General features: G+C 41.2%; 2 protein-coding genes, 1 long non-coding RNA gene, 4 other non-coding genes and 1 pseudogene across 9 annotated transcripts; all 8 read right to left on the reverse strand.

Annotated features, from left to right (window-relative positions):
- Positions 1–11010: 11010 nt before the first annotated feature.
- On the reverse strand, positions 11011–82052 carry myo1g (myosin IG). Its single transcript, XM_034094545.2, has 22 exons — positions 81827–82052; positions 79003–79211; positions 74684–74777; positions 73971–74136; positions 72024–72077; positions 71810–71905; positions 70723–70839; positions 70322–70528; positions 68618–68763; positions 68192–68306; positions 67893–68063; positions 67294–67364; positions 58248–58322; positions 57969–58101; positions 55455–55621; positions 54838–55045; positions 53558–53781; positions 52270–52414; positions 47811–47915; positions 47053–47166; positions 39074–39231; positions 11011–11584 (listed from the first exon to the last, which is right to left on the reverse strand). Exons 1-22 carry the CDS (start codon positions 81919–81921, stop codon positions 11422–11424), a joined length of 3033 nt encoding a protein of 1010 aa, XP_033950436.1. The 5' UTR covers positions 81922–82052; the 3' UTR covers positions 11011–11421.
- Positions 82053–89827: 7775 nt separating this feature from the next.
- On the reverse strand, positions 89828–93606 carry rbm43 (RNA binding motif protein 43). Its single transcript, XM_034094499.1, has 3 exons — positions 93562–93606; positions 91916–92007; positions 89828–91836 (listed from the first exon to the last, which is right to left on the reverse strand). Exon 3 carries the CDS (start codon positions 91834–91836, stop codon positions 90697–90699), a length of 1140 nt encoding a protein of 379 aa, XP_033950390.1. The 5' UTR covers positions 91916–92007; positions 93562–93606; the 3' UTR covers positions 89828–90696.
- A 545-nt stretch (positions 93607–94151) lies between these two features.
- On the reverse strand, positions 94152–99333 carry LOC117455644 (uncharacterized). Of its 3 annotated transcripts, none has more exons than XR_011644045.1 (6): positions 99266–99333; positions 98994–99033; positions 98088–98167; positions 96104–96183; positions 95278–95357; positions 94152–94285 (listed from the first exon to the last, which is right to left on the reverse strand). It is a non-coding gene; the product is annotated as an uncharacterized lncRNA (long non-coding RNA). The 3 variants fall into 3 exon arrangements; XR_011644044.1 differs by having other exon boundaries at positions 99261–99317; XR_011644046.1 differs by lacking the exon at positions 99266–99333 and adding an exon at positions 99219–99242.
- LOC117455711 (small nucleolar RNA SNORA9) lies at positions 95077–95210 on the reverse strand. The gene has a single exon (XR_004553154.1). It is a non-coding gene; the product is annotated as a small nucleolar RNA SNORA9 (small nucleolar RNA).
- LOC117455712 (small nucleolar RNA SNORA9) lies at positions 95903–96036 on the reverse strand. Its single transcript, XR_004553155.1, has one exon. It is a non-coding gene; the product is annotated as a small nucleolar RNA SNORA9 (small nucleolar RNA).
- Positions 97887–98020, reverse strand: LOC117455713 (small nucleolar RNA SNORA9). The gene has a single exon (XR_004553156.1). It is a non-coding gene; the product is annotated as a small nucleolar RNA SNORA9 (small nucleolar RNA).
- On the reverse strand, positions 98714–98847 carry LOC117455710 (small nucleolar RNA SNORA9). Its single transcript, XR_004553153.1, has one exon. It is a non-coding gene; the product is annotated as a small nucleolar RNA SNORA9 (small nucleolar RNA).
- Positions 99334–121912: 22579 nt separating the features above from the next.
- On the reverse strand, positions 121913–122774 carry LOC139434814 (uncharacterized; annotated as a pseudogene).
- Between the last annotated feature and the right edge of the window lie 17261 nt (positions 122775–140035).

Consider the following 140035-nt stretch of genomic DNA (forward strand, 5'->3'; position numbering starts at 1 on the left):
AAATCTATTTTAGTAGACCTCAACAATGGAATTATAATCAGTAGAAATGGCCATGACATGGGCCCTTTAAACTAAAGTAAAGTGAACCCATCTTACAACACAATTTTAAGTATGGAGCAGTTTACATGCTTAAAAATGGTTTTACATTTCATATCAATAAAAATCTAGGTTTGATCGCTGCGGTTTCTCAAATATGTTGTTATCGGTAAGCGTTCAGGCTGATGGCATGTTGATTCCGAGTGAGCCACAGTAAAAACCAATCTCCCCCCTGATGTAACTGTAATCCCCTGCATGTGACCTCCACTCGCCCCGATGACGTCGGGATGCTGAAAACCTGCAGCGCTCTCCAAACCAGTGCATGCCCTGAGAGGATTTAGAGGGAGAACAACACAGCCGCTCCGGGACACATATTATATTCCCACTGCTAAATCCTCTCCAACTCATTACCAAATCCTCGCTGCAGGCAGCTAATCTCTAAAGAGAGACAGACCAGGTGCCCGTCCTTTTCTAATGGAATTGCACGCCGCTTTAAGTGATTGCATTAACAATTGCCAGTCCCGATAAATTAGATTAGAAGTAACCAAGAAACTTCATCATAATCCAAAACAAACGTTGCGTAAAAAGAAATGATTTGCATACATTGTAGCTACTCGACTAATTGCAATATTTATGTCCGCCAGTCTGTTCACAAGAGCTTTTCACAGCGAGGAAGGCTTGTGATTGGAGCTGTCAGAGAAGAAAATGATTGGGAAAAAATGTGTGGAGGAAAAAGTCTGGCAGCGTGAAGCGGCTGGGGGGGGTGTGACGAGGAAACAATTGGGAGAATAATTGTTGTGCCTGTGAAAATGGAAACGCTGCCATCAAACTAAACCTATCACAGAATATAAAAATACATGGATGGAAATATTCTGCTTTGGTGAATCCAAATGTCCTCGTTTGATCTGATGATAAGGAATGTGTGTGTGAAATATGCACTGATGGAGAGGATAGGCTATGAGCTGCATTGATGTCACAATTAATGTATAAACCATAGCTTTTACATCAATGATTAAAGGATTACATTTAAATAAATACTTCAGCGTATGTGCGTTAATCTGGTGGCGTCCAATCTATCATGGAGCAGTTTATGGTCTCTGCTGAGAGAACAGATAAGAGGAGAGGATAAGATACTTTTTCAGCATTTAAATAAACAAATCTCAGTCATTTGATTGAGCACGAGTTCCCTCTGCAGCTGGTTAGCTTTCAGAGTTCTGACTGCTTTCTGACCCAATCAGAAGCCCTAGATTAGATTCACATTTAACTTTGATTTGCCACCAAACACAATTTGCCATCAACACAGGACACAAGAGCAAAAGGGGCGGAGGACAGTTATTCCTCCAGGAGGTTTACTTTCACTTTACTCGTCTAATGACTCTCAAAATAACTGAGCACAACAAAAGTGCTGGAGAAAAAATGTGCACAGCTGCTGATTTATAGGTCACGTATACCTCATTCACACCAACGGTGTTTCGGGGCCGGTTCGGAGCTGGAGCTTGAAAAGCACCGGGTTTTTCTGTTCACACCGCAGCGGAGCAGCCTCTTAGCTCCGGAATCCGGTTCGTTTCAAGCACCAAAAAATTGTCCGGCCAGAGCAAAAGCACCGCATACGTCACGCTTACGTCGAGGCGGGGGCGGGGGCGGGATCAACTCCTGAACAACAACAAGAAGCCCGCGTTTTATCCAGTTTGTACACAACGATGGAGAAACTTAACAAGCAGCAGTGGTCCACTGAAGAGACCAGCTACCTACTGGGAATCTGGGCTTCCGAAGAGGTACAGAGGAAGCTGGAGCACAATCGGCCATTGTTGTTGTTGTCGGTGTCAGCTGTGAGGGTTTCCGCACGGTTTGGCTTTATGAAGCAGGCACGCAAACTGTTACGTCATGACGCAAATGATGACGCAATGACGCAGCACCAGTCGGACTCTGGGCGGTGTGAAAAGAGCCGGAGCTAAACTGAAGAACCGGTTCTGAACCTGAAAAGCTCTAGCACGGAGCTTGAACCGGAGTTGCGTTGGTGTGAATGAGGTACTAGTTAGGAGAACCTGAAGGCACAAAGCATTGTGAGTAAAGTCTTGAAGTTAAGATCATGTTCTTCGATTTTTCATTTACAGTAAGTATTTGAGTTCCCGATCATTTGTATTGGTATATATTGCATATAGTTTAACAGGCGCTTAGATCTCACTGCACTTCAATGACGGTGCCAGTGACACATCCAAAACAATCCAGGGCTGTGACCAAATGTAGTCTCTCATTAACTTGTTCCTATCAGGGAGTTCTATTTGGACGATATAGAGCGAAGCAGGAAGTAGTCCTGAACCCCTCAAATGACTTTTTTCCCTTTGTGGACATTTGTTTTCTGCTGTGCTGCTTTGCTGAAATGATTTTCCCAACACAACCTGTGGATTTGTCTCCATCCTGCTGCACTCTATTAAAAAAAGAAAATGTAAACTTCTCTAGTCAAACGATACCTGTTTTTAAAACCTTTTGAGGATGTAGCTCAACAAGCTTTGTTTGAATTTGAGCACAGTTTAAATACATATAATAATTATATGAGAATGTGTTTGTGTACAAATAATTTGGATGGGGAGGGGTTTCATCTGACAAAAGTGATTGCTTACAATTACAGGATGGGTATTGAATGACAATAGAAACAATGTGTAGGCCTACTGGTATCATAATTATTTAAATGGTAATTAGCCCTTAACAGAACTACAAAAAGACTAACTCACTATATCGTTTACAAGAGTGAGGGATTTCAGATATAGCCTCGGAACGACAGTTTAAAATGATAGTCAGGCGCCCAAATTATTTTCTATTCAGTTCCACAGTATTGCCATTTCCAATAAATGCGATTGAAGACAACTTTTTGGCAATAACTGCCTCAAAGCATCTAAGGCCACACGGAGACGAAACCGATTTCAAACCGAAGTCGCTGTAGTACATATGCCGGGCCTGTAAGTAGTGCTGTACTTCCGCCACAAAATACACCAAAAGCAGCGAATAACACCATTATTATTATTATTATTATTATTATTATTATTATTATCATTATTATATTATTATTGTTGCTGATGGTTGTGGTAGAGGAGCTGTACATTTTGCACTAAAATCTGTATCATGGTCAGTAGCATCTGGAGCACGAACGCAACCCTGTGATCCGCCATTATTGTTGTTGTTGGCGAAACGCATCAGCAATGACGCGGGGGTGAGCAGGAGAGGTGGGGAGAGGCGATGGCGTCATCGATTCAGGAAATGATCGTATAGGGGCGTACACACGGAGCCGCAAGCGTTTCGTCTCCAGACTTACCCACTTACCCGTTTTCAAAGTGTATCGTTTTCGGGCTCCGAAGCTGCGGCTCAGTTTCGGCTTCATGTGGACGAACCGTCTATACGATAAAGAACGTTAGCGGATACAACTGATATCGTCTCCGTGTTGACGGGGCCTAAAAGTACTCATGTGGAACCTAATTGCTGCAGGTCTCCCTTGAAAAAGAGATCTATGATCTCAATGGGACCAATCTGGATAAATAAAACCGTTTGAAATGAAATGAAATGACTCAGTTAAAAAAAATCCAACAGTTCGGTTTTCTTCTGGGAAACATTTCACCTTTCATACAGGATCCGTCCCCCGGACAGCCGTCATGTTGACTTCCTCCAGACCGTTCACACGTGGATGTCACCTGGGGGGCGATTGCAGCCATGTGAGAATACAAGAGTTAGAGGATGAAATGTGTGAATTGGTGACAAAGCATCGGAGAGGGGAGGTGTGAGGCGGCTTTGGAAGTAGCTGATAAGTGCTGCTCTCTGGCCCCAATCTGGTGACGCTCACACGGAGAAATGGAGTGAATCATTGTGCTTTGAAACATGATTCACACAGACTTGCTATCATCTTAAAAGGCAGTGAGAAAACCAGACCACAGCAAACAATGCCGAGGTGAATTTGCACAGATCACGCTGCAAAACACTGTGCACATTCATTCTTGCAGTTAGTTATCTTCGGCTTCAGAGTGTTGATTGAAGAGGTGCACGGCGGCTCTGAAGTGTTACATTGACACTAAAAGGTGTGAATGTATTTAAACACAGCGCCGTTAAATAAACAACAAGAGGTTTATTGGTGAAATGTATAAAGATACTCGAAGTACATTCTGTGTTCACATTATGCAAATCATACACATTCAAAATAAACACACACAAGTCTCACTAGGCGCTGTGGAAAGAAATGATAACAACAGGCGACATAATTAAGCTCTCAGACTGAATTTTTAAATGACATACAAAGACTTTATATCCAATATGAAATATCCAACATTGGAGAAAAAAACATGTCGCTGGCAGTTAAGTATACTTAAAGCCGCAGTGATAATAGTGGATGTTATCATAGATTCTCTATGAATTTAAACCTCAAGGTGTGTTGACAGGTCTATACTGCATTGCAGAGGAGAACACATTTGTATAAAGCTGTTGTGGCTTCAGAAGTAAAGTGAAATGATAAATTGCCGTGGGTAATGTAGGCGCCAGGAAGAAGACAAGGACAAATAATGTGTGGAAATGCTGCATCAATGTGGTTTCGGGAAAAATTGTTAAAACAAGTTCTCAACTGGGAAATATATTAGCCCTATTCACATTCAATCAGAGCATCAACAAGGAAAGAGAAATGAAACGGCAATTATTCATGTATCGCGCAAAAATATTTCGCTCACATATAATTTGGATTATGGTAGGTTGATGGTTAGTTGCTGTCCATGTAGAATGCCCTGGATTAGTTTATTTAAATGTATTTTTTAACATAAACCCATGTGATAAATCATGTAAAGCAATATTGTTCTAGTTTTAGGGAGTACACTGGTGTAGGAAATACAATGCACCTTCTTTGTAGTGTTCATGTTGTTTCCACATTATAACCAAAGCCTGTGAACATACGTCGGAGAACGACTTCCAAACTGGAGAGTTGAGATTATCTGAGTAGCATGTGAAGAAATTAGCTGACCTGACCTCTGTAGTCCTCTCGTCGTCCTGGCCTTATGCTACATTAGCTGCTACCAGTGGCGCCCCAAGACACTCTGGACATAACATGTTGTCGTTGCTGTGGACCTTTTTAATCGACCTTCTTTTGGGGCCCCCTTCTGGTAAGGGGCCCCAAGCAGTTGCCTGCCTTGCCTGTCGGCAAATGGCGGCTCTGGGTGCTGTTGGGGAATAATTTGCCCTGCATGTCCTCCTCCTTCGCCCTCTGACGCAGCTGACCAACCTTGAGCTGCCGTTATCTCTCTTAAGGAGGGGCTGCCCTAGCATATTGTTGATGTTACCAGTTTGTGAGCGGGCAACTCTCGGTCAGAGATAGTTATTGTTGTGGGACACCTGGAACACGTCTTTCTCGGGGTGTAGATGACCCCGAGCCATAAGCGACAACAAATGTGATTCAGTGTCTTCAGCTGTTTAGTCTATCTATTAAAGAATGTCGATTATTACACTCTGAACTAGTTAAAACCTGGAGCTACCGGGCGACTGTGGCTGTGAGGGAGTGCGGTCGTCTTTCAACCAGAAGGTTGTGGGTTCGATCCCAGCCCGTGCAGCCAACACGTCGATGTATCCTTGGGCAAGATACTTAACCCTGAGTTGCTCCCGATGGCATGGCCAACGGTGTGTGAATGTGTATGAATGTTAGTTCCTAGAGTTAGGTACACTGCTCTGTATGAATGGGTGTGAATGGGTGAACGACATGTAATATGTAAAGCGCTTTGAGGGGTCTTAAAGACTGGATAAAGCGCTATATAAGCACAGTCCATTTACCATTTACCATTTAGCTACAGGAGAGGTCTTCAGAATTGATTGTGGCATCTCAACCGTGTGTTTTAATCGTGGCCCGTGACATGTCTTATGAATTCTCCGGCCGAAGCTCCAAATAAACCGTCAGTGTTTGCCATCAAAGCTCCAGCTCTCCTCGTGTGTCTCTTGCGGCTTTCACACCAGCGCTTTTCCCTTTCTAGCTCTGAGCGGGAGCTTTTCTGGTTCAGCTCCGGTTTCCCTCTTCTGCTCCCGCTCTGTTCACACCGCCCAGAGCTGCCGCTGCTGCGTCATGACGTCACCGTTTACGTGCCTGCTTCATAAAATCCAAACCGCGCGGAAATCCCTCACATCGACAACAACAACAATGGCCGATTGTATTGAAGCGCTGTTCGCTTTGGTTATCCTCTTACGAAACGAAATGGAAGGCATCGGACGACTTTACAAGGGACGACTTTACAAGGGACGACTTTACAAGGGACGACTTTACTTGGAACTTTACAAACATCACATGCGAAATGCAAGACTTCTTTGTGGTCTTCAGCATCTACTTCAACCCGCCTCGACGTAAGAGAGACGTAAGCGACGCCGCCTCTTAGCTCCGAAGCTCTTGCCTCTAGACCAACAATTTTTTGGAGCTGGAAGTGAACCGGATTCCGGAGCTAAGAGGCGGCGCCTTTGCGGTGTGAACAGGAAAAACCGGTACTTTTTAGGCTCCAGCTCCGAGCCGGAGCTGAAAACGCGTTGGTGTGAAAGGGGCATCTGAGTCCTGACGGTACGTCCACACAGCAGCTTTTCAAAAATCTTGAAAATCTTGGAGCTGGGCGTGTCTGACAGCTTGGGGATTTTTTGCGAGCAATACGACCAACAACCAATCACATGAATCTCCCACCCCCGACATACAAAGCAAAAAACCCCGGGGATTTTATGGGAGCAATATATATATATATATAAACTCCCCAAACAGGCGAAAACCTACCAGTTTCCCCCACTGTCTCTGCCACCTCCCTCCATGCCTGGTTCCTCCGGTTTGTATCCCGGTAATAGTTCTAGTCGTAAAGAACCGGGTGATTTGCTACCGTAATTTCTCGTTTGGAATATGAGGAAATGAACTGCGGTCTGGTTCTCCCTGCTTACACGCGGTTTGATTGGCTAGCGCTTCTACTGTCAGATTTGCATAAACGTGTTTGATTGGCTGGCGCTTCCAGCTCAGCTTCAAAAGTTGAACATTGCTCAACTTTTGAATCCTGGAGATCCTGGACATCCTGGAAATCTTCGCTTCGCTCCCCCACAATGCAGTTTGGCGAAAAGCGAGGCAAAGTGACGTCATCCCCATTCAGAGTCAATGGGCAGAGAAGCGTTGGAAGCGGTGGAAGTTTCTTCTGAAGCTGCTGTGTGGACGTACCGTGACTCCAATTGCTTCAGAAGTTTCCCCCACAGGTGCTACTAGCATAGCAAGCCTGAAACCTATTGTTAGCACTCAAATTGTACTGTTGGTTAAAGTAAGTGATGATATAAAAATATGATATATGGTTCTGCTAAGTTAAAAGCTAAGTTGATGGAGTTAAATAAAATAATACAAAAACAGAGAACCCCTGGGATAGACAGGCACATTACAGACAGGACTAAAAGATGGCAGGTGAAGAGCAGCAGGTGATTAGGTTGATTATACACAGGTGGGTCAATCAGAGCGGGGAAAAAGATCACAAAAGGCGGTGGTGGTGCCATAGGGACTTGGCTTGGCCACTGGAAGGTCACCAGTTCAAGTCCCGGAAAGACCAAGTGCTACAGAGGTGTCCCTGAGCAAGGCACCGTTCCCCACACTGCTCCCCGAGCGCCGTTCAAAATGGCAGCACACTGCTCCTAACACTAGGATGGGTCAAATGCAGAGAAACCGTTTTGTTACATAGTACCTGTACTATGTAATGATAATAAGTTTAATCTTCATCTTCTTCTTCAAAACACAAAGACAGGAAGTAAAACCGGACATTAAGACAAGAATCTTACAAAATAAAACGGGAAACACAAAAAACAAGATTATAACAGGAGTACTCCTTTTATTAGCAGAGGTGGGGACTCGAGTCACACTCAAGTCACATATTTCTGGACTTGAGACTTGCTTGACTAACATTGATAAAATCCTTGACTTGACTTTGACTTGGTATTCATGACTTGAGACTTGACTTAAGCTTGAGATAGATGACTTGAAAGGACTTGACTTTTTAAAATTAAATATTTGCGCTTGTTTTTGTATTGAGATATTACGTTTAGTTTTTTTGAAAAACGTGATTGGGTGATTATAGCGACATGCGCGCAAACCTGGCAACCCACTAGCTGGCAGAGGTGTCAGTTAACATGGCAGCGGCTAGCGTAACTCCAAAAATAGTCAAGTTTGGATTCAAGGATTATGTTGTCGATGACGGTAATAAGAAGAGAACAGCGGTATGCAGGGTCTGCAGCATAAAGATCAGTGATAGGACCACCACAACATCCAACTTCATTCGTCACTACAACAAAAAACCACAGAGAAAGGTAGGCTATACGTGCATGTGTTGTGTTAGCTAGAAAGCTAACGTTAAGTTTAAGCTACGTTAGACTTGGTTTCAAATCGATTAATCATTGCAAAGAGAAGACAACGGTAAATGAACACTAGAACCACCAAGGGATTCATTTTGACTAACCCTGATACTGACGGGCTGTCGAGAGAGAGAGAGAGAGAGAGAGAGAGAGAGAGAGAGAGAGAGAGAGAGAGAGAGAGAGAGAGAGAGAGAGAGAGAGTTTAGTTTATTTCCCCTGTGTTATTATCAGAAGTTACAGTAAACTTTTGAATAATGTAGTTCATCTACTTTTAGTAGTTTGTTTAAATGTTTTAATGATGTTGTTTTTGTTTGTAGAAGTGCATCATTCCTTGATTTATTGTAGATGGAATCTGAACTTTTTGATCTGTTATGATGATAAACTGAAGCTACTTTACATTTTTATGCGGATGATACCGTGATGTACTGTGCAGGTCCCTCCATTCAGGAGGCTGGTGTTAAATTACAGGCTGTTTTTAACATTATTCAGACTCAGCTCTCTGAATTAAAGCTTCTTTTAAATGTGGATAAAACCAAGGTAATGCTCTTTTCTAAAGCTAAAAAGACACCAGAGCCTGTTTTAGATATTGTAACTATGCAAGGAATAAAACTTGAAGTGGTTACCTGTTACAATTACCTTGGTATCTGGCTTGATGATTGTCTCACTTTTAAACTTCATGTCAATAACCTGCTTAAAAAGCTGAGGGTTAGGCTAGGTTTCTTCTACAGGAACAAGTCCTGCTTCTCGCTTGAGGCCAGGAAAAGGCTAGTCACTGTGACCTTTGACCTGTGCTGGACTATGGGGATCTGGTCTATATGAATGCACCTGCCAATTGCCTGGTCAAGTTAGATGCTGCGTATCACAGCGCACTGAGATTTGTGACAAACTGTAAAGCATTAACCCATCACTGTACCCTGTATGCAAGGGCTGGTTTGCTTTCACTAACTGTACGGAGGCTCAGTCACTGGTACTTTTTTATATACAAAGCCATGTTAGGGAAATTTCCATCCTACATCTGCTCCCTGATCTCACGGGAAATTGTAAGTGGCTCCTGCCTGAGATAGAATGCTGTGGTTTTATTACATGTGCCAACTGCTAGGACTGTCTTAGGCAAGACAGCTTTTAGATGCGCAGCTCCTCTGTCTTGGAATAGTCTGCAAATTAAATGGAAACTGAACAATCTGGTGCCACTACATGTTTTTAAAGCTCGGTTGGATGCTACTCAATCGGAAGCTATTGGTACCTGCTTATGTGGATCATTATGTAAATGATGCTGGATGATGTCCTTTTGTTGTTCTGTTTATGTTTTTATGTTTCATGTGGAACTACTTGAGCAGGTCTCCCTTGGAAAAGAGATCAATGATCTCAATGGGATTTATCTGTATAAATAAAGGTTTGAAATTAAATGAATTTCAAAATGAACCCAATTAAGTGAGTTTTAAATCGTCCTACTTAGTTTATAAGGAACTTATGAAGAGGAACAAATTAAATGATTTGAAAGTGATATCTATGTAGGTGCTGACGCTGTTGGCGGTTCTAGTGTTAACATAAATGTAAATGAAATATGTGTAATGGTAAATGCCATATATGATTTTCTTACCTGGAATTCTGCCTTTTTGAACAGACTTTTTGAGTCCTCGCTATACTGTCTGCAGTTCTAGGGTTAATATGAATCTAATAGATTGTCATGGGTCTAAATTAGATTTCAAATGATTAACTGTGGATGTAATGAAGATCATAGTGTGGGAATGCGGAAACTGGGCTTATTCATCAGAATTTCGTATGACTTGACTTGCTTGACTTACTTCCGGTTGTACAATTATCCGTTATCCAATGGGAATGGACGCTCGCAATACAATAAAGGGGACATGATCATTATCTTTTAAACAACGTTAACTAAAGGGAACAATCTATTGGACACAGCTGAAGCTCTGGCCTTCCTTAAAAACTAACTAATTTAATAAAAATCACAGTTGTATTACACACAATGCACTGTTTTTTGAGAACAAAAATTCGTAACAAATGTAATTTTTACATTCTGACGAAAAAATAAATAAATAAAATAAAAGAAGCCTCCCGTGAGTTACGACAAGCCATAAAGTAGATTTAAAAAACGTTTTATAGAATAAAAGCTCACTGCGGGACGTTGTAGAAATGCGTGTGTGCACCACGACAGAGGAGCCTCATTCACTTTGCATGGGGTTTTTTGCGTGGTTTACAGTCTATGGTGCCGACACGTAAAAGTAGCAGAATGCGTGACTCCACCACGCAATGCGGTGTTAAGGAGTCGTGGAGGAGTCACGCATTCTGGTGAGATCAGGTTGGTCAGATATCATGCCAGCTAACACTAGCTTAGTTTCTCATAATAATTGTTAGAATATTTTGAATATTGTAAAGGCCTATTTTCTTTGTTGCATGTGCAAAGGTTTGTTATTTTATTTTGATCAAACACATCGCAACATCATCTAAACCATCGGAGGCCAAGCATATAATAGAGTTGTCTAGCCAATCGAGTCCATTTGGAATCATTTATTTTCATTCTCCTTCTCATTACTTCTGACATGGAATAATGGTCTCAGCCTGTCTTTCTTAAGGTAACAGCATGAGACGAGGAACAATAAAGTATTCATTTTATTAAAGTTCCACTCAAATGTACAAAAATATATCTGGAATTCTTCTCTTGGTCGTTTGTATGCATTGTGATGTACAATTTGTCATTCAAAGAGTGCTTTAATGTATGTTTTTGTTTCATCTTCAAATATCTTGTAACATAAAAGCAAACAGTATCATACACGTGTAAGGCAACTTTGCAGTTTTTACAACATAATAATCTCCTAATTTCTCTCTTCAACACTTCTGTTAGTGTCTGCTGAACATTGCCCTGGTGCAGCTTTATAGTTAAGAAAGCAGACTCAGCTGTTTACACTTTGGACAAATACTTAAACAATCTAAAGCGTGAGGGTGGACCAGTTCCTCGAAGGCAGAGCGTCCACTTCCTGGGGTCGGGTTCTTCTGGCAGGATTGTTAGTTATCCGGGACGAGCAGGACGAAACCATCTCGACTCTTCTTGAAATCTGCTTTGTTCTGTCCCGCTTTGCTTTCCACGCTGACGCTCTTCGGTTTCCCCCGCATGAGAAGCTGCACAGCCAAGGGACAAACCTTCACTGGAAATGGGACTTTTCTTAAACTGAAAAGAGAAAAACAAAGACACACATGTATTATAATACTTGATGAGCCTATTTCCTTATCCTCGTCTAAACTGTTTTCTCCAGTAAATGCTTTTAATTCCTCTCACCTTAATCCCATCTAATCCCAAACTGACCACGGGACCCCTCTCATGTGCGTATTTGACATATTGCTCAGAAATCTTATGTATGTCAATGAGCTTAATGCACTGATGGATAATATGGATTGCAGTACTTTAACATACTGACCTGGTTTACACTTTTGCTGTGAAGTTTTTTTGAGATATAAGTACATTTAACATTTAGACCACCTAGAAATAAGGACAGAAAAACGATGTTTCCGACTATTAAATGAAGACATGTTACGGACAAGGACCAAAATCAGTTATTTAAATCATCATTAGGGGCGGTGGTGGCGAAGTCGATAGGGACTTGGCTTGGCAATTGGAAGGTCACCAGTTCAAGTCCCGGCAAGACCAAGTGCTACCGAGGTGTCCCTGAGCAAGGCACCGTTCCCTACACTGCTCCCCGGGCGCTGTTCAAAATGGCTGCCCACTGCTCCTAACACTAGGATGGGTCATTTTTCAAAACATTCCCCATCTTCAAAAATAAACTGATCAAACAGTGTTTTCTACTTTTATATGAAGACATGTTTAGATAGCAGTTCCCCACAAGTCTTTATGAATTCTTATATTTCCTTAACCTAATGACATTTTCCATTGAGGTTAAGGAAAAGTGGTTAGTAAAAGACTTATGACCGGATTTATTTAGCTGATGTTTAAATCTCTACATGCTAAGGAAAGGAGCTTCAATGCTTTCTATCCTATCTCTTTTAGCCTTTTTCAATGCATTTTTTAAAAAGTTTATAAAAAAGAACTAGCAGTGGGATTTCCCCAGTCGTCTTTATAGTCATGAAGTCCGAATGAGTTCTTCTTCTCATTTGCCATTGACCTATTGACTTTTCCCATTGTTGTCGAGTAAAAGTGGTTAGGAAAAGTGGTTAGGAAAAGTCATTATCACGTCCTTTCGAGTCATCTATCATCGTCATATTGAGTATCCGTGGTATCCAGGTTCAAAGGATCTGTTTAACTTGACAGGTGTGTTTGCATGCCTTGAACCATCGTAAACCCTGAAACGGTTGCTCATGGCGACCTGCTGTATTACAATTTGTCAAAATAAAAACATGTGAGGATATGTGTCCATTAAAACATCTCTAAAGCCCATTACATACTCAATAAAGCATTGAGTTGTGTATCCTCTGTGCTTTGGTGTCAACCCCCCCCCTCTGCTGACAGCTGGGATGAGGAAGCGTGACTCTGCTTGCTCGACAGGCCGGGTGCTGCACAGTCAGCTGAAGATGATCCGCTGTGAAGTCGCTGCTTCCTCTGGTCCCTCTGGGATCCTCCACCGCAGCGACCCCTCAAACACAATCTGGACACATGCCCACTCTGCAGTGTGCTTCGAAGAGCCTTACCCCGGATCCACCTACGTCACAGCCGGGGCCCAGGAGACCAAATGGCTGATATAGCCAATTCTCCCGTAAACAAATACCGATTGTTTTTCTGTTGGTGGACGCACTTGGTTTGAACCCACCTTGAGGCCTTTAAAAGCAGATGCAGAACCAAGCAGCTATTATTGGAGACCTTTGAATGTTGCTGAGCAGAGCTGGCTCAAGTATGGAGGCCACCTTGGTAACTGTCCTTTGGCAAGAACGAACTCATAGCGTTTGGAGTGTCCCATTCTCCCCAGACTGACTGCACCTCTTCAAAACACTGGCTGAAAATCAAATGGAGTCCCACTTTTGATAAGTTAATTTATGCAAAGTGCATAATGTATTAGCTGTTATGTAAAAGGATTGGCCATGTGGTTTAATACAGTAGATACAGACCAGGTAAGATCATCAGATTGAAACAAATATGAGAATGGAGAGCTCAACAACACGTATACTGAACACTGCTTGGTAAAAAACTGCATATTAATACTGCTTCAGCTTGTGAAACGCAGGAGTATAAACTGTACTTATTGTATATATCATCTTATGATAAGGTTTATTTTTACATCATTTTTGTATCAATCAATATTAAAGCTAAGTGTCTTGAAGCCTAGTTAATATTGTTAAAAAGAAAAGTACTCACTTGGTGTCAATAAAAGAGCTTATTCGTTGTTGATGGAGATAAACTAACCTTCCCTTTGTGCTAGGCTACTGTCGACTTCACATGGCACGGAGCTGATCCGCTTGATTGCTAGTTAGGTGCTGGCTTTGTTCTGGGTTTCCTTTTCACAAAGCTAGCATCGAACAGGAGATTTCCCAAGCCTTTTCTGGAAATACTCTGTAGGCATTAGGCATGACGCAGATTGCACCGCGGTCACGTAGCTAGGGGGCAACTTGGATGATCCTTGAAGTTGTCTGTTGATTATCGCTGTGTCTGCCCTCAATGACAGAACACCGAACAATGTTGTCTCTTGAGAAGTTCCTTCTTCATCAACCTCCGATGTTTCTTTTCTCCATGTTTCATGGCAGCTGCCAACATCATCAACAGGCCGCTTGCTCGCCAGGGATTCTTCAACAATGAGCGTTTCTCGTCACTCATGGGCTAATAAGGACATGACACAGATCGAGAGCTGGCAGGGTGAATTCCCTTGGATGTCTGGTCAAAAGCATTCAAACATTTGCATTCTTAATAACAGCCTCCGTCACGAGAGGCTCAACAGGGTTGTTATTTGTGAAAACTCCCTTTATGCAATAAGGAGGGAGGCGCACCTTGTAGGCATTTGCGCAAATGAAAGTGACTCAAGCCTGGTGCGTCTGTTTGACAAATGCGGTCAGACATGTGTTTGGGGCAGAATGCATCACGTTTGCTGCTAAAGCATGACTAAATCTGTCTCTACCCACTTCCTACCGTGCATTTTGTATTTGCATACTTAAGACACATGACTAGCATGAAAGCAGATTATTGACATAATCAGAGAGAATTTAGTTCTTAAATAACATTTAAAAACAACTATACATGAATGATTTGTTTTAAAACTGCTTATAAACAACAAGACTCAACTTGCTCTGGTCAAGAGAGATCTAAGAGATAAAAGATTAAAACAGTTTGTGTAAGAAGATGATGCGCTTGAAGCTTCAAATTCTCTTCAAGCTGCCACATTACATGCTTTCTTGGTGCTCGAAGAACGTAAACACCTTTCCAAATGTGTCACTGTCCATCATCAGTCACACCAACAGGTGTGGCTTTGCTCTTTTTTTTCCACTTGGCCCGAGTGGGCCTCAAACGCAGCCTTGCTGAACCCCTAAACCAGCTGTCCTGTCCTGCAGCCGCGACAAGGCCGACTCAGAAACCCACTGACCCCTGCTGGGTTTTGATTATGTGTGTGATACTGATCTCATCATACCAGCGACCACGAGTGGAATCTGACACCAGAAGAGTGTGTGGGAGCCTGAGGACTGTGGGTGAAGACCTGTTGTGCAGGATAGTGCAGCTTTTTGCTGAAGTCTGGAGGCTGAGACTGTCCAGGGCTATGATTAAATACTGCCATTCTTCATGTGACGGCATCGAACACAACTTGGTGTTTACCAAGAGCTCTTACTCTTTACTTAAATGTAATGTAATGTAGACTCATGTGAGCTATGTTACAAATCATTTCTTCCCGCCTTTAACAGGAACATGCCTGCCGACTATTATGTTTTTATTTCTCTAGTCTTATTGTGGTTATTTAACATCTTGCCAAAAGGACAACAGTTGAAAATTAGCCTGCTGACTAATACTGGCACGTTTACAGCAATGTTGATCAATGTGCACTCCTTTAAATAAATAAACAAACAAAACAAACAAACTAGAGAACATCTAATTTACTGTGGTGATCTGCACTTTGCCATATTTGCCGTGTTTCAACATTATCGTAGAAAATGGAAGTTGGGGTTAATCAATGCAGATATTATGCTCAACATACGACAAATGAAATGTTTTAGCTGCAAAGCTTTCAAGAGTGTCTTAATCCAAAACAATAACAGCATCTGTCATTTTTTAAAGTCTTTCTGACTATGTGAACATCTCAGAGATGAAGGTGAAACATTTAGTCTTTAGTTTAAATGCTGCCAGACCTCTCGTGAGGAGTTTGGGATGGATGTCACCGTACACTGTGGTGTGCATCCCGTCTATCACCGACAATCAACATCTTTTAACCATGACAGCAATTGTTGGTGCAAAGCGTTCCTACTGTCAAACTAAGTGTTACATTTGAACACTGGCCTGAAATAATTGGACGCTGCTACCCCCGCTGTCCCTCCTTCCACTGCTTTGACTCGTCTGTGCGATGTCTTTGAATTGTCATGTTGTCTTTTTGTAAATGTTACAGGTGGCAAATTCATAATAGTGCATTATAATGTATTAGTTGATTTATTTTAGCATTGACAATATTAACCTGCAAAAGTAAAAAGTAACTCATCTTGATTTCAGGTATACATTACATGTAGTGCAGCGTAAAGTACAATGTTTGCTTCCAAAATGTAGTGGAGTATAAGTATGAAGTAGCATGAAATGGAAATACTCAAGTAAGTTATGTTAAACTTGTAAAAAAGTGTTATGTTAAAACATCTTGTGGTTTTGAACAGTTGGTTTTGTGCGAGACTATCTCTTGGGTGGTACTTCCTGGAGTACGTTGAACGCAAACGCAATATTGGCAGGTACAAGTATTGGCAGTTTTATATAAAGATTTAATGAAATACAAACCAGACCTTTATATTTCTCTTGCTAAATGTTACATTGATAACTTACAGTAAGATAGGGACAAGTATCTGCTAAATTGTTATTTCATGAAGCTCATTGCACATCAAATCCGCTCGGCTTAACCCGGGTGGAGCAGCAATAACACGACATGACACTGGATGATCCACTGCAACATCTTTCTCTCTCTGTTCAGGTTTCACAACGTGCGCTGAGTGAGTGAGGGGAACTCAGAAACAATAAGCACAGCTCTGAGAAAGCTATAACGATACAAAGATACACTTTGAAGTGCATTTGAAGAACAGTAGGATCAGCAAGTGAGCTGACAAACAGGAGGTAATTATGGCTGTACTATAATGAGGACGGGGGTTGAAAAATATGTGTTTGTGCTCGAGACAATTAAAGCCCCCGTAGAGTGCAGCTTTTAGAAAGAAATATCCCATCCAAATTCAGAATGGCTGAAGAATCCAGTCATTAAATTAACTACAAAGTCTACAGAAGATAAAAAGTAACACGGGTCATAGAAATGTATGTATTTAAAAAAGTAATTCAATACCAGTCAAGTCTCATAAACCTCAATCTGTTGAGATTGATTTGAAGCTTCAAAATGCCGTTCAGTCATTTGAACTCACACTATCTGATTTATACACAAAATGGGTTCATAACAGATTGGATGATGTTTTTCTATTAACAAAAACATTTCATATGCTAATCACCATGACAACCAGCATGTTGTGTTTAACCATGGCTGAGCTAAAACACTCATGTGCATTGATTATTTATGTTGAGGCACATGCAACGGATTTCACAAGAAGGTCCAGGCGGACATGATATGGTACTGTATCGAGGAAGGATTTGACGGTATGACGGGACGAGTGCTGTAACTCAGAGTCAGTGAATACTTGACATCATGTTTTGCCCATGAGCTCATTCCCCGCACATCACAGACTCTGGCGGAGCAGATTTGTGTGAAGACATCCTGACTGGTGCCGCGGTTGTTCAATCTCAGGGACTTTCTGTTCGAGCGTCTCAAAGCCTCCTGGGCGGCCTCTTAGTGGATTCAATCTGCCCACACGTGCTGCCTTCAAATCCAGCGCAACAAGCGGATTCCTCAGAGACATTTTCATTCGTAACAGTTTCAAGCAGACAGCCATTCATCAGTAAATATGATCCCAAAAAGGCACATGTTGCCAGGCTGATGTTTGGACAGATATGGCGAGTTCAGGAACCATGACTAACATGTCCAGATCTCCTGCTGCACAAACTCGTCAGGTAGCAATCACTCGTCTTCCCCTATAATTCATTTGAGGAGAGGAGAGGCTCTCCCCCTGCGAGCTCCCTCACTGTTAAACCGACTTGTTTTTATCTCAGAGATGAATCAATGGTGTTGAGAATGAATCAGAAATGAGTAAAAAGCCAGTGCCAATAAAGAACATGATGCACATTTCTGATTCAATTCATATTTAAGACCCCTGCATTGCTCCCTAAAGCATATCTGCTCGAAATCACCGTGCATGCGTTGGCTCTGCTGTTGTTACAGTATGACTGATTCTTTCCCCCATAATGCCCCCCGAGGAGGCTCAAGACGCAGGGGGCAGCTGGTAGAGATGGGCCCACTGCTTCTGATGACGGTGATGGTCATTTTAATAGATGATGAACACTGTGACCCCGTGATGGTCGGCCCCCCCAAGAAATGGAGTGGCCCCGGCCCACGCTGCCATGGCCGCAGATTCTGCTGTTGCCTCAGAGATGGCTGCGAGGCAGCTAGAGGAAGTGCTAATTAAGATTGCGAGGAGGAAATTGCAGGCTTGTGTTGACAAGTGGGTGAAGAGTCAATGGAGAGGGGCAGTGGGATGAAGGGGGGGGGCACACAGTGGAATCTTCTTGTGGTCTTTATTAAAAGGTCCCATGTCATGGCCATTTCTACTGATCATTGTTGAGCTCTACTAGAATAGATTTATTGTGTGCAATGTTCCAAACTCACATTGGTTTCTCACAGCATCTCTGTAAAGTATGTGTATTCACTCTCTGTCCTAAACGGCTTGTTGGAGCTCCTGTTCCAACTCGCTACAGGGTGTACTTTGAGGGTTTTTGACTCTGCAGACCGTTTACATGCAGAACAAACTTCATAACACACAAGGGGACGGGTAATATCCAGAAAAGCATGACATGGGACCTTTAAGTTCCTTTTTTAAAAATTATTATTTATTTGTTTTATGTGCTCATTAGATGAGAAGATGTATTTTATTCCTGTCCTTTTAATCAGCCTGTCCTCCTACAAAAAACGACCAAATAGGTCGATAGTTTAAAGAGCCTGTGACACGGTTTTCCCCCATCATCCAAACCCATCAATTTGAGTACATATTGTCCCCTTGAAAACCGTTACTGAACTGATTTTGGATATTTGTACTTTGATAACCATTAATCTGCCTTCAATGTTGACAATTTTCTGGATCTTCTCGCGGATTCTTCAAGTCCCGCCAAATGATGGGTGACGTCATTGCGGGCACAGCGCTCCAGCTGCACCGTCCAGGATCCCAGCATCTGCATGTAAACCTTTATATATATACAGTCAGATGTAAACGCACGACGGCGCACACAGCAGCAAGCTCAGACAGCGATGACAGGTTAATGTTGAACGTGTCTGAGAGCTCATATGAGGCTGAAGGATCGGTTTATGTTGTATCTGTTAGAAGTTTAGGAATGAGGTGCGTCAATATGGGCGATCATATGGTCATGTAGCCAGTGGTGGAATGGGACTACAAATCATCCCGGGACTCTCGACCGGCCCACTTCGGTACCGCTAGTAAGCTGTCAACGGGGGGAGTGGGGGATGTAAAATACAAATATAATGTATAATGTCTGTGTCTTTGACATTAGCGCTGCTAGCCACCTGTGCCCTGTACTACGAAGCCAGTTCAACAGACCCTGGATATGTTTGAGTAACAAACAAACTAACAACAACAAACTAACAAACGAGATCTCGCTAAGCGGTCCTACGACGCTGGTTATCAACTCGGTAAATCAAGCCAGGGTTTCTCTCTCCAGCTGAGAGCGCGTTCACGTCTAAGACACGAGTGGATCTGACTTTAATTACATTTGTCTCGAGTGTTTCGTCAACATAATGTGTTAAATAATACTTCTGCATCCAGTCTGTGACACTGTGAGTGTTGCACGGCCAGATGAGGCTGGAGAAGCTGACTCAGATCAGGAAATATATGATATATTATGATATTATATGATCGATGATCTGATTGATGATGTAATATGAATGATAAGTGCGACACGTCGGCGTCTTCTCTGCATACGGCAGTTTAAACTGTATTTCCTTTATCCTGTAATATGACTTGAGAGATTTAAACTCCGTACACTGAGTGGATCTCTTTTCTATAGACGCCGGAGGCGGGCAGCGTCAGGTAAAAGAAGTTATTTAGCCTTCTCAAACCTGAGCCTCACGCGCCGCCTATGGGGGATGTGCCAGTGACTTATCCGACCGGCCCACTTCGGTACCGGCCCATCGGGATTCGTCCCGATGGCCAGTCCGCCACTGCACCCAGCCCACGTAAACTGTCAACGGGGGGAGCCTCGCTGCGGGGAAACGGTGGACCTAGTGTCCCGATCGGAGTGGGAATAATAATAATAATCCGTGCATTTTACATTTTATCCATTAATTTCCCCAACATTGTGGTAAAAAACCACACGTTTAATCCACGTTGTTGGTGTACTACAACTACAAAAAGCATCGGTTTGTTTTCTCATCAGTAAATGCAGACCGGCTCAAACAAACGATTTTTAATCATCATCCTCACTCATCATTTAATGTATCATATGTTCGCCGCATTGACATGAAAGCACTAATAAATGTAGTTTCATCCACTTGAGTTTACAACCACAAAAATAATCGATTTGTTTTTATATCACATCCGACGGGAGGAAATTCAGCAGCTCTCACTCCCGATTTGTAATCCTAATGTAATCATCATCTTCACCACGATCATTTATGTTTATGTCGCCGAATTGACATGAAAGCACTGACAAATATGAATATACTGTAGTCAACTTCATTAAAACGTTCTTAACGTGCCTAAACTCAGTAATTCACCATTTCTACGCATGACAACACACTTTGTCCGTGTTTGGCTCTCGAAGCGTTCCCGCATTGACGTCACTTCCGGCTTCCCCCAAAACTTCAAAATGAGTGAAGGAATTTCCCCGCGATGTTCGAAATTATTGATATTTAACGAAACGGTATCGCTTTTTCTTTTTTAAACTGACGGTTCGAGATTACTAGTAGCCCAATATTTCATTGCACAACAGTTGTTGGGATGGTGTCACAGGCTCTTTAAGCAGCTTAGATTACGACCCATAGCACCTCTAGTGGTCGTGCAAGAAACAACATGCTCCCGTTTATTCGTTTATTCACAAATAACCCTCTTTGGAAAATCCTAAATTGTAGAATAGTTTGGCCATTAAAATGCTTTTTGATTAGATTTCTAGCGAGAAGTGTATATTGTACTCTTAGAGTCCACGTCCAGTGGAAGTGTAGGATCTATAGTTTGATAGATATTACGAAGATGATTTGAGGTCTCGCCAGGAGAACGTGTATGCGGCTTCCATGTAAAGTTAGCGTGGGTGAAAACAGTTTTTCCGGTCTCGAAGTTTTCATAATAAAACCGGAAGTATTCCCCACACTGTCAAATGATTACGCAGTGATATCTGCATTACTCATCCACTAAAAAACATCAGTTTATCTTTGTTAATTACACAATATTGATTGGTTTAAATTGTGCACAATGCTTTTGTGTTTTTAATCTTCGATTCAGAGAAACAAATAGTTTTTTAGGAGTTTATACACTCCAGTTTCCGAAGACACTACACTACCCAGAATCCCCAGCTATCGTTTGGGACTACATCATCCGCCTTACTTTACAAACCCCGTGATTAGTCAACAAGCCCTGTGATTGGATGTTGGAGTGGCAGTGCGACAAGGTTACGCTGAGCGTCAACAGCTCTTTGAAATGGAATGGAACAACGGCAGACTTTCCAAAACTGGAATTGGACGGGTCCAGCCCCCGGGTCCAGCCCATACATCCATGGTCCAGTCCAGTCCCCCCCCCAGAACTACACATGCTGGCTATTGTGTGTTTCGCAACATTATATGCCCCGTCTCTTTATAAGACGTTTTCATATTTCCCACAATTAGAAGTTGCCAGTATTAAACTGTGTACACCCTGGAGGTTTAGGGGATGCGAAACACAGTGGTGTTATCAAATGTAAAACATATAATTAATAAATGGGTGAATTAATATACCCACATGACGCCTAAGGTCAGAAGAGCTTTATTTAACAGCTGGTCTTATGTCTGTGACCCCTCCTGTTGTTCATTTATGAGCCTGAAACATGCACTAGTCAAGGTTCAGAGGCAAATTGTGCAAATATGGCAGTAGCCATCGATCATCTTAAGATAAGATAAGATATACTTTATTGATCCCAAGTTGGGAAATGTTGTTGTTACAGCAGCATACTACTTTGTTCTACTCCACTACAATTCAGAGGTTTACCTGGTATTTTTACTCCACTACATGTATTTTAGTTACTTTGCAGATTCTGATTAATGATGTGAAATATAAACAACCCTTAACTCAGACTTTAGTTACACCTGAGTCAAATTCAGGGAAGGTGATTGTCAAGTGCCAAAATACACTGTGCAATATATTGGATGTTAAGTATTTTGTCAGACTTCATATTTATCTGTGGATAACCCCAACGTTTTTTTCTTATTCAAAAGTAGATCTTAACTTAAAGTAATGTTTAAATAAAGCCTTATTAGTTTGTCTGTTTTGCACATCCTCCTGTTCATATCTTTGGACGTCCTGCATTAAACTGTTTTATTGTAGAGATCACTACAGTATCTTCTTGATATTTTCAATTTTGTATGTAGGCTACTCTTAATATTTAAACGTTTTTATCAAATAAAACGTATTCAACAACAACATTCAATAACGTGCTTTAACCACTAGGCGGCGCGGGTTAAAAAAAACAGTGGTGTAGATAATAAAACATAATAATATCAAACTTTATTGTGAAACTAAAACTGAACGGTAAAGGAAAATACAGTTTCAGTCTCTCGATGTGAAGCTTGACCTGTATAGACCTGTAACAGTCAACTGCATGAGGAGTTGGAAAGGTAGTAAATAATATCTTTAAAAACTACAAAAAAATCCCTTTCTATCAGCTGTGCACCGTTGCACACTGTGGTGTAAATATAATCTACCAATTGGATCAAATATAAAAGTCAGCCGAATTAGTGTTGATTCTGCAAGGAGACTTATTGTGTGAAAAGAAATGGAAGATGTTGTTTAATTGCTAATATATTTATGATCCACGTCACGTATTCAGTTTTGGCGGCATTTCTTACAGTTTGTCAAAAGGTCTTCTGATCAGGGCTCTATAAATAAATATCTACGGCAGATATGTAATATGTAATGCAGCCGAACCGTGTATTACAATACTGTTATGTGATGACTTCCAAAGAGAAAAGCAAGAACACTCGGAATAAAGTATTATTTTGTTTAAAAAAATTTTTTTACGATTTCATATCACATAAACACCATATCCCGACGTGCATTGCGGCTATCAAAACCTTTGAAAAAAAAGAAAGGTGTCTCTCAGAATCGAAAGAGAAAAACCTATGGGAAAAACACAAAAGCATTGTACACAATTTAAACCAATTAATGTCGTATAATTAACAAGGATAAACTGATGTTTTTTAGTGGATGAGTACTGCATATATATCACTGTTAAATCATTTGATCATTGGTTTTATTATGAAAACGTCGAGACCGGAAATACTGTTTTCAACCCGTAACTTTACATGGAGGCTGCCGCATACCTCAAATCATCTTCGTAATATCTATCAAACTATAGATCCTATATATCGACTGGACGTGGATTCTAAAAGTACAATATAGACTTCTCGCTTGAAATCTAATCAAAAAGCGCTTTAATGGCCAAACTATTCTACAATTTAGGGTTATTTGTGAATAAACGACCATCTGTAACGTTTGCATTCAACGGGAGCACTAGAGGGCGAAAACTTTAAAACGTAATTATAGGACGTATTAAGCGCTTGAACAAACGACATATTTGGTCGTAATAATTGGGCCTGAACAATCGGCCTATTTGGTCGTATGAGTTGGAGGACTTGTTGCTTTTAATATAAGGCAGTCAGCAGCGTTTTAGCTTAGCATAAAGCCTGGAAAACAGGGGGAAACTGCTAGCCTTACTTATAAAATATGTTTTATTAAGAATTAGTTAAACTAATTATTGCTCTACCAAACAAATTCCACCTTCCATAAACTCTAAAGCACAATTATATCCCTTAGTTTAGATTTAGCAGCTTTAGCAGTGAAGTAGCAGATTGACTGAACCCCCCTCCCTTAACAAGCCTGTAGAGAACCTAGTCTGGCCTTCAAGTAACGTCAACACATGAAAAGCCCTAGTTAGTTAGACTTTGGTTTAGGAAATATTCGCTACTGTAAATACATGGCAGGCTCATGCTGAGTCAACACAAACAAACAGTCTAAGTTTCAGGTTTGTATACATTAACAAAATACATAGTAATTACTTATATATAACATTTCTTCCAGTAATTACCTCTAAATCCTACAAAATGGCCCTTAAACTAGAATTGAATTGCCTGTGTTGAGTATAAAACTACAGCTTGATAATTACTAGAAGATATTATTAAATACAATACTAAGCATTGTACTGTAATGAAGGGCACATGGTTTCCTGCACAGCTCTTGGTATTTGCCAACGGCCAAAATGCCATCATGAAGGACGACTTTTATTAATTTACTGCCCTCTTCCCTCTATATTATTAATCCTGTTTGAATGGGACTTTTGTACTTCACTTATACTGTTAACAGCACATCCAGAGGGAGCGGTAATGCAGTACTTTGTGTTGGTATATGAAGAAAGAATGGACAAAGTTTATATGGACTGTCTACAGTTAGATACATATGTTGGACATTATACGGGTCATGGGACTATAACACGCTCAACAACTGTAAAAAAAAAAAGGTAGTATTAGCGCTTGTGAGGGCTACAAGCCTCACAAACAAACACACATGCTAAAGGTTATGCTTTTTGTTTTACATCAGACATACACAGACACATTTATTTGAAACACCTTTATTTTTTCTAGATTGAGTGCACACAATCTTGTTTAAAATATCTATTGTTAATTGTGTTGTGTGTAATCCTATTGTCAGTGTCTTGCAGCTCACCTTGCTCCATGGCAAAAGGCTGCGCTGATGAAAACCACCTGCCTTTATAGATGTGTCAGCTAATTGGACTAAGCCATTCCTCTCAAACCCTGAGGGGTGTTTAAAGAGGCCACTCCATTTAAGCCACCCCTTTTTAGAGCCTCTTCCCCCTGCACGCAACAATGGACTTTCACACCAAGTACTTTTACCAGGAATAGTTCCCGGAACTTAGTTGCCCAGAAATCTTTAGTCCCGGACAGAGGTTGCGCTAGACTTTTTCGCTGCCCGTCCTTTTGACGGACAGGATCGTAAAACTTCTGTCAAAATCCAGAATTACCCGTCGGCCTTTACACAACTCTGACGGGGACCGTCAACGGGGGGGTTCACATGCGCCGTGTTATGCATGGCTGTTGCACCTCGCAGGAGCGTGCACAGCGTAAAGAGAAAACTCACAGACATTTCAATGATTTGTACGGCACAGTTAGGTTTGGAAACAGTATCATTTCCTTTTTGGAGGGCATGCATAACACGGCATAACACCGGAGCCTCGCTGCGGGGAAACTTTGGCGCTGTTCCGAGTTTGTTCTAATCTGTCAAAATGACGGACTGCTTTCAGATTTGTCCGTCATTGTTAAAAAAAAATCCGTCATAGATGGAAAATATTCGGTTAACGCGACCTCTGGTCCCGGAACTATCTAGTAGATCGCGTTCACATGTGGAATAAGTCCCTGAGGGAGGATTACGCAAATGAAGCCGCTGACGTAACTTCTTCTTCTGCTTTGGGTTTACTGGCTTCAACTTCAAGGTGTATACTGCCACCTGAAGTCCCCGGCCGGAAGTCCCCGGAGTTGGGGACTAGTAGAAGCTGCTGGGAAGACTCCCAGCAGCTACTGAAGCCTTCTGAGATAATCAACAGAAGTGCCGACACCTCCTCATCTCCACCGCTCCCATGTTTTTTTTTTTGTGTTGCCATAAGTTAGTCTCTCTCCGTTGGTGCGCTGGGCTAATGCTAATGCTAATAATGCTAATCCGAGCAAATAAAATGGCGGCTTCACAAAACTTGTCAGAGTTTTACGGGGCGTGGTTTGCAATTCGCCCAGCCAATTTGAAATTGGAACCTTTTCCTCCCCAGGAAAGTACCACCTCTCTGGAAGGGACTGAAAAGGGGGGAAAAGGTTCCTGGAAAAAAGTTCTAGTTCCAGAACATTTTGGTGTGAACGCAAAATCCCAGGAATTATCGGAACTATTCCTGGGAAAAGTACTCCGGTGTGAAAGCGCCTATAAATTCCTGCAGTGTGGAGATGAAGGGGGGTTATGTGAGTTGCTCTTGAGCAGAAGAGCACCAGTGTTGGGCAAGTTACTTCCAAAATGTAATATATTACATATTACTTATTACTCTCTTTTGAAAGTAATAAGTTACATTACAAAATTACTCTCTCTGAAATGTAATGAGTTACACTACTTTAGTTACTTTTCTAGTTACTTTCACCAAAATAACCGCAAAAGAATGGCTAGGTATTTTAAATGCTAAAATGTAGTTTAGTGCAGCTCATTATACATCCAATGAAGGGCAATGTGGTATAGCATAACAACTGTGTAGGCCCTTAAGGCTACTAACAACTTGTATTACACGGCTTAGTTGAATACTCCATTCTGATTGTAACTTCTTAACATGTGACACGTTGTTAATAGAGTAGTACAGACCACTCTCAAGGACTATAACGAAGGTTGCTAAGGAGGATCAAGAAAGAGAAAGGAAAAGAGGTTAAAAGACGGATCGCTGGACGTCAGATAAATCACCAGAAGAAGGCAGACAGGAAGTAAACACTAACAGGGCACGGAATGGTCTCTGTAGTGTGTTTAGTATCTGGCCGTGTGCAGGCCTGGTTCCAGAACAACATGACTCAGGGTGCCTCTGAGGTTACAGGGGGCGCAGCAGTAGCAGGTTTACATGAGCAATAGTGGCCGGCAACAGCAATGAGAAATAGCATTGATGGTCCCCAATGAACAGATTATAGCATTTGTTATGTTTTGAAACCAAGCAAGTGAGAACATTTCAAGTGAGTTACAAGTGCAATCCTGAAATATTTCATACAGTCCAAAGTGGACTGTGGCAAAGAAAAGCACCAAAGCTTCAAAACTGTGCTGATAAAACAAATGAGAACATATTGTAAATCAAGGCAAATATTATTTGAACCAGCTCATGGTTTGAAATGGCAAACATTGAAAAGCAAAAGTATTATTAAAACCATGTAGCCTACTAAACATCACCTTGGTCCCATCATATACTCTGGGAAGAGAACATTTACTGTGCTTGACAACTGGTATCACATCATCATGTGAGGTTGACTTTGTGACCTGGAGATCATTTCAGCTGCAACATTAGCTCGTTGATAAGCTTGGGATATGAGATCTTTGTGTAGCCATTCGTGGTGAAGGCATCTGTGCTATTGTATGCATTATTTTTGACCCAACATTTCTACAGGCATGGCACTATTTTCACATATTCTAGCCCTTGTCTATTTGTATACCACGAGCTGCAAAATGACCACCTAACCCCACTGTACAGGCGGGTACTTGTTTAGATATACCTGGGCAGGCTCTGTTTCGCCGTGGTATCTTGGCTGGCACCTGCGGGCCGCAGAGGGGCGGCGGTGTTTCGGGCGATGAAGACTGCTGCTCCGGGGTTGAGGGCGGCGAGTCAGGCGGGAGTAAGCTAGTGTCCACAACGGAGGGTAACGTGATGTCCCCATCTGACCTGTTGCTACGGTCTGCAGTAGATGCAGTGTTGCTGGCGTTTAGTGATGGTTGCTTTAACAATTTTCGTATAAATGATTATCCACAGATGTGTGTCACTGCCAGAGATGGGGTCGTTACTAAAAAAAAGTAATATATTACATATTACATATTACTTTAAAAAAAAGTAATATATTACACTACTTCGTTACTATCTACATAAAGTAATTCGTTACTTTACTCGTTACTTTACTCGTTACTTTACTCGCAGGGCCGGCCGCCCCTCCCTACAGGCAGATCACGCAGACTGCTAAAGTTTCAAATGTTCTCTTTAGTTCAGTTTCCATTGTCGCATAAGACTGATCCAGATAGCTCCTGAATGTTTTCCTATCTGACCATGGCTGTCCTCTGTCTCCTGCTATCTGACCGTGGCTGTCCTCTGTCTCCTGCTATCTGACCGTGGCTGTCCTCTGTCTCCTGCTATCTGTATATTTTGCGCAGTCTATCTCTGCTCACGCTGTTGCGTCAGCGTGTTCTCCTGCGTGTTGGCCATGTGTTGGCCATGTGCACTGGAGCCAGACTTTAGCCGAGCACGTACGAACTGCGCGTGAGTGGCAATAACTCTCCTTACCAGCAGGCGGCGGTAGTGTGTATTCGTCATTCAAAACAGGCAACAACCGGAAAACAGAGAAGAAGAACAGACTACGTGTGTGATATAAATAAACAACAGCTATGTGCGTTAGCTTCACCTAGCATGTGTTCTTTGCAGGTGTTTGTTGAGGTTTGATTATGACTGATTTTAGAAAGTAACGAAGTAACGCGTGTCGGGGCAATGTTAGTAACTGTAGTGTGATTACTGGATTATAAAAGTAGCGCGTTACACTACTCCATTACCGACAAAGTAATATTATTACAGTAACGCGTTACAAAGTAACGCGTTACACCCAACTCTGGTCACTGCTGTGTAAGCACTTTGGAAATGATGCACGCGCAGCGGAGCAGGTCACGCGCACCTGACACAATTTGTTGTTAGTATTTTTCGCTCCGTTCTCTTTTTTGAATAGATCCCGGCGCGAGGCCTGAAGGGTAAACACCTGGTTTACTAATCTACTCGCACGTATGTCTGGTGTCGGAATGTCTCGCTATGTTAGTACATTGTTAAAAAACAAAACACCATTTAATTTCGGGTTAAAATGTGTTGTAACTGCGTTACTGAGCATTGTAACGGGTAATATATTACCCACATTTCATTAGTAATGCGTTACATTACTTCGTTACAGCAAAAAGTAATATATTACTGTAACTACGTTACTTTTGTAACGCGTTACACCCAACACTGAAGAGCACACAGAATGTCACCCATTTTTGTGACATTTTGTTAATCCCTTAATGCTAGATTGTGTCTGCTTATATCATTAACAATACTCATTTTTGTTTAATCCTAATTGATTTTGTTATCCATCTTAAACTGTACATATATTGGGTAAATATAAATATATGTACATAACAAATAAAATCCTTTCCACCTCAACCTGCATTCCTGATCAAACATTTGGTACTGTATTGACAAGCACACTGCTACAATGCTTCTTCTACTTCCAAAACCTCCTCATCTACCAGCATTTGGATTTATGTTAAACTATAACAAATTATGCAAATAAGGCTGGGAAGTTCCAAACAAGTGTCACTGAACCACAAATCCAAAATAGTGCTTATTTTTGTTTTGCTGGCCTCTGAGGAGAATCATGTCTACAGAGTTAGACCTTGAGGTAATGTTGTCAAGAATGACCCTGAAAGATTGTGGCTGCATTCAGAGCGAAGGACACTTATCTACAATCTAGAGAAAAAGAGACAGGAAAGTTAACTGGAAAAAACTTAAAGATTACGTCGGCAGAAGGTTGGGATTTCTCATTAAACCAGTATTCTGTAGTTATCACGGCATTATCTTGATCTCTTATGTGCTAATATTAACTTCATTATTCAGAATCCTGTGGTCCAAATGAAACACATTTCCATTACATTGTGATGAATTGTATTTTAGTTGAACTAATTCTTTAAAAGAAAACACATATTCTCAAATATGTCAGACCTGACTATGTAACGTTATAATTGAATCTCATTCATATTTGCATGAAAAATGTAAGTCGTCTCATCTTAAAGCGAGCATTTGGCCACAACATGAAAGACAGACGCGGAATACGCTGGAACTAAATTGTGCCAGCTCTACTTATAGCTGATGAACTTTATTATGCTTATATGGCGCGAGGATAAATCATATCTGAATTATTCACACGTGCATTAATGAACAGTTTGAGGCAGGACTATGAGGCTGAACCACTGAAGCCCATGAGCTGGCAGCTGTATGAGGAGTGAGGAGGAAGTGGGTCAGTGTTAATATCCTCTGTTTACGTGCACCTGGGTTAAAAGCTGTTGCCATAGTTACTCTCAATGGTGGAGGGAGTTCTCAGAGCTATTACTTAAGACAAAGTACTCATACAACACCACACTGTGAAAAAACCCTGTTACAAGTACGAGTCCTGTATTTACATCTCAGCTAAATAATAACATGCAAGTACAATCAGATAATTGTACTTTAAATAAAAATACACAACGCAGCAAAACCTGCTCTATAATATTATATATTATATAAGTAGATCTCTAGAACTGATGATTATTTTCATTATAGATTCATCTGCTGATATATTTAGTTTTGTCCAACCTTTATTACAAACCTAAAATCAACGAAAGTTTTTACATTACACGTGTGAAGATGGAACCATGAAACTGCCAATTCCTTTTCTGTAAATCGATCGATCAATAGTTCTTTTGAGTGTTTCCTATCAACCCCCACAGTTTAATGATGAACATAAAATACTTGTTCACTTCTCATTGGTTGGGGTCCATGCAGTCTAGCCTGGGGGTTCAACTCTCTGTGGGTCAGAGAAAGCCTCTCTTTGTGAGAGTATCCCCTCGCAGGACCCCTTCCCATGTCTTGGTGGGCTTGGAAAGGCCCGGGATGAAGGTCTCGCACTGCCAAAAGACAGCTTCACAGACAGCGTCTCCCAGACCAAACCCCTTCCCGAGGCTGGAGACTCGAGTCAGGGTGGAGCATGACTCATGACATTCCCCTGTGTTTGATTTTATATCTGCTGTTGTAATTTATTGTCTTCTGTTTGCGATTGTAGTAATGTGTTTTTTATTTGCATGTACCGTACAGCACTTTGGCTCGACCAAAAATCATTTTTATAATGTGCTATATAAATAAAACCTGACTTGATTTGATTCTCTATCAAATCAAATCATCTGAGTTGTAAGTCACATGAGAAGTAAAATACATCAAATGTGTACTTTTGAAGTATATAAATGCACTTAAATACCCTGCTCGCCGTGAGCCATGGATGAAAGCACCACTAAGACCAGATCAGAAGCTGGGAGTGGAAGAAAACCTTCAAATGACAGAACGAGGGACAGGAAGTGAGCGAGAGAGGACGAGCTGACCGAGGAGAGCTCAGCCTCTCCTGTTGCTGGATCACATTGAGGACAGCCACTGAGGGAGAGAAGAGGGGAGGCAGTCACAGAGGAGGCTATTTCAGGCTTCGGATGACGCCTTTCACAACCTCAAGAAGTGCACTTAGAAAAGAGATGGCCTTCACTGACCGGCACACTGTGGACGTACAGTGAGACCAGAGAGCCAACAAGTCCCTGGACATCAGTAGCAGCAGGTCACTGTGTGTCAGGAAGTCACACGAGCGCTCACATAAGTATGCTTCTGAGGTTAATGAAATCAGGTTTTTCTTCCCCCTCCTCGTTTTCTTTGCTCTTTCTCAAGAAGGGAGGGGGTGACCCAGAAGATTGCTATTAATGCAACACCGTCCCAGGTCTTTCCATATTCATAACTGAAAGTGCTGATGTATAAAAAGCCGGAGAGGAAGAGAGAACTTTGAAGAGATGAGAGGTAAACAAATTAAAAGCGGGAGAAGCTGTTTTGCTTGAGAGCTAATGAAGAGCAGTTTGAAGTGTGAGCTGGTCATGTGATGTATACACTCTAAAGCAGCATGATCCATTAACACATGTTTTACAGGGACAAGAAAGAGGGTTTTTTAGATATTGGAATTTGTTGAAACTTATAAATAGGATTTTTTTTACTTTTTTACTTAATTTGAGAAGGAATAAGAGATCAAAACTAAATGATGGGTACAACATTTTACATGCGTTTTTTATTTAAGCGTGTCTTTAAAAATGGCAGAAAATAAGTGCTGCAATATTTGTACAAAATCAAAGCTGATCCAAAAACGTCCATTACGTTCCGTCTCTGGTTGGTTTCAATAAGATGATGAAATCCCCAAACTGCCTTTTAAGTAAGAATCCTCCCCAATCTCTTAATGCCAGGACAGATCATACCCTAAATCCTGCTTTCAGCCCTCTCATACTCCCCCAGCTGTCCCAGCAGATGGTCCACGAGCCCACCCCCCTCCAAGCAGACGCACACAGTAAACACACACATACCGACACACGCGCAGCATTCATGCCGACAGCCCCGACCCAGGTGACAGGAAGAGAAGGCAGGGGAGAGAGGGGCTGATGGTACAGGAAGAGAGTGAGGAGGAACAAGCTCCGCCGAGAGAACAGCAGACGGCTGACAGAAAACCAGGCAGCTCATCTTCTCCGACAACTCGGAGGAGCTTTGAAGTCACATTTCACCTAGTGTGCCTCCCTGACCCACTTTTGTACAACTCTGTGTGCCATCAAACACTCTTTGCTCTTGTGTTTTACTTCAAAACACAATGGCTCCATTGACCGTTCCCCCCGATCAATCTCCAGACCTCATAAACTAAAGATGACGTGCGTGTGACTCTCAAAGTCTCATTTCCGGACGGAAGCACAAGGAGTGTGTTGTCATCCTCCTCTCCCCCCCACCCCCGAGCACATGCTCACACACTTCCACAGCTCGCCCCTGACTTTGTCTAGTGAGCAGAGGTCGCGACCCCCACCATTCACCGCAGATGGTGGCACAAAGACAGGCGGGGGGGCTGAAACGGACTCCCGATGGTGGACTTTCCTCTGTGAGGCTGCCGCACCTCGACCAGAGCCGCGCAGCTGCTGCAGGGACCCCGGTGATTCAGATAAACCTCCCCCCCAACAAAACCCAACCAACAGTCTGAGACTCGTAAAAGCCACAAAAGCCTCACCAGGGATCTGGGATCAGCTAGCTAAACATACACAAGGAGAGACTCATAAACCCCGTCTGCCCGGACACAAACTAAACACGTCTCTCTGGTGACGGATCAGTCATGTGTCATCTCTACGTGACCAGCCATCGCTTCAAAAACATCAAACTGGCTCGTGACTGAGAATAAGGCAAAACTTTCTTTTCTTTGTAGAGATTTCCACTGATATACTGTATTACAGGATGTTTTAACCCTTAAATGGTTTCTGTAGCCTGGGGGACGTAACGTGGGTGTAATACATGTTTCATAATATATACAAAAACAGTTTCTCTGCAGATATAGAGTGTTGGTTTTTGAACTAAGGTCATGTATTCAAAGAAAACATGAAGTATGTATTGTCATTTTAGCCTAGATATATTAGAAAATAGCAATTCATTGATTTTACGAAATATTTATATGCCCATTTATACGGCGCATACACGCTACACATTTCCATGAGGAGAAACGCGCTGCACTTTAAAAAACCTTTTCCAACTTGACAAAACATTAGCAGTGTTTACTAAAAGCGCTGCATAATAAAGAAACGCTGCAAATACAAAACAGTGTCAAAACAAACCGGAAACAGGGATACTAGAAAAGTGATGCACACCGCTGGAATCATAGTGCTTGTTGACGTTATGGCAGTGGCGAACCGTGTCTATCACAACTGGACCTTCTGTAGACACACACACCCCGCCACCCCCCCCCCCCCCCTCCGCGGCATTAAAGGGAAATGGAAACACTTTTCAAACTGCTTTCCATGCGACAATATTACCATTAGGAAATGTATTTATCTAGTCTATTTCCAATGTAAACGATCGAGATACGCGAATTTACTTTTTGAAATACGTGCCTAATGACCATGGGCGCTTCCATTGCTCCGGGACTTTTCCAGTGACGTCACTGATTGGGTACGGCTTCCTGGGCCAAAGCTCAATAACAAACAACATGGCGTGCAATACACCAGTAGTTTACATTACAAGAAAACGGTCGTCGTCAGGAGTTTATTGTATTGCCCCAGGCTGCACAAATGGATTTTATACAAAGAAGGAAGAAGTACATTTCCATAGGCTGCCACTAAAGGATGAGAAGCTGCTCAAAGTCCAGTCTGGATGCCTGGTTCAATACAAAACATTGGATTTGAAGCCAGGATCTGTTCCCACAATATTCGATTTCTCAACGTATGCAGTCGGGAACACCGACCGTCCCAGCACGTCGGCCGCGCAAGACAATGACAGTGTCAACAAACGTGAAGTTCGAGCCACCAAACGAGTTGCTTCAGCTGCCGAGAGAGAGGTAAATATTGCAGCACTACCAGATTACTAGCTCACACATGTATTTACTGACACAGTGTGACCTTATTAATTAACGCAATCGCGTCCAAACTAAATGGTAGCTATTATTATAACGCACAATAGAGAATTGGGGGTGTTCTATAGCTCAACTAATTAAACTGGCATACACACGCTCATCTGTCGAAAACAGCCCTAAAAAGGCTAGTATTGCTATTGATGGATGGTATTGCAGGACCCAGAGCGCACGGAGCACAGAGCGGACAGCAGATAACGGAATTGCAGTTGTATTGCTTATAGATTATCAGAACATTTCAAAGGGGACACAGCCCCATTGGATATTAACCTATGGATTAACTACATCATCGTTTTTATCGTTGTAATGCCATTGAAGACCAGTGTAGACCAGACAATGAGGAAGGTAAGCCGTTAGCCTGGCGTATGTTAGTACCTAGCGCCACTTGTTTTGATGTACGTTTTTGTGGATAACCTCGCGAGTTTGTATCTTTCAGTGTTGAGGTGGGCACCGTTAGATTCTGTGTCTCCTTGCGATCATAAACGATGTGTTGGATGTGCGGCTAGGATAAGTAATAAGGGAGCTATCGGTGCAGTAATAGGTTAGCATTTTCGCTCGGGGCTAATTCAGAGGCTCACTGTTAGCATTGTGTTTTTTAAAAAAAATTATTCCGGATCGTATGCCACTCTATTCGACCCAATCGGTTCATAAGCATAGGCCATGGGATGCCTGGTAACTGTAGATGCTTCCACATCAATGTCATCTCCCGACGAATAGTCAAATTCATCGTTCAAAACGTCGATCTCATTGCAAAATTCCTCCATCGCTGCCATATCTGCTACGTTGTGTTGACTTTCGGTGGAGCGAAAACACAGCCAGTGACGTCACCATTTGGGACTCCCCTAATGGCGGCGGCCTGGTCCCGGAATTCCCCACCCGGCCGGCGGATAATTAATTTTCTTTTGGCGAGTAATATCATATACAATAAATATTACGATCAATATCCATTGTAAAATGAATAAACTACCGGAATATTATAACTGTAATTGGTGTTTCCTTTCCCCTTTAAAATGTCCGTCTTTTCACTGAATTGTCGTCTTGAAAAGGGTACTCACAACAATTCCGCAACAACTTCATCTTCACCTGTTGCACTTGTCATTTCAACGTTAAAAACAATAAAACGGCATGAATTGCTTCGTCGCATTCATTGTAGAAGATCCTCTGTCTCGAGCCAGTTAACTAGCGGGCCTTCTAGAGCAGTGGTTCTCAACTGTTGGGTCGCGACCCACTTTTGGGTCGCGGAATTTCTTTTTTTGTGGGGGGGAAAGTCAAACTTTTATTTTGAAGGCCCGATTTTCTAACGCTGTGCAAACAGTCGGCGTTGGACTGGAAGTACCCAAGACCATAAACGGTTTTGAAAACTTCTGTCACGTAGTGATCATCTTCTCAATAAGTATGTTTGCTGATATTTTTTCGAGTCTCAAGATAGTCCCCACGGAGAATAACTCTTCTTTATACATCCATGGGTACAACTTCAGATAGAAATGAACACATAATGAAATATGACTCCCGGTTTGATGATTGACAGGTCACAGAACAATGGGAGCTATCTACCCTTACCCATAATTTAAAGTAAATCTCCTCTTTGCTCTTCTCGCAGCAAGATGTCAGAACAAAGTGAAAAACAAACAATGGCATAAAATATTATTAACATGTCGGGTAGTAATAGATTTACTTATTTTCTTCTCAGAGTGTACCAGAAGGCATAGTTATGTTAGTATTTCTAAAAATCTCCTGGGGGAGAATCCCCCCAGACCCCCTGCTGGAGTTGGGTTTTCAGCATGTGTGCCTTTTTATGTTATACAGTTCAGCTTTGATTCCATCATCTCATTAAACCTTTTTTAAAAGCATACTTTAGTTCTGTGAAGGGATATAAGGGATATATGCACTATACTTCACTTTTATTAATATTGTATGCTGAAAAGCGTATATATATATTACATCACGTTTTTTTGTTGAATAGATTTGAGTGCTTCAAAATGTTGGGTCGCGATGTATTGACCAAGTAAAAAGTGGGTCCCGAGGCCTGACCAGTTGAGAACCATTGTTCTAGAATACCCTGGAACCGAGGAGAACTCTGAAAGAACACGCCCATTGGCTACAAATCAATATATGATTGATTGATCAAACTGTCAGTCCAAACGTACGCTCTCATTCAGTGCAACGGCCAGGGCATTCGATCAAGGATGTAGAATACCTTGGTTGAAGGATGTTCTACCCAGAGACCCAGAACAAGATCTGATTGGTTGCTTTCTTTTCTAACACAAAACCACTGAAATGCGTAGTGCATGGTCCGAGAAGGACAAACAAATCAACGTAACACTGTAATATTACAGATCAACAACACAGATACGATTCTCATGTATTCATTTTATATACATTTTATTTATATAATTAAATCGATTATTTGTTTGTTTTATCTGAGTGTTCCAGGGTATTCTCTGAATACCTTGAAGGCCCTGACGGTTCGCCACTGCGTTCTGGGATTATAAAGTTGGCCAAATGTCAATACAACTCATCAAAAATATACAGTTCTTTGGCTTATTTTTACAATGTGATTGCATGACGACGGTATTCCAGATCTGTTGTAAGCTAGCTAGCTAACGTAGTTATTTCAAATTGACTGACCAAACACTTACAATTATGAAAAGGCAAAAGGTGCCTACAGAGATAGTCCCTGAACCTCAACAAACCCTCAGGCCCCAGCTGTGTGCATTACTTTTTTGTCAGCCAATTAAAAATGAATATGAATGTAGGATAGATGTCAGGACTGTGTACCATGGGTGTATAATAAGAACTGGATACAGCGTGGGAGGCATGAAGACAAAATGGGCCAACTTTTGAGCGAGCGAAACGTCACAGATTACCCGTCATCATGCCAGGCTGTCAGAGCAGAAGTCCCCGCATGTGCGCTCAGAGCATGCGCAGTTGAGTTGCCCCTTAAGCCCCGCCCCCGAGCTCCCACTCTCAGATGCGGGTTCATAATGCTGAGTAAAATAACTCTCAGAATAACATTATTAGCACATTTTACAACTTGAGGACCGAATGTTTTTAATAAGGGCTATACAAATGTTCATACTGGGTAGTTTATTTAGTTTCAAAAAAAATTATCCAACGATTTACAGACCACTCTTTCCCCATGTAAGTCAATGGGAAAAAGTGTTTCCGGGCCCAGCAACCCATACGGAAGTGTAGTACCGCCGTTTGGCCACAACGAATAGTCCAGCGCACTTCCTGGGGGCTTGCTGTGTGCCTAATAAACTGGCAACTGAGTGCTGCTGCTATACCTGCAGTTGTTTATCATCTGTCAATCATTTTCTAAATTGTATTTGACTCTTTTCGGATAGTGTATACACAAAACAATGAATCTAGAAAATAATCTTTGGATCCATCAATAATAAACATGTATATTTAATTCAGTATATTTGTTTTTAAAAAAATACAAATAACTGTAAGCTGCAGACCTTCTATTATCAATTCAACTAGTTTACATTTCAAACAACTTCAAACTTTAAATCACATTTTCATGATTAAATAATACAAATAAACAGTTAAATCTTTGTATATTCTTGCAGTGTGCGTTACAGCAGGTACACATATATGTGTGTAAATATACGAAGTGCAAAACATAGCTGTGAAGGGTTATGTATAATTGAGTGTGTTTAGTATTTATAGCCATGTGTTTGCTTATACATATTGATTTGAATATGGACTCATGGGAGGCAGGCCTCGAGCTGGAAGAGATCCAAATAAACAAATAAACCCAGACGCTTTCATCTGCTGTCATGTGACCAAGGCAATTAGGTATCAAACTTAAGAGGCTTCAGAAGTAAATGGACTTTTTTGTTTTAAATACTAACCTCAAAGTAATGAGTTTAAACATTGAAGATGTATAAAATGTTTTGTGGATTTACGTCATATCAAACATTATTTTCACCAGATGAGCTCGAGCCCCACTTTGTGGTTGTTACAATTTGTTTCATATATTTACGTCACCCGTTGTCCTGGCCAGATTTGGTGGATTGATACGTGACCAATCACTGCAGACTGGCCGCTATCCCACTCACAACAACACACACAAACTAATACACAAAAACACACACACACTACAACCAAAACAGTCTGCTCAGTGTGAAGACGTGTGCCGTTCAGATGGAGTCTGGCAGAGATGGATGTGAGTCAGGTTTATAAACATGATGACAACTCAGGATCTGAGTGGTGAATGTGATAAATGTCAGCGTGACGGATTCATTTCACAGCAGTTATTCAGAGCGGGGCGCGGGCACCGACAACTATGACAGTGATGAATGCCAAGAGTTTGATTTGCGTAATTCTTATTCTGCATTAATGGGCTCGGTTCAACCGGAAAGCGCTGAGTCGGATGCTGTGCTGGTTATTCGTGTGACACTGAGACCCCGACAGGCTGCGTGTCATCTCTCCAACAATCACTTCATGTTTCCACTCTGTTCAAAGATTTGTAATGAGGTGAATCTGCTGCTGTAGTGTTTGATGAAAAGCTGTCCAATATTAGAGAGCAAGTGATCACAAAGAGCAAAAACATATATGTGTGTGTAGTGTTTCCAAAACATGCTGAGTTGGCCCTAATAAGCTATCCAGACAGCCTGGCAACGACTGTAGCATAACCTGTAGACATCGACAGGTTATGAAAAGTGAAAGAAAGTACAATGTTTTCAGAGGAATATTTATGAGTTCTCTATGTCATGTTCTGCCACTAGGGGGCTCTCAACCAGAACCATAAGAAAAGAGGGAATTAGCTAGCACCGTGAAAGAGCGGATCATGGATCAGCTTTTTACAGTCAGAACCATTGTTTCTTTTTTTGAAGATTTTTATGGTGAACCAAATTCTGGCTAGTTACGCTGATGCATATGTGGCTAACGTTTGAAATTGTTTATTAAATGCACAACTGGAGTATAGTAGTGATAGTAGTTTTAAGTTTGATCTAATGTTTCTTTTTGACATCAAAGAGGGTGATTGCAATTTTCTGTTGTTTTTCATTCCAATCAACCCTTACCCGACGAGTGGGTGAAAATCATAACACGTATTTGTCTTAGAGCATGCACACATGTCAATATAACGACTATGACTGTTTTTTTAAGCTTGAATGTGTTACATTTGGGGCAATTTAAATTAATCACTATTATCACGTAAACTATGAACTGACCGTGTGAAATGGTCCACCAGCGCTCCCACCAGCTCCCCCACTCGGTCCTGGTTGGAGCACAGCTCCCCTCGCTGCAGACACAGCAGGACGTCATCCTGAGAGGTCGTGTGCAGCGCCACCATCTGGTCAGCCCCGCTGGTCACACTCAGCCCTGTCAACTGTGGAGAGACACAGAGACAGATGAGGACACAGAGACAGATGAGGACACAGAGACAGATGAGGACACAGAGACAGATGAGGACACAGAGACAGATGAGGACACAGAGACAGATGAGGACACAACACCGACTCTGGAGAGAAGTCGAGGTACAGCTGAAAGGGGATCAATGTTTAACATCCCCCAGTCTTCATGCAGATTATGGTACTGGGGCTTCGATTGTTTTGGTGCTAATGTCTGTGCTGTTTCAGCACTCAGATTCCCGATGTAACAAATAGTGTTATGGCAGTTAAATGTTTTTCTGTTCAAATGTAATGTTTACTTCATCATATGTTTCAATGTGTTACACTACATCAGCAAAATTGCACAAAAATATACAAGAACATAACAATTGTGTTATGTGTAAAGAAATACATGTATTGTTCATAGTTTAAGGACATTGTATACAACCTTAATAAAACACTGTACTTTAACTTTATTCCGAATGGAAGACTTAGGCACTTTTATTTTATGGAAATACCTAAATACTTCTTCTCCTCCTTCTGTGGACAGCACCTGATTGTTCCATCAGTTTGTGACCTGAGGGACATTTCAGCCTTCATGCCGAGGTAACCTTAATGCCTCTGTACAGCGTCTGGTGACACAGTGAGGCAGAGCAGCTTCGTCTCTATCCTCTGCTTCTGACCTGGAAACAGTCGTACGGTTCGCTGTGAGCAGCAGAGCTTAATGGCATCAGCTATCTTTAGCTGCTCGCTGCTGTTGCAGCCTGAGTCTGATGCTTGTTAACCCTCTAGCACGCAGTGAGCTCTCTGAAACCACTGCTGGACGTCCAGCTGTGCTGCTGCCTCAGTGTGTGGTGTGGTTGCTCTTTAGCCTTTACTGAGTGTACATTGTACATACAGGAGAGAACAGATCAGTTCCATCCGACTACCGTTTCATATCAACTGCCAGTCAATGATTGTGACAGCAACATGTTTGAGAAGGGTCAGGCAGTAGCTCAGTCCTTGGGGCGTGGCTTGGGTACTTGATGGTCACTGCTGGATAGTCACCAGTTCAAATGGAAAACATATATAATAATAATAATAATAATAATAATAACTGAGTATAGCTGGAGAGGGCACCCAACCCCCAAATTGCATGATCATTTGTGTACGTGTGTATTTAGGTTGGAGTGTGCACAGGTTTTTATCAACTCTTTACCAACAGAGTGCAAACTGAAATTGTCCTAGGGAATTCATAAAGTGTGTCTTTGATGCGCCACATGGTGCAGTAGTACCAGTGACACATCTATAAAAACAACCCACAATACGAAATGTGTTGAGCATATAACATATGAATTACACTTATAGTAAACGTAACACTGGTTGGCAGCCCTACAATGCAATGCTACAGAACATGCCTTATGATCGGGTGAGGATGCAGACTTTTTGTCAGGGCATGTATCTTAGCCTCAGTGTTTTATCATTATATCATGTATCTAGACTTCCGATTTCATGTTTTGCATCTTATTTTTAGCTGGGGCTCAATTCTATTTCACAAAAAATTCGATGAGGAGGACTCTTTAAAGTAGAGACACTACATACTGATATACACCTGAACATCAGCAGGAGAGGACTCTTTAAAGTAGAGACACTACATACTGATATACACCTGAACATCAGCAGGAGAGGACTCTTTAAAGTAGAGACACTACATACTGATATACACCTGAACACCAGCAGGAGAGGACTCTTTAAAGTAGAGACACTACATACTGATATACACCTGAACACCAGCAGGAGATGACTCTTTAAAGTAGAGACACTACATACTGATGTGAACCTGAACATCAGCAGGAGAGGACTCTTTAAAGTAGAGACACTACATACTGATGTGAACCTGAACATCAGCTGGAGAGGACTCTTTAAAGTAGAGACACTACATACTGATGTGAACCTGAACATCAGCAGGAGAGGACTCTTTAAAGTAGAGACACTACATACTGATATACACCTGAACATCAGCAGGAGAGGACTCTTTAAAGTAGAGACACTACATACTGATATACACCTGAACATCATCAGGAGAGGACTCTTTAAAGTAGAGACACTACATACTGATATACACCTGAACATCAGCAGGAGAGGACTCTTTAAAGTAGAGACACTACACACTGATATACACCTGAACATCAGCAGGAGAGGACTCTTTAAAGTTGAGATACTACATACTGATATACAGCTGAACATCAGCAGGAGAGGACTCTTTAAAGTAGAGACACTACATACTGATATACACCTGAACATCAGCAGAAGAGGACTCTTTAAAGTAGAGACACTACATACTGATATACGCCTGAATATCAGCAGTAGAGGACTCTTTAAAGTAGAGACACTACATACTGATATACACCTGATCATCAGCAGGAGAGGACTCTTTAAAGTAGAGACACTACATACTGATATACACCTGGACATCAGCAGGAGAGGACTCTTTAAAGTAGAGACACTACATACTGATGTGAACCTGAACATCAGCAGGAGAGGACTCTTTAAAGTAGAGACACTACATACTGATATACACCTGAACATCAGTAGGAGAGGACTCTTTAAAGTAGAGACACTACAGACTGATATACACCTGAACATCAGCAGGAGAGGACTCTTTAAAGTAGAGACACTACATACTGATATACACCTGAACATCAGCAGGAGAGGACTCTTTAAAGTAGAGACACTACATACTGATATACACCTGAACATCAGCAGGAGAGGACTCTTTAAAGCAGAGACACTACATACTGATATACACCTGAACATCAGCAGGAGAGGACTCTTTAAAGTAGAGACACTACATACTGATGTGAACCTGAATGTCAGCTGGAGAGGACTCTTTAAAGTAGAGACACTACATACTGATATACACCTGAACATCAGCAGGAGAGGACTCTTTAAAGTAGAGACACTACACACTGATATACACCTGAACATCAGCAGGAGAGGACTCTTTAAAGTTGAGATACTACATACTGATATACAGCTGAACATCAGCAGGAGAGGACTCTTTAAAGTAGAGACACTACATACTGATATACGCCTGAATATCAGCAGTAGAGGACTCTTTAAAGTAGAGACACTACATACTGATATACACCTGATCATCAGCAGGAGAGGACTCTTTAAAGTAGAGACACTACATACTGATATACACCTGGACATCAGCAGGAGAGGACTCTTTAAAGTAGAGACACTACATACTGATGTGAACCTGAACATCAGCAGGAGAGGACTCTTTAAAGTAGAGACACTACATACTGATATACACCTGAACATCAGTAGGAGAGGACTCTTTAAAGTAGAGACACTACAGACTGATATACACCTGAACATCAGCAGGAGAGGACTCTTTAAAGTAGAGACACTACATACTGATATACACCTGAACATCAGCAGGAGAGGACTCTTTAAAGTAGAGACACTACATACTGATATACACCTGAACATCAGCAGGAGAGGACTCTTTAAAGCAGAGACACTACATACTGATATACACCTGAACATCAGCAGGAGAGGACTCTTTAAAGCAGAGACACTACATACTGATATACACCTGAACATCAGCAGGAGAGGACTCTTTAAAGTAGAGACACTACATACTGATGTGAACCTGAATATCAGCTGGAGAGGACTCTTTAAAGTAGAGACACTACATACTGATGTGAACCTGAATGTCAGCTGGAGAGGACTCTTTAAAGTAGAGACACTACATACTGATATACACCTGAACATCAGCAGGAGAGGACTCTTTAAAGTAGAGACACTACACACTGATATACACCTGAACATCAGCAGGAGAGGACTCTTTAAAGTTGAGATACTACATACTGATATACAGCTGAACATCAGCAGGAGAGGACTCTTTAAAGTAGAGACACTACATACTGATATACGCCTGAATATCAGCAGTAGAGGACTCTTTAAAGTAGAGACACTACATACTGATATACACCTGATCATCAGCAGGAGAGGACTCTTTAAAGTAGAGACACTACATACTGATATACACCTGGACATCAGCAGGAGAGGACTCTTTAAAGTAGAGACACTACATACTGATGTGAACCTGAACATCAGCAGGAGAGGACTCTTTAAAGTAGAGACACTACATACTGATATACACCTGAACATCAGTAGGAGAGGACTCTTTAAAGTAGAGACACTACAGACTGATATACACCTGAACATCAGCAGGAGAGGACTCTTTAAAGTAGAGACACTACATACTGATATACACCTGAACATCAGCAGGAGAGGACTCTTTAAAGTAGAGACACTACATACTGATATACACCTGAACATCAGCAGGAGAGGACTCTTTAAAGCAGAGACACTACATACTGATATACACCTGAACATCAGCAGGAGAGGACTCTTTAAAGCAGAGACACTACATACTGATATACACCTGAACATCAGCAGGAGAGGACTCTTTAAAGTAGAGACACTACATACTGATGTGAACCTGAATATCAGCTGGAGAGGACTCTTTAAAGTAGAGACACTACATACTGATGTGAACCTGAAAATGAGCAGGATATGACTCTTTAAAGTAGAGACACTACATACTGATGTGAACCTGAACATCAGCTGGAGAGGACTCTTTAAAGTAGAGACACTACATACTGATATACACCTGAACACCAGCAGGAGAGGACTCTTTAAAGTAGAGACACTACATACTGATATACACCTGATCATCAGCAGGAGAGGACTCTTTAAAGTAGAGACACTACATACTGATATACACCTGGACATCAGCAGGAGAGGACTCTTTAAAGTAGAGACACTACATACTGATGTGAACCTGAACATCAGCAGGAGAGGACTCTTTAAAGTAGAGACACTACATACTGATATACACCTGAACATCAGCAGGAGAGGACTCTTTAAAGTAGAGACACTACACACTGATATACACCTGAACATCAGCAGGAGAGGACTCTTTAAAGTAGAGACACTACACACTGATATACACCTGAACATCAGCAGGAGAGGACTCTTTAAAGTTGAGATACTACATACTGATATACAGCTGAACATCAGCAGGAGAGGACTCTTTAAAGTAGAGACACTACATACTGATATACGCCTGAATATCAGCAGTAGAGGACTCTTTAAAGTAGAGACACTACATACTGATATACACCTGATCATCAGCAGGAGAGGACTCTTTAAAGTAGAGACACTACATACTGATATACACCTGGACATCAGCAGGAGAGGACTCTTTAAAGTAGAGACACTACATACTGATGTGAACCTGAACATCAGCAGGAGAGGACTCTTTAAAGTAGAGACACTACATACTGATATACACCTGAACATCAGTAGGAGAGGACTCTTTAAAGTAGAGACACTACAGACTGATATACACCTGAACATCAGCAGGAGAGGACTCTTTAAAGTAGAGACACTACATACTGATATACACCTGAACATCAGCAGGAGAGGACTCTTTAAAGTAGAGACACTACATACTGATATACACCTGAACATCAGCAGGAGAGGACTCTTTAAAGCAGAGACACTACATACTGATATACACCTGAACATCAGCAGGAGAGGACTCTTTAAAGTAGAGACACTACATACTGATAAACACCTGAACATCAGCAGGAGAGGACTCTTTAAAGCAGAGACACTACATACTGATATACAGCTGAACATCAGCAGGAGAGGACTCTTTAAAGTAGAGACACTACATACTGATGTGAACCTGAAAATGAGCAGGATAGGACTCTTTAAAGTAGAGACACTACATACTGATGTGAACCTGAACATCAGCTGGAGAGGACTCTTTAAAGTAGAGACACTACATACTGATATACACCTGAACACCAGCAGGAGAGGACTCTTTAAAGTAGAGACACTACATACTGATATACACCTGATCATCAGCAGGAGAGGACTCTTTAAAGTAGAGACACTACATACTGATATACACCTGGACATCAGCAGGAGAGGACTCTTTAAAGTAGAGACACTACATACTGATGTGAACCTGAACATCAGCAGGAGAGGACTCTTTAAAGTAGAGACACTACATACTGATATACACCTGAACATCAGCAGGAGAGGACTCTTTAAAGTAGAGACACTACAGACTGATATACACCTGAACATCAGCAGGAGAGGACTCTTTAAAGTAGAGACACTACATACTGATATACACCTGAACATCAGCAGGAGAGGACTCTTTAAAGTAGAGACACTACATACTGATATACACCTGAACATCAGCAGGAGAGGACTCTTTAAAGCAGATACACTACATACTGATATACACCTGAACATCAGCAGGAGAGGACTCTTTAAAGCAGAGACACTACATACTGATATACACCTGAACATCAGCAGGAGAGGACTCTTTAAAGTAGAGACACTACATACTGATGTGAACCTGAATATCAGCTGGAGAGGACTCTTTAAAGTAGATACACTACATACTGATGTGAACCTGAAAATGAGCAGGATAGGACTCTTTAAAGTAGAGACACTACATACTGATGTGAACCTGAACATCAGCTGGAGAGGACTCTTTAAAGTAGAGACACTACATACTGATATACACCTGAACCTCAGCAGGAGAGGACTCTTTAAAGTAGAGACACTACATACTGATGTGAACCTGAACATCAGCAGGAGAGGACTCTTTAAAGTAGAGACACTACATACTGATATACACCTGAACATCAGCAGGAGAGGACTCTTTAAAGTAGAGACACTACATACTGATGTGAACCTGAACATCAGCAGGAGAGGACTCTTTAAAGTAGAGACACTACATACTGATATACACCTGAACATCAGCAGGAGAGGACTCTTTAAAGTAGAGACACTACACACTGATATACACCTGAACATCAGCAGGAGAGGACTCTTTAAAGTTGAGATACTACATACTGATATACAGCTGAACATCAGCAGGAGAGGACTCTTTAAAGTAGAGACACTACATACTGATATACGCCTGAATATCAGCAGTAGAGGACTCTTTAAAGTAGAGACACTACATACTGATATACACCTGATCATCAGCAGGAGAGGACTCTTTAAAGTAGAGACACTACATACTGATATACACCTGGACATCAGCAGGAGAGGACTCTTTAAAGTAGAGACACTACATACTGATGTGAACCTGAACATCAGCAGGAGAGGACTCTTTAAAGTAGAGACACTACATACTGATATACACCTGAACATCAGTAGGAGAGGACTCTTTAAAGTAGAGACACTACAGACTGATATACACCTGAACATCAGCAGGAGAGGACTCTTTAAAGTAGAGACACTACATACTGATATACACCTGAACATCAGCAGGAGAGGACTCTTTAAAGTAGAGACACTACATACTGATATACACCTGAACATCAGCAGGAGAGGACTCTTTAAAGCAGAGACACTACATACTGATATACACCTGAACATCAGCAGGAGAGGACTCTTTAAAGCAGAGACACTACATACTGATATACACCTGAACATCAGCAGGAGAGGACTCTTTAAAGTAGAGACACTACAGACTGATATACACCTGAACATCAGCAGGAGAGGACTCTTTAAAGTAGAGACACTACATACTGATGTGAACCTGAACATCAGCAGGAGAGGACTCTTTAAAGTAGAGACACTACATACTGATGTGAACCTGAACATCAGCAGGAGAGGACTCTTTAAAGTAGAGACACTACATACTGATGTGAACCTGAACATGAGCAGAATACCTTTAAGAATGTTCAGGTGCATGAATGTGGGAGAGCGTGCTTGCGAGTACTCACAATGTCTAAGGGAAGCCTCTTCAGAACCTTGAACTGTTTTTTCGGCTCTAATTTGTACACACACTTGTCTGTGATGAGCAGTCCTCGGTCCGTGCTTTTGTTGAATCTATTCACCTGAGAGACGGAAAATGACAGAAGAGGTTTTTATTTATTTATTAACTTTTGCAACTTGTAGGATCTTTTTACCGTCACTTCAAACACTTGATGGGTTTCCTTGTGGAGCAACACACGAGCGACACACACCAAACAAAGCAATGCAGATAAAAGACAAAGGCTCCTGGGGCTTGTCAGTGTTGGTGGTTGTTTTATTTTCCTCTATCAAAGCCTTCAAACCGTCAAATATACTTTGTCTAAAGCTTTTTAGAGTTTCTCTACCATCCCTGATACGGGACATATGGCCTTCACTATCCACAGAGACTTCATAAGAGTTCATCTTGAGGTGAAATAATAAGCAAGGCCTCACCCGACTCCGTTAAATTGAGTCGAAAAGCTTTTAAAAGAAAATTGTAGGAGTGAATTATAGTTCCTGATCAATCCTCGAATTATGTTTTAAAATGTCATGTCTTTATACTCCTGTCTGAGAGGGTTGCATGCAACGCTAGGACATGAACTCTGGAGCGGCACAAAGGAGAAGAAGGGGAGCGAGTGGGTGGAAGGCGGAGAACATGCAAGCGAGAAGCATCCCAAAGCTAAAAAGAAGCAACAAAAGAAAGAAACACATTTTCATTCCAGCGTTTTCTTTTCCCCGCGTTCCGTACCTTCCGACAGAAGCCAGAGAAGAGGACCTGGTTGTGCTCGTCTCTGTTCCTCAGCTCCTTGGACACTCTGATGAAGGCGGCGCTGGTCTGAGGGCAGTCTCGCACCTGCACGATTCAAAGACCTCGTGTTATTAACAGAAGCCACTAGCTACAGCAGGAATGTGTCTCGTCGTTAAAGCGGCCTGACCCCTCTCAGCCTCTTGCATGGCTTCAATGCGCTAAGCGGCAGATCAAAGCTGGTGGCCTCGGGGGGCTGCTGTGAGCAGACAGCAGGGCAGCTGATGCTGGAGCTCAACTCCATGAGGAGAATTAGAGTCAGGGGCTGCTGGTCTCAAAGCGTGTCATGGTCTCCCTTCGTCACAATAAGGTCTCCACTTCCTGTGATCAAGTATACTAAGGAACTATACTGTTCAGCTAAAGTATTGGAAGTGCTCTGGCCTACGTCCTTTAGTCCCAGTGAAGGGACTCTTGATGCTGCGAATACTGACTACAATGATACTTTGTTGTGCCTCCAGATTTGAGACACAGTTTGGGGAAGATCCTCTCGTGTTTGGCTCTGAATCATCGTTGTGTAGGAGAGTCAGCCTCTTCTCTCAGTTCTCTCTCTCCTGCCTAATTGCCTCAGACAACAGATGATGTGTACCAATGCTATACAAAACAATGGTAAGGGAAGAAGCTGCTTGAACGTCTGTGCTTTGCTGGAACATTAGGTTTTTTAAAGTGACAATAACGGCTCATATAGCCATAATATGTCGAAAAGAACTATGGTGATGTATTTTTCACCCACAACTTCTAAAATGAGCTTGGAATAATGAAACAAACGTGTTGTCTTTTGGTGGAGGGTTTCTGAGAATACATGACCTACCCTAATGTGCCTGACTTCCCCTCCCGTCTGCTCTCAGCATGTAATCTGAAGCAGCCGCACACAGGTCACGATCCAGGCCGACTGCATGCTGGATTACATGCGCTCCTCTCTAGGTCTTTGTGGAACAACAACGTGGTGAAGCTGGAGCCCTGGAGGGGGCTGGGAGTCACGGGCTGTCTGACTCGGGAGTGGCTCCCTGAAGGCGTCTCTCCAGCCTCCGGCCACCTAACTTCTCGGATTAGCCGTTAAATGATCTGACCGTGGGATTGGTTAAAGGAGGGCTGTGTTCACACCCTGCTGCGAGGCTCGTCGTCACATGCACCGCATACATTAACACAGATGCTTTTCTGTGATTCATACACTGCTGCTCATTAAGTCTTAGTTACTGTGATGAACTCAATCCAATGGATTTCCCCAGTTGTCATCATAAAAGAAATGTTGTGTTGTTGTGTTGCTTCATAATAAATGAGGTTAGAAAGCTCTGAGAAAACACACAATCAAACCTCTGTTGAATAGATATTAGAGTACAATCTTTTTAAAAATAGCATATTAAACTAGAACTAACTTTTTGCAGTGTATTTATAATTTTTCTATCTTTTTGTCCGACCAAAGCAAAACAAATTCTCCATTTCAATTAGTAGTTAAACCATGGATTGCAAAGATATTCCACTTAAATTATAACGTTGTGTGCATAGTTAATTTTCAGAAACTATTCTTATTGTACTTTCTTGTATTTTTGTATATTTCTTGTAAATATTTTTTGCAATGTTTTTTTTTTACAGTAGTTCTAGATGTGTTGCTTTGTTACAACTTCATTCCTTTAATTGTGTGTTCATAGTGTGTTTATGTTTGCGGCCACTATGCACTATAACAGACCAAAGCACAATCCTTGTGTCTCAGGGTTTCCCACACAGACTTTACTTGAGCGGGCCGCCCAGGTATATTAACGGCCGGCAAAGTATATTTCGCGACCCATTTAGGTTTTTTTTGTTTCGTTTTTTTGTATCCGTCCACGAGCACGACGCCATCTGCGATCGATTAACTAGTGGACAATGATCCGTCGCTCGACGCCTCCTGTACCTGTTCGCTCTGCTATCGCGTGAACCAACAGAAAAGGAGACCTTACGAGAAACAGAGAAGACAACGTAAACATAGTTTGTTCCAGAGCAGTGTGTGTGCATCAGAGCAGTATGTGTGCATCATGTTGTTGCACGTCACAAAGCCACACACACACACACACACACACACACACACACACACACACACACACACACACACACACACACACACACACACACACACACACACACACACACACACACACACACACACACACACACACACACACACACACACACACACACACACACACACACACACACACACACACACACACACACACACACACACACACACACACACACACACACACACACACACACACACACACACACACACACACACACACACACACACACACACACACACACCACTCTCGGGGCCCCCTGGTAGTCACACGGCTCCATAATATAACTGGCAAAAATGTAATAATGTCATGCATCGGCCTCCAGTGGGAAAATGGTGTAATCTGTTGGAATAGAGTAGAAATATCAAATATCACTACTTTTCTTCTAAATGAAATGCTGACATTACAAAATGCATGGTTTTATACTGCAATGGCAGTGAGATCAACACAATTTGAATGGAAGTCAATGAGGCATTTTTGGCCACGAAGGTGTCCAGAGGTAGTATCTGACACTACATAAAAAATAATTATGCAATCAAATCAAATTTTTTGTTAATCTTTGACATATCCAAGACTCTAAATAACCACCAAAGCCCCATTACATTTTTGTAATAAATAATGCAAATAATTTAACAGGCATTTAAAAGGGATAAAATCCTGAAAATGATTGAATGTTTGGTTGTGAGCACGTGAGAAGTTGTTTAAAGGGGACCTATCATGCAAAATGCACTTTTGTACGTCTTTTACAGTATACATGAACATGTGTCCCCGGTGTGTCAGGGAACTCACCAAGTGTCAGAAAACACAACCCTCTCTCTTTTCCTCCGTACCCAAATCTCTAAAAACGGGGCTGCAACGGATCTGATACAGATTTGAAATTGTTCTGACGTCAGAAACGGGGTGCTCCGCATATATGGGCAACTCTCCACCTATCAGGGGAATGAGAGGTTGCGTGGCATGGTAACAGCATGGTAACAGCATGGTAACAGCATGGTAACAGCATGGTAACATGACACTCGTGCCTCGCCCCCCTCCTTTGCAGGGGGGCGTGGTCAGCTGCAGCTCATTTGCCACAGAATCAGCCCTTGCAAAAACAGGGCTGGAATAGAGCAAATAGAGCGAAATGAGGCTAAAATACATGATCTGTTTGGTATTTTGAAAAAAAGACTTCACAGACATGTTTTATATACGTATGGCCCTACAATATATGTTTCAGATATAGCATGATAGGTCCACTTTAAGTGATTCATGAACAAAAAAACAAATATTGATGTATGTTGATTTAATTGCAGTTTTTTGGAGCGTGTACATTTTTGCCACGATGGTGTCGAAAGGATGAAAATTCGAAGAGGGCACAGGGTATATTTCAGATCTGTGGGAAACACTGCATCTGTATACCTTCTTGGCAATAAACCTGATTCTGACTGCTTTGTGTGATGTAAGCCACTTAAGATTCACTTTTTATATCTATTTCTGAAGATGTAACGATATCCACGGCCTTCTTTATCAATTAGAATTTGCTCACGTGCCATCAAATGACTTCAGTATGACGCTGTGGTCATGTGACAATATGTGGTGATATGATGATGAGATTATAACCCCCGACCCTTTCGTAGCTCACGTGATGACGCCTGGAGAGGCTCCGCTCACTGATCATGGGATTCAATTGAAAGCACCACATCGTTGTACTTAATGTTTCTTAACCTTTGTTTACATTGTTTTAAAGTGGATTTAAGTTATCTACACAGCTGTTGCATTACTTCTTCTTATGTTACACTATCTGTACTATGAGCTGAAACAAAGAGGACAACATTGGAGAACTGTAGTTTAACTGTTAGTTAAATGTAAAAGTAACTGTTGCAGTCTACGACCTCTTATAAATATTTTTGATAGGGCAAAACATAAAATAAAATATGTACTTCTATGAAAATAATGTTTTCTTTTCATTTTTTGCATGTTGTTTTTGTTCCACTGAAGGTGACTTTTCGACTGATTTGATTTCTACCTTCATACGTGAAGTTTAGAGCTTGTTTATCTCCCTGTGATACTTGAGGTCACTCACCGGGGTGATGCGCTGTGATTGGATAACTCACAGGACGGCTATTTCACTTCAATGTACTTTGTTTTTCTTGGACCTTGTGTGTATAAATAGTTTGTTAGTATTGAATTAGTTGATTAAATATAATTATATATCTAAAATAAGAACACATGTCTTTCAGAGGTTGCTTAACTAGAATGATTCCGTATGTAAATAAAGAGTAATCAGGGACCTCATGAGCTATCTTAACATGATGTGTTGCAGACCATTGACCCTAAGAGTACCCCGACTGATCGCGTGTGTTCCTTACGTTGGCCAGGTAGTCCCTCTCCCAGGCTCTGCTGACCCCCCAGTCCTTCCTCTCTCCGCTCAGTGCAGTCAGAGCTGCCACTTTGGCCCGGACCTCCAGCATGTCAGACGGGGGGATGTTCTTCACGATCTGCCTCGCCCACCACCTGACAACATGGGGTGGCAACAACACAGAGGGTCAGCTGGGTGGAATGCACATCAAAGGTGCAACTGAGGACCGTACAGTAGGAGGGAAAGCTTCGAGATTAGACCGTGGGACTCACTCAAGTTATTCTGCAACCATTGGAAGACTAGGCCCATTTCGTTTTGGTTTAAATTAGATTCAACGTTATTGTCATTGCACAGAGTACAAGTACTGAGACAACCAAAGGCAATTAGCATCCAAACAAAATGTGCAAAAGAAACAGTAAACTACAGTGTTAAGTATAGTATAATATAAGTATATAGATATAACAGATACAGTATGAACAGTATTTATGAGTATAAACTGTGTAGATATGAGTAGGCTACAGAAGCTGTTTGGACAGAAAAGAACTAACGTGCGAAATCAGTATAGAAATGATAGCTGAATAGTTATTTCAGTCTTTTTTTTTTTTCTTTTTTTTTGTCGCTGCTTTTAATTGAACTATTCATATCTTAAACTGCACTGTAACTTTTATCCATGTATTTTTCCTTTTAATGTTTATTTTATTAGCTTTTTAATGCTTAATGTCTTTCATTTTTTGTAAAGCACTTTGAATTGCCTTGTGTTGAAAGTGCTATATAAGTCAACTTGCCTTGCCTTACCAAGTATTGAGATGTCCTGTTTTATCATATACAAGTGGAAACATTTAGGTTTTGGCTGAGAAAATAAGAAATGTCAAGACGTTACCTTGGAACTTTCAATTTCATTGACCAAATTATTCATCTTGAAAATAATCAGCAGAAGAATAGGTGAGCAACATAAAGATGGAGTTCAGCCCTGGTTAAATGATTGGTTTACAAGTTTAAAAACCCTGCCTTCCAGCACCTCTTGGGTTTACTAATGAACAAGTTGCATTTTGTATATTTGATCTAGATGATAAAAAGTGTTTTCAGGGTTTGTCTCCACCGGTGTCTCGACTCCATCCTGTCTCTCTCAAGGCATCTCTACCCCGTAATGATTAGTTCATTATCAGCGACGGACTGTAATCTCCAAAGACTCTCACACTTGATTCTAATGTGCAACATGTCTATACACTAATTGTCACTCTTAAAGGAAGTCCCTCCTGATTGCGATGCTGTGTGAGCTGTATCGAGCGTGATCTGACCTGTGGTGCAGCATGACGGTGTTGTTGTGGAACTGGGACAGCGCTGCGGGCGGGGTCGGCCACTCCACGCTCCTCCCGTAGTCGGCCATGGTGCGCACGTTGGTGAACCTCCTCTCCACCTCCCGGAAGTGGGCCTTCACCTTGTAGCGCTTAAAGCAGCCCATGATGGCGTAGATAGCCCTCATTCGCCGGCACCTCCTACGAGCCAGAGCCCCTCGCCACACCTTTTAGAGATTTAGAAACATGTATTCATGACAGAATCAGGAGAGGAGAGGCGAGGGAGTCCCACTGAGCTCTTGCTCCAGTTAGAGCCACACTTCTCTGAAAAGACATCAAAGTAGGTCACATGAAAGAGAAAGGAGAGGGAGTTTCATTGAGCAAGTGAACTAATTGACTATAATGTAACTGGATCTCATTAATTAGCATAATTATTGCTACAGGAAATTTGAATTGGAGCTGGAATTTCAGTCAAGCATAACCAGAAGCCACATATTATGAGGCTTTGAGACACAGTTTGAAAGTAAAGAAGAGAACTCGGTCACATGATGAGCCGCTTGTGGCTTTACAGTGGTGCTCTGTCAGTAATAGGAATGTCAGGTTCGTCCATTCTAATGAATGCATAATGTAGAGGGACGACATCACCATTTGTTTTGAGGCTGAGGAAGAATATACTAAAAGCATCGCTGATGCTAACATACAAAAATAATTGGACTGACCTCATAGCATGTACAGAGAGAAAAAACGATTATTTCTCAAATATCTTATATCAAAGAGATAGTAAGCATCATTTATAATGAATTTGTATTTTCAAGGATGGAAAAAGAGGAGAGCTAATGCATGATATCAGTCTTTTATGGTCAAAGAAGTGCATGTATGGATAAAAGTATAGCGAGGAAATGAAATGTAAGGCATTTAAAGTAGCAGCTTTAAATGACTCATTCAAAATGGAATGGAAGTGCGAAGAAAGGTTCAAATGTATGGTATCATTATAAAAGGAAAATGAAAATAATGAAAAATAATAAATAAAATCTTTTTTTTTATTGTCATTTAGCAAGTGGTGAGCTATCCGTCAACAATAAAGAGTCTAAGTTAGCATGCATAGTAGGTTTGTTTTAGTTTATCAAATACAAGACACATTGATAGAAGTTTTTCCTACTTCTTTTTGGCAAATACACAACTAATATAGAAGTATATTTGCTGTATATATCTTTTTAAATATAAAATGTATGAAATAAAATCTAAATATAATATCAAATGTATACAAAACTAAAATGGCCGACCTTCTGCAGGAAAAGCACCAGGATGGGGATGAGGGCGGCTCTCTCCTGCTCCAGAGTGTAGAGAGAGCGAGGCGAGCGCACAAACAGCTTGGTGTGTCCGTACGCCACGTCGTCCTGGAAACCGTGCTGGGTGACGATGGCCTCCACCGCCTCTCTGTCCGACGCCATCAGGTGGTTCGGCCAGGTGTACTCGCATGTCATTTTATACCTAAAAGAGAAAGAGGAAAATTAGGGCTTACAGTACGATGACCACAGTGTTGATCTGTAAATATGAAAGTAGAACTATTGTTACTGTAACTGAAAGGTTTTTAATGATCTGTAAAAGTCTTAGTTGTTAAAGGCTCACTTGTTAATATACATGTTAACTTCTAAGCTTCTAAGCTGTTAGAAACAGTTTTACAATTTCTGGTATGGAGATTTGCAAAGTTTGATACAATTACTCAAAGACCAAATCGACAATATGCATGTGGTACAAAACACTTTTAAGTCAAATTCCATCATAGTAACAACTAGCAGTGCTGGATAGTTTGTGTACCATCCCTGGGGTTACACTGAGCTGCTGTAGTAACACAGAAAGCACAGGACTGTATCTTTATGGAGGAAAGAGCCTCACTGACCGCTGCAGGACGCGCGCGTAATGCTGCCTGTAGGCGAAGCCCGCTCTGCGCACCATCACATTCTCCATCAGGCCCAGGTAGGCCACCTGGTGCTGGCAGCGAGCGTCGTCAAACAGCACCTGAGACTTCATCTCGTTGGGCTTGATGCACCGCACATAGTAGGGCTCCTGGAGGGCCAGACAGAAGAGATGGAGGTCAGTGCTCAGCTTTGATCCCGTGTTGTGTTGCTGCAGCACTGAGGAGAGCACCATAAACTGCCTGGTATTACTCACTGTAAAACTCACCAGCTTATCACCAAGTCATCACATCATCACATGACAGAAAGATATACTGTAATACTGTCAAACTCCCCTGCATTCTAAAGCAATCCGTTTGGTTGTTATTTTAATTTGTTTGTGTATGTATTTTCCAAAAATATATATTCATATTTTATTAGATTATTTTTCGTTTAATTTGTATTATTATTTTTTAATTCTTGTGTCTTCTACATTACGTCTGTACACATGGAAAATAGATGGCAATGCCAAATGATCTTTTGGGGAAAGGGCCTGTGTGTCAAGGTCGATGAAAGACGTTGGGATAAAGTGACCACTTTCTGCTCCCCTCATGACAAAGATGCATGCGCCTGCTGCCCCCAGTTTCAACTTGAGATTGAGGAGCGGACTCAGTTAATGGGAGCAGATGAGGTGGGCAGAATGGGCACAGGTGCTTCAGTTTGGCAGATGAGGAAAACATCCGCTCTTTCATCATGACCTGAAGGTCGCCAGGGGAGTTTCCTTCTGACCTCTGCCACGCCGAGACGAGACGTCACAGCATCCTGACAGCAGGCCGCCCCAAAATAACAGCAGCAAATGTCAGACTTCAGTCGGGGAGATGAGGCCAGGTGAGGTGAGCAGCACATGTTGTGAAGCAGCACCAGCTCCCCCTCACCAACATGTCAGCTCCACAGGCAGCCTGACAGGATGAGGACAAATGCCCTACAACACTGTTACTCCCTGACACCAAAAACAGCACGCTCTCTGTATACATGTTCCTGCCGGACGGCTGCATACTGCCTCTCGCTTCCTTTTTGTCATTCACAGTGACAGGCCGTCCTCCCAGAAGAGACATCGCACATTGGCAGCCTCAGAATAGCGTATGACTCACACAGGCTTGAGAGAGCAGAACAGGGAGACTGGTGCAGAGCATCTTCCTGAAGATGACAGCAGTGTAAACTAGGGAGGAGATCTCCGCTCAACACTAACAAGTCCACATATCACAACAAGATGTCACAACATCAAACCTACAGAGCCTATCAAGAAGACAATTGTCTGAGATTTGGTTCTGACTTTTGAAGCTCTGTTTCACCCAGAGAATGTATACAATTGGGCAAAGTCTCCGTGAAGTCACCGATTGGTTTCTGAAGAGGCGTGGTGACTCAAGGAGCTCAAAATGCAGCTTCCGGTCATCTCCAGAAAAGTGTCTTTCCGCTGTAAGGGTGGGCCTTTTACCTTGGGCTTTAGAGACATCATCTGCCTTTTGGAGCAAGCCTCAAGTGGCCTATCGAATAACTGCAGTTTTGGGTCTTACACATCTTCTTCACTCCTCAGCCCCAGCAACTACCACATGTTTCCACCAGGTCAAACAACAAAACGTGCAGTTGCTACAAAACAAAGCTGGATATAAGTCAAACCACAGTAACTGGGAGTGTAGCCTAATAAACAACTCAACATGACAACTATATCAAATGTTAGCTAGCTGATGAAATAGCGGTGTTAGCTTAAAGTTAGAAAAGCTCAAATACAACAATGTAAAAAAAATGTTGATTTTATGAATCAACAGAACTTTATGAAGCAGTCATGAAAGAGAAAAAAATAACGAAAACTTCTGCTAAAGTTGAATAACTTCATTAAATGTTAGCTAGCTGGTGAGACAGGCATAGCTAAAGCTACAACTAAATGTACCGTCAGTTGTCTGTATCTTCAAATGATTAATTTGAATCTTGGCAGTTCATTTACATAAATTATTTTGCATTAGTAAATCAGGCATGAGTGGACGGAGAAAAAAATGGTTGCCAAGCTAACTAGCCTAGCAATACTGTCATTTAAATGTATTACAAATGTTTTTGTATTACTTGGATTTCAATAAACATAATCATAAACAGACAAGAGTCACTGATTAAAAGAGATAGACTCTAAATAGTTTAAACAAAGCAGATTTTTTTTTTTTTAAATACATTATGATATCAGATATTTATTATGTCGGCCATGTACAAAATAAACTAGTCTAAAAGGGCACAACATGGTGGCATTACAAACGTTATCTAAAGCAGTTTCTCTGCTAGCCTGAAAACTTTAAAGCTTTTTTCTCAACTTCACAGATTCCATATTTACTGCTGTCTTATAGAGACACTCGGCTCTTCTTGGTCAGAATTAGGTATCTTCAATCAGTCTAAATACGGCAAACCAACCACGGCTTCCCTTGAGGGTGAGACGGAAGGGAACAGAAAGTCAATCTTAAGCTGAAATCACTGACCTTGCAGCCCAGTTTATCCACCAAGGCCACAATGGAGTTCTTGAAGAGTGTGGCTGCGGTCAGAGGTCGCTTTGTGACCTCTGTGATGCTCAGCTGACCATCTGGCCACATCTCCTTCATGACTGGGTTGGCACTACGACAGACAGAGGAAGGGGGGCAAAAACAATGGGGCAAAAAACGAAGATAGGACGTCATTAACTTTGTAGCAGAGTAGTGATGGCAAGAAACTCGTGACACACCAGTTAACTGAACGGTCAAGAGCATCGTGATGGTTGGCACCTGTTGTACATGAGGCGCTTGAAATCCTGGAAAAGCAGGTCCTTGTTTTTGTCCAAAAAGCCCTCGACGGAATATCTAGATATAGGGGGAGAATGTGAGAGTTACAAAAGGAAGAGGGGAGCATCACGGAAAACGCTCTTGAAGTGAAGCGGTCAGAATAAGATGTTACATTTGAAAGCATATCAGACAGAAACCAGCAAAGTGTAAGCAAGGGTCATTTTCAGTACCCGTTAAAAGACTCTCCGCTACAAACGATTCCACGTCCTCAGGCTGGAGGATTATAGCAACACTCGTGCCGCTTAGACGATTTACAAATTAGGAACACGGTCACATTTCCCCCACGGCTCACGTTTTAGAGGAACTAACTACGAACTAATCTGTGTGTCTTTTCTTTTAACTGCTCAGTTGGTTTTAGTGAGGCCTCGGCAGGGGGTCACTGGCGCACTGTAACAGTTATACAAGCCGTTCAGCCTCGGGGTAAAAGGCTGCTGTAGTGTTGCCTCAAATAAACGTGTACCCTCTCATCGGTTGCTCACAATGTAACAACCTACAGTGTGGATGATTTTCTAAAGTTGCATCCTGTATTCAAAATCCTATTTAGTCCTGAAGTTATAGAATCTAATTGTACTTATCCAGGGTTCCCAGGCCTTCTTTATTCTATCGAATGAAAGGTCTTTTGAAGGACTTGGCACCAGAGTGATAACACATCTTCGATGTTAAATCGAGAAGAAAACAAGTTCTGCTACACAAATGTATTTTTTGGGGGGGACTTTTATTTTAAAAAAGGGGCCCTATTTTCTTCATGTTCAGGTGTATATCAGTATGTCGTGTCTCTACTGGGACGTGTCTCCATGCTTTAATGTTCAAAAAGATCTTTATTTTTCTCATACTGCATGTGGTGCAGCTCCTCTTTTCACCCTCTGTCTGAAACCAGAGCCCAGTCTGCTCTGATTGGGTAGATGGCATGCTCTGTTGTGAGTGGTCAACCGCTGAGAGATGTGCCGCCACTTAGCCTATCACATACAATATGTTGGAGCGCTAGCCAATAGAAGCCAGAGTGATACATAGTGATGTCGCTACGTTACCGAAGCGAACTAGGAATCCAATGGTGGCGATTCAGGCAGAGGGGGGGGGGGGAGAGAAACTCCCTCTGGAGGGAACACAGTGATTGTAGCCTTTGCAGACCATTTACATGCACTAAAACCTATATAACACACTACAGGGACGGGACAACCCCTAATAAAGATCTAATAATAAAACTAGCCCATTATTCAGACCATCAGTAAAAACACAAGACATTGATTTCAATATATAGTACTTTAATTAATTCCCAGTGCTTCTCAGAGTATTTGCAGTTATGGCTCTTCTGCACAGGGTCTCTTGCTCTCCTCTTGGCAGTCGCTCCCTCCCTCCCTCGCTGCTGCAACAACACCACCATTAAGCTTTATGCAAATAAACTTGCGATGACGTTGCCAATACGCAGAGTGTGGGAGTGATGATAGAAAAGAGTTGGCAACGCTGCACAGGACACACTGCATTTTGTTGTCCACGGCTTTAAAACAAGTTGTTTTCCCGGAGATACCCCGTGGCGGAAAGAATGGCAAAGTGAAAGCGAGGTGTGTAGGGATCCAATTCAAACCCAGTTGGTGTCATTATTCTATAGCAATGACATGGTGCAATCAACATTTACTTCATAATGATAAGCAAACAAATACCATAACGAATAAAGTTCCTGTTAGAATTAAGAATAAGTACAGGATCGTTCGTAGCCAAATGTAATGCCTTTTGATGAACTGCAATCTGTTGGCTCTTCCACAGTCTCCACTGCTCTGCCCCAGGTCAACTACTTGAGTACTGTACTGACTGCAGTAGTTCACACACTTGTTTGTCTCAGCATCCCTCCCTCTAAACCAGTGGTTCTCAAACTTGTTCATACCAAGGACCACTTAACCAATAAAAAAACACTCGCGGACCACCTAACTCCACAAATATAAAAAAACACATTGTTTTTCGAGAACAGATTACAAATCGCCTGAAGATGGTACAAACAAGTGGCAACATGTGTGATGAAGGTGTTGCGCTGGGCTATTTCATGCAATCGAAAGTGAAACTTAACCTCGCTCCATTGCGGAGATATTCCCGCGAGGGTGCGGAAAACTTAAATATATGTATTTATTTCAAATATGAAATGTTACCAATATACTCACGGACCACTAGGGGGCGCTCACGGACCACCAGTGGTCCGCGGACCACACTTTGAGAAGCACTGCTCTAAACAAACAGACACACAGCATGTCACATGTGTCCTGCATGGCCCTGACAGTGACTGTGTCCTAGACTCTCACATCTGGAGGCAGAGAAGCGAGGTCCTGGCTGTAACAGATGTGTTCCCTGGGTTCACGGGCGGCCACACCACCTGACCAAGTCCCGGGAAGCTCGCCGCAGAGAGACAGAGTGTGAAAGGAGGAGAGAGAGGAGTCAGAACAACAGAAAAACAAGCCACAGCGCACATTTACAAGGACAGGACGGGAGAGGACAGGACGGGAGAGGACAGGACGGGACAGGACAGGACGGGAGAGGACAGGAAAGGAAAGGAGAGGACAGGACGGGAGAGGACAGGAGAGGACAGGACGGGAGAGGACAGGACGGGACAGGACAGGACGGGAGAGGACAGGAAAGGAAAGGAGAGGACAGGACGGGAGAGGACAGGACGGGAGAGGACAGGATAGGACAGGAGAGGACAGGACGGGAGAGGACAGGACGGGACAGGACAGGACGGGAGAGGACAGGAAAGGAAAGGAGAGGACAGGACGGGAGAGGACAGGACGGGAAAGGACAGGACGGGAGAGGACAGGACGGGAGAGGACAGGACAGGAGAGGATAGGACAGGAGAGGACAGGACGGGAGAGGACAGGACGGGACAGGACAGGACGGGAGAGGACAGGAAAGGAAAGGAGAGGACAGGACGGGAGAGGACAGGACGGGAGAGGACAGATGAAGGCAGCTGCTCTCCAGAGACAGGAGCATGATGTAGGAAAGTATATTAATGTATGAAGGTCAAGGGCTGTTGGAAGGAGAGGACTGTGAGGGTGAAGAGAGCTGCACATGCATGCAATATCCCTTTTTCTGGGAATACATTCCTATAAGCTGTGCACACGGTTAATACAAATGAATATTCCTCCAATAGTCCGGCACCCGTGCACCCGTGCGTGCTCGGATTAACGTAAAACACACCCATGACCTGCGGCTACAGACTTTACATAACTGACATTTCCTTCCTTTTCAAATCCATGTTGTCAAACCGTGCTTTGTTTTTAGAAAGCGGGGGTGTTCCCTCCTTTGTTCCATTTCAAACAGTGTGTTGCAGACTGCAGGGGAAACCTCACAAGACATACTGTATACTCTGACTGCGCAGTATCCAAAGAGCGCTCATGAGACCTGTATATTACAGACAGATCCTTCCGTCTTAACTGAACAAGTGATGCTTTCCAAACAGAATACTTAAATGATCCTAATCTAAAATGGAGAGATTAGAACATGATAGTTCACCTCGTAGTCACAGAGAGATCCAGGCAACGGAGATGTGAGGTTGCTCCGAGTCGTGCAGTGAGGGAATGTGGTATATGGTATGGCTGATGAAAGTGCTGCATGTGCAGGCTGGAATACTGCAGGGATTTAAAATGTGGACGACAAAGAGAGTCAGGTGAGGGTTGCAGTACAGAGGCAGGAGGGAACAAAGTGGAGAAGGGAAGGAGGAGGGAGGGAGCGAAGTAGGTCAAAGCTGGGGATAGTGGTGCTGTGAGAGTGGAGGGTGGGGCCTGAAGGACGAGCGTTTATTTAACCAGAGTGGACTCGGATGCGGGGGCATGAGACAGGGGGTGGCGGGGGGCCGGAGCCACCAGGAAGCGACGTACGTGGGGAGACGTGAGGCAGGGGGACGTGAGGCAGGGGGACGTGAGGCAGGGGGACGGGAGGCAGGGGGACGGGAGCCGCCATCTGTCAGCAGGTCTGACACACTCTGACGCAGCGTAACCACTGCTAGTACTGGGCTGTACTTATGTGTTTTCTAAAACATTAAATAAACATCACTGAATCAAGGTTTAAGCATTCTTACGTATATATTTTTAAATAAAAACACATGAGGAGCTTTTAAAATATGATGCATTGTAAGGGGTTAATGACCCAAAACAGTGGTGGAGTATCCAGATGCTTCACTTCAGTAAAAGTACTTATTGAAAACTATGAAAATATGTGGTAATTTATATCGGATATGAAAGTACAATCGAGATTGTTGTCTTAAAAGAAAAAGTACTCAATGAACAAATGACCCCTTTTACTGTTATATTATTACTTTATTAGATGTGTATTATTTGTGCATTAGTGTTAAAATAGGATGGACTGTATCTGGTGAGGTGTTGATCATTATGACCTAATAACTAATCGTGGATTGTTTGGTTTGTAAAAAAAAATGTAAGCTGTGAGATAAATGTACTGAAGCACAATACTTTCCTTTGAGTTGGAGTGAAGTAGAGGTCGAAAGTAGCATGAAAAGACTCAGGTACAAATACAAGTACCTCAATTTGTATTTAATACAGTTCTTGAGTCAAAGTACTTTGCTACATTACACCACTTCCCAACCTAACCCTCATTGTGGTCAGATTCCACTTGTCAGGATGTTTTGTTCCTCATTCGGGGGGTTTTGTACTGGAAGCGTAATTATCTGCAGAGGTCTACTTTCCTTCAAAACAAGGCGATTCACACCTCCACACCAAATATCAAATCACATTTTCTCCCAAGCTGATCAAGTGGCTAATGTCAAGGTAAAAAGGTCTAAAATAGAAAAAAAAGAAGGTGTATTGGGAAAAAAGGGGCTTGAAGCTGGATAAAAAACTAAATGTATGACAAACACATGTTCAAAGGGGAGATAAATTACAAGCTACTAAATAAAACACTTTTTTTTTGGTATAATGTAAGCACTGAATTCATTGTAATGTATAACATAGATCCAGTTGTTTTAATATACATATACCTACATGCAAAGGATCTGAATACTACTGAACTTTGACAAGGCGCAGCTATGGAGGACAGTGCAGTAATTGCCTGTGAAAGTCGTGTTGAGCTTGGATGAAGTCGCTGTGTTTCGTGTGTACGATGTGGTGTTAGCCTGGATTTCCCCGAGTCACAAACCCTACTCCTCGATTACTGCTGCACCTCTCAAAGCCTTTAAATGCATATACTGAATTCATTTCCTTCAAGATATAATCGAGCCCATGAATTCTGTCGAAGTGGCTCTGTCTTTTTTCAAATCCCCTACCAAATCTCACAGAGGCAAAGACATTCACAGAGAGGATCTTTATCAATTCAAATGCTTGAAATTAGAATTTCGCAACCGAGTGTGAAGCGGCTGGGATGAGGATCAGCACCTCCAAATCTGAGGCCATGGTTCTCAGCAGGAAACCGATGGACTGTCCACTCCAAGTAGGGAATGAGTCCTTCCCCCAAGTGAAGGAGTTCAAGTATCTCGGGGCCTTGTTCTCGAGTGAGGGAACAATGGAGCGTGAGATGGGCCGGAGAATCGGAGCAGCGGGAGCGGTACTGCAGTCGCTTTACCGCACCGTTGTGACGAAAAGGGAGCTGAGCCAGAAGGCAAAGCTCTCTGTCTACCGGGCCATTTTCGTTCCTACCCTCACCTATGGTCATGAAGGATGGGTCATGGCCGAAAGAACGAGATTGCGGATACAAGCGGCCGAGATGGGTTTCCTCCGCCGGGTGGCTGGTGTCTCCCTTAGGGATAAGGTGAGAAGTTCGGTCATCAGGGAGGGACTCGGAGTTGAGCCGCTCCTCCTTCGCGTCGAAAGGAGCCAGTTGAGGTGGTTCGGGCACCTAGTTAGGATGCCACCTGGGTGCCTCCCTAGGGAGGTGTTCCAGGCACGTCCAGCTGGGAAGAGACCAAGGGGTAGACCTAGGACCAGGTGGAGGGATTATATCTCTTCGCTGGCCTGGGAGCACCTTGGGATCCCCCAGTCAGAGCTGGTTGATGTCGCCAGGGAAAGGAAAGTTTGGGGCTCTCTGCTGGAACTGCTACCCCCGCGACCCGACCACGGATAAGCGGGAGAAGATGGATGGATGGATGGATGGATGGAATTTGTATGTCTAATCTGACATATACACATGCTTCTGGTGTGGTTGGGAATATCAGCAAATTATCTTTCATTCGATCTGACATTTGCATCATAGCTTGGATCAGACCTTTCTGTTAACAAGAAGATGTGTCAGAAGACGTAGGATATCCGTCAAAGTGTCACCAGCCATAGAATAAAGAGAATAATGAAAACAAAGAATGAGTGGTGCAGTGATAACGTATTATTGTAGCCCTGGATGTTAGCAGAGCAAGGATAATCTCCACATATTAACACCATCACCAAAAGTAAAAAGCTTACATTAGGCTATAAAGGAACTACATCAAAGTCGCACATCACAACTGCTATGCTAAAGGCATCCAGTGTGACCATGTTTAGTAGTCTCATTAGCCACTTGTTAGCAACTGCCATTTTTTAAACACCTAAAAACTCAAAGTGTCCTAAGCTTAACCTTATCTAACCAAAAACTCTTTAAAAAAAACAATTGACTTCAGGGCGAGGGTAGTAGTCTCTTTTTGCCTCCACTGTTTCGATGACACACAGAAGCTATGGACATTCACCATTGGGGTATTTACTAGGGATGCACGATATTGGTTTTTTGAAACCGATACCGATACCGATAACTTCCTGCTTCTCAAGACCGATACCGATAACCGATAATAAAAAAAAAAATTACGCCACTAATTATTTGTATTGTGTGTATTTTTGTGTATTTTTTTTCCTTGGCCGCCCCGTAGTTTCAGAGCGCATCGAGTTTAAAATACCATCTAAGCTGATGCTGTCAGCCCCTCTCCTGCCGCCCGCTTGTGGCAGACCACACTTCCACACTCACCGGCAGGCACCGACTGGCCATCGGGAGGACCGGGAGGGTGTGTGTATGTGTGGCCCGAGCGAGCGAGAGAGAGACCTTACGTGCATTGTTGTTGTTAGCATCTGGTGCTAGCTAGCTGCGCTAACGGATATAAGGAGCTGTTTAAATGAAAACAGAGGAGCGACATTTCGCCACAACTGCGCCGAGCACTTGACTTTATGCAGGAAGCAGACAGCGGGACATTGTACGAAAAGTCAGCACACTCAGCAACATGATTGCAGCGTCCAGGCAGCTCCGGTTCGAGCATATGCCTTGAGTTGCACATAGCTCCAACGCGCGCGCAGACACACACACACTTTGTATTGTATTATTGTCTTCGTACGCTTTTAACACACCATCGTAGCGATGGCGATGTTTCAGGTGACTGATCAGGTTCGAAGTATTAGGGAGCGCTGGATTTGTGAAAAACTCCCCTCTTCCTAAACCACTAATACCACAGTACTGGCAAAACGGGAGGAGCCGAGTGAAAAACAAGCGCCCCTCATCCCAATCCACCCACACCGCAGTATTTTTTCTTTTTTTTTACCCAAAAAATATATTGTATATTATCGGGGCTATTAATACTGGTATCGGGTTTATCGGGATGACGTCATAATTCCTAATATCGGACCGATAATTATCGGGCCGATAATTATCGTGCATCCCTATTTACTGATGTCATTTATGAAAATCTCTCCAGCTTGTGTTAACCACAGTTTTTTCTTTCGGGCATCTAACCAAAACACCACAAGTGGTAAAATGCTAACTCAATACTGGGTTTAAGAACTCATTCCTCCACCACGCCATACGGCATGTTCTAAGTAGATGTGACCACTGATAGTGTGCAGTGAACACACATGAGAGCATCACGCCTCTATAATGCCATGTGTGTTGATCATGAATACATTTGTATCTGTGTGCTGGCTGTGCAGGTCAGTGGAGGCACTGAATGTATGCGGGTAACTGTTTTTAAATGTGTTTTTACATGGGTGGATTGTACAGTACATACAGATGTAGCGCTTCATTTCAGACGCCTACCTGTGCGGGTCCGTGATCGGCACGGGGTGGGCCCCTGCTGAAAAGGAAAACCCCCCCCGCAGGACTTGAAACGCCCCCTTGATAAATACATTTAATTATAATGAAACCAGCTGCAATGGATCATGGATCCACCAGGGGGAGCCGTGACAAGCTGCCACACTGGAACTCATGTGAAATAAACAGCTGATCTACAGGTATCTGATATACAGTATAATGCCTTAAATAAGCACCTATACAACCGGATGACATCCTAAACTTATACTGATAGGTGATAACGTTGGCTTTTAAGGTATAAGGCAAACTTACAAGACTATTTTTCTTAAACAAAGTTGATCCCATACAAACTTGTGGCTTCAACGGGAGCATGAACCATCATGTCCTTCTCTCATCGTAGGGCTAGGCAATGTATTGATATCATATGGATATTGTGATATAGGAGTGGATACTGCTGAGGTTTTTAGTATCATTATATCCTAACATGACATAAGAAGTGTATTCTTCTAGGTTTTATAGGCTGCTTTTCATTCAAATTATGCACTTCTGTGAATTAACCAACATTTTCTAGCTGTTCCATTATATCCAAATTACAGATGATTATTTTTCAAAAAAAAGCACAAATAGTCAACACAACAATATTGATAATGAGAGTGAGGTTTTCATCAAACATATTGTGATATTGATTTTCTCCATATCATCCAGCCCTGTTTTGAAATGATGGCTAATAATCATAACCCATTTTTTCATGTCATGAACCTCACTGAGGAGCTCTATTTTTATATGTGTTGTTAACATGGGAATTTACAATAACTTCTGATCAGTAAAGCTGTCACTTTCAGTCTAGCGCCAACACCTCCACTCCATGACCCTCTGAATTCCCCCACAGCTGCCAGTGTCGCAAACTGACCTCTAATAGGATAGTTTAGCTTATACTTGTGAACTCTGAAAAACACCCCGTCACTCTTCCAGCCAGTCTGGCCCGAGGCCGAAGCAGACCAATGTGAACATGTGACAGACTCACGTGACATCTCCTGCATAGTGGCGAATACGGAACTGTTTCTGGAAGTCCATGGTCTTGTCAGTAGGGCTGAGCTGGAAATGAGAAGGGGACACTGTAAATAATATATACAATATTACAAACATTCACAGTGTACAGCTTTCAGAGGAGGGAATGACAGCTGTAGTGCCCCTGCTGTTGGAATAACTTCTTATGATCTCTCGTAATGCAAAGAAACAAAGAAACTCTGCCCTCTACTGACTGCAACACAACATTGCAGCTGCATTATAGTACATTTAAATGCTGTTTGTGTTTTCTCTGTTAACTTTAACATACAAATTAAACAAAAACACACGTTCATTCTTGGAGAAAAAATACTGAAATACGACTTCAATGTTTCTCTTTGGCACATCTATCTTCAAAGCCTCTTGATTTCCTCCATTTGAGTCAGCAATATATCTCAACTTCCTGCTAAGTAAAGTTACAACCACTCAGAAATCCCATCGTTTCAGTGTCATGCATCTAATAATGGAGGTAGAGAATGTATTTCTAAAAAGCTCTTCTGAATATCGATACGAGATGCAGAGGTATATCCGGACTCATGGTGTTGTGATGCGTCTCACCTTGCGGGAGGTGTAGTGGGGGTGCTGGGCCAGCTTGGTGTCCATGCTCTCCAGGCAGACCGTGTCGGTGACTTTACCAACAGTGAGGCACGCTTCGTCCAGAATGGAGATGATGCCTTTGTGGGGCTGCTCCACCAGATCCACAATGATCTGGTTGTTGAAGTAATCAATCTGTGAATGAGCAGTAGGATTGTTAAGCAAGAGCGAAACTATTCATGTGGCTCACTTAGGCTGCAAGTGCTGTAAGGTGAGGGGGGGGGGGGGGTGTGTGTGTGTGTGTGTGTGTGTGTGTGTCTCACATGTTGCCAGGTGATGCCCTCTCTCTGGTATTCTCCCTGCTCCTGTCTGAGGATCAGCTCGATGAAGAGCTGCTGCAGCTTCTCGTTGCAGTAGTTGATGCAGAACTGCTCAAAACTGTCCGGCAACAGAGGAACAGAAACATGAGCATCAACAACAACTCTACAAACACCCCTGACATCACAATACTAATCCCAAAAGCCACATATCAAATATGTGTTTTTCTACTTATTTTGAGAAATGTGTCACAAATCATCCAGATATCCTGTTTATCTCACCAGCCCCTTTGTTCTTGTTTCAATAAATCACATTACGTGTATTCATCGACTGCACTCACTGGTAGAATACTGCACTTGTTTTTCAAATCTGTGCTTGTTGGTTGTCTTATTCAGTATACCCCTTCTTTCATATTACAAGACAACACCAACCTGTTGTTGTCAAAGATCTCAAAGCCGTAGATATCCAGCACGCCAATGACTGTGTTTTTCCCATGAAGCACTGGGTTGTAGTCTTTTACTTCAATGATGCTGTTGATACGGTTTACAATCCAGCCGAAGAGTCTCTCATATAAAGCCTATAGAGCGGGGAAATAAGAGAGGGTTTAACAGAGCCGGAGGTTTAAATAAGTTGACAACTTTGAAAATTAAATAAAAGGAAATCTTGACACAGTGATGATGTTAATAATAAATATACATGTTCCTGTCCCGGAGAAGCTTTAACACATTTAATCTGTGTAGCAGGCCCGGTTATACGGGGGTGCATAAGGGTGCATTGCACCCTCAGTTGAGTCGTTATGCACCCTCATTTGAAAAATGAAAAGTGAAAAAAAAAAAAAATGAAAAGTGAAAAAAAAAAAAAGGGAAAAATATTACATATAATAATAATAATAATAATAATAATAATAATAATAATAATAATAATAATAATAATAATAATAATAATAATAATAGTAGTAATAAGAAGAAGAATATTAAGAAGAAGAATTTAGTTGAAATAAAATAAATTGGAATTGTGGTTAAATAACATTGCTGCATTTATTTGGTCAATTTAAGCGGTAAGTAACGTTATTATGTCAGGTGCGTGTGACCTGTGCCGCTGCGCGTTCGTCATCTGTAAGGTTCTTACAAAGCTATCAGTGTCAGTGATGGACATCAGAAAATGGTTAAAACAACCAGCCCTTATCGCCAGCAGTAACACTGCATCTACTGCAGGTAATAACAGTTCAGATCATGGGGACATTACGTTACCCGCGGCCACTGTCGTGGACAATAACGCCCGACTCGCCGGCTTTGCCCGCCTCGCCCACGGAGGCGGAGCAGCCGCAGCGGTCTTCGTTGCCCCAAACACCGCCACCCCTCAGCGGCCCGCATGTGCCAGAGGACCTCGGCAAAACAGAGCCTGCCCAGGTATATTTAAAAAAGTGCCCAACTCGCCTGTAGGCTACTCATTTTGCAGCTCATGGTTTCAAAACAGAGATTGGCTGGAATATTCATGTGAAAAATATGCCATCTTCTGCCATGCAGGTAGACATTTCGGTTCAAGTAAGTCAGATGCCTTCACCACAACTGGCGCCATGCTCTTATAGGCTACGTGATAAGGGACTGGGAAGCCATGAATCAAGCAAAGAGCACATAGATCCATAGATCTCTTCATTTTGCTCTCAAAGTGCACCAGATTGATGCTTTTAACTTCAATATTTTCAAGAAAATCTTCCCGGGGGAGCATGCCCCCGGACCCCCCTACAGGAGGTGAGGACCCTCCTAGAGGAGATGAGGACCACTAGGGTGTTAGGTCCACTCCCCACTTATAAAAATAGCACTGCACCCTCTCTAATCTCAGATGCACCCTGAGTCATTTTGTTCTGGAACCGGGCCTGGTAGTGTGGTACAGAAATATGTGCCTAATGAGTCAACATTTTTGCAATTCTGGGCTCCTTCATCTTAAAGTCAATGGCTTAAAAACGGCGGTTGCTAACCATGTTGCTAACAAGTGGCTAAACAAGAAGACTAAAGTCAAGACTAAGTCATCACGGGGAACATTAGCCACTCTGAGTTTAGCGATGGTGACATGAAGTGATGAAAACATGTTGCTGATTCACTGTAAATTGACACACAAAGGCATTATATACGCACCTTGGCGAAAGCGCTACATCCGAAGCAGGCGTCCTGCTCCGTGTGTCCCTTCTCGATGACCTCGCCCCCCCCGGTGGCCACGGTGCGGAACAGCAGGCTTTTACAGACGCTGTCCACGTCTGAGGCTATCAGCTCAGAGATGTGGTTAACAGCTTCCAGTCCCACGATCTGAACGCTCTCTCCATCGCTCTCAAACTGCACATTGCCCTGAACAACACACCATTACAGCTCATGATAGATCCAGAATCTTATCACTGATGGAATGGATACTGATCTCATGGTACAACTAACTAAGACATATACATTGGTAAAGAAAATGATTTCTGTATTTTCATATGACTTTAATCCTAGAATATCTGCATTAACTTTCATTGATTTTATCAATCCATGTTAAAACTTACCAATAAGAGTATGGCAGCCAGAACCTGATAAATGGAAGTAATCTCCTCTTGTGAGAAGCCGATCGCTTCCAGAGCACTCATCACTGCTTTGTGGCTCGAGCGGTCATTGTTGGAGGTCTGTAGAAGGAACATATAGGTGTATTATACAGTCAATAGAACTTCAGCTGAAGTTCAAAAGGGACCATCTGGGTTTTGGCTATTTGCGCCACAGAGAGTACAATAATGTATTTATTCTTAAAATGTGTGAGTTTCTTTAATATTAACTTAACTGCTGTTCTTCAAATGTGTTGCCAGTTGGGCCACTAAATGGTTTAATATAGAACACAACGTCAAAGGCAGTAACGTCACAGCAACACACAACATGGGTTAATTGTGTAATGCTAACTTATGCTTCGTCTTCCCTCCCACGACCTGGAGAATTCTTGCCTCAGCCATCCTGAAGGATCTTCAAATCCCTTACATGCCACTCAGAGAGCGAAGGAGGCTTTTGGAGGAGCGGAAGTCACGTTTATAACAAGTGGCCTGACATTCGAAGAGAATCAAGGATTTCTCATTCGGCAGCGAAGACTGGGTAACAGGACAGCAAGTTGATAAGTTAGCTCAATAAAAAGAAACCCATGTCATCGATGTGGGAGTTTACTTAAGTGAAGAAGAAATAAAACTTGCAATGTATGACACCTGAAGCCAAGGTGCTGTTTTGGAGAAAAAAAAAATTCAATGTTTTACAATTTACATTTCAGTTTTCCATGAAATAAATTGTATTTAATTGTAATTTAAGTCCTGAGAAATAAATAATATTTGCCAGGATAATAGTATTCAGAATCAGAATATTTGATTGTCCTTTAAATGTACATATAATGGAAATGTGTCTTTGGCATTGGCAAATAACACTCACCATACACAGTACAACATACACACAGAAAGAGGGACAAAGTGACTAAGTCTTAATAAACATGCAGAGTGGTTTGTTCTTCCCTGGCTTGGGTCCATTACAATATGAGTTGTGTTCAAACATTTATAATTGCCTTTACATGAAAAGGAAGTGCTGGCGTGTGGTGCATCTCTAATGTTAAGGTGATGAACTCACGGTAGTAGCAGCTCCCTCTTTGGTGTACGTATAAAGAGCTGGATCTTTCTGTAGATGAAATGACCCCAGCATCTCATCTGAGCCTCCGCGCAGTAACTGTCACGAAAACACATCAAAGTTCAATTCCAATTCAATACATCAAATAATGCAATTCAGGTATTAATATGGAGTATCATCAGTGCATGTTTGCAGCAGCAGCACAGATGAAGGTTACCTGGTAGAAGGAGTGGAAGTTCCTCTCCCCGTCTTGCTGCTGGACCACCCTGGACTTGAACAGGAGAACACATGATGGTGGTAAAGCAGACATCCATCCTCAGACATATCAACACTGATGGGCTCCAGGGGCCGCATTAAAGAAGCCTCTGAACGTGCATCTCTTTTCCGTTATCATGGGAAAAGTTAAACATGAACAGTTCAATGTTCCAACGAGAGATAGGAACTTTGACCCTTTTACCTTCCTCCTGTCATTTGTCAATGTACTTATTTTCTTTTTGATAGCATCACGGCTAGATGCCTGGCACGGAGGAGACTGGAGCCCACTTTCTTTTTGTTTATTTCCTGTTTATACTTTTTTCTCCCAAAAACATTTTGGGATTTCTCTACAGCAACACTTCTAACTCTAACTCTAATGGATGTACTAATTCTTCTCGTTATAAATGCTTCTAATCTAATACATATTTAAGTATATAGATTTTTTTCAAACTGCAAAGTTGTTTAGCTCGATGTAATGAGAAAAGTAGTGTGTGTTGCTAGGTAACAGACATACAAGTTGTAAAGCGAGGTTGAATTTCCTCACCAAAGTAAATCAGACTTCTGTGGTAGCATATCAGGAACAATCTTATATAAGACTCTTCTTATTGAGAGGATTCAGAGAGGAAGTTTCTTTAATATCTCCCATTGGTTTTTTTAAGTTAAGTGTTGTTTTTTGTATCTGCTTTGTCTGTCCTTGCTCTAATGTGCTTTGATCTCCTCCTCTTTTGGATACATAATACAAGTGAGCAGCGTTTCTCAGAGAGGACAGCAACAACATGAACAGAGCCTCTAAAGCAAGTTTGAAGTCTTATCTAAAAGAAAAAATATATAAGTACGTCTCTGAAAGGGCAAGATGTCTTGTGGCCAATTGTCACTTTCATGTTTCACAGAGAGATTCTTCCCCGGATGGTTTGTCCACTGAATTTTGCAGACAAATTGTACATCTAAAAAGAAAGGTCTTTTGCTTTGATTTGAAGGGATTTGACCTAAAAAGTGTTTATTAAAACTATCTCAGAAACCATCACTTCCTTGTAGACACATGAAAGTAGATTTGAATTGCGAACATACATGAAATATTCTTCTTTATGTTTCAGCCGTACATTTGGCATTTCAAAATATAATTAAAATGAATTAATGGTTGGACTACATTTTCTGGCCAAACAAGTATATTAGGTCTACAACTAAGAGAAATAAAAAAAAAAGTTGTTATTAAAGAGATATCCAACATGTACTAAGGATGAATATATCTCTTCAGTTGAGACAATATTTCTTGTTTTTGTAAATAAACATTGCGGGTAGTTCTTTAGTAATGGTGTTTTAGACTGGTGAAAATATATCCAATCTCGCCCTTAAAAAGTAACCATTTTTTCATAGAAATTGGACAAATCAACCAGGCAGCAAAATCAAGTCCAGCTAATTTCCCAAGAGGGATTTAAGTATAATTATTTTTTCTTCAAGACAATCAAAACCAAACCGATTACAAGTTAAGTCAACACAGTCTAACTATTGTCGTCTGCCAGTGTATATGCAGCGTGATCATTCCTGCCTTCTGAAAATTAATCACGGCACCGTCATTTGCACCAGCTGAGTGCCAGACGGTTCCTTAACAGAGCGGATAACAGGAGCAGCCTTCAGCACCCCGAGGTGAGCCATTCATTAACATGCAGCAGCAGCAGCACATCGGCTTCACAGATACATCTATTCATGGATGTTCCCTCACAGCTCTTTGACATCACCTCATAAAAGTTTCATGTGAAAAAATAAATGAGCAGAACTTTTCTTTACTTTCCTTCAGAAGTATTCTTGTCAAAAGTACTCATAACTAGTTTTTGTTGTGTCTATTTGGCTCGTGAAGGCCACCTGTCTTTGCTCAGAGCCCCTCCATCGTCCTGCCACCCCTACCCCTCACCTTCTCCAGCAGGTAGTTGTTGATGTTTCCTCCGGTGGGGTCTCCGTTGAAGTTGAAGTTGATGTCCATGTACTTGCCGAAGCGGCTGGAGTTGTCGTTGCGATTTGTCTTGGCGTTCCCAAAGGCCTCCAGCACACAGTTTGATTTGAGCAGCACATTCTTCACACTGATGCATCGCATGGTGGTGACCGATGACGGAGATATGTGAGAAATCAGAGAAGTGAAATTGAGTCCGAAAAAACAAAACAATGTATGGTAATGTGATATACTCATGATTCAATTATGTATGTGTGTTGCATCTGGATCTCAATTCCATTTTACTGCACTACCTTAAAGGTGGGGTAGGTAAGTTTCAGAAACCGGCTCGAGATACACTTTTTGTTATATTCCATGGAATGCTCTTAACATCCCGATAGCAATGAATATCTTAAGTGCTTTGACAAAAAATCCATACACAAATTTAATCTGTAGAAGCCGTAATACTGTAAAAAGTACAACCTGCCTACCTGCCTGCCAGCCTTCCAACGGGGCACAAACTTATCTCGTGCCCTCATTGGTCATGTGCGCGTTCGTGTGTGTTGGAGGAGGGGCTCTGTGAGGAAGTGGCAGATTTTCAAATTCTAGCGATCTCGAGCCGGTTTCTGAAACGTACCTAACCCACCTTTAATGAGTCCTCCCCTCGTAGATAAAAGTTCTGTCACGTCTCCACTCACCTCTCAACCTCCACCCTCTGGTTTGGGTTTGTGATGGCTGCGATGTACTGCATGATGTATTTACTCGCTTCTGTTTTTCCTGCCCCACTTTCACCTGAAACAAGCACACATTAAACAACACTGTTGAACAGATCTGTACTATAGCTGCATAATATAATGCAATGTAAGCAATGTCTATTCACTCTTTGTATTGATTGTATGAAGAAGTGAAGTTCTTATGTGAACTGTGATTACCTGAACCATATTAACATATGATATATTCCCGAGTTTTTTTTTGCTTAACAATGCAAAATGAATAAGGATGCGTTTTTGCACCTTGATGCACATTTATTTTAGTGTATACTTATAGTACATAACAAGTAATGGTACGGTGGCCCTGAAGTGCAAGACACCACAGCATTTCACAAGACACCACAGCATTTCACATTGGATGGAAAGGGTATTCCTTTAGGGAGAACACTTCTTGTTTGTAATTGGACAGAGCCAGCCAGAGAAGCACTGCTGTGATTGGATGTTTTTGCTGCCAGTCAAGAAATGACGCTGCGTGATTGGCCCAACACATCAGCCGTTAGCTGTGAGCAGTGAGCACACACTCAGAGCTCACAGCTCCTCATATCTGTTCAGAAACTGGACAAAAGTTAAACATACAAAACACAGACTGTCTGTCATTTCGAATACAGTCGCTGCTTTATTTATGTCTGTATGACGTTGTTGTGAGCGTGGACGGAGCAGCTACAGGTTAGTTTAACTTTAGCCAGATGGATCCGATTCCGATAGGATTTACATGGAGATACGGCCCGCCCCCTCTCCCGCGTCTTGTTTGAATGACAGGAGTAAACACAGAATTAATGCTTTATTAATTCATGGTTTTTAAGGGGCTTATCTCCATGTAAATACTATGGTAGACCACCCAATATTCACATCGCTCTAATCGCTCGAGTTTCACCGCGGCTGTCAGCTGTGTTTGATCCTGTCATTCAAACAAGAGGCGCTGGAGAGGGAGCGGGCGTATCTCCATGTAAATCCTATGGGAGATACCAACTACAACAAAATGAACATATTTGACCGTGATTTAATTGCAATACACGTTTCAAAGTGATGCCGAAGTAACTACATACTGATACCGGTTAGTAAAAACCATGAATTAACGCTTTGACAAGTCTGCAGACAAGACGGCAGGCGAAAAGCTTTTAAAATGCCTGTTTTCTGAATGGAATCGGATCCATCAGGCTAAACTAACCTGTTGCTGCTCCGTCCACACCAGGTCCACACTCACAACAACGTCATACAGACATAAATAAAGCAGCGACTGTATTCGCCATGACATAGACAGTCTGTGGTTTGTACTTGTTTAACTTGTGTCCAGTTTCTGAACAGATATGAGGAGCTCTGAGTGTGTGCTAACGGCTGAAGTGTTGGGACATATTTCGCTGTCGGGTGTTAACCAATCACGAAGCGTCATTTCTTAACTGGCAGCAAAAACAACCAAGCACAGCAGTGCTTCTCTGGCTCCTAAAGGAATACCCTTTCCGTCCAATGTGAAATGCTGTTGTGTTTTCTGAAATGCTGTGGTGTCTTGCACTTCAGGGCCACCGTATAATGGTGAACATTTACAAGCAGCATCAACAATATCCATAGTCAGAATTGTGCTTTGAGCAAGATTAAGAACATGTTGATGTTGCTATGTAAACCATTTAAATGATTAGTATTTTCTTCTTATTTCTGGCATGGTGTAATAGTATTTGGGGCACCATTTAAAAAAAAACTCGAACAAACAAAAAAGTTTTAGCGTTAAATGTTGTATCCTCAATTTTAACGATAAGGAGCCAGAGAAATATTAGCCCTAAACCATTTCACGTTAGCAGTAGTGTGTGAGTCTGACAGGTGCGGTCCAATATTGAGCTAGTTTAATACGATTACTGTACCAATACTTTTACAATTAACCTTATTTAAGTGTCAAAAAGGCCCAGGATCTACGAATGCCCCAAGGACTAAATAGATAGCTAAGAAATATCATGCTAATATCCAGGGCCGGTCTTTGGCATAGGCGGTCGCCATAGGACGCCAGATCTGGGGGGGCGCTGCGCTGGTAGTTCTGGGAGGGAAAAAAACATTTTTGACTGTTTGGCTCATTCTAATTTTCGGCCTTGATGTAACAACTGTTACGAATGGGTGAAGCAGGTAGGACTCAAATGCAGAATAACGAAAAGCGAGCTTTATTAAAATATATAAAGCTGTGGCAAAACAAGGCAGAATCCAAAATATCCAAAACCAACGAGCAGCACAAGGAACACAGACCGTGGAAAGACATGGAGGGGAAACAATGAACCGACATGGAACACAGGGGAAGACTAGACTAAATACACAGAAGGGTAATCACAGAACAAGACACAGCTGGGCAGGGGAGGAGAAACACAAGGACAACAGGTGAACACAATCGGGTAATCAGGGAGGGAAACAGACAGAAAGCAGACAGGCAGGAAACGGGGGTGAACACTTCACACAATAAAACAGGAAACCAGGAAACCCAAAGACAAGAAAAACACCAACACAGACAAACCTACAAACGTGACATAACATGACAATCGTGACAACAACATTCATAATTAAGTAAATGTAACACCCTTTTCACCCCGGTTACATTTTGCATTTGCCCTGTACGATGGGCGCTGTAAGGGATGAAAGTGGGGGATGTTGACTTATCAGGCGCCCGCAGCTCACAGCCAAAGTGCGAGCGAGCCTCCGAGTGAGCAAGAGAGAGAGAGAGAGATGGCTCGCATCGGTACCACGGATTGTTATTGGATTGAGGCTGGTAACCACAGCTCAGTGAGGTAAAGGACTCTCAGTGTTTAGATAGTTCACTTTAGTCTAAGTTATCTCAGTGGGTCTCAAACGGTTTGGTCACAATTTATGTAAACAAATATTTCCAAGGCACACCTTTATAATTATTAGGATAAATAACAACAGGTTTGTTATTAAAAAAAATGCATGAATAAATAAATGTTAACTAGGTAAAATAAGATATGAATGAACAACAAAAATAAAATATGTTTATTCTTTATATATTCTATTGTGTATTGCTTGGAGGGGGGGGGCACCAAATCATAATCTCGCCTAGGGCACCAACATGTCTAGGACCGGCCCTGCTAATATCTCCATCACGATCACATATTCGATAATTAGTTGGCTAACATGGCTGCTGTGGATATCAAAAACGTTACCTTACAGCCCACTGGGTTGTAGTTTTAAGTCCTACACTTGGTTTAAGACTGAAATATGTCAACAACTAAAAAAGAGAACTTGTTTTGTAATGTTACAATATTTCACGCTTACCAAATCATGATGACACGGAATAACTTTGGCCCACACTCCCAACTTTTCTTCTGAGCTAGCACATGTCCCTTCTACAAGATAGCTGTCAACCTCAGCTAATGCTAACTATGTGAGTAGCCTAATGCTTACAAAACATAACCCAACATTGTCTTGTTTTTCTTTTTGTATTAACTTATAAGAATTTAACCAGATGTGCAATTTCAATGTTTTTCAAAATAATGGAGAACAAATATATAATTAATCAATTATGATATTATAAACACTAAAATACATACATACCGCAAAAACATTGATAAAATTTATGTTTTTTTTAAGATTATCATACAAAAATGTATTTAAGTTTAAAGTAAGATTTCATAATTTAGCAAGCCTTAGATATGGGGGTTTGGACGTTTGAATATTAATATTTTAAGCAAATCAGCTTAAAAAAATGTAAATGTATGTAATGATTTGTGTAATATCTTTGCGTTTTTGACAGACAAAACAAGACATATCAAGATATGTTTCAATATATTCTGATACTTTAAAGGTAAAACCGTTTTGACTAGCCGATCAAATGTATTGCCAATTGGCTAACCAAGTCTGACGATGTATAACAGAATCCAGTAAGCTAATACACAAGCCACAGAGAATGAACTTCTGATTTAGCAACATAGCTTTTCATCTGCCTCCACACAGAGGCCAAACCTTGCTATTAACGCAGGGCCTTTCCATTTTTCATTCACATGGCAGTTTTATTTTTTACTTCTAATCAGCAAGGGATATGTGAAGAAGTAAAAAAGTATCAGTGTTATGTGCTGGTAAATAATGCATCTGATAAACATAATGCCACGTGGACTCATTGCACAGACAAGAAAATGAAGACTTTGTTGGCTGGGTTGCAGATGTAAAGTGTGTGAAGTATTGAACATGATCTCACAGATAGCAGAGTGCACACTTTGTAGGCTTGTGGCTTAATGTGAAGTTTCAGTGTGAAAGAGACAAACCTGAAATGACGATGCAGGTGTCTTTGGCCCGTCTCTTCATGGCCTTGTAGGCGGCATCAGACACTGCGTACAGGTGAGGAGGGTTCTCATACAGCTCCCGGCCCCGGTACGCATCGATGGTGTCTTTGCCGTAAATGTCCATCTGTCTGTACGGGTTAACGGACACGACTACTTCTCCAATGTAGGTGTAGATGCGGCCCTTCTCAAACCTGTTCCACAAAAGAAAACACAAAATTGTCAATAGCATACTTCACACTACTTGTACAGGTATTATATTATATTTCTTGCTTAGTTCATGTCAGGTCATTTCAATCTGTATAACTCAAATACACAAAACAATAATAATGATAAAAGAAAATGAGAGTCAAACTAAAGCAAGGTAAAATAACCAAATCAAAAGATGCATATAAATGTATCCTAAAATCCAAAACCAAAATAAATATACACAATAGTGTTGTCCCTCAGCGTTATTTGCTGTAATCATCATATTTTTAATATACATATTTTAAAAGTGTTTTAAAGATTTGTATTACCTTTTTTTTAAACGCATCAAATATAAATATACACAATGAAATAGAGATACTAGATACATAAACAATAGAATTGTGTGTAAATGCATCATCTATGCATATGATACGTTTTCAGTCCTCCGTTTAAGGCGGCAAAAAGCCATTTAGACCCAGTACATTTCAGACAGCCCATGAGAAACCCTCGAGTCAAAGGTTCCATGAGAGATGGTACACCTTCGTGTCATACGTAACATCCTGACAGGAAGTGACCCAAGTGTGTGTTCACTGAGAGCAGGAAATGAAACTTGTGGGCTTCAGGGCGTCACAGCCTTGAGTAACCTCATGGTGAGCTGCAAGATGTAAAATTGACGTGTCACTAGCTTCAATGTGGAAACCTTTTTTGTAGAAGTTTCTAAAACCAGATCAGCGGTACTCTGATGTTAACATTTGTACATTTAGATGAAAACTGGGTAATGTCAGAATGGATCATGTCAGAACAAGGCAGAAATATTGCCTTCTTATTCTGCATTTTGGAAGAAACTACCAGTGTGCTAGTCATCTGTTTACTGGATCGTCCATGTGGTTTCTGTTTCTCAGAATTAAAAATTAGGAAACATAATTTGACCAAAATCAATAATCCAAAAGAACTCTATTAATAAGTACATTTGCTGACTCTACTCAAGTACACTTTTCAGCTGCTTTTAACTATTATTATTATTATAGTAGTCAATTTGTGCATCTTATTACATGTAATGCCCCACATTTCGAGAAACATTACACAGATGTATCAGTTGTTCTTGTCAGGTTAACTATAGTTTGGTTACGAGCCTCATTTATAATAATAGCTTGTTTTCTATATTTGAGCTGATAGAATCTGAAAGCACAGTTATTTGTGTTCTTAGAGAAGCTAGACTGTATCATTTGGAAAGCAAAAGCTGTTGTTCCTGGAACATCCCGTCCATGAACTGGCACACTGTTGAAGTTCACAACATGTCTTGTTCAAAACATCATTCTGATTTTCTAATCAGTTCTAAGGACTTTTGCCGTAATTAGGCTCGACTGAAGTATCACCACCAAGGCCTCTCTGTTCACACCCTTCATGGAAGTCTCTTTTTACAAATAACCTGCTGACAGAAGACCCAACAAAGGGAACACATACCAGTGATGATAACCAACCTAATAAAGTGGTGCAGGGATGAGTCCTAAACATGGAAATGAGTTAGCATCTTTGGCTTTTCCAGGCTCCAAATTCAATACTTCTTTTGGCTAATTTTTGGCTAATGTTTGGCGTGATGTTGTTTAGTAGTCCTATTAAGAAAACGCCTTCAAACAAAATGTGAAAATCTTGTAAACTTATGTTTACCACAAACCTTATTTTGGTTAGATTCCCCAAAATAAGGTCTGTGGTAAACACAAGTTTAACATTAAACATTAGCCACCTTTATTTTGACCAGGGAACCCTTGCGATGCTAGCTTCTGGGTTGGCCCTAAAACATGTTTGCAAGAAAAGGAAAACAGTGCAAATGCAAAAACAGGAATCCAAACACCTGATCTCAGATGTATGAAAAAGTAGAGCAGTTCATTCAATTAGGCACACATCAGCACAAACCTAAGCACCTGCCTCTGTTACCTAACAAGTCTGATCAAGCTGTGTGTGATGAAACTCGACAGACATTATGTGGCAACCAAACATGGAACACACACCAAGCCCCAGTCACAACATGTAACATGTTAAGTTAGACAGTAAAGAGCTTTTCTAAATGTAGAGCTTGTGTGATCTTGTTTGACATGTTGGTGGATGCGAAAGACGCAGAGGAAGCGAGAATGGACACTGTCTGGACCAGTGTCAAATCCTCAAAGCTTCACACCAAGAAAGAGTCACGAAATAAAATCAAAGTTACATGAACTCTGCTGACACTAGCTGTTTTATATAGTTGGTAATGTTCTGCCATGTGCTGCACGTGGTTCTGATGACAGCCCGGTGGTGATGATCACATCCACTGCAGGTTCATATCTGAACGCTGGGTGAGCGGGAAATGTAGAAATGACTCATTGCCTTTTTTACCCTACATGTCATCTTGATGTCCTCTTGTAAAAAGAACATTCATAATGATAACGTCAACCTGCTAATTAACTGCTTCTGTGACATATTTCTACGTTTAAGAGATCAGAGACTTACACCTATCTATATTTCTTTACACATATTTGATCAGAAATACCAAGGAAACAAGCCGTTTTCCTTGTGAGGAATGAATGAAGCGTCTCTGACAACCAGCTGCTTCCCTCCCTTCCTCCTGTCGAACACTATATCTTACCTCAGCTTCAGATTCTCCATAAACTGCTCCATGATGACCTCATCCAGCAGCACGAAGTCTGACTTCCCAAACTCCAGGCCCTCCAGCTCCGCCATCCCTGTCCTCGTTCAACAAACACAAAAGACGTACAGGACTGAGAGCAACAGAAAGCCGCTTCTAGGAAGAAGAAAGAGAAGTATGGTTGCCTTCTTGGGCCGGTAGTGTGCAGTGTGTGTATGTGTGTGTGTGTGTGTGTGTGTGTGTGTGTGCTGAGGGCGTGGTGAACTCGATGGTAGATTTGAGGGTGTGCTTATTTGAGAGCTGTGGTCTACAAGCTGCAGCACGTCACCCGTCAATCAGCCCTCGCCTCACTCACATCTGTATAAATAGCAGGAGGCTATCTTTAAGAACTCACACCACTTCTGCATCCTCCTCATCTGCGTCTCTCTTCCTGCCACAAAACATTTCGAAACTCTAAAGTTTTTTTCCGTGTATCTTCTCTTCCCAGAACCCACATCTGTCACGCTGCCAAACAAGTGCTGTTAGCTGGCATATTTGGGGTTAGAAAATGGCCTTTATCTCCTGGGAAGGATCTTGGCATTTCCTTTTTTAACTTTGCTTTGGCAGTGCCACGTGTCTTCCTCCAATAAGAGGTTCCCAACTCCATGCACACTGAACAACTGAAACACTGACTTTAAATAGATGTATTATGTCAACAAATGTAACATGGCTGTATTAGGTATTACGTTTTATGTCAACTTAAATCATTTTGCTTACAACTAACCTAATACAGTTGTGTGAAATCTGTTGACATAATACATTTAATTGAAGTCAACATTTCAGTTTTTTCAGTACATTTGGAAAATCCGTTTTTTTTGAGTGCTGGAGCCAAAAGGTCTTGTCGTGACTTGTACATGTAGATCTAAGTGTGTGTGATATAGTACAGACAGAGAGTGTACGGAAATGCTGAGTAATACAGAGAGCTGATATCTAAAATTATATTTCACAACCTTTTCCTTTAAATCAAAAACACTTTCAAGAACTTTTCAAGGCATGCTGGATCTGTATTTCCATGTAAGGAGCACTGTTCGTGTGTTGGCCCTGTTGCACTGTCGCAGGGCAGACCGGCAATTTCGCTGCCCAGCTGGAACATTGTCAAGTGCACGAGGGCTCTCTTGCAGGTCAGAGGCCAGCAATTAAAAGAAAAAGGTAAACAAGGACACGGGTGTTCAGCCTTAAATATATATTAGGTTCACTGGTACTCACACACTTTAAAATAAACATAGCATTAACAAGGATTTAAAGGGACAGCACCTCTCTGCTTACCCCTCAATTGACAGGACATTGGTGACGCCATGTTGTCTTCCAGGGCCTTCGCCTGGCTCAGAGGCCATCCTTAGCAGAATGTGCAGTTACTCAAGTGTGTTGATCTGGATGAACTGCTCAACTCAACGTAACGTCAACAGACAGTTCAGGTGAAGCAACACAGGCCCTCTCTGAAGCCAGATAGTTCCCACTCTGAGCTACTGTACAAACAGGACGTTACACCATAACAAAAACACAACCCACTTAGTCTCAGGTGATTATACACTCATAAAAACATAGTTACATTTCATTTCTGCCAATAGTTCCAGAACAAATTGGTCCTTTATGTAGCATTTTCTATCATGTCCTCCTTTTTGGACTAATTATGATCTCAATTGCCTATCTTTCTTGGTTGCTAAGGTGATGAAAACAAATGCTAAAAACGTTTTTTCTGTTACAACCATCAAGCTCATTTCTTTCCTGGGACCATGTGCTCTAAACCATGTGTTCTCTGCATCGGTAAGAGGTGGTCGGTATGTAAAGGGAACGTTAGAACTAAACTGAAAAACATTGTTCAAATCAGTAAACTGATGTATGACTTCCCCTGTCGTCCGTATACCCATCAGCATTGTGTTAAGGTCGATTTCACTTTGTGTCCCTTCTCGTCAGCTGCTGGCCGCTCTTGAACACAACATGTTTCCGCAGTGTGTTTAGATTTCCAAACACAGGGTGACTCAGCTCGTGACTCAGAAGGGTTTTGACATCATTAGCCACACTTGTTATGACTGCTGTCTGTTTGTGAGGGCTAAGGATGAGCAGCTATTGGTATAACCTTTTTTTTTTTTAAAGTTACGAGACAGCACTGTTAGATGATCACCCTTCATGTTTATGGCGCTCCTTTCAGTTTAAATATCAAGGCTTGGTTTGTCTAAAAACTGTAAGAAAAAAAAAACATCTTCTTAATTATTAATGAAATACTTCTTATTGTATTAAGCCATTTTGAATTTTCTTTGTGCAGGTTTTGCTTCCATTAAAATCAGGAAAATGTAACTGCATATCATTTGTGTCACTCATTTGTGGCACACGCGGAATAAATAATAATTGTACACCAACACTTTCAACTGGATTACTTGTCCCTATGAAAGCAGTCGGCAGCATGAACCGCTATCTGGGAATTAAATGGTTTCGTCCTTTTTTTGGGGAGCTTCCACTAAAGGTACATATTTGTATCATATATTATATTACAACAGAGCTAACCAATCAGAGCAGATTGGGCTCTGGTTTCAGACAGGGGGTGAAAAGAGGTGCTGCAGCACAGGCAGTATGAGAACAATAAAGAGCTTTTTGAACATTAGAGCATGGAGACATGTCCCAGTAGAGACACTACATACTGATATACACCTGAACATCAGCAGGAGAGGACTCTTTAAAGTAGAGACACTACATACTGATATACGCCTGAACATCAGCAGGAGAGGACTCTTTAAAGTAGAGACACTACATACTGATATACACCTGAACATCAGCAGGAGAGGACTCTTTAAAGTAGAGACACTACATACTGATATACACCTGAACATCAGCAGGAGAGGACTCTTTAAAGTAGAGACACTACATACTGATATACGCCTGAACATCAGCAGGAGAGGACTCTTTAAAGTAGAGACACTACATACTGATATACACCTGAACATCAGCAGGAGAGGACTCTTTAAAGTAGAGACACTACATACTGATATACACCTGAACATCAGCAGGAGAGGACTCTTTAAAGTAGAGACACTACATACTGATATACGCCTGAACATCAGCAGGAGAGGACTCTTTAAAGTAGAGACACTACATACTGATATACACCTGAACATCAGCAGGAGAGGACTCTTCAAAGTAGAGACACTACATACTGATATACACCTGAACATCAGCAGGAGAGGACTCTTTAAAGTAGAGACACTACATACTGATATACACCTGAACATCAGCAGGAGAGGACTCTTTGAAGTAGAGACACTACACACTGATATACACCTGAACATCAGCAGGAGAGGACTCTTTAAAGTAGAGACACTACACACTGATATACACCTGAACATCAGCAGGAGAGGACTCTTCAAAGTAGAGACACTACATACTGATATACACCTGAACATCAGCAGGAGAGGACTCTTTAAAGTAGAGACACTACATACTGATATACACCTGAACATCAGCAGGAGAGGACTCTTTAAAGTAGAGACACTACACACTGATATACACCTGAACATCAGCAGGAGAGGACTCTTTAAAGTAGAGACACTACACACTGATATACACCTGAACATCAGCAGGAGAGGACTCTTCAAAGTAGAGACACTACATACTGATATACACCTGAACATCAGCAGGAGAGGACTCTTTAAAGTAGAGACACTACATACTGATATACACCTGAACATCAGCAGGAGAGGACTCTTTAAAGTAGAGACACTACACACTGATATACGCCTGAACATCAGCAGGAGAGGACTCTTTAAAGTAGAGACACTACACACTGATATACACCTGAACATCAGCAGGAGAGGACTCTTCAAAGTAGAGACACTACATACTGATATACACCTGAACATCAGCAGGAGAGGACTCTTTAAAGTAGAGACACTACATACTGATATACACCTGAACATCAGCAGGAGAGGACTCTTTAAAGTAGAGACACTACACACTGATATACACCTGAACACAGGCCCGGACAGGCCATCGGGAGGACCGGGAGGTTTCCCGATGGCCTGGCCTGTTAAGTGGCCTGCTGGCCTGGGGATTCTTTTTTTTATGTATGTATTGTGAACGCAACGCTGCGCAAATGTGGGTCTGACTCTGCCTCACAGAGGGTCACTGGCTGTCTACATGATGTGGCCTGCTGACATGGCCACTTTCATACAGATCATACACTAAAGCCCTCAATTGGTCTCTGTGTGTCACTCAAGCTCGGGAGGGTGTGTGTTCGTGTATGTGTGGCGCGAGCGAGCGAGAAAGCGCGCGCACCGGTTACGGGTATTGTTGTTGTTAGCATCTGGTGCTAGTTAGCTGCGCTAACGGATATAAGGAGCTTTTTCAACAACAAGGTGGAGGGAGAGTCCTCTCCTGTCAGACTGAGAGGCTGATAACTACAGCTCAGGTGAGGTTAAGGACTCTCTGAGTGTTTAGATAGTTAACTTAGTCTAAGTTATCTCCGTGGGTCTCAAACGGTTTGATCACCCTTTATGTAAACACATTTTCCATTTGAGGGGGGAGTGAGATTAGTGAAATATGCATGAATAATAACAACTTTTTTTTTTAAACTTGTTGAGAGCTCAAACTAGTCTTTGCTGCTGCCTCAAAGAGGAGCAGGGGGAGACAGGTGAGGCTGATGCAGGAGCCCATACACACTCACAACTATAAATGAACCAAAAACAAATAAATAAACAAGTTTCAATGTTTTTCATATTGGATATGGTATGTTATTGGTTATGGCCATGTTCTTATGATTTTATGATTATTTAAATGTGTAGGCAGGGCTCGACAGTAACGGTTGCCAGGTTGCCATTGGCAACCATTCAGAAAAAATTGTCAACCGCTTCTTGGCCTTTGGTTGCCATCAGTGGCAGACTGTGTATACATATTGAGCCCTGATAGGCTACAGTTATGTTTCATATGGGTGTAGTCTCTTTATTTCCCCCTCAAAGTGCACCAGATTGATGCATTTAAATCCAACATTTAAAAAAAAAAAATCTTACCGGGGGAGCATGCCCCCTGACCCCTCTATAGGATTTGAGGTCCACCCCCACTTAAAATATGTTCACATGAATAGGTTCCTAAATAGATTTGCAATTTTTTTTAAATAGTAAGCCATGTCCATATGTTTATTTTTGGGTAGTAGATTTAGAGGGCTATCACTATGGGCAGCAACGCTGTAAATATTGACAAATAAATCCAGCAAAATGACACAAAAAACTGGTAGTGGCCTGGCTGGGTGTATAATTCCCGGCCTGACTTATTGTCCCAGTCCGGCTCTGCTTGAACATCAGCAGGAGAGGACTCTTTAAAGTAGAGACACTACATACTGATATACACCTGAACATGAGCAGGAGAGGACTCTTTAAAGTAGAGACACAACATACTGATATACACCTGAACATCAGCAGGAGAGGACTCTTTAAAGTAGAGACACTACATACTGATGTACACCTGAACATGAGCAGGAGAGGACTCTTTAAAGTAGAGACACTACATACTGATATACACCTGAACATCAGCAGGAGAAGACTCTTTAAAGTAGAGACACTACATACTGATATACACCTGAACATGAGCAGGAGAGGACTCTTTAAAGTAGAGACACTACATACTGATATACACCTGAACATCAGCAGGAGAGGACTCTTTAAAGTAGAGACACTACATACTGATATACACCTGAACATCAGCAGGAGAGGACTCTTTAAAGTAGAGACACTACACACTGATATACACCTGAACATCAGCAGGAGAGGACTCTTCAAAGTAGAGACACTACATACTGATATACACCTGAACATCAGCAGGAGAGGACTCTTTAAAGTAGAGACACTACATACTGATGTACACCTGAACATGAGCAGGAGAGGACTCTTTAAAGTAGAGACACTACATACTGATATACACCTGAACATCAGCAGGAGAGGAAGTAGAGACACTACATACTGATATACACCTGAACATCAGCAGGAGAGGACTCTTTAAAGTAGAGACACTACATACTGATATACACCTGAACATCAGCAGGAGAGGACTCTTTAAAGTAGAGACACTACATACTGATATACACCTGAACATCAGCAGGAGAGGACTCTTTAAAGTAGAGACACTACATACTGATATACACCTGAACATCAGCAGGAGAGGACTCTTTAAAGTAGAGACACTACATACTGATATACACCTGCACATCAGCAGGAGAGGACTCTTTAAAGTAGAGACACTACATACTGATATACACCTGAACATCAGCAGGAGAGGACTCTTTAAAGTAGAGACACTACATACTGATATACACCTGAACATCAGCAGGAGAGGACTCTTTAAAGTAGAGACACTACATACTGATATACACCTGAACATCAGCAGGAGAGGACTCTTTAAAGTAGAGACACTACATACTGATATACACCTGAACATCAGCAGGAGAGGACTCTTTAAAGTAGAGACACTACATACTGATATACACCTGAACATCAGCAGGAGAGGACTCTTTAAAGTAGAGACACTACATACTGATATACACCTGAACATCAGCAGGAGAGGACTCTTTAAAGTAGAGACACTACATACTGATATACACCTGAACATCAGCAGGAGAGGACTCTTTAAAGTAGAGACACTACATACTGATATACACCTGAACATCAGCAGGAGAGGACTCTTTAAAGTAGAGACACTACATACTGATATACACCTGAACATCAGCAGGAGAGGACTCTTTAAAGTAGAGACACTACATACTGATATACACCTGAACATCAGCAGGAGAGGACTCTTTAAAGTAGAGACACTACATACTGATATACACCTGAACATCAGCAGGAGAGGACTCTTTAAAGTAGAGACACTACATACTGATATGAACCTCAAAATGGGGCCCCTTGAAGGTTTGTATTGCTGGGCAATCCCAATGTACAGGCCACTCTCCAGATGGGACCAGGGCTTACAGCAGGCACAGTTGAAAACTCTGTAGACTTTGAGTTTATATAAAGCTACTAAAAATGTACTTTGATGCTAGTAGACAAAAAGTACTGATTGATCTAGAACGTCAAACGATCTATCTCCATGACTGTTAAACAAACACAATCCAATATGGACACCATGAGATGCATGTCGTCAATCCATCCACAATTTCAAGTCAAGACTGAACATTGATGCTAAATATTTGGAGTCATTTTGTAAACTAAGCCTTTAATTGTTAGGCAAACCCTCCAAATAGGAAGTCCTGGTTTGGCGCTGTTATGATGGAAAGCAGTACTGTGCTTTCGGATACCATGGCAACAGACAAATACTAACAGGGGAACTTCAGAGGGCCATTTTTGTATCAGTCTGATCTGTGTTTTGTTATTACTCACAATTGTTGTCACGGGTGCAGCCCTGTTTTAATGGACTCTTTAATGCAGAACAGCATTCATTAGAACATATGACCAGACCAGTAAAGGCTCCTAGAGACCATCAAACTGAAACATTCAGAAATCATTTAAAATATCTACCTACCGTAGAGCATCTGATAACTTGAAAGCCTGTTCTTTTTTGTTAACTCTAGAGTGAGTTTAACATCGTTACGTTAAGGGTACAATATCCTCCAGTTACCCTTCCTCTAAAAACCCAGTTACATCCTCATCAGCCAGAGGAACTTCCTCTCTCAGTGTGACTTCAGTCCAGAGTCTGACACTGTTTCACTTCCTCTCGCGCCTGTTTCTGTCTCCATCTGGAAGATAGATGGTGCCTTCAGGTGTTACCGAAACAACAACAGAAAGGCAGTGGCAAGAGCTTAAAAAGCAAACTGTAACCCAAACACTCCGGTGAGGCAAATGCTCTATTGTGCAATGTTAACATAAGTAGTGTTGTTTATCCGGCCCTGAATCTGTTCTTCTTTGGTCTACTCCCCTTTCACATCAATTCATTCAAATATGTTTACGTTACGGCTGAAAAAATAACCAAAACACATAAACACATAAATCTCATTATCAAAATCTGAAAACACTTTATTGGTCAGTGTTTTAAAAACGTAAATAGATTCTTCAGTTTTCCTGTTTACATACATTCTATTTTAGCCCTTCTGTTTAATGCAAACATACAGTGCAAGAGAAAAGCAATAATTAAACCACATGCTGCGAGAGCTGCCAGTTAAATAACTGTTTTCAGTGCAGGAGAGTTTGAAGATACAATATTGATCGATTATTTGAATGTAATATATTTTAAAAAATCTAATAATAATAGTGTCAGAGTCTAAATCAGTACATTGCATGATATTTATCAATCTGACTTTTTGATTTAAATGTTACACTTCAACAACAATCCTTTTAAAGAGATGATTGAAAGGACAACAGATCCCAACCCATATTGTGTCTTATATTAACGGTTATGTTTTGTTTCTCACAATCCGGTATATTGGTACAGTATCTGTGTCCAACAGTGATTATAAAACTGAAAGTCAAATGAAAATGTCAATAAAAATGATATGCTTTTGGAAACTGAACTGAAACAATGCTGATTCAAAAATACTAATTTTAGTAAATCATTTCATTTTCAAGGCTATAATGTATCACTACCAATAAAAGGAGACGGCATCAATACACGTCAGTCTCGTGATATTGAACCTCGGAAAGTGAACAAACCAGCAGATGGCGCTATGCTACAATAGACTTACAATCAATCTCTATTGTGAAAGTAAACCCAGTGTTACAAATATGTCCCCATACGAATCCAGTTCTCATGTAGTGCAACTGCAGACTCCATAATAACTGCTTTTAAGACACATAATAGTGTCAACAAAATGTATGATAAGGTAGCATGGTCTTTCTACCTCATTTACAGAACTTCACTCCTTATTTTTTCTTTTTCCTTAAAGATGTCAACTTTCCCTTTAAACTGTTCCAGGCTTTCTTAGGTGATTTAGGACTTTTCCCTTCCTCCTTTTGCACCCTTTCTTTCGGGGCGTATCTTCTGGATTCAGGGCGTCTTCTATCCATTGAAGCTCCACCAAAGCAACCAGCAGCTCCCCGCTCCTCGTCCTGGTACCTCGAAGGAGAGTAACCTGCCTCATATGACGTGTCGACGCCCCCCCTATCTCTGGCGTTCGTGTGACTGACCGGTGGCAGAGAGCTGCTCCTCCTATTCTCTATTGTGACCGACGTCCTCTCTGGATGTCGTGACTGCGCCCTCTGCCTCCGTAAGAGTATGTGCTTTAAATCGTGGCTCTCACGGGACGGTCCAATCAGGCGAAGTTTGACGTCCATGGGACATACGAGCACTGAGTTGTAAATGTTTCTGTCTTTCTTGATCTTCTCTAAAAGCACCCTGCCTTCTTGATCCATGTCCTTTAGAAGGACTTCCTGTGTGCGCAGTGATTGGTTGAGATCATCCAGGAGGCTCTGTAGTTTACCGACCGCTGTTCTCGCGCTCTTCCCATGTAGAGTGATGCTGGCGCTATCGCCTACTTTTACTACCGCCATTCTGACATTATGGCATTCCACGATGCCATCAATGTCTCTTTTCCTGAGCCGATGTGCGTACCTAAACACGTCTTCATCGACGATAAATGACTCACTTCGAGGACTGAATGAGCCGCGCTGATCTGGTTCTGGAGAAGGAGACGCTTTGTATGGTGGGCTTGGAAGTTTGTTTGGAGATGACGGAGGCGAGGAGGAGGAGGGTGAAGATGGAGAAGAGTGCGGAGGCTTGTCTCGGCTTCTGTTAGCATTGGACACTGAGCTGTTTCGGGGGTAGTGTTTGGAAACGGCTCCAGAGGAAGCATAGGAGGCTTTTGGGACCGTCTTACTGTCTGATTTAACAATCTGCTCCAGAGAGGCCTTCGCAGCTTTGAGTTTCAGAAACGACCCCTTCACACGCACCTGGTCTTGACTCAGATACGTCAAACTAAAGCCATGTGACTGGAGTAGTTCTATCACCTCCGCCTCATTGGGGAAAAGGTTCAAATGTACTGTTGCCTCCACTGGTAAATCCATCTGAGAGAGGGCGGGGAAAAAGGCCATTTTGAATCTGAGCTGACACAACATGGATAATGTGTAATCAATGTTCGGTTACCTGAGGATGTTCAGAGGATTTGACTGTTAGATGATATTGTTGCCAATTCACCTCCAATACATGGGAGCATTTAGGCAGGACTGGAGCAGCAACTGTGAAAAATATTTTTTTTAATTATTATTATCGGTTTAAAGAATGACTGACCTCAACCAGCATTCTAATACAGGAATGAAAATAAGCGTCCTGTGAATGTAGCCATTTTTTATGTTGTGTATATTGTATTGAAAAACTAAAATGACCATAACACTACTATTATTAACTTAAGAATACAGTATATATGTCAAGAGCCTGACAGGTAGAACTAAATATTCCATAGGAATTATAATTATATAATTAAAAAATGCACTGAACTGATACTGAATTACAGTAGCAAATCGTGTCTATCACAACTGGACCATCTGTAGACACACACACACCCCCGCAAAACTGTCAATCCAAACATATGCTCTCATTCAGTGTAACGGCCAGGGCATTCTATCAAGTATATAGAATACCTTGGTTGAAGGATATTCTACCCATAGACCCAGAACAAGATCTGATTGGTTGTTTTTTCTTTCTAATACAAAACCACTCAGATGCGTAGTGCATGGACCGAGAAAGACAAGACAAACAAATCAACGTAACACTGTAATATTACAGATCAACAACACAGATAAGATTCTCATTTATTCATTTTATTTATATAATTAAATCGATTTTTTTTTTTTTTGTTTGTTTTATCTGAGTGTTCCAGGGTATTCTCTGAATACCTTGAAGGCCCTGGCGGTTCGCCACTGCTGAAATATGACACTGGAAATAACTTAGGGCCACATGTAACATGTTCCACCATGAACTTATTATTGCAGCTCCTAAAGATGGCCAGCAGATGGCGATAAAGGCCACAACGTGGTTAATAAGAATGAAAAGAAGAAATGATGGCTTTAGTTTAGGTTTAAAGGCAGAAAAGCATCAACCACAACATACAAGTAAAAGCGTAATAAATTATACGTCTAGTTGTCACTATTTCCTTATTGATATTCTTTTTTTGTCCAACTGGAAAAAGTGAAATAAATGATTCCTCTGGATAATAGATATAGATTTTATTCAACCCTGGATGTTTCTTTTTTGGTAATTGATGTTATTGTTTAAAGTGTAATGTCTATAACACTTTTCATAATTTTTTTCAAAATATATTCTGTAGAAAGCAGAAACATTAGTTGAGTATGTAGACTGCAATACTCAATCGTGCTTCCCCTTTTCTCCATCTGCACACTATGATAGTTAAAGTAAACGTTTTTCAGTCTTAATAATTTGTCTAACTTAAGGGTAAATACTAATATTTCATCAAGGCAACATGAAATTTAAAGTCCTTTTCATCGAAAGTGAAAGTAATTCCGTTTCAGGTAAATTGGGTTTCTTGGGCTCCTGCAACTTTACGAAACTTGAGTTAATTCAGATTGAAAACCGAGTCAAGCCGCATGCCAGTAGGCTACAGATAAAATGCACGATCTTTATCAAGCAATAACTTGTGTATATTGAATCGTAGTAACATCCCCCAAACTGTTTCACTTCACTCTGTAATATTTCCAGTAAAGGCAAACACACAGCAAAGCAGGCTAAATAAATGGCTTAACACTAAAAAGGGCTTTGATAGATATATCACTTACTTAAAAACTCACTCCTGTTATCTCCATGACATGACACCAGTGCGATGAAATCGAAAGCAATGTCGTCACTTCCGGTCCAGATTTACAGTTCATGATTTTGACAGTAAAATACATTTCCTTCTCGAATTTTTTTTCTAGGCAAGTTAAAGGTGGGGTAGGTAATTTTGGAGAAATTGTAAAGTAAATACAATAGCTACTGTCAAATTATCTGTCTCAATCTAAAAATATCAGTAACTATTATTAAGCAAATACCTTTAAAGGCAATAGAGGTAATGCATTCAATCTGCAGCAGAAGTCATTTGTTACCAGAGTGAAAACTAAATGTTTTTTATTTTCAATAATAATAATTTCACAACACCGCGTTACAGAGTATACTTAACACGTTATGTAAAGCCATTTTGGGCAGAGAACTAAGAGGATATTAACTTCAGGCTTTCAAAGATCAAATGTAATGCCATTATGTGTGGGTATTCACAAGTAGAAATATTTATAAAGTAGTTATTTTCCAGTATTTTGAAACCAGTTTTACAAATCAAAAGCATTTTCACTTTTTACAGTTTCAGGATTTCTCCAACTGACAAACACAGGTCATTAGTTTAGAAAGTTTATTTCAACAGTGTGGAAAACAAGAAAACCATTAAAGAAATATTCTGCAGATGTACAAATGTGACCAATTATTTTCTTCTGCAGACTTGAAGTTGGTTTCTCCGACCCTCAGGGAAATCTGCAGGAAAATACATTTCAATTAATTATTTGTTATGCAAGAACAGTGAAAGCTGTCATCACACTGATTTGAAGAAATAACCATATGGTAATAATGGCCCTACATTTTCATAAAATGGCATTGTGATACACTTTGTGCAATTAGCTAAATTGGTATAGTCTAAAAGAATCAATATAATATTGTGATGAAACATGCCATTTAAATTCATAACGTATATAGCAGTCATGCTGCTGTTCTCTGCTACAAAAAGGAGAAACATTGTTCATGTTATAGCATTGTTACGTTCATCTTTTAATATAAAGCTAAAATGTATACCCTCAATGTTGTGTACATTTCTTCTTCTGGTGTAGAAAAATATATATTTAAGGCATTTTATCAAGGTTTGAATTCCAGTGTCGTCTAGCTCAGGTCTTTGGCATTGTGATACACTTTGTGCAATTAGCTAAATTGGTATAGTCTAAAAGAATCAATATAATATTGTGATGAAACATGCCATTTAAATTCATAACGTATATAGCAGTCATGCTGCTGTTCTCTGCTACAAAAAGGAGAAACATTGTTCATGTTATAGCATTGTTACGTTCATCTTTTAATATAAAGCTAAAATGTATACCCTCAATGTTGTGTACATTTCTTCTTCTGGTGTAGAAAAATATATATTTAAGGCATTTTATCAAGGTTTGAATTCCAGTGTCGTCTAGCTCAGGTCTTTGACATGAGACTTATTCACTGCAGACTTATTCACTTGGATCAGTACACAAAGCATGTGGTCCATCTCTAAACCTGAGGTGACATGTTGGAGGTTTACCTATAACCCTGCTGCAAGGAGTCACAGCAGGGCCTCAAACGGCCTCTCGTCTCTCTAGCAGACACTATAGGAAAGATCAGAGCCACTGCAGGCTGAGCCTCGCTGGAAGGTCTGCACGCGAGCAACGTTTAAAGATAGGAACTGGGCTACGGTCATGTGTTGGCTTTACTTTGAAAACACTGACCTTAGTGTTCAGCTCATGCTGGAGCTGCAGAGGTCAGTCAGGAGGTCTGAGCGGGGCAGAGCCTGGCTTCATCTCTAGTTCTGTAAAAGAAAGTCATATTATAAGTACTGTGTTTTTTATACAACATTTCCCTATAAAGGTTACATCAAGCTTTATGTGCACTTAAAGTCTTTGCCTACGTGAGCAAGTTCAAGCAGAACATGATAATCAAAAATGGTTCATTGGTCCCACCATGGGGAAAGGTACAGCCGAACAGCGGCTAAGGGACAGTGCAGATGAAGGCAAACATAAGTAAGTAACCTATTAAATGAATAGGCAAGCAGACATGCAATAAGAAATGATCCATGAACTAAGAAACAAGTAGCAGCATGTATTTCTCTGCACGTCACAATAAAGAATGTCTCTGTATCATGTATATTTATTTTTGCCTTGCTAATTAATAAGTTGTAAATATAACCAATGAACAGTGAATATTTGTGCCTGCATCATCATCCCTTCATGGCACATGGTCCACTATTGCTTGAAGGTGTTCCCCTTTATGATGTGCATTCATAAGAGAACATTACACAGATTTAGGCTAGGTTTAAACTAATAATAATTCCCTTAAACAATAAGTGGCAGTGTAGTTTGTTGGAGGTTTACCTATAACCCTGCTGCAAGGAGTCACAGCAGGGCCTCAAACGGCCTCTCGTCTCTCTAGCAGACACTATAGGAAAGATCAGAGCCACTGCAGGCTGAGCCTCGCTGGAAGGTCTGCACGCGAGCAACGTTTAAAGATAGGGACTGGGCTACGGTCATGTGTTGGCTTTACTTTGAAAACACTGACCTTAGTGTTCAGCTCATGCTGGAGCTGCAGAGGTCAGTCAGGAGGTCTGAGCGGGGCAGAGCCTGGCTTCATCTCTAGTTCTGTAAAAGAAACACCACAACAACATTTAACTACAGTACTGTGTATTTATGTTTAATATATAAACAAAACAAAACAGGTAATACAACTGGAATGAAAGGATGACAACAGCTAATGTAAGGTAGTTTTAAACCGACCATACACACATCTGTAGATTGATTTGACAGAATAAAGCAGTATTCGCTGGTTGTCAAAAGGGCTGTACAAATTGAATGTTTTTGTTATCAATTCATCTGTTGATTACTTTCTCGAAGGATAAATTGTTTGATCTATACAAATTCAGAAAATAGTCAAATGTCTCCTAATTTTTCCAAGTCCCCGTTGGTGTCCTTAAATGGCTTTTGTCAGTCTAAATGAAGAGGAAGTCACTTAACCGCTAGAGCCTATAGAATCGAGGGGAAGTTCCACATACACGTTACCAAATAAGGAGTGAGAGTGACGAGCAGCCATAATACCCAAAACAGGAAGCCGTCCTACACTCTGGAAGCTACCATTAGCAGCTAATATGAAAACTCAATTTTTGACATAGAAATTGAATTATGGATTATCAATAATTTTTTCAAAGTGACGGACACTTTGGATTCAGCCGCGTTGTAATGCCATTGAACACAACGTATGATCAGAATATCAGCGAAAGGTGAGCATATCTCCGTTTTTGCAACGTCGTGTGTTTTCTGGGTTTGCTTCCCGTCGCGAGTTTTGATCGTTCAGTGACGATATTTATATGTATCGTATCTGTGGAATCTCAGCTTGCTAGCAAAGCTCGTTTGTGCAGATCCGATAAGTATATCGATCGATTTATACCTAGAACCTGCGGTCCTCAGACTCTGGCCTGCTTACCACCCCCCGCACCAAACTGCGAACCTTTGGGGACAGAGCCTTCAGTGTGGCAGCCCCCACCCTCTGGAACGCTCTCCCTGTGGAGATTCGCAACATCCCCACACTCGACGCCTTCAAAGGGTCCTCAAGTCCCACCTGTTTGCCAAGGCTTTCGGCCCCTAATCGATCTGTTGTTTTGTCTGTCTGACTTTTGTTATGTTTGTTTTTGCCCTATTACTTGCAAAGCGACCTTGGGTCCCTTGAAAGGCGCTATATAAATCCAAGCTATTATTATTATTAGAGTTCTGTGCCAACGCGTTAGCATTTTTTCGCTCAGGACTCACTTAGACGCTTCTTGTGAGACTTGCGTTTTGTTTCGGTAAAAATTGTTCATATGGTCAGTTAGCTGAGTTTCTTCCCGTTAAGTGAGTATGACACATTCATAGTTTATTACATTTTAAGAAGCCCTGAGACACAGATTCGTGAAAATAGCCCGTTAAGCAGCCTTCTGCTTGAAAAATTACTTTAATGACTAATTGAATATCCCAATAGTGAGCGATCATTTTTCCTTTTAAACGATTATTCAATTAAGCCGTGGTTTTTACTTAACAGATGTGTCAAACGTAGGGGGGGGAAGCAAATTCAACATCATGATGTCCGACTTTAAAATGACGCACTATGTGTATTATTCATAAACCGATAAGCAGTGAAATGTACCGATACAATATTTAGCCTGGACCCTAATCCCTTCATGGCACACGGTCTACCATTTGTAGAAATAGTGTTCCTTTATGGTTCACCAACATTAGAAAACAATACACAGAATATGGGCAGGATGAAACTCCTTAGTAACAATAACTCACTTTTAAGAACAAGTCCCTCTGCAGTTTGTTGGAGGTTTACCTATAACCCTGCTGCAAGGAGTCACAGCAGGGCCTCAAACGGCCTCTCGTCTCTCTAGCAGACACTATAGGAAAGATCAGAGCCACTGCAGGCTGAGCCTCGCTGGAAGGTCTGCACGCGAGCAACGTTTAAAGATAGGGACTGGGCTACGGTCATGTGTTGGCTTTACTTTGAAAACACTGACCTTAGTGTTCAGCTCATGCTGGAGCTGCAGAGGTCAGTCAGGAGGTCTGAGCGGGGCAGAGCCTGGCTTCATCTCTAGTTCTGTAAAAGAAAGTCATATTATAAGTACTGTGTTTTTTATACAACATTTCCCTATAAAGGTTACATCAAGCTTTATGTGCACTTAAAGTCTTTGCCTACGTGAGCAAGTTCAAGCAGAACATGATAATCAAAAATGGTTCATTGGTCCCACCATGGGGAAAGGTACAGCCGAACAGCGGCTAAGGGACAGTGCAGATGAAGGCAAACATAAGTAAGTAACCTATTAAATGAATAGGCAAGCAGACATGCAATAAGAAATGATCCATGAACTAAGAAACAAGTAGCAGCATGTATTTCTCTGCACGTCACAATAAAGAATTTCTCTGCATAGTGTTTTATTTATTTTTGCCTTGCTAATTAATAAGTTGTAAATATAACCAATGAACAGTGAATATTTGTGCCTGCATCATCATCCCTTCATGGCACATGGTCCACTATTGCTTGAAGGTGTTCCCCTTTATGATGTGCATTCATAAGAGAACATTACACAGATTTAGGCTAGGTTTAAACTAATAATAATTCCCTTAAACAATAAGTGGCAGTGTAGTTTGTTGGAGGTTTACCTATAACCCTGCTGCAAGGAGTCACAGCAGGGCCTCAAACGGCCTCTCGTCTCTCTAGCAGACACTATAGGAAAGATCAGAGCCACTGCAGGCTGAGCCTCGCTGGAAGGTCTGCAGTGTTCACAACGCAATACAGAAGTCTCTTTAAAATGTTTAAAATGCTTGCCGTTTCCGGTCCGAACACCGCACTTCAATGCGTTCACATGGGCTGGTAGATAAATGACTGCTTCTTAAGTGTAAAACAAAAGTAAACTAAGTTTTACCTTAGCATATTTAAGATGGACAGTGACCCACGCCTTCAGTCTGTGAACACAGAAAATAAAAACGTGTTGTAAAAAGTAACATGAATGTGATGCAGTTAGCAAAAGCACACCGCTCGCGCTTAACTGACTTAAACAGTTTAAAAACAACGTTCCTCAACAAAACCGACTTTCTATTACAGTTGAAAGATTATAATTATATTTCAAGAAGTCAGAAACGTTACATACTTTGTAATTTAAGTAAGATGGAAGCAGATAGAATAAGCGTACCTTACCCAACCCAGGCATGCCGTGAAGTAGAAAGAAACATACAGTGCCGGATGTGACGTCCTTACGTTTTGGCACGGGGTTTCCTTCTCCTTCTCCATACCATGGATGTATAATAAGCTCCATACAAGGTGTATCCCAGCCAGCAGGGAGCAGTATAGTACCAAATATCGCGGTAGGGTGTTAAACATCCATGGTTTGAACCTGAAATAGTCTACATTTCTATGATTTCATTAGGGACATTTAGTCTTTTTAAGCTTTAGATCCATCATTTTCCTGCCAAGAGTGTGAAGCCATTTTTGTAGGAACTCCGCCTATAAATAGGCGACAATAAACTGAAGCCAGAATACCTTTAAGGATAACGTTGTCTCCATTGAAACCCACAAAAAACCCAATTGATTCCACGGCCATTAAAGCATGAAATCATGCATTTTATTATGACAGGCTTTCAGTCTAGAGCCCTTTCTTCAAATGAAACTCTTTTTTTTATTTCCACTAAATTAAGCAATTTTCTTATCTTAAAAAACATGTTAAAGCCTAAAGCAGAATTAAGCTTTGATGAGAAAGAGGAGAAAATAAAGGCCATACGAAACAGACCAATCAAAATAACAAAACAGCAAGATAACATGTGAAGTAATACAATAAAAAACTAAGAAATCATGTGGGTTTATGATAAAATACATGTGACAATCCAACGAGTTGCATGCAATTTGGGGACCTTTATTTAACAAAAAAGGGCTACAAATGTAAGATTTTTTACAGTATATTAATACATTTATATGCAAACAATTCCAAAACAGTTTGACTCACTTCCTCTTGCTGATCATTTCACAATATTTCTCAATAGAAAACAAATGTGCACCTTTAGTTCAAAATAAGATGGAGAATGGAAGTTTCCTATGTTATGATTAGATGCCATGGCTTAAACATTTACCCATGACGACTGAAAACATTACAACCATTTTGTATGGAATTATCACATCATAGAAGAATGAAACTCTTGACATTGTGTCTATAAAGTTATTTGAATATGCTTGCCCAGTGCTCAGGCTGGGGGGGGCAGCTCAGGAGCATGCTCGTGGTCGATGACTCAGACTGCATTACCGTAGAACAATAACCCTCATAGAGGATCAGGGTGTGCTGTGCCTGATCCATCAGCAGACGCGCGGATGAATTTCAGCTTTGTTAGCGCGCAGTGATGCTGACCACTCGCCCAGCTGACTGGCTCTGCACGCTGATAAAGAAAAGTCACAATCTGAATCTGTGTTTACACACAAAGATGATGTGTGTCTGCCGCTCCTCTTGTTTCTGCATGACTGAGACTCTGAGCTTTTAAAGAAAGTGTGTGTATTTCATAAACAAAAGTGGTGCCTTCTAAGAGTTGAGCTTTGTTGAAGTTAGAAATAAGAAAAGAGCACATTGTCTTGTACGCACTGCCTCCGACGTCTCCACCAAACAATATTATATTTATCACAGTTTGATCTCTATGAATAATCCGATTTCCAGCATGTCTCTGGGATTAATTATAACAGAGTCTCTGCATGAGAAACAACAGATCAGGCCAAGCTTGAAATAATGTACCAGACTTGTTAGATGATCCAGATCAGATAATCACATGTCAGCCTCTGGGTATGATCTATAGCTCTCTGACCAAAATGCTTATCCACAATGTATTTACACTCGGTAGTTGTTGCTAAGGCAGAGCGGTAGCTATACGCAGGCCGGAGGTCATGTTCTCTGACTTATGAGGAGAACATGATGGGTCTTAAGATCAAGACAAGGGGTTGGGGTTATGTTAAAGCTGCACTAATCAATAGGGTTGTATGAATCCATTCAATGGTCAACAAGTATGGATGCAAAGTATAAAACAACTATGCAAATCATCATTTTAAATATACGCTCTTATTTTGAAGAAAGCCCTTATGTTAAGAGGAGATCTATTTTTATAGATTGTTATTTATTTAAATGTATTGAAGAACCCAGTAATGAAATAGTCCTATGTGCAGTATATACATTGCTCTTTGTGAGTATATGTAGCGGATTGTGTAAAATAGGCTTATGATATTGTGTTATATCGCAGGCCGAAAATGGTATTCCAGACTTTGTAATACAAGCACATATTGTTTCTGATATCAAATGATATCATGATTAACACTGTTAATAATCAATAGGTCTACATTGTTCGTTATCATGTGGCTACCGACCGACAGGGTGTTAGACTTGGAATGAAGCTAGTAACGACAACAGAGAGGTTGAACTGCTGAATCAATCTTGGGTGAGACGTCAGAGGAGGACAGACGTCGCTCCACATCAACGTCACACCTGATCCGTCTGCTGCCTGCAGGCGTGCAGCCAGCAGACGCACCGCCGCGTCTAATGTCGTCACCGCTCTCTGATTCATCAAGGTGACGCTGTGGGAGTCACCTGCCGCTGAGAGTCCATCCTGAGAGCCTTCTCAACGTCAGCCATTGATCTTTAATCCATCTGTTAAGTGGGTTTATGTCCTCCATGTGTCGAACTGCTGCACAATGAACATGCAGTGTGGAACAAATCAGGAATCCTGCATGTGTGTCCCTCAGCGGGGAAATGCTCAGTGTTACACCAAAGGGGACGGAGCAGATACAAGGCGACAACATATGAGGACTAACTTTTAAAATAACGTGGCAACTTTGTGTTAAAGGAATATATTCTGCATGTTGTCAGGTTCATATCAGTATGTCGTGTCTCTCCTGGGACACGTCTCTCCTGGGACACGTCTCTCCTGGGACACGTCTCTCCTGGGACACGTCTCCATGCTTTATGTTCAGAAAGCTCTTTATGTTTCTCATACTGCCTGTGCTGCAGCACCTCTTTTCACCCTCTGTCTGAAACCAGAGCCCAGTCTGCTCCGATTGGTTAGCTGGCCGGCTTTGTTGTGATTGGTCAACCACTAAGAGATGTCCTGCCCCTTAGCCTATCACGTACAATGTGTTGTGTTCGCAATTAGAAGGGGGAGTGTTACATAGTGATGTCACTACACAAAGCTATACAACACGCGACAGGAAAGGGTCAACCCAAAGCATAATGGGGCTTCCTGTGATACATTCATTTAAATAAGTACATGAGGTGGAAAACATCAGGATGATAAGGTCAATTAACATATAGAAGTCGAGGAAATAGCACTCAGTAGTAATAATAATAATAATAATAGATTACATTTGTATAGTGCCTTTAAGGGACCCAAGGCCGCTGTACATGGTGAACAAACAAACAAACAAACAAACAAACAAACAAACAAAAGGGGCAAATAATAAAGGCAAACATTAATAGCAGTAATACTGTAACACTGTACGGTTTTATTTCAGAACAGTGGTGTTACAGTGTTCAGTAGTGAAATCATGGTTTACTTTAAAACAGGAAAAGTGAGCGTTATGATGTTTTTGACCAATTATCGCAGATATATTAAATGTGCATCAGAAGAAACAGACAAAAGCATGAAATCCTCAAAGTGAAAAAGCTAAAAGCAGAACATATTTGACCTTTGTGCTTTTGATCAATCACCTGATCAAATGATACAACCATCAAATATACAGTACACTACATTTGAGTGTATTTTGTTTAGCTCATGTATTCATCTGGGGTTTTTAATCAATGCATGAGGCGGATATGTTCCGGTATCTGTTGAGTTTACTGTTCCCATAACCAGTCACAAACACATTGTAACGTTGTCTACTGATGTAATGAAGTGCAAGCTCTGTTGTGACTGTAACGCTCAGTGGCAGGGCCCTCTGTCTGCGAGTGCTGAGGAGCCACGGCTCAGCCTGACAGCTCCACACGGCCTCTCTTATGGAGCACGCTGCCGTCTGAGAGGCTTTCAGTTTACACTTTGAGGATAAAGGAAGTTTGATTCGTACTTGAGGGGTTTAATGAGCACTTAATCCCTTCCACCTGATCCCTGTTCACCCAAATGAGCAGACATACTTCATTCCCGTGAGGTGGAGGAACAGGAAGGGCGGGAATGTCCTTATGGTGCTCTCATCATTTTCAGTTCTGTCCATTGTTCATGAATGTAACTAAGTAACCAACATTTACTCAGGAAATATTTAAATGCAAATTGAAGGTACTTTTCTGTAGTACTTCCAATGTATGCTACTTTATACTTCGACTTCGACTAATAAACTGTGAAAAGTGATTATTATTGTGGTTCAAGCTCCAGCAGTACTATGTATAAAGTATTCAAAAATTAGCATAACTTTTTCTTCAACATGAATTAACACATGAATGCCTCTTTAAATATAATAAAGAAGTATATCAAATGGGGCTTTGTGCACTGTGACTATGAAAAGGTTCCGTTTGTTTTGATTCTATTACATTTGTACTTATAATTAAAGGTGGGGTAGGTAAGTTTGAGAAACCGGCTCGAGATCGCTAGAATTTGAAAATACACAACCGGAGAAAATCTGCCACTTCCTCACAGAGCCCCTCCTCCAACACACATGAACGCGCACATGACCAATGAGGGCACGAGATAAGTTTGTGCCCCGATGGAAGGCTGACAGGCAGGTAGGCCATCCAGTTACTTTAGCCAGGCCGGCTCAGATGATTGGTCGTGCTTTTTACACTACGGCAATTTTTGTATGGATTTGTTGTCAAAGCACTTCAGATATTCATTGCTATCGGGATGTTAAGAGCATTCCATGGAATATAACAAAAAGTGTATCTCGAGCCGGTTTCTGAAACTTACCTACCCCACCTTTAAGTAAAGTTCCAATGCAGGAATGCTCTTTTTAACTGTGTTCCGGCATTTGATTTGAAGTCAAAACATCTCGACACACTTCTTCCAACACAGACGCAGTCGGGGAGAGTGGGGTAAGATGAGCCAAGTTGACCCTTTATCTAGAGAGCTGCGCACATTTGTCGTCATGTGATTATATATCCAGGAAGCACCCATCATTGTTTGTTGGCTGTGATGGAGAGAAGCAAATGGTAACGTTTCAAACGTGTTTCTTTCATAATAAACCATGTTTGGCTTGTCAAAGTACACGTTCAACATGTCAGGTATAATTACTGTTGTGTCATCATAGGAAATGTATACTGGTCTAAAAATATGTATCAAACATGTTGGTTATTTTGCAATGAGTAGAACCATGTGAATCATCTAGCTAAAGATTAGCATGTCATGAAAAAAAGTCATATATTCTTCACGGCCCTTTCTCATAGATGCATTATTTACATTTTGATTGACAGAAGACATCCTAAAGTTAATGTTGTTGTCATTTGACTTCTATCTCATTTGTCCTTGCCTAGAGGACCACATAAGTAAACATTGTTTCATCGTACCCCACTCTCCCCCACTGCACTTACTGTTGGTACAGTTCACTTCAACATGTCCATGTTTCTACTTTCTACCTCACTACATCTCAGAGGCAACATTAAACCTTTTTGCTCACATCTATCTGACTCCTACTGTAAAGTTCCTAGTTACTTATTACATACAAAACATATGATATATGATGTTTTGCAGGAGTCTGGTTATTTACAAAATATCAAAAATGGCCTCTACATTGAAAAACTGAACAGTTCTTAGAAAGGCTACAGTAAAATATAATATAACCTAATGTATTCTAAAATAGTATAATAATATATCTGGTACTTTTACATGTGAAAGTTAAAATGAGAAAGGAGAAGACCAAACGTAGGGAAACGTAAAAGCAAAAGCAAGCGGGAAAAGTGCGGATATAAAAGTTAAGATAACAACTGTGCTGACATGGTGATCTTCCATTCTAAAATCATACATGGAGGACATACAGAATGGAGCTTTGAACAGTGTACAGTTGAGAAAGAAGTTGGATCACACAAGTTTTCCAGTACATGATTTTCCGAGCGTGGACACTGAGTCAGCATCTAAATGCTGCAGGACATGGCCCCCCCTCCCCCCCCATCTTCCACAGCCCTGGCCAGCCCCCCATGTCTCTTCACACACCGTGGCTCCATGGCAGCATTACATCCAGGTTATTCAGGGCCTCCAGATCCTTCTCTGAAAGCTGCATCACATGACTCAGCTTCCCAGATTCATGACTCTGCCAAAGCTCTCACTCACTGTTTCTCTCCGGGACGTCCACATCATAAGTAGCAACATGCACCAAGTGTCCTCTCTAGCAGTCATGATAAGTGAAAAACAGCAACATGACTCACGCTGTGTTCAGATTGCACAACCTGTGTAAAAGTGTTGCTCACGACTGTTTACAGCCCAAGTGGATCAAATGTTTTGTTCTCATGCTATCAAAGCAAGAGCACATTTCACAAAGCAGGCATTAGCGATAAGAGCATTTTTATGATCAGCAACAGAACTTATATTAGGCTACTCAAACATATTTCACAACAGCTTTCTTCCTCTGAGGATTGTTCTGTTGACACATGTGATTGCAACTCAGGAAATGTTAACCAATAAAAACACCAGCGACACATACTGTGCTTGCAATGAGTGTTATCATCACAACTTTACAGTCTGCAGGACCAATCCTATTTGATGGGTTTTGTTTCCGTGAAGGATACTTCTTAGCATGCAGAAATGTCCAAATGAAACGGCCTCTCAGCTGATGGAAAAACACTCACACAGGTCTTTGGACTGGATCAAATTGATGTGAAGCTTACCTCAGGGCTTCTTGACATCACATGAAATCAGGTTGAATATATTGTTTATACCACATACTTATGCTTTTGTCTTCTGATCTTTTCCACACAGGCTTTGTTCAACAAAATATATGATTAGTTTATAAAATAGGATGTTTTCTTATGGATTTAACTACCCAAAATTGCAGAAAAGATAAATACCACCTGTAGCATGTAAGCACCAGCCAATTATGGCAACCAAAAGATAGCAGCAAATTATGCCATGCTTCTTTTGCATATTCACATATAGCAGTCAAAAACACAAGAAGAACTATTAACACAAAAAAATACATTAAAATTACAAAAAATACATTTTAATAATGTTACATTAAATATATAAAAGGGTCAAATGCAATTAGAAAACAACTAAATCAACACATTATAAAATAATCATCATAATAAATAATTTTTTTAATACAAGGTTACAAAGTTACATTTTGAATGCAATTCTCTACTCACTTACAAACTTGCTTTGTTGCTTCTTTTTGAGTATTTTTGCATTGTGGTATTTTTTTACATACTGTATATATATTTCTTTTTAATTTAATGTGTACTTATTCAATACATGTTTTACTCATTGTAGCACTGAAAGCTGCCACCCTGCATGTTAGCATGCAGCTCGACGCTCCTTGAGCCTGGGTGGTGTGTGTCCCCTGTATCCGGGGTGACGGTGCAGCAGAGGGAGGAGGAGAGAGATGAAACACTCTTCTGATCCCGTGCCCGCATCAGCAGCCTGGAACACAGCAGCAGATCTGAAGCCTGATTTGATCGCTGCAGTGATTATGACTCCATCAGACCGGCGGTAATTGTGAGGTGGATGTGAGGAGGCAGACGGAGGCGGGGGGCAGAGCAGCAGCAGCTTGACAGCAGGCCAGGTTAGAGGGAGGAGGCCGGGACAGAACATGCTGGTCTGCTCATAATTGTTGCTTTGTTTCTGTGGGTGTTCTTCAAACCACAGTGTCAGAAGTAAAGCTATCCCGGTTCAAAGGCCCCCTGCTGGGACATTTCTCTGATCTGCACAGGGGCTCCACTCAGGAAATCAATTAGCAGTGGCTAATGGCAACAGAGTGTTTATTCCTCTGATGGATTTAATCCTTTTACACGTTTCAGGGACTGTTGTGGGCGGAAGGAGGGTGGATTTTTATCCGGACTTTATCAGATGATATTACTCAGTGTGTCCCTCCCTCACAACAAAAGGAATCCTTCTTACCGTAAATGAGTGCCTGGAGATACTGCTGGTTACTCTAAGTCAGGGATGGGCAACTTTGATGGTGGTGGGGGCCACATCATTGATGTACTGGCCACCAGGGGGCCGCAGATTCACTTGGAACACACACACACAAAAAGTCCATGTGTTGTATGTAATTATTAACACATATACTAAGTCTGACATCTTCATTGACATTTTACAGTCAAAGGGAACATCCCCCAAAAATGGGAACATCCTCTAATAAGCTCACTAAACAAATATCATAAATTGTATTTCATTTTTACAAGTGGCATGTTTGTATTAACAGGTTATTAAACAGTGGAATACAACTATTTTAAACTATTGGAAAGCACGGAAAATGTGTGTGTATTGAGATGAACCATTAGATGACATACACATGAAGCCATGAACACTAACCCAGACATTAGTTGTCTAACTTGAACCTAAAACACTTGTAGCCAGTCTCTGCATTCCCCTTATTCCACAATAAGGGGAATGTCAACACAGACACCCGTCAGCCCGCACTCTGCTGTTCCTCAGCGCCACTCCCCCTCCCTCCCGCTGAAAGTATGAATGAAAAGCGTAGTAATCATAGATAACACGGCAGGGTCCGTGACAGTTAGTTTTGATCTGATTTCAAATAAACAAAGTCTTGGTTTTAAGAATATTAAACTTGTTTCGCCAAATTCAGATGATAAAAACAACTTTTAAGCTTGTAAAGGCATAATTACAAGAGGCAACTTAACGTCACAGCAGGCATAACAACAGCTGGTGTTTCTTGTGAGGGTTTCCCCGGGAAACAAACACAATACACACAAATGCGTCACAGATTATTTCACGGTATTTTAAATCATCGACGCAGCTCGCGACGTAACTAGGAGTCTAGTGGACGGTATCAGTACTACAAGTAAAAATTAAAATTAAAAAAAAAATTACATTTTTTTTAATTAATTACATTGTTTATAAATTAATCTGAGGGCCGCAAAAATAGGAGGTGGTGCCGCATGCGGCCCGCGGGCCGCCATTTGACCATCCCTTAAAGAGCCTGTGACACGGTTTTCCCCCATCATCCAAACCCATCAATTTGAGTACATATTGTCCCCTTGAAAACCGTTACTGAACTGATTTTGGATATTTGTACTTTGATAACCATTAATCTGCCTTCAATGTTGACAATTTTCTGGATCTTCTCGCGGATTCTTCAAGTCCCGCCAAATTATGGGTGACGTCATTGCGGGCACAGCGCTCCAGCTGCACCGTCCAGGATCCCAGTTTCTGCATGTAAACCTTTATATATATACAGTCAGATGTAAACGCACGACGGCGCACACAGCAGCAAGCTCAGACAGCGATGACAGGTTAATGTTGAACGTGTCTGAGAGCTCATATGAGGCTGAAGGATCGGTTTATGTTGTATCTTCTAAGTTTAAGAATGAGGTGCGTCAATATGGGCGATCATATGGTCATGTAGCCAGTGGTGGACTGGGACTAAAAATCATCCCGGGACTCTCGACCGGCCCACTTCGGTACCGAGCTGTCAACGGGGGGAGTGGGGGATGTAAAATACAAATATAATGTATAATGTCTGTGTCTTTGACATTAGCGCTGCTAGCCACCTGTGCCCTGTACTACGAAGCCAGTTCAACAGACCCTGGATATGTTTGAGTAACAAACAAACTAACAACAACAAACTAACAAACGAGATCTCGCTAAGCGGTCCTACGACGCTGGTTATCAACTCGGTAAATCAAGCCAGGGTTTCTCTCTCCAGCTGAGAGCGCGTTCACGTCTAAGACACGAGTGGATCTGACTTTCATTACATTTGTCTCGAGTGTTTCGTCAACATAATGTGTTAAATAATACTTCTGCATCGAGTCTGTGACACTGAGTGTTGCACGGCCAGATGAGGCTGGAGAAGCTGACTCAGATAAGGAAATATATGATATATTATGATATTATCTGATCGATGATCTGATTGATGATGTAATATGAATGATAAGTGCGACACGTCGGCGTCTTCTCTGCATACGGCAGTTTAAACTGTATTTCCTTTATCCTGTAATATGACTTGAGAGATTTAAACTCCGTACACTGAGTGGATCTATTTTCTATAGACGCCGGAGGCGGGCAGCGTCAGGTAAAAGAAGTTATTTAGCCTTCTCAAACCTGAGCCTCACGCGCCGCCTATGGGGGATGTGCTAGTTACTTATCCGACCGGCCCACTTCGGTACCGGCCCATCGGGATTCGTCCCGATGGCCAGTCCGCCACTGCACCCAGCCCACGTAAACTGTCAACGGGGGGAGCCTCGCTGCGGGGAAACGGTGGACCTAGTGTCCCGATCGGAGTGGGAATAATAATAATAATCCGTGCATTTTACATTTTATCCATTAATTTCCCCAACATTGTGGTAAAAAACCACACGTTTAATCCACGTTGTTGGTGTACTACAACTACAAAAAGCATCGGTTTGTTTTCTCATCAGTAAATGCAGACCGGCTCAAACAAACGATTTTTAATCATCATCCTCACTCATCATTTAATGTATCATATGTTCGCCGAATTGACATGAAAGCACTAATAAATGTAGTTTCATCCACTTGAGTTTATAACCACAAAAATAATCGATTTGTTTTTATATCACATCCGACGGGAGGAAATTCAGCAGCTCTCACTCCCGATTTGTAATCCTAATGTAATCATCATCTTCACCACGATCATGTATATTTATGTCGCCGAATTGACATGAAAGCACTGACAAATATGAATATACTGTAGTCAACTTCATTAAAACGTTCTTAACGTGCCTAAACTCAGTAATTCACCATTTCTACGCATGACAACACACTTTGTCCGTGTTTGGCTCTCGAAGCGTTCCCGCATTGACGTCACTTCCGGCTTCCCCCAAAACTTCAAAATGAGTGAAGGAATTTCCCCGCGATGTTCGAAATTATTGATATTTAACGAAACGGTATCGCTTTTTCTTTTTTAAACTGACGGTTCGAGATTACTAGTAGCCCAATATTTCATTGCACAACAGTTGTTGGGATGGTGTCACAGGCTCTTTAAGTGCATGGTCACCAGACACCGCAAAGATCATGTCCTTTTGCAATTGTTATCAAAGTGACTACTCGCGTGGTTATCCAGTGGCTATAATTGGTTGTAGTTTCATCTGTTGCCAAAAACTGGATGTTGCAAAAAACCTAGCATAACGGAGAGGTGCAGTCTTTTTGTTGGCTGACAGAGAAGTTAGCATCGCAAGGCCTCAAAGAGCAGTGGGATTTTCAATCAGATCTTGGATTATTGTAAAAAAACAAGATCTGTGGCGCATATATGATACTTACACGTTCTGTTCAGAAGAATAATCTCAGCATATTATCCCCCTTTTTAGAATAGTTGAAGCGTTAATGCATTTGTTAGGCTTTAAAGAAACACAATCAGAAGACTTCCTAAAACCACCGCTAAGCTAAAGGCGGCTAATTAGCGTGATTACGTGTAGTAGCCTTATTTAGCCACTTGTAAGTAACCGCTGTTTTGATGACACGTAACCGCTTCAGATGTTCACATATGAATTACTTACTGGCCAATTTGATGTCATAGAACAAAACATTAAAAACTCATAATCTTCTGTATGTATGCACAGACCTTATTTTGGGAACCTCACATACTTCAACATAACCCACATGTTAAAATGGGTTTAGGACTTTATCCTGCACCACTGTTTAGTTGCCACGATAATGCAGTCTCTACATAATTACAAGAAATATCCACAGGCCTGCTCTGCCTTACTCCATCAACCAGACCACATACATTTTCAGCCCACTCCATTGCATTATTCCATTATTGACAATATTTTAATATAAAAGTTCAACATATCATGCTCTCTCAAAAAAATAAGACCATACCTAGAATTATTTCCATCCTTGTTATTGCTGTTAAAGCATACACAAAGGACTAGAATGTGTCTTTCGAACAAATCTGCTTGAACAAAATCTGCTTGAGTGTCAAAAGAAACCTTTTAGGGAAGTCTTGTGATGTAACATGAGAGAAGAGAGTATGAATGTTCAGAAGCACCCACACCTTCTCTTCTTACATTTTTTTATTTCTATATAATTGGCCACGGTCCATCAAAGCGTCCCAGTGTGTCCTGTGCCTATGTATTCAGAAGTAGCCAGTTAATGATGCATTCACTTCGTTAATCATAACACATGACCCCCGACCCTCCCTCTTCATCTCCATCAAGAACTCCTTGTATTACATTTTCTTTCCACATCCACTAATAAAGGTTTGTGGTCTCTTGACTATCAGATGGTAAAGAGTCAAAGAACTGCCCATTTAACTTCTCCATGCTTCAGACTGGGTGCAACAAATAGTTGAAGTTGTGACATTTTCAGGAAGGGAAGATCATTCTCTGTGGTTAAGGAGCAGGATTGGAGTCATGTGTTTGCCCACAATGTAACATTAAGGGATTTAATGTAATTGCGATCTCTAACTCTAACCTCAACTGTAACCGCCTGAGAACTCTTCGTCACGACAGGGACTCAATCCTGTTAGCCTGAGAGTTAAAGGGGCAAAAGCAGTCTGAGGCCGTGCCGAGGTTAGCAGCTGGTAACCGTGTTGTGACCTGTTGTATACCACGGATAACAGTCTACCAACATGAACACACGTTTTAATGAGCAAAGATGGATTTTTAGCTGCATTATTGATGCTTTCGGGAAGTTTATGAGAAAATATCACTACTGAACACCAGTGTTGTGCTAGTTACTGAAAACCAGTAACTAGTTACCATTACTAGTTACTTCATTTCAAAAGTAACTCAGTTACTTTACTGATTACTTACACCAAAAAGTAATGCGTTACTGTGAAAAGTAACGTTTTAGTTACTTAAAAAAAGGGCTCCCATTATATTAATGCCCTTATAGCCTTCATTTCAGTACTGTTATTGCATTGGAGAATAATACAATCTGTTGATCAACTTGACATGCATTATATGCAATCTGGATTGCATCGATATTAGCTGGCTTTACATTTTTGTATATTCTTTCTCCAGGTAGTTGGAAAAAGTGTTCCGTCCCATATGCCGTGTGCCGCCCGGACATGCTATCATGCTAACTAGCTCCCTGAACGCGGGTGACTCCACTGTAGCAATAGCCTGCATGTGTTCTACAACATACCGTGCAATGGCTTTATCGACTTTCCCCTGGCGAGCAGTCCCTCAGTTAAAATCCAGCCGCTGTTGCTTAGGTGCAGGTGCAGGTGGAGTGGCGTCGGCTGAGTCTCTGTGGTCTTAGCTACTAGCTTCGTCCCAGCATGTTGTTTTTGCAGATGTGTAACGTTACAGTAACGCGTTAGTCCCAACACTGCTGAACACACTATTACAATCTAATGTGTTTAGGTCATGCCAGAACTAATTCACTGTTTATTATCCAAATCTAACAAAGCCCTGATTGCCCTAATTGAAAGCATTACATTTAGGATAGTGGTTGAAAAACGGCCTGATGAAGTACATGATGTGTTTCATGTGATGTTAAGAGTTTTCCGCCATGCCACTGATGACACAAGTGACAACCTCTTTGGAAACACGGTGGACATTTCCACCGCAGACGGATCAGCTGACAGCGGAGGATCAATGAGAGCATCACACACTCTGACCTGCTGGTAGGTTTCCACACCACGGGCTCAGTGATTGGATCTGTCTTCAAGTCTATTATCTTTAGCCCGGATCCAACAGAATCCCTCTGTTAGCCTCAACACAACATCCTCTTCGAGCTACAACAAAAAGTCATACTCAGTTTTATTCATTTGTTATCTGAAAATGTAAGATAATTCTAATGTTTGACTCGTTCTAGTTGGCTCAAGATTATCTTAAAGAATGAGCTAAATGCAAAACACGCTCCATACTTTCTTTACAAACTACTGCATCATGACTCCAGATGGAACCAGGTGTTCTCAGTTAGTACTAATTCCTTTACAAATGACATTAAACTAATGGTGGTTTCTGATTTTGGATGGATGGCAAAGTCGGTCGCTCCACCGCTTTGTTTCAGACTGAATTATTTGAGCTACTATTGATTCCAATGGGTTGCCATGAAATGCTGTGTAATCATTCTGATCGACCTTCTGTCTCGCACAAGCATTATATTGATACTTTTGGTTTGAAGTGAAAAGTCTTATCAGATGTTAAACATGGCAACCATCATACCTGCTCATTATCAACATGTTAGCTTGGTCATTGTGAGGATGCTATCATGCTGATGTTAGCATTTAGCTCAAAGCACTGCTGTGGTGAAGTAGAGCCTCACAGAACTGCTAGTATGTCACTTGATCCATGTTTAAGTATTCAAAAGCTTCTTAACACTCACATGGTATGTAATTTACATGTTGGCCATGAGGGTTGTGCATCTGTGTATTGTGTTTGTGCAAACGGTGTATGAGTGATGATATGTGTATGTATTTGAATGTTTATTATGTGTGTATATGTACACGTAAGCGGAACTGCAGGACGGAGTCCAGAACACACTTTCTTTACGGGGACAATAAAGTATATCGTATCGTATCATCATACCTATCATAATGTCGTAGAGCCCGAAAGTGATGATTTTAAATGGCATTTAGATTAACATTTTAAATGTAATATCATTGCAAGATGAAATTAACTTAATGTTCAATAACATATATCAGCAAAAAACAACACAACCTTTACATTCGAGAAGTTGGAACCAGCAAATCCATGATCAAGAATGTGTCTATTGCTTAACTACTCATGAGCTGACTGACTTCAGCTTTAAAACGAGAGCGCAGATTAAAAAACAAAAACAGGGTATTGTCTCTTCGTGAACTTTGTTGGAGACGGTAACTAATGCACGTAACAGCAGACGTGTGAAGCCTTCCTGGGCGAGCTGCTATTATTAGCCAGACACACTTGAGTCAGGGCCAAGTGAAGAGCGTATCTGCAGGAGGTGAAGTCCAAATCACCCACAGTGCTGCTGGGAACGCTCGGCTCACTTTCATGTCCCCGCGGGGAACGGTTGAGACATAAAAATACTCGCCGGGCCCCGAGGGGGCGGCCCTCATTGTTAAAAACACACCCGGGCCCCGAAGTCTCTCCTCAGAGAGCCCTGCTTTAAAAGTCAACCGATACAGGCTGGCTCTTTTCTCTGTGCTGTAAAGAGCTTACATTCAGCACCGTCACATCAGTTCACTCAGTACATTCAGTATTTCGTTAATCTCTTTAGGTTTGTCTGGGTTTCAGCTTGTTTGTGTCCCCGCTCCTCCAGCTGCGGTTCTGTTGTTGGTGTAGAGTTCATACACTTGCTCAAAGAGAGAAACGGCTGGTGTAAATGTGTACGGTCGGGATCATTTGAGACTTACGAAGAGTAAAGCTCCTGGTCCAACATTTGAAAGTTAAAACCATCTTTTTAAGGCCTAACATTTTCTTTCTCCAGTAAAACACCAAATGTCAACACGAACGTTTCATTTGATGGAGAGGATTTGGCCAACTAGATCTATTGGGTTAAATAATAAGAGCAGGGCGATACTACAGGAAAGTTGAACTACCCTTGAGCTAAGATGCTCATCGGTTGGCCGACAACAACAGGTGACCTGTAGGCTATGAAAGCATAGTTTACCATTTTGGGGAATAGTCTTATTTTCTTTCTTCCAGAGAGCTAGCGAAGGAGATCGATCCCTCTCTCTTGTTTGTATGATAAAGATTGAGCGACATGCAGCAGCCAGCTAACTTGGCTCAGTCCAAAGGTAACACAATCTGCTTGTGCACATCTGATTGTGATTGTGATACTGTATCAGTAATGGTCCAACGCTGGCCAAAAACTGGATCGGATATCAGGAACAAATGATATGCAATGAAGTGTATAGTTCAACGTGAGGGCTGGCTCAGGCTTGTCTTGAACCAGCCCATAGTTTGCTGCTATCATCTTAAATGTCAGGGGACTTTCATCGTTCACCTCTCTTCTGCTATTTCTCTCTCTGTAGCACTCTTATCCTCTCTAGCCTCATGTGTTCATGTCCTATACCGACATGTTTCTAACTCAGTGTCCTGGGCATCATCCCCACACTTTTTGTGTCCCTCGTCCGACAGGTAGCCAGATTGATATTGGTACCAGCAGATAACCAAGATGGCGGAATCCGTCTACAACATGAAAAGTGGTAATGAGCCAGCGATAGTCTTAATGCTTTGCTAAACTGGCTGTATAGCTAATATTACCATACAGTCAGTACTCTTCCTTACAAACTTTAGGCAAGAAATAGAATATGTATATAATAATATATATGTAGACATACTGTATATAGCACCGGTTAGATCCCCCCTGTCTGGAACATTACACGTTATTGTAATAGCTCACACACACACACACACACACACACACACACACACACACACACACACACACACACACACACACACACACACACACACACACACACACACACAAATGCTGAGAATAAACCTGCTGCCCTCTCATGCTCAACCCCGTCGTCATCCATTCATCCGCTCATTAATTCATGAGGTCAGATTAAGTTAATCCCAGCACTTTTCTCTCCAGTCACGGATCCACTCCACAGTAGCCATCTTGTGGCTGGAGGGAGTTGAAAGCTTTTTAACCTGAATGTCGGTTTGGTCTCATCTTATTGCGCAGATTCATGCAAAGAGGTTCCACTAATGACGCACACAGCAAGTTTATAATCACACCAACACCCACTCCCAGCTGTTGAGAGAGATGCCTTTGATATTAAGTTGAACTTTTCTCTATGACTACATCATGTTTAGTGAAATGTATTGTTCCACTAGATGTACCTCTTTAATTTATTTTTACAATGAAGTGAAACGTTTTAGAGTCCGATGATCGTTTTCAATTTGGTAAAAAAGCATTTTACAAAGACAAATTATTGTCAATTGGTGAGCAATTGTTATTTCTCCAACATACAAAAACTCAAACTAAAAGATAAGACTTACACTTATCTACCGGGAACCTTGATCTGAACATATTAGACACACATTTTTACAACAGTTTGAATTTATCGAACAAACCTTTTAACCAGCCAATCATCGAGCACTAGCATGACAGCATTGTCGAACGAACACTCAATAACGTACAGCTGAGGCCAATGTTCTGAGTTTGCAGTCATAAACCAAAGTATCAGAGGAACAACAAATATCTGATGATGCTGCCAGATGAAATGTTAAGCAATAAATGATTAATTGGGAGGGGGACATTAATGTATTGATAAATGCATCCAGGGTCCATTCTCTGGGGGGATTCATCCAAACACCAACAGAAAGGACACTGACAGGCTGATCAAGCTCGGGAGGAAGGCTAGCTTCGCATTTGGTGTGAAACTGAACATTCTGGAGGAGGTGGCGGAGGGGAGGACAAGGAGGAAGCTGTTCTACATCCCGGAGAATCCCCCAACCCCCTCCATACAGAGCTAGTGAAGATGAGGAGTACGTTCAGCCACACACTCATCCCGATTATCTTATATTTCAGTTTAAACAAAATAGTTACCTTTTTCAGCATCAATCATCAGACCATGGAGACTGCTTAAAACCAAACCTTGCTCAAGGTTGTAATTACATCCTGCAGTGTGGTATAATGCTTTTCAAGCATGTCTGTCAAACTGTGTGAAATCTCCACACTTTATCATTTATAGAAAGAAGGATATTAACTTATGTTATTAGTGATTCTCCAGCATCGTAGTTGTCCCATGTCTCTGCATTAGAGTACAACATGCAAATAAAATCAGTCCTAGTTTGGGAACCTATGGAAAAAGTGCAAAATGACATAACCCTCTCATCGGATATTACCCTAATTCCCCTCATGTGGCTCTGTGCAGGAATGCACTCACTAAACGGTTCACACGAGCAGAACGGTTGTGTGTGTGTGTGTGTGTGTGTGTGTGTGTGTGTGTGTGTGTGTGTGTGTGTGTGTGTGTGTGTGTGTGTGTGTGTGTGTGTGTGTGTGTGTGTGTGTGTGTGTATGTGTCCTTGGGCAAGACACTTCACCTGAACTTGCTCCTGTGGGTATTGTCCACAGTATCTGACCATTGCATGTATGATATATGTGTAATGTGTGTATATGTAAAGCGCTTTGAGTCATTGAAAAAGCGCTATAATAGATGTAAGGAATTATTATTATTATTTCTATGGAAAGAGGGGTGAAGTCAGCTCAGGAATGCAAGTTGTGAAATCGTAAACTCTCATGCCTCAGCTGCTGTCATATGAATGCGTAACAATTGAACCCCGAGACCGTTTACGAGTGCCCAGCTTCTGGTTCCAATGACGCAGCTCAGCGACACCTCGCTCACATGATCAGAGCGTGGACAGGCCTCTGTAGAGACACGCGCGCCCGGTGATCCTTCACTCGGGTTGTAGCTATTGTCCATTAAGTCTTTGGTTGTAAAGTTATGAATGGTGATGACATGTAACACTTGTTTAAGACAGGTTGGGTGGAATCAGTTTAAATCTATTGAAATTCGTTCCAAAATAATAAATAACATTTAAAATGATGCTTTTTAAATTCAGTTTCAGAATACAATATGCATGTGTTATAAACTATAAATGTCATTTTTATTATTCTTTCAAATGTATCTGTAAAGGTTGGCTGGAAATAAAAGCTCTGCCTCACACTAAAATATTCATAATTCCCGGCAGACATGAATCTGCTCTAATTTTTCCAGCTATTAGTGTCCCAGTAAATATTTCACATGTGAAAACATACTGAGCATTTCATATGTTGACACTTTGAAATTTGCTTTGGTGCATTGCCTGTAGCGACTCGGCCCGGGCTGTGATATTTCACACGGTTCACATCCCTGGATAATTTGTTGCCTGTGGAAGTTTAGCTATGTTTGGAGTCTCCATGGATATGGGACACAAGCCTTTCATCTTCCTCTTTTACATAAACACACTCCTGCCTGTTGTATAAGAAGCAGCAGTGGTGCAGCAGTGATTTTCAAAGTACCTGTAAAAGATGCACACATTTATTTGATCCCAAACTGAGTCTGCAGCTCACTTCAAAGGCTGTGGAGCATCAGAGCTGCCTCCTCTGATCTCTGATCTGGTTAAATGAACCAGTTGCCTTCTACTGAGCTACGAGAAAAAGCACTTGGATCTCCACTATCCACCATGGCTGGATTAGAAAAGCTATGTTCAGGGTCATGGAAGGAGACCAGGAAGACGTTAACTTTGAAAAGTTGGTATTAAGTCCAGACAAGAGTTAGTAATGGTTATATCAGCTGAGTTTATGTAGTTTGGAGGTTTTTTACGAGTCACATAACTTCAAAACTTGTTTATTCCCATCTATGCTCTTTAACACCTTGTTGCAAACTCAAATGTTAAAACCTAAACACAACATCTTCGACCCGTAACTCTTCAAAATGCTGCTGTATGATCTGTCAGGGTTTGGTAGTAAGACAGGACCATGGACAGGACCCAAGAGCAATACAAAAATACAAAAATAAAGAATCAGGTATTCTTAACAAAAAGTAACCTTACCTCGAAAAGCTGAGAAAAAATAAATCAAAACAGGTAAAAAGCGCGGATCACGAAGTAGGATCACCAATAAAAACGACTAGAACACCCATGCAACGACCCAACAAGGAGCACAAGGGAAGACAAGACTACATACACACAAGGGAAATCACAAGACAAGACACAGCTGGGGAGGAGAGGGGAAACACAGGGGCAGCAGGTGAACACAATGAGACAATCAGACACACGTGGGAAACTAAAGATAGGAAGCAACCTGTTACCCTCTAGTAGAACCTCGAGAGGTCAGAGAGGGGAAAGGTTTTGGATACAGTTTTAAATATAAGATCTAAGTTTTTAGGATTTAAGTGAAAGAGTAAGAACTAAAATGTATAGGTGAAGAGGCACAACGTATGTCAATGTCAATGTCAATGCACTCTTATTAGATTATTTTATTTTATCACTATAAGCTTTATCAAAAAGGAAGGTCTTAAGCGCACTCTTAAAAACGGATAGGGTGACTGCCGCCCGAACACAAACTGGAAGCTGATTCCACAAATGTGGAGCTTGATAAGAAAAGGCTCTGGCTCCCATTGTACTTTTAGAGACTCTAGGAACAACCAACAACCATGCATTCTTGGAACTCAATGCCCTAGTAGGACAGTAGGGTATAATGAGTTATTTAAGTGAAGATGGCGCCTGCCCAGTAAGGGCTTTGTAGGCGAGAAGAAGAACTTTAAATTCTATCCTGTGTTCTATAGGGAGCCAGTGTAAGGCAGCCAGAACAGGAGTAATGTGGTCCCTTTTACTAACTAGTACACGTGCTGCAGCATTTTGAATCAGCTGAAGCGACTTAACTGACTTCTTCCCTGATAATAAAGAGTTACAATAATCCAGCCTTGAAGTAACAAATGCATGGACTAGTTTCTCTGCATCGTTTTGAGGCAAGATATGCCTAATTTTAGCAATGTAGGCGTAGATGGAAGTAGGCGGTCCTTGAGATTGATTTTATGTGGGCGTTAAAGGATAAATCCTGATCAAATATAACACCAAGATTCCTTACAGTCTCACTGGAGGCCAAATTAATGACATCCATAACTAGTATATCTTTAGATAGTATGTTTCGTAGATTCTTTGGGCCGAGTACAATAACTTCAGTTTTAGCCGTGTTTAACATCAAAAACTTTGATGGTCATCCACGTTTTTAAGTCCTTGAGGCAGTCTTGAATTTTATTTAGGTGATTGGTTTCATCAGGCTTGATGGATGAATATAGTTGAGTATCATCCGCATAACAGTGGACATTTACAGAATAATTCCTTATAATATTGCCTAGTGGAAGCATATATAGTGTGAACAAAATAGGTCCAAGCACTGAGCCCTGTGGCACTCCATGGCTAACTTTGGTTTGCATGGAAGATTCATCGTTGACACACACAAACTGAGAGCGTTCAGACAAATAGGACCTAAACCAGCCTAAAGCAGTTCCCTTTATGCCAACTAAGTGCTCTAGTCTTTGCAATAGGATATCATGGTCAATAGTATCAAATGCAGCACTGAGATTGAGCAAAACAAGAATAGAGACAAGTCCCTTGTCAGAGGCTATTAGAAGGTCATTTGTGACTTTAACCAGGGCTGTCTCTGTGCTATGATGTGTTCTAAAGCCAGACTGAAAATCTTCAAATAAATCGTTGTTTTTTAAGCAATCACACAACTGTTTTGCGACTGCTTTCTCAAGAAATGTTGAGAGGAATGGAAGATTAGAAATTGGTCTATAATTGGCTAAAACCTCTGGATCGAGGTTGTGCTTTTTAAGAAGAGGTTTTATCACTGCTACTTTGAATGATTGTGGAACATAGCCTGATAATAAAGATATATTCATAATATTTACTAAAGAAGTGCTAATTAATGGAAAAACTTCCTTCAACAGCTTAGTTCGAATCGGGTCTAAGATACACGTTGATGGTTTAGAAGAAAAAAATCATTGAATTTAATTGTTCAAGGTTTATGGCTGAAAAGCATTCTAGTTTACTGTCTAGTGTAATATTAGAGCTTACATTTCCAGGAGCTGTTGATAACACAATACTGGTCAAAGGCAAAAGGTCATTGATTTTGTTTCTAAGAGTAACAATTTTATCGTTAAAAAAGCACATAAAATCATTGCTACTGAGTGCTATAGTAATAGAAGGCTCAATCGAGCTGTGGCTCTCTGTCAGCCGGGCTACAGTGCTGAAAAGAAATCTTGCCTTATTCTTATTCTATAAGTTTCCTCCCCTACATGCAGACATGCTATCGAGTTAAGGATTGATGGAATCTCTTCCTTAAATTTGGCTATAGCACTAACAGATAGGTTTCTCCCGCAGGAGCTTTTTACTAATGGTTTGTAGTCTAGTAGCAGTACTTCAAAAGTTAGTAAGAAATGGTCGGATAAAGCAGCATTATGGGCTTCGACTAATAGTTGCTCAATTTCAATACCATAAGTCAGAACAAGGTCGAGAGTGTGATTATAGCAGTGGGTTGGTTTATTTACACTCTGACAGAAACCAACAGAATCTAATATAGAGTTAAATGAAACAGTAAGGCTATTTTTATCCTCGTCAACATGAATATTAAAGTCACCTACAATAATTACTTATCTGTTTTAAGAACCAAAGTTGATAAAAACTCAGAGAATTCTGATAACAATTCTGAATAAGGACCTGGTGGACGGTACACTGTAACAAATAAGATTGGCTGCAAAGTTTTCCATGTCGGATGCGTAAGACTAAAAACAAGGCTTTCAAAGGAGGTATAATTTAATTTTGGTTTAGTATTGAGAAGTAAACTTTAAAAGATTTCTGCAACTCCACCTCCTCGGCCTGTGCCTCGGGCAATATGAGTATTGATATGGCTGGGTGGAGTGGCCTCATTTATGCTGACATATTCTTCGTGCCTCAACCAAGTTTCAGTGAGACAGCATATATCAATATTATAATCTGATATTAAATCATTTATCAATATTGCTTTAGATGCTAAAGATCTTATGTTTAAGAGTCCACATTTAATCTTCCTGTTTTGTTGCACTGTAGAAGTGTTTACATTTACTTTTATTAAGTTTTATTATTATTTATTATTATTATTTTATTAAGTTTTAATAAGTTATTTTATTAAGTTTTATTAAGTCCTCTATTAGGTTTTACTTTAAATTGTCCTTGGGCAGACGCACACACCGTTAATATTGGGTATTTTATTGGAGAGAGCGCAGAGGAGCGCAGAGAAGCGCAGAGAAGTGTGTAAGACTGCGACTCCGCCTCCTGGTCTCAACTCCACTTTGTCATGGATTAAGTCCACAAAGCCCTGAAATGTTTGCCGAAATTAGATCTGCACCTTCCAAAGTAGGATGAATGCCGTCTCTCTTAATCAGACCAGGTTCTCCCCAGAAGGCTGTCCAATTATTTACGAAGCCCACATTGTTTGCTGGGCACCACCAAGACAACCAGCGCTGAAATGATGACATGCGGCTATACATGTCGTCATTGATCAGATTGGGGAGGGGACCAGAGAAAATTACAGTGTCCGACATTGTTTTAGCATAACTACACACCGACGCCACATTATCTTTGGTGCATTCTGATTGGCGTAAACGAACATCATTACCACCGACGTGAATAACAATCCTATTGTATTTACGTTTAATTTTAACCAGCCGTTTAAGATGCGCCTTAACGTTGCCCACTCTGGCCCCCGGAATGCATGTGACTGTGGAGGCTTCGGTCTCTAAATTCACGTGTCTCATAATAGAGCTACCAATAACCAGAGTTGGCTTCTCAGCGGGTGTCTCGCTGAGTTGAGAAAATCTGTTAGATAAGTGAACGGGTTGGTGCGAACCTGCGAGTCTCGCTTTATGCCCCTTCTGAGCAATCACCCAGTCTTCAAGCTGCTCAGGAGTTGCCGGGGAACGGCTAGTACAAGTACTCTTGCCGGTCTATACCGGCTAACATGGGTTTTTAATGTAGCTGAGTTACTTTCTAAAATGCGGAGCCGGGCTTCTATGGCTATGATTCCAACTCCAACCTAGCAACTGTACTACATTTAACACACGCAGGCTTATCGGTACCAGTAAAGGAGGAAGGGAAGTAGCCAAACATAAGACAGATAGAGCAGGAAATAGCACCCGAGGGTGGGGAAGTAGCCATGGTTAGCTATCAAGCTAAAGTAGCTACCGTTAGCAAAACCGAAAGAAGTGTAAGCAACTGTGGAGTTACAGTCGCTAAGAGAAGGAGAGTTGTGAGTGCTTAAGCTGTAGTAACGTGTGATTATAACGTCAGGTAGCTGCCGTGATCAAGAATTGTAAAAACGATAGATTTAATTTAAGATAATGTAACTGATATTATACATGTGTATTATACTCTTATATAAGATGTATGTAGATAGTATAAGAAATGTGCAGAATACGACAGTTTAATGGTGGAGGTATACACACATAGATGTCTTGTAATGCACTGTTGAGGAACCTGCAACCCAAGTTTTTCATCTCCGACCTTGTCAGGTATTGAACAATCAATAAATAAAGAACACAGAATTATTAAATATAAAACACAGAATGTGTGTGATTATACTAAATGATTTACAAATAAACACCATATTTACAACTGTTACACATGCTGATGTAACACAAATGTTTCCAACTTGGGATCAATAAAGTATATCTTATCTTAAGATGATCGATGGCTACTGCCATATTTGCCTCTGAACCTTGACAAGTGCATGTTTCAGGCTTATCAATGAACAACAGGAGGGGTCACAGACATAAGACCAGCTGTTAAATAAAGCTCTTCTGACCTTAGCTGTCGTGTGGGTATATATTAATGCTGCCCATTATGGGCACGAGCAATTTTCACCCATTTATTAATTATATGTTTTAAATGTGAGTGTTTCCTATCCCCTAAACCTCCAGGGATGTACACAGTTTAATACTGGCAACTTCTTATTATGGGAAATACAAAAACGTCTTTTAAAACTACAATTCCCAGTAGAGACGTGCCATAGAGAACATGTTGCGAAACAAAATAGCCAGCATGTGTAGTTCTGGGGACGGGGTGGGGGAGGGGGGACGCGGTGGACCCGTTCAAATCCAGTTTTGGACAGTTTGCCGTGGTTCCATCCCATTTCAAGTGCTGTTCGACGCTCGGCGTAACCCTCGGAGCACACTCAAACATCCAATCACAGAGCTTGAGGACTATCACAGGGTTTGTCAAGAGAAGCGGAGAGAATACTTACTTCCTGGTGTAAATGAGCTGCTCCGACCCTCGGTCCTGACGGACACCAACTTGTGTTTATTAATCAAAAAAATAAATAAACACAAGGATAATTATGTGTTATTGTTGAGTAAATGGAGAATTGCACAGGGAAAATAACGTAGATCTATGCCACAATTTTAGATTCAGATTTTGTTAAACTAATAGCCTACGTTTGCGCTGTGGACCAACACTATAAATTGACGTGGAAGGGAGTAGCAATAAAGATAACACCATTAAACAGTTACACAATATAACAGAAGAAATATCGATACCAGCGTCCCTAGCAACCACCTTGGTAACAATGAAAACGTTGAATGGACACAATTTCCTGAAGTAATCTTGTTGTTTTATCCGACCTACCAACAACACAGTACACAGAGTTTCCAAACAAACTGCGCAATGCGAACTGCGCTAACGTATTTTTGTGTCTGTTATTTTTAATATAAACAAGAAGATACGTGTACATATATGGTTAGCAACTTACCGTTAGCAGCCTGGCTAACAGTACTGTAGGCAGGGGCGGCGGGTACTGTAGGCTAGGGAAGGCTAAGCCTTCCCAAATATTTGTGTCACTGCATGGTAAAAGAAAAATATAATGTATAATGTGTGTGTCTTTGACATTAGCGCTGCTATGCAGCCACCTGTGCCGTGTACTACGAAGCCAGTTCAACATACCCTGGATACGTTTGAGGTATGATATCTTAACTAACTAACAAACACGCTCTCGCTAAGCGGTCCTACGACGCTGGTTATCAACTCGGTAAATCAAGCCAGGGTTTTTCTCTCCAGCGTGTTCACGTGAAAGGGGCGGGGTTAGCAACATTTGACCAATCACAAACAGGGATAAGTGTAGCCTAGCGCAGCGTCATACTTCATTAATGAAAAGTAAACTAATATTAGACAAATATGAACTTTAAACATCCATGACTTAAACATATAATCTAGGATACAAGCCACATAGTTGCACCTGCAAGGTGAATACAGCTGGTAACAGAAAAAGTGTCTGAATGCGTACATTAACAGGTTTATGATATCACTGCCCCGTCTAAAACACGATCTGACTTTAATTACATTTGACTTGAGTATTTCGTCAACTTAATGTGTTGCTTAAAATAATACTTCTGCATACAGTAGGCCTATGTGACAATGTAAGTGTTGCACGGCCAGATACGGCTCAGCTGACTCAGGTAAGGAAATATATGATATATTATGATATTATATGATCGATGATCTGATTGATAATGTGATATGAATGATAAGTGTGACACGTCGGCGTCTTCTCTTCATACGGCAGTTTAAACTGTATTTCCTTTATACTTAATAGATTTAAACTCCGCACACTGAGCTCTGATCAGGCGGTGCCCGTGCTTTCACTGAGTTGATCTCTTTTCTATAGACGCCGGAGGCAGGCAGCGTCAGGTAAAACAAGTTATTTAGCCTTCCCAAACCTGAGCCTCACGCGCCGCCTATGACTGTAGGCCTATTGTCCAAAGCAAGAAACAACTACAAACTCACATCTCTATGCTTTTATAAAGGCAGATTAAAACATTCAGTTGTGTTAATAAGTAGACAGGGTTGTTACTTAGTAAGGCAAGGCAAGGCAAGTTTATTTATATAGCACCTTTCAACACAAAGCAATTCAAAATGCTTTACAAAAATGAAAGACATTAAGAGCATTAAGAAACATATTATAAAATGATATCTAGAAACACTAATTTAAAAGCAAAGACAAAAAGCAAAGATAATAAAAGTTATAGTGCAGTTTAAGATATGAATAGTTCAATTAAAAGCAGCGACAAAAAGAAAAGTCTTCAGCCTGGATTTAAAAGTAGTCAGAGTTGCTGCGGACCTGCAGGTTTCTGGGAGTTTGTTCCAGATATTTGGAGCATAATAACTGAACGCTGCTTCTCCATGTTTAGTTCTGACTCTGGGGACAGAAAGCTGACCAGTCCCTGAAGACCTGAGAGATCTGGATGGTTCATAATTTAGCAGGAGGTCAGAAATGTATTTTGGGCCTAAACCATTCAGTGCTTTATAAACCAGCAGCAGTATTTTGAAATCTATTCTTTGACACACAGGAAGCCAGTGTAAAGACTTCAGAACAGGAGTGATGTGATCCACTTTCTTAGTGTTAGTGAGGACTCGAGCAGCGGCGTTCTGAATCAGCTGCAGCTTTCTAATAGATGTTTTAGTGAGACCTGTGAAGACACCATTGCAGTAGTCGAGTCTACTGAAGATAAAAGCATGGACAAGTGTCTCCAAATCCTGCTGTGACATTAGTCTTTTAATCCTAGATATGTTCTTTAGGTGATGGTAGGCTGATTTAGTAACTGTTTTAATGTGACTGTTGAAACTCAGGTCAGAGTCCATGACTACCTAGATTTCTGGCTTTATCTGTTGTTTTGAACATTGCAGGCTGAAGCTCAGCGCTAACTTTTATACTTCAGTAAGCTAGCTTAGTAGAAATAATGTTCTTTATCATTCTTCCTCTTTGCCTTCTTTGCTAGCTTCCTTCAACAGGGCTATTCAGCCGTAGAAAGTGAGGCCTATAGGGAACATAAACGCATATAGTGTTATTGTTCCACAGCAGTGACATTGTACAATCAAAGTTAACTCCATAATATTAAGGTAAAGTGAGGTAAAATGTATTAATTTTTAAAAGTTATGATCATTAAGATTGAGCAGCTACTTTATCAGAAATAGGACAGAGTAGCAACCAGTGTTTCTGTTTACAGCGCAGCAAATGTCACCGCATATGCCACAAATAGTTTTAGTTGTCACATACTGCTGTCAACATACAAACATTGTGCTGCTGACTTGATTTGTGTGAGCATTTTTAATAAGGAAACACAGTCAGAGAAAACCTCAGAGACAAACACATTGCATTTCCTGTGACTGCTTCACAATAAAAGCCAGCCTGTTTTGTCTTTAATGCTTTTAATGTGAAGCCATTGTACATTTTTGCATAGGAGTAACTTAAAACCCTTACAGAGTTCAACGTGAGGCTGATATCAGAACAGTGGCCTGTTGGAGTATCATTTTCAAGGGATGATATTCTGCTTGTGTGCAAACACTTTGTTCTACACTTACAAACATGACATTCTATATCACCTCTTTAGTCTTCGTCTGTGCAGAATGTGCGTATGTCTAGTTCCAGCTGCAGAAAGATTATTATGGAGTCATTGAGGTCAGACCTGCAGTTAAACTTAGAATGCCTGAGCAATGTTTAAGAGGATTGAGGCCTGTGGCGTGATTCTGGTGTGATTCACTTTTACAACATTCCTCTTAACTAGAGAATGCAATTCCTGAAGAAATTGCTAGTGGGAATGCTTTATGCTGAAAAGCTGACGCTGAATTACTATGCTGAAATGTAATGTGTAAGAAGAAAGTGAAGAATTTAGATTGAAATGACACTGAACACTAGGGATTGAATGTGTGATGAGAGAAGAAAAGAAAGTAAACAGGCTTGGAAAAGCAGCAGAATATTTGAACTGCAAACTTCTGAACTAACTTGATGGCGAATGATCAGTCGCCATGGCAACGGCATTTGATGACACCCCATAATACGATTTTGATTGCTGCATCCTTACCAAACCTGTGAAGTTTTGGGCCATTTCGAGCATTTGAACTGAAGTTGTGATAAAACCGTGTTTCATAGTGAGCATTGTGTTGCCAAGGCATCGGCATTTGAAGAAATCTTAAAACTGTCAAATAGATCAATCAATCAATCAATGTTTAATATAGCCCAATATCACAGGTGTCTTCATGGCTGGACTGTTAGCAAACATGTGAAGTTTGAGCACCTTTTGATCATTTTCATAGGAGTTATAGCAATATCGTGTTTTAAGGCGAGGAATGCGTTGCCATGGCAACAGCTTTTGAGGAAAACTCCCAAATGGCACATAGACATGTTGAAGGCAGGACCATTAGCCATTATCTGAAGTCTGCTGCTCTAAGCATGTCAGTTGGAGTTATGACATCATCGTGTTCCATGACACAGGTGTTTATATTTCAGCTAACGACGTTTCCAGAGATCAAAGGTTTCCATGGTGATGTGCAGTAATCAGTGAGAGGATAGCATTTGCATTGTTCTGAATGAGAGATAAATCTCTTACATGTGAACGTTTTGTTGAAGAACCGTAACAAATTTAGAGTGAAGGGACGAAACAATCCCTGGTTTTCTGCTGAGCTGTCCAGTCTCCTTCATGAGAGAAATAATGCTTGGGCTAAGGCTAGGAAATCAGGCTCAGAGGTAGAATGGCTACGTTTTAGGCAGCTAAGAAATAGCTTCACATCTCAAATAAAAAGTGCTAAATCAAAGTACTATTTGTCGGTTACCACAGAAAACCTGAATAATCCTAGGACATTTTGGAAAGCCATAAAATCGATTTCCACTGGTGATATCCCAAATGAGCTACCTCCGTGCCTTACCACAGCATCTGGCTCTATATCAGACAGGGCTACAATGCTAAATTGCTTTAATGAGCATTTTGTGTCTTGTGGCTCTCTGTTTGGCTGTGTGGCTCCTGTGAACGCTCCAATCCTTGACTCTGAACAATGTGGTCTGGAAAACCCTGTCAGTTTTACTCCTTTAACTATTGGTATTGTTCATGAAGCATTATCCAAATTAGATCCTAGGAAACCGGCTGGCCCGGACAACGTAGAACCTTTCTTTTTAAAGATAGCTGCAGATTTTATTGCTCCACCTTACTTCTCTTTTTAACCTCTCCCTCAGCACGAACACAATTCCAAAAGTATGGAAGTCTGCTTATGTCTTGCCTTTACTGAAAGGAGGGGAGGCAACTATTTTAAATAACTATAGGCCAATCTCTAAATTGTCAGTTCTGGCTAAGGTGCTCGAACGCTTAGTGAGTGAACAAGTAAAGGAGTTTTTATCTATAAATGATATCCTGTCTAAACATCAGTCAGGCTTCAGAAAGCAACACAGCACCATCACTGCCACAATGAAAGTGGTGAATGACATTACTACTATTTTAGATAATAAGCAGAGTTGTGCAGCTCTGTTTATTGACCTTTCCAAAGCGTTTGACACCGTTGATCATCGCATCTTAAAGCAGAGGCTACTCAGTATTGGCCTATCCAGCCTTGCAGTGGGGTGGTTTGTGAACTACCTCTCTGAAAGGTCCCAATGTGTTCATTTTGATGGACTGTCTTCTGAGTGGTTAAACATTTCTAATGGTGTACCACAAGGTTCTGTTTTAGGACCACTTTTATTCTCCATATATATTAACAGCGTAGGTGATAATGTGGATGAAGCTACTTTACATTTTTATGCGGATGATACTGTGATGTACTGTGCAGGTCCCACCATTAAAGAGGCTGTTGTTAAATTACAGGCTGTTTTTAACACTATTCAGACTCAGCTCTCTGAATTAAAGCTTCTTTTAAATGTGGATAACACCAAGGTAATGCTCTTTTCAAAAGCTAAAAAGACACCAGAGCCTGTTTTAGATATTGTAACTACGCAAGGAACAAAACTTGAAGTGGTTACCTGTTACAAATACCTTGGTATCTGGCTTGATGATTGTCTCTCTTTTAAACTTCATGTCAATAACCTGCTTAAAAAACTGAGGGTTAGGCTGTTTCTCGCTTGAGGCCAGGAAAAGGCTAGTCTCTGTGACCTTTTTACCTGTGCTGGACTATGGGGATCTGATGTATTCTGTATGAATGCACCTGCCAATTACCTGAGCAAATTGGATGCTGCGTATCACAGTGCTCTGAGATTTGTCACAAATTGTAAAGCGCTTACCCATCACTGTACACTGTATACCAAGGCAGGTTTACCATCACTCTCTGTACGGAGGCTCAGTCATTGGTACACGTTTATCTATAAAGCTTTGTTGGGTAAACTCCCGTATTATATCTGCTCTCTGATAACACAGAGAGTTGCAAGCAGCTATTGTCTGAGGTCACATGATGTAGTCTTGTTAGATGTGCCAAGAGCAAGGACTGTCTTAGGTAAGACAGCTTTTATGTGCGCAGCTCCACTTGCTTGGAACAATCTTCAGCAAGAATTGAAACTGAGCAATCTCATTCCTCTGCATGTTTTTAAAGCTAGGCTAAATGAAATGCTTGCTGATACAATGGGCACTTGTAAATGTCTATAACTATGTATCCTGTAAATATAATGTGTAATGTCCTTTATTGTTTTATGTTTCATGTGGAATCTATATGCTGCAGGTCTCCCTTGAAAAAGAGATCTATGATCTCAATGGGACCAATCTGGTTAAATAAAGGTTTGAAATGAAATGAAATGAAACAGATATCGGTGACATTTCAACGCGTGCAGCATCTGAAGGAAGTTGAGCATCTGAAGTGTGCTTTTTGTGTACTTTCGGGTTAATAATGTGGCCTTTTTGGCAGATGAACTAAAGGTGTGCGGCTAATGCTGTGAGTAAAGATCAGCTTGAATTTACAATTGGCTTTAATGGAGACATGTTGAACGTTTTTGTCACTTCATGCCCTCAAGAGGCATTTGGTTTAATTATTTTGCTTAATTATTTTTCATTTTTCAAGCTACGAGATGCTTTCCTACATTTGTCATGACAAATTATGTCTCAGGAGTGTAGGGTTTGGGAATTATGGCAGGTTTAAAACAAAATATGAAGGCGAATTTCAAGCTGTCCTCCACTCTAGCTTTGAGATCACACACCTTAACGAGCTGCTCAATACACACTAATATTAAAATCAGAAGAAGTCCTCTTTACCAAGGTCTGAACAATGTTTAATATTTCTAAAAAAAAAAAAAAGTTGTTTAACATGAATAATGTCAGAAAGATGTGTAACATCTTAAAGTTAGAAAGAGGTTTCTGAGTGAAAGTATGAAGGAACAGTTAGCAGTTGATATCGCATGAAGATTTTTCAAGTCTGAATCATTTCTCCATTGACTTCCATGTAAAAAATGTGATGGATTATGGGCTGTATCTCTGGAATTATGAAAGTTATGAATGAGAAAAGTAATTCCCGACCGAGCTGAACGTTTTGATGTTTGAACGGAGTTTCTACGATGTGGAATGTGGGAGAAGAAGAGGCGCAAAATAACCCGGCGGAATAATAAAGAACTTTGCGCGTCGAATAACAGATAGTTGGAATGCTGTATCAGCATTCCCAATAAATAAAAAAAACAATGCATGTAGTAACCAGTTATTTTTGTGCATACAGGGTGGACTTTAACAGCAGAAACAACATGCTCACTACTTTCACCCACACTGCATCATCACAGCCAGCGGGGCGAGGCCTGGTGATTGACTTGGTTGTCACCTCCTGCGTCAAAATGGTGCTATTATTAAATGATATTGACTGTGATCACTGTGAATGTGAGGGAGGAGGAATGTGCGGTTAAATTAAGCACAGCTTTTGTCAATCGCAGCATGGCATTGGCGTACAATGTTTTTTAGGTCACAGAAACAAATGATGTTTGGGAAAAACTTGTCCATGCTTTTATCTTCAGTAGACTCGACTACTGCAATGGTGTCTTCACAGGTCTCACTAAAACATCTATTAGGAAGCTGCAGCTGATTCAGAACGCCGCTGCTCGAGTCCTCACTAACACTAAGAAAGTGGATCACATCACTCCTGTTCTGAAGTCTTTACACTGGCTTCCTGTGTGTCAAAGAATAGATTTCAAAATACTGCTGCTGGTTTATAAAGCACCGAATGGTTTAGGCCCAAAATACATTTCTGACCTCCTGCTAAATTATGAACCATCCAGATCTCTCAGGTCTGCAGGGACTGGTCAGCTTTCTGTCCCCAGAGTCAGAACTAAACATGGAGAAGCAGCGTTCAGTTATTATGCTCCAAATATCTGGAACAAACTCCCAGAAACCTGCAGGTCGGCTGCAACTCTGACTACTTTTAAATCCAGGCTGAAGACTTTTCTTTTTGTCGCTGCTTTTAATTGAACTATTCACATCTTAAACTGCACTGTAACTTTTATCCATGTATTTTTTCTTGTAATGTTTAATTGAACTATTCATATTTTAGACTGCACTGTAACTTTTATCCATGTATTTTTCCTTAATGTTTATTTTATTATCTTTTAATGCTTAATGTCTTTCATTTTTTTTTGTAAAGCACTTTGAATTGCCTTGCGTTGAAAAGTGCTATATAAATAAACTTGCCTTGCCTTGCCTTAGGACTATTGACAGCAGCATTGTCTCTGTGATTATGCAAAACTGTGCTTTCACGTGAGAACCAGGAGGCAATGACATGAATTAGCACGCAGCTAAATCAAGCAACATCTTGGTCTAAATAAAACAACTTGCTGTAGTCATTCCACAATAAAGCGCTGCACGAGAAAACAAACCGACTGAGTGCAGATTAAAGGAATGGTATGCTCATGACACTCATTTTTAAAAAATTATCATCCGATAAAACAGACCAGTCTCTGCCAGTCTCTCTTTTTTTTTTTTTAATCCGATGACATTATCAGTGATTTTAAACTGATTATATACCGAAATAACATCAACACTGTGGGCGCCGCCATTTCCCGGACGTGACGTAAACCATGCGTTTGGTTTTCGAAGACACGTTGATCTCCATGTTATTTACTGTAGTTTCTCTCTTCAAATATGCCTCACTGTATCGCGAAATATTGCCACAATTCGGATAGGAACAATCCACGGAATGCTCGGTTCCATCTGTTGCCAAAAGGTAAGCATAAGAAGTACATTCGGAGGCAGTGGCTAGCGAAATGTGGCCGGCCCGAACTGAGAGATTCACAGGCTCATGTATGCAGCGAACATTTCACATTTCCGGACGACTACTCTGAGAGTATGATCAAACATAACATGGGATTTATGGAACAACCATTACTTAATGGAGATGCAGTACCATCGGTCTTTCTGGTGTCATCACCGACCAGGACACCAGTTCGGCCAGTTGAGAAATCGCCCTCTGCAAGTGTGAAGCGACGGAGGAGCAGAAGTAGTGCTCGGAGTAAGAATAAGGTATGTTATAGCGCATTTCCATTGCAGCGGCTAGCCCCGTTTTAGCGTCCAGGCCAGGACAGTTTTTGGTGGCCTTTCCATATAGCGTAGTACCGGCTAGTGTGTATTTCCCCCCAGTTTTTCCGGCTCCATAAAATCGTGATTCTATGGCCAGGGACAACGAAGCTGAGTATGCTAAACTAGAGAGGGAATCGCTAGCAAGGGTGGTACTACATGCATACATATAGTATCTTATATCATCTTCCCATTATACACACATGCATTTCCAAACATCTGGACTACCTATGTTGCAAATGTATTATCTTTTCAATTTATACACGGCATCTATTGCACGTCTGTCCGTCCTGGGAGAGGGATCCCTCCTCTGCTGCTCTCCCTGAGGTTTCTCCCATGTTCCCTTTAAACTGTGGGTTTTCTTCGGAAGTTTTTCCTTGTACGATGTGAGGGTCTTAGGACAGTGGGTGTCGTATTGTCATACTGATATGTATGGCTGAATTCCCCCATCCAATCTCTTCACATTGGTCAAAACTTGTTCCTCTGCTGACGAGTCCGAACTGAAATACTCCACCATGTTTCTGTGTGTTGACAAAGTGAACGCATGGATGACGTCACGACCATCACGTGACTACTGAAAATGGCAAACATGGCGGCGGCCAGACGGAATATACAGGTCTTGATAAAAAAGAGCTATAAAATCATTATTTACCGGGGAATATCGCTGATTTCTTCAGGGTATGGTTTAAACATAACGTTTCACTAAATACTGAACTTTTGATTAATTATCTAATGAGTGGACCATTCCTTTAACATCCTCTTGCAGATGCATCCATATTTTCCTGATAAAAACACCGTCACACGAACTGCAGTGACCTACTTCTACCTGTGTCTATAAAACAAGAGAAGAAGAAAGCTGCTCACTCCGGGGAAGGTACGAAGTGGAAAATTCCTCCTTCAGTGGTTAAACAAACAGCACGGGGCCCAGAAGACACTTGGCATTGTTCAGAAGAGTGGTTGTCTTTTCCGAGGAATCCCTGAGCTTTGGGGAAGCAGAGGGAGGTGCAGCAGCATCACAGTTTAAAAACAAAGGCATTCCTCAGAGAAAAGAGAAGGTTCTTTGCGACAAGGTGTCCGAATGATCAATAAATAGACGTCTTTTATCCCAATAGTCTTTCCTGCAGGCTCATATGACCCAGTGCCTTCCGAATGTTGTGAAGGATGAAACGTGAAGCCATTGCATAATACTGTTTGCATACGATTAACCTCTCGACCTCTTGTCTTCACACAAAGCCACTTTTATTCCTCTTCATCCTTGACTTTGTAAATGAATCTCCACATGATCCACAGGATCCACAGGATTTCACCCCGTTTTGGAAACAATCTGAAGGTCAATCCCAACGTTTCTAACTTCTATATCTCAGGCCTCAGTGTGTTGTTTAAAGTGGCTTTACCTGCCTATGATTTTAAATATTCTACCTTAACCCTTCAGTGTTTGAAGCATGTCTTGTTAAAAAAATATAAAGATTCATTTTTTCATTAAGCGAAAAAAACACTTCAAATAATGTATTTGATTATAGAAATTATATAATTTGTATATTTGGCCACGATTATACAAATTATATAATTTGTATAATGATGAACGGTAAAATAAATCAAATAAAAGATTGTGAGGGTAAGGGTTAGGGTCTATACCATTTTTGTATAGTAAATAATGCTATTGGCCATATCATACTTTTTAAACTCTGAAATATTGAAATTTAAAAACTAAAAACTTGAATGTTGGTGATGTTAGATTGGTCTGCACACTGTAAAAAAATGGCTGTGAAATCCACAGTTATTTACAGTGTTTGTGCACAGTAAATTACTGTATACTATTTTAGAATATAATACCGTGTTTCCAACCAAATATTACAACAACTCTGGAGTTACTTTAAAAATATCAGTAGTAACGTCCCAACTGTATACAATCACAGTAACAACAATGTACTGTAGATATTCACAGTAACCATCAATGTACTGTAGATATTCACACCCCCCCCGTCGACGTTCGAGAAACAGAGGGCCTCATCATATAACTTTGCGTGGGGCCTCATGTTGGCCAGGGACGGCCCTGCGTGTTATTATCCAAAGTTAATGTAAACTTTTGAATAATGTACTTTATCTACTACAAGTAGTTTGTTTGAATGTAATAATTATGTTGTTTGTTTTTTGTGGAAGCGTATCATTTACTGAAAAATGAATCTGAACTTTTTCGATCTGTTACGATTATAAACTGAAGCAATATAAAAATGACTCCCATTAACTGAGTTTTAAACATCAGCATATCCGGTCATAGTCCGGTAATTACCTGCTAACGGAAACTCTGCTGCACAATTCTTATTATTGAAACATGACCGGTAAGTTTCAAAATTGTCCGGTAAAATAAATTCTTTCCGGACATTTGACCGGCGACAAAGAATCCTAGCGGAAACCCTGATTCACAGTAACCATCAATACTGTAGATAATCACAACAATGTACTGTAGATAGTAACCATCAATGTACTGTAGATATTCACAGTAACCATCAATGTACTGTAGATATTCACAGTAACCATCAATGTACTGTAGATAATTTAACTGGCAGCAATTGACAAGTTACTTAGTAAGTAACTTGTCAATTGCTGCCAGTTAAATACTGTGAAATTCACGGTACGTTTCTTACAGTGTACTGCAAAGTTTCACCAATACATTTTCCCACAAAGTTTTGATTTTAGTACTGTCAGTTTTATTTATATAATCACACAAAATCACAAATGTTCCTATCCAGCACTGTCTACTGTTAAACGATCCGTGTCAGGTCAACAGCTCTTCTTTAAATCAACCTTTCCTGTAACCTTGCTAATTCCCCACACTAACTAACTGCGTGGTTGAACCAGTTGTTTCTGCACAGCACAGAATAATCAGGCGTACATTAATAGGGGACAGCCGTTACGGAAAGATGACCCAACAGTTGGCAGGCACTTCGCAGTCGAAATCATGTCAGAACTTTTTGGCCTGTGATATCCTAGAGTACACAGATGATCCAATGACTGTGTTACATAAGAAGAAACATGAGCCGCAGAGAGGAGACGGGTGTGATGCTAAGCAGTCCGTGTCCAGAGTGACTCTCTGGACACGGAAACCAGAAGAACATTTGATCAAATAATTCTGCAACACGTGCGATCTTTGATTCTCTACATCTGGAGTTTGTCAAATCTGCTCTGGCGGGGCCCTAAAGACACAGAGGAGCATGGCGCTGAACAAGATTAAACAATTAGCATGAACTATAAAAAAAACCGCCTATTACCTTTCTGCAACTGATTTGCAGTGGAATGTCCAACCGAAGATGAATTTATATTGAAAATCAGTGTCCTATATTTTCTGCAGTGGTGAAATGTCAGGAACATGTCAGTAACAGGCGGTGGTGGCGAAGTCCATAGGGACTTGGCTTGGCGGCTGGAAGGTCACCAGTTCAAGTCCCGGAAAGAAGTGCTACCGAGGTGTCCCTGAGCAAGGCGCCATTCCCCACACTGCTCCCCGAGCGCCGTACATAATGGCAGCACACTGATCCTAACACTAGGATGGGTCAAATGCAGAGAAACTGTTTTGTTAAATCAAAACTAAATCAACTTTGATAATCCCCACATTTTTTAGGAACAAACTAATGTGGACATTTGCCCAAAAGTTTTGAGTGGTTTCATCAAGTGCAGGATGCCATAGAGGCCAGTTTTATTGCAAATGTTCTTACACTATGGGAGCTGATGAACATCTCACCAGTGGGTGGACAAACACAAATTGTTTACATGTAGATTGTTGTGTCCTGTCATGTTTTTGTTTAGCAATTTTTTTAAATTTAAATTTAAAATGTTTTCTTTTGGTACTCACCTTCCAGGTCCCTTGACTCCCTATCCTTGTGTATGTCTGCCTGCTCTCATCAGCTTCAGCCCCGCCCCTGATTGTGTCCACCTGTGCCCAGTTGCCTCTTGTTTAAATTCCCCAGCCTTCCCTTGTCTTGTGTCAGTTCCTCTTGTCCTGTCTCCATGCCAGTAGTCTGCGTACCAGCGATTACTTTTCATGTCTCAAGCCTGGTGCATGTTCCTGAGTTATTTTGTAAGTTGTGTTCCTCACTTAGTGAGTGATTTTCTTTTGAACCTTTTGAACCTTTTTTCACCTCGTCAAGAGTGTCCATCCTTTTTTGTAAACCTATTTTGGAATAAAGTATTTTTCTCATACTTTACCTCTGTCTCCCGGGACGTGCATTTGAGTCCTATACCTTGTGTTTCATGCACCATGTCTAGGGCTGATATTATTAAAGGGGCCATATATAGCTAATTTTCAAGTTTCATGTTAGTATGTTGTGCCTCTACTGTGACGTGTACAATGTGTTGGAGTGCAAGCCAATAGTAGCGTGAATGTTACCTAGTGATCTCACTATGTCACAGAAGTAAACAAAAGAGTCCAATGGAGGCGTTCAGGCAGAAAAAGGCTTTGCAGACCATTTTGAATAACCTTAACCTTATAAAACACTACAGGAAAGGGATAACACAAATGTATTCTCTCCAAATTTCACAATTTTCAATAAAGTACTCCCTTGGGTCCCTAGCAATACACGAGGCAAGTTTGAAGTAGATCAGATTAACAGTTCACAAGTTAGGCAAACAAGTACACACACATACAGACAGAGATGTCTTGTTTAACAGTCAGGTTACAGACTGCAAAGCATCCCAAAAATATTAAATCAAGCTATAAAAAATATTAAATCAAGCTATAAAAGATGGAAACAAATATAAATTATTCACATTTGAGAAGTTGGAATTTTTACTAAATAAATAACGATTAAAAGATTTTCAAACCTGTTAATTTTCTGTCATTCAGCTATTCAAATAATGGACTCCTCTCAGGCATTATGTTCTTTAATGTCACATACAGCTGGAGAGGACAACTTGCTGTTCTTAGATCAGATGTTGTGATGTGCTGGCATCCGCTCTCTTTTATCAGCTGTTTGACTACTGTTCCTCCAGTGGAGCTGCAGCAGCATTAACCCAGTTACAGAGCGGGGTAGTTGGGTTTAGAGAAAAAAAAATGGCTTCTTATGCAACCCCATCATCTGAGAGGGGCATCATGATCATGACGCAGAGATGTAAAGGAGACACTGGGTTACACAGAAGTAAGAGCCTTCTCATTCATTGACTGTGACTCCTCAGACTGCACCACTGAATAAAGCTTGGGGGCTTTTGTTTTCTGAGGATTGTGTGCTTTATGTAAGAGAATGACCGGCAATCAAGCCGAGTGACGTCAGTGCTGTTTGGCAGATGAGGGGTGACTTAACAGAAGACTGAGGGGCAAACTGAAGAACAAAAAGTAATCGGGACGGTCCCATGATTACAGCATCAGTCTGTTTCATCAAATAACTTTTTTAGAAGATCAGCGTACTATCCCACTGAGCAAAAGCCGCCCTGTTATATTATTATGTATAAAACAAGGGAGAAAGAAACATGCCTTATTGTATGCCTTAAACCCAATATTTCCAAATGTTTTGCCTCAAGTAAAAAATAAAAGAAATGAAAAAAATCATATTGAGATAAGATAGGATAGGCCTTTATTTATCCCTGTAGGGAAATTCACGTGTCTTGGTAGCAACAGAACAAGAAGAAACACAGATATTACACATGGAATATACAAGGTAATAAAAGTCAAATAAAAATAAAATAATAATAAATATGTATTAATATAAATAACAAATAACGGGAGTTAATTAATGGTCCGGTGAAGGTAAGGATATGTGAGCAGAACAGATATGGTAAATATATATAAATGTCAATACTAATAAAAAGGAAATAATAAAAAATAAAAAAATACATCATTTTAATGGGGTTAATAATACAAATGAAAAGAAGAGTTAAATTGATTTTGATTAAATTTGATTTTGTTTTTATTTCCAATTCCGATTATATAAAAATGTTCTTACAAAAGTATACCTATTTTAACTATTATTTTAACTATTTTCTTACATAAGTATAACTATAGGTGATATGTTTACATCATTCAATGACGGAAATCTCATGCTGTTCATAGCATCAGCAAGTTAAGTTTAGTTTTTTACACATATGGTAAGTACTTGGACAGAGCAGTTGCTCAGAGTTATAAGCTCATCTGTACTGTGACAGTTAGACAGTATCTGAATGTTCCTGAGCTCAGCAGCAACATTTCTTCACTGAGCCAGCGGCTTCTGCTGTCCGGCTCCAGTCAGCGGAGTTAATGGAAAACGCAGAGCTGAGTGTGCATCCCATCAAACTTAACATGAGTTATTTATTAAAATGTGAACCGGAATGATGAGTCAAAAGATGTTGTCTAACCACTAGGAGGAAGGAAATAGTTCCAACTTCCGATGCAGATTTTCCAGATTCACCACATAACCTCACAGCCCTTATGACCCGCCAATGACTTCAAAAAGTAATCAGCCGTTCTCTTTTTCCACAGCTGTTTGTTGTGCAGACGCTTCACGTTACATCATTATTAATCTGTAGTTCACATATCTCTGGGTTACATGGGGCAGCTGTGTCTCTGACTGGGGGTAAATGGGTACTTTACCCCGAATAGCTCCCGGGCCGTAGGCATATTGAAGTAAGTCGCTTTGGATAAAAGTATGTTATGTGAGCAGGGCCGCCCCTCCCTACAGGCCAATCACGCAGGCTGCATGGGGCCCCGCCTTGCGCAGGGGGCCCCGCCCAGAGGGCCTCAGCTGCTGTGCGCAGTTCTCCGCTCAGTTCTCTGCGCACCCCCCGCGAGAGTGAGAGTGAGGTGACAAGGGGAGCACGTCTGTAACCCGACACCGTTGCAATGGACATCTGACTTATCACGGCTTTGATACGGCCACTAGTGCAGGTGAAGAGATGTCGGTGAAAAGACAGTTTCAGTCTGGCGCAAGCAAGAGGGGAAAAAAACAAAACATGAAGAAACTAGAGCATCACTCGAAGGTTATTGTAGGAGTCAAATGTACAACTTGCGAATGTTGTATAAATCAAATTGCCATATTAAAACATCAGCTGCAATTCACGACATGAAGAAGGCAGTCTCTGCATAGCATATAGGCTAATGGAGATGCAGTTATTTCCAGCATTCTTTATTTAACATTCATTCATGTTATGCCTTTTATCTGCTAATGCACAGGA

Source organism: Pseudochaenichthys georgianus, chromosome 11 (genome assembly GCF_902827115.2).
Source record: "Pseudochaenichthys georgianus chromosome 11, fPseGeo1.2, whole genome shotgun sequence".
Classification (NCBI taxonomy): Eukaryota; Metazoa; Chordata; class Actinopteri; order Perciformes; family Channichthyidae; genus Pseudochaenichthys; species Pseudochaenichthys georgianus.

Bases quoted from the DNA above. Each gene is read 5' to 3' on its own strand.
- myo1g (XM_034094545.2), bottom strand. From the start codon at position 81,921: ATGGCGGAGCTGGAGGGCCTGGAGTTTGGGAAGTCAGACTTCGTGCTG. The intron at 68,307-68,617 runs GTTGGTGTTGTC...GTTGCCGGACAG, and splicing joins GAGATCTTTGACAACAACAG to TTTTGAGCAGTTCTGCATCA. The intron at 47,167-47,810 runs GTACGGAACGCG...TCCGTCTCTCAG, and splicing joins TCTCTGGCTTCTGTCGGAAG to GTGAATAGATTCAACAAAAG.
- rbm43 (XM_034094499.1), bottom strand. From the start codon at position 91,836: ATGGATTTACCAGTGGAGGCAACAGTACATTTGAACCTTTTCCCCAAT.